General features: G+C 44.6%; 5 protein-coding genes across 15 annotated transcripts; 2 read left to right on the top strand and 3 right to left on the bottom strand.

Moving 5' to 3' along the window:
* The first annotated feature begins 9,892 nt into the window (after positions 1–9,892).
* Positions 9,893–26,890, top strand: Bzw1 (basic leucine zipper and W2 domains 1). 3 transcript variants are annotated; one of them, XM_028885911.2, is made up of 12 exons: positions 9,893–10,237; positions 11,408–11,481; positions 15,476–15,652; positions 17,755–17,849; positions 19,238–19,303; positions 19,881–20,016; positions 21,083–21,192; positions 21,311–21,481; positions 22,444–22,590; positions 23,269–23,407; positions 23,835–23,957; positions 24,633–26,111. In XM_028885911.2, exons 2-12 carry the CDS (start codon positions 11,418–11,420, stop codon positions 24,662–24,664), a joined length of 1,260 nt encoding a protein of 419 aa, XP_028741744.1. In that variant the 5' UTR covers positions 9,893–10,237; positions 11,408–11,417; the 3' UTR covers positions 24,665–26,111. The 3 variants fall into 3 exon arrangements, with proteins under 3 accessions (XP_028741744.1, XP_037066289.1, XP_028741746.1); XM_037210394.1 differs by lacking the exon at positions 9,893–10,237 and adding an exon at positions 10,645–10,745 and having other exon boundaries at positions 24,633–26,890; XM_028885913.1 differs by lacking the exons at positions 9,893–10,237; positions 11,408–11,481; positions 17,755–17,849 and having other exon boundaries at positions 15,575–15,658; positions 24,633–26,890.
* A 6,778-nt stretch (positions 26,891–33,668) lies between these two features.
* Positions 33,669–45,123, bottom strand: Clk1 (CDC like kinase 1). 2 transcript variants are annotated; one of them, XM_028885891.2, is made up of 13 exons: positions 44,998–45,123; positions 42,699–42,859; positions 41,993–42,218; positions 40,921–41,011; positions 40,467–40,533; positions 38,841–38,957; positions 38,590–38,756; positions 36,343–36,437; positions 36,128–36,257; positions 35,315–35,397; positions 34,705–34,784; positions 34,349–34,439; positions 33,669–33,957 (listed from the first exon to the last, which is right to left on the bottom strand). In XM_028885891.2, exons 2-13 carry the CDS (start codon positions 42,857–42,859, stop codon positions 33,814–33,816), a joined length of 1,452 nt encoding a protein of 483 aa, XP_028741724.1. In that variant the 5' UTR covers positions 44,998–45,123; the 3' UTR covers positions 33,669–33,813. The 2 variants fall into 2 exon arrangements, with proteins under 2 accessions (XP_028741724.1, XP_028741733.1); XM_028885900.2 differs by lacking the exons at positions 40,921–41,011; positions 42,699–42,859; positions 44,998–45,123.
* Positions 45,124–54,855: 9,732 nt separating this feature from the next.
* Positions 54,856–64,604, bottom strand: Ppil3 (peptidylprolyl isomerase like 3). The gene is made up of 7 exons (XM_028885877.2): positions 64,355–64,604; positions 63,685–63,727; positions 62,438–62,512; positions 61,138–61,231; positions 58,817–58,884; positions 56,674–56,792; positions 54,856–55,213 (listed from the first exon to the last, which is right to left on the bottom strand). Exons 2-7 carry the CDS (start codon positions 63,685–63,687, stop codon positions 55,087–55,089), a joined length of 486 nt encoding a protein of 161 aa, XP_028741710.1. The 5' UTR covers positions 63,688–63,727; positions 64,355–64,604; the 3' UTR covers positions 54,856–55,086.
* A 71-nt stretch (positions 64,605–64,675) lies between these two features.
* On the top strand, positions 64,676–84,663 carry Nif3l1 (NGG1 interacting factor 3 like 1). Of its 7 annotated transcripts, none has more exons than XM_037210393.1 (7): positions 64,676–64,759; positions 66,623–67,037; positions 69,832–69,994; positions 73,591–73,717; positions 77,921–78,059; positions 79,557–79,640; positions 83,778–84,663. In XM_037210393.1, the coding sequence occupies exons 2-7, from the start codon at positions 66,683–66,685 to the stop codon at positions 83,960–83,962; spliced, it is 1,053 nt and encodes a 350-aa protein (XP_037066288.1). In that variant the 5' UTR covers positions 64,676–64,759; positions 66,623–66,682; the 3' UTR covers positions 83,963–84,663. The 7 variants fall into 7 exon arrangements, with proteins under 7 accessions (XP_037066288.1, XP_028741655.1, XP_028741674.1 ...); XM_028885822.2 differs by having other exon boundaries at positions 64,678–64,759; positions 66,537–67,037; XM_028885841.2 differs by having other exon boundaries at positions 64,680–64,759; positions 66,579–67,037.
* A 2,352-nt stretch (positions 84,664–87,015) lies between these two features.
* Orc2 (origin recognition complex subunit 2) lies at positions 87,016–127,890 on the bottom strand. 2 transcript variants are annotated; one of them, XM_028885808.2, is made up of 18 exons: positions 127,719–127,890; positions 124,132–124,180; positions 123,279–123,382; positions 122,154–122,297; positions 116,274–116,363; positions 111,847–111,930; positions 111,197–111,228; positions 108,704–108,764; positions 106,101–106,276; positions 104,397–104,495; positions 100,630–100,739; positions 96,450–96,582; positions 94,084–94,180; positions 93,235–93,381; positions 91,209–91,380; positions 89,508–89,569; positions 88,867–88,985; positions 87,016–88,045 (listed from the first exon to the last, which is right to left on the bottom strand). In XM_028885808.2, exons 3-18 carry the CDS (start codon positions 123,373–123,375, stop codon positions 87,959–87,961), a joined length of 1,710 nt encoding a protein of 569 aa, XP_028741641.1. In that variant the 5' UTR covers positions 123,376–123,382; positions 124,132–124,180; positions 127,719–127,890; the 3' UTR covers positions 87,016–87,958. The 2 variants fall into 2 exon arrangements, with proteins under 2 accessions (XP_028741641.1, XP_037066286.1); XM_037210391.1 differs by lacking the exon at positions 111,847–111,930.
* Between the last annotated feature and the right edge of the window lie 10,223 nt (positions 127,891–138,113).

The following is a 138,113-nucleotide window of genomic DNA, read 5'->3' as shown; positions in this document are numbered from 1 at the left end:
TGGATTGGTTGGAGAGCGCTTGCCCAACACGACCAAAGCCCTGGGTTCACTCTCCAGCACCAAGTAACCTGTAACCCAGTGCTGTGGATATTGCTCTATATAAATAAAACACTGATGGCCAGTGACCAGGCAGGAAGTATAGGTGGGACAAAGAGAGAGGAGAACTGGGGAAACAGGAAGAAGGAGGGAGAGACACTGCAGCCACCGCCAGGACAAGCGGCATGTAAAGATGCCGGTAAGCCACCAGCCACGTGGCAAAATATAGATTTATAAAAATGGGTTAATTTAATATATAAGAACAGTTAACAAGAAGCCTGTTACGGCCATACAGTTTTTAAGTAATATAAGTGTCTGAGTGATTATTTTATACATGGATTGTGGGACTGTGGGGCTTGGTGGGACCTGGAGAAAAGCCCTCCAACAACAACCCAGCACTTGGGAGACGGAGGCAGAAGGGTGAGGAGTTCAAGGCTAACCTGAGGAATGAGGAGTTCGTTCAAGGCTATCCTTAGCTGTACAGTGAGGTTGAGGCAAGGCTGGGCGACTTCAAACCCTATCTCAAGGAAAAGGAAAAGGAAGGAGAGTGAAGGGCCTCGAGCATGCCACAGCTACCTCTTCTTCACTTAGGAGGGGCAGGCACCAGCTCTCCTAGGGAGTTCTTACCAATGCATTTTCCAAAGACACTTAAGTCTGTCCTGTCCAACTTATTTAACGTTGCTCTTCCTAGGTTCTCGCTCTGCAGCCATAAACCCCCACTGTCCTCATTTAACAGAGGACTGAAGTTCTTCATGGAACTCATGTTAAATTGTGCTGAAAGTCTATGCTGAACTATTGTACCTTAGCCCACAAATATGAGCGATTGTGTCTCTTACAGGGGACTGGAATGCAGAGTAATGGTCGTAGAACACTAATGGCGGATTTCACTTCAGCACTGATTAATCCCCTGGTGCTGTTCAGGGCGAGACTTGGTGTGCAGTGTCCTCCGGATGCCACAGCCTTCTGCCTTGCTCGGGCTCGCAAAGCACTGTTCCTTCAAGGACACAAAGTTGAAGATGATCTGGGAACCTCTCCCAGACATGTTTCCATTTGTGTGTGTGTGTGTGTGTGTGTGTGTGTGTGTGTGTGTGTGTGTGTGTGTGTGCTTTTACTGGGCAATAAACGCAAGATGGTATGCATGCTAGGCAAGCACTCTACCAATCAAGCTACGTCCCTAGACCCGAAAAGACAGTTTTAATACCGCACATCATAAGTCAGACCCCAGAACTGAAGAGTTGTCTCAGCTAGTGAAAAGCTCTTGCCATACCAGGCTAACCTGAATGATGCCCAGGACCCATGGCAGAAATAGAGAAGCAGCTCCTGAAAGTTGTTCTCCGACCTCCATGAACATGTCACAGCCTGCGTGCACATGGGCTCACACATACATATTTTATCATTCAAAATGTTTATTGGGATGTCTTCTCACCCCTTTGTAAGCCTTGCCTTTCCTCCTATAGGCCTGGAGAAGACACTGGAGAAGCCCCCACACAAGACTACCATTTGTGCATAGCGCAAGGCCACAGGGAAATTATAGACCATATGGCATTTCTCACCCGTGAAGCAGGAAGCAGGGCCTTGCACCTGGCATTTCCCGTGTTTCCTCCCCTCCCTTCTGGAGAGGAATGAGGGAGATCCTTTGCAAGAGGCAAGTTTTCATAAGGCGGTCTCCACCACCAGAAAGCTACACTACATATTTATTATTATTATTATTAATTATTATTATTTATTTTATGGTTTGAGACAGGGTTTCTCTGTGTATCCCTGGCTGTCCCGGAACTCACCTTGTAGACTATTATTAGGATTTTTTTAATGAGTGGGACTCAAGCCAGGAATGGTAGCTAGCCTGTCATCCCAATACTCCGGAGGCTGAAGCAGAGTGTCACTCTGGGCTTGAGGCCTGCCTGGGCTACATAGTGAGGCTCTGTAAACTGACAGATGCTCAAGTATTACTGCTCTTTCTCATCAGACAAACCGGCATTGGGTTTACTTAATAGGAGTCAAGCTTCTTTTTTTTCCCCAAAGCTTAGGACCGAACCCAGGGCCTTGCGATTGCTAGGCAAACACTCTACCACTGAGCTAAATCCCCAACCCCAGGAGTCGAGCTTCTTTTGGAACAGCCACGATCAAGAATGTAGTAGTCATTTCATTCAAAGAAAGACCGTTCTGCATACAAAGTTGCATTAAAAAGTATACAATATATTGAAACTAATTCAGAAGTGGATTATAGGGCCAAGTGGTAGCAGCAGTCTACACTGTAAGAACCAGTACTATTACTGTTGTGTGTTAGTTTTCTGTTACTGTAACAAATAGCAAGTCAAGAAGAAAGGTTTATTTTGGCCCAAGATTGTGAAGGTTTCTTTTTTTGTTTTTTGTTTTGAAATAGGGTCTCACTATATAGCTCTGACTGTCCAGGAACTCACTATGTAGCATAGGCAGAGTTTTCCTGTCCCAACCACCTGCTCTCAAACAATCACTCAGAGGCTTAATATAACTTATAATGTTTGGCCAATAGCTCAGGCTTATTACTAACTAGCTCTGACATTTTAAGTTAACCCATGTTCCTTATTTGCGCTCTGCCATGTGGTGGTACCTTTATTAGCGTGGTACGTTCATCTCCTGCTCCCTCCGCACCTGGCTGGAGACTCCTCTCTCTCCACTCTTCCTCATCCCATCATTCTCAGTTGGGCTTTCCTTCATCCTGCTTAGCTACTGGCCAGTCAGCTTGTTTATTAAACCAGTCATAGCAACACATATTCACACAGTGTACAGAAGGACTATTCCACAGCAGTGTAGACCAAGTTGGCCTCAAACTCACCAAGATCTACCTGCCTCTCACTCACCACACCCAGCTAATTGTAAAGATTTCAGTCCACGGTTGGTTGAGACAGTGATAAGGCAAAGAATCATGGCAGAGGCTATGGTGAAGTTCATTCCATGGCCACTGGAGAAAGAGAGAGGATTGGTGGTGGTGGTGGGGGGGGGGTGGAATTTATATGGTAGGTTTCCTGAATTTCTAAGTCCTCCTCCAGTTATTTCAGCCTATTCAATTCTAAATAAAAGTGTGTACATTTGTTTAAAAGACTGTTTTAATTGTGGTTGGAGAGATGGTTCCAAAGTTAAGAGCTCTTGCTGCTCATACAGAGGGCCTTGGTTCAGTTCCCAGCACCCACGTAGACGTTTATAACCATCTGGAATTCCAGTTCCAAGGTATCTGATGCTCTCTCCTGGGCTGTATAAGAAGCTGGCATGCGCATGGTGTATATACATACATGTAGGCAAACACATTCATACATATAAAATAGAGATAAATCTTTTAAAAAGAGGATATTGAGTTTTACTAAAATGTCTAAGTTATTAAGCAATGTTTGTTTTTTGTTATCTTTTTTTTTTTTTTTTTTTTTTTTTTTTTTTTTTTTTTTTTTTGAGATAGGATTTCTCTGTGTATGTCTTAGCTGTCCTGGAACTCACTTTGTAGACCACGCTGGCCTTGAACTCAAAGAGATCTGCCTGCCTCTGCCTCCCAAGTGTTAGGATTAAAGGCATGCACCACCACCGCCTGGCTAATTTTTTTAATCTTATGTCAAATATTAATAATTATAATTTAACTTTTAGAATCCTGTATAGCAAGAGAGAAAAAGTGGTATTTAACACATTTCTCATTTAAATAAAATTCAGTGCTCAATCACATCACAAGGACACATGCTCAACTATGTTCATAGCAGCACTATTTGTAATAGCCAGAACCTGGAAACAACCTAGATGCCCATCAATTGAAGAATGGATTAAGAAAATGTGGTACATATACACAATGGAGTACTACTCAGCAGAGAAAAACAATGACAGCATGAAATTTGCTGTCAAATGGATGGAACTAGAAAATATCATCCTGAGTGAGGTGACCCAGACTCAGAAAGACAAACATGGAATATATTCACACATAAGTGGATACTAGATATAAAGCAAAGGACAATCAGACTGCAACCCACAGATCCAGGGACCTAGCAGGGGGGACCCTAGGATGACTGAGGCTTATAATAAGTTTGGGTTTTACCCTATCACTGGGCAAGCTTTAGTGAAACATTTCACTATTAGGATAAGAATTTGTACTGTATCAAGCTGATGAAAAAATAATAATAAATAATAATAAAATAAAATAAAGTTCTATTTAAAAAATAAATAAATAAATAGAAATAAAAATCAAAAGCTTGTTGTATTTTAAAGGCTTTTCATTATAAATATTTTGTGGAAGTGGACTGGACTGGGACTCGGTTGGCAGAGTGCTTGTTTAGCATACACTAAGTCCTGGGTTCAATCCAAAGCATGGAATAAAACCAAGCATGGCAGTGCACGTTTGTAATCCCAGCCCTAGTGAGGTGGAGGCAGGGGGATCAGGAGTTCAAAGTCATCCTCGTCTATATAATAAGTTTAAGTTTAAGACCAGCCTGGTCTACTTGAGAACTTTTTTTTGGGGGGGGAGGTGTGTGTGACCACACACGGGGGACTGCCAAATCTATTTCTAGCCACACATTTGCATAAATTTACATACGAGTGTGCCCAGATAGACAGATAATGATACAGTTTTTAAACCAGGCTTATAAGGAACTCTGTGGTCTGCTAGGAAGTCCAAAGCAAAATTCATATCCATTTCCCAGATCACAGGGAAGAAACAATGTGTTTTTCCAAACAAGCTCTTTCTTGAAGCAATCAACAACAGCTGTTACTTGCTTTTGAAAAAGAATCACTTATGTATCCTTTTCCACCAGCAAAGCGGCATCAAGCTCACACACACACACACACACACACACACACACACACACACACACACCTCTGTATTTAGCACCTTTTTAACCCGAAAGTACTCTGGAGACTGCAACAATGGCAGAGAGAGTCTGGCAAATCCTCTCTCCAAACCCAGCAACATCGCAGAAGTCTCCAAACCCGGCACTTTATCACTGGGGGTGAGGACAGCTCTGTGTAGAGCGGTGAGTGCCTCCCGAGTGCTGGGACTAAAGGCGTGTGCCACCACCGCCCGGCTAAGATTATAGGCTTTTGATGAAATAAAAAAAGAGAAAAATCATAATGAAACCAGAGATTTTGTTTCTTTGAAAACAACAACAATAAAACTGGAAAACTTTTTTTTATATATGTTTATTTTTACTTCATTTGTATCAGTGTTTTGCCTGTGTGTATGTCTGTGTACCGTGTGCCTGGGGAATCCAGAGGAGGCCACTGGATCCCCTGAAACTGGAGTCACAAATAGTTGTGAATTGTAGTATAGGTGGTGGGTATCGAACCTGAGTCCTCTGGAAAAAACAGCCAGTGTTCTTAACTGCTGAGCCATCTCACCAGCCCCAAAACTGGTAAACTTTTACCTAGCTGGGATGCAACTCCATTGGTAGAGTGCTTGTCTAGCATGTACAAGGCCCTGGGTTCAAGCCCTAGCACCACATAAAATTGGTGTGGCTTGAGAGAGAACTCAGCAGTTAGTGCACACCGCTTTCCCAGAAGAACAGAGCTCGGTTCCCAACCTCTATGTCAGGCGGTTAACAAAGCCTGTAACTCCAGCCACTGGAGATCTGACACCCTCTCTGGCCTCTAAGGGTGCCCCACAGGGCAGAAATCAAGCAGAAAAAAGATGTGTGGGGGATGACACATGCCTCTCACCCAGCACTTGGAAAGTTGAGGCAAGAGGACCCAAAGTTCGAGGTCAAGGGAGATTCCAAGCTAGCTTGGAATACACAAGATCCTGTCTCACAAAAATAAAACTAAATTTATTAAAATAAAAGAAGAAAGAAAAAAATAGACAAATTATGGAAATCTGAACTAACCACTGGTTAAACAACTTAGATGAAATTAAAAAAATTCCTAAAAATTTGTAAATTATCAAAATTGACTCAGGAAGAAATAGAAAGATCTGAATGGATCAAGAGCAAGTCAAAGAACCGAATTGGTGATTAAAATCCACTCACAAAGGGAATACTGCACCCAGGCAGATTGATTCCCTGTCAATCCTGTACAAGAATGTTGTGAAGAGGCTGGTAGGATGGCTCAGTGGGTAAAGAGCCTCAGAACTTGAGTTCCATCTCCAGGACCCACTCGGTGGAAGGAGGGAACCAGTTCCTGCAGGTTGTTCTCTTGAACTCCACACATATGCTGTGCTCTGCATGCCCCCACACATATTTACACATACACAGACAGGAATCAATAAATGTAATAAATATTTCAACTCTTAAAATGTTTATGAAGACTGTGCCAAGAGCAGTTGATGAAGTATGCTCATTCATAAAATCCTATCTCAAGCAGGGGCGTCAATCTGACATACTGGCAATGAAGAAGAAGAGGCCAAGCACACTCCTGCTGCTGCTAAGGACGGGGAGGGGGGGTAGCAATTGGCTGGGCAGGTCAGAGGAAGGGACCCCGACACTAAACAATTCCCTCCCTATTTGCCTGTTGGAGCAGGCAAGGTTAATGTTACAGATTTTTCTGTTTTTTTTTTTTTTTTTACCTTGCTCTGTTTTTGTGATTTGGTGCATTGTGTGTGTGTGTGTGTGTGTGTGTGTGTGTGTGTGTGTGTGTGTGTGTGTACATATACTAGCCACAGTGTGCCCTCAGAGATCAGAAAACAACTTCTGGTGCTCTTTCCAGCATGTGGGTTCTTGGGGTGGAATTCAGGTCAGCCTTGGTGGCAAGTGCCTTTGCCTGATGAGCCATCTCATCAGCTCCAGAGCTTCCTCTAAATGTCTATTTTCGAGCTCTCTTATGAGAAGACTAGGTCCCCCTTAAAAGTCTTGGTCACCTTCGTCCTCCCCAGGATAAAGTCTGTGGTTGTAACAAATGCGCTGGCTTTATAGAGTGGCCGTGTCTCCCGAAGGTGTCGCCCGCTGTCTGTCCACCGAGGCCGTACTAAAGCGAGCCAGACTCCGCCACTGCCGTGAAGACTGTCAGTTTAGGAGAACAGCCCATCACACACATGGCTGAAATAGCAGAAGGAAAGGACAACTTCCAAAAGACGTTTTCAAAAGGAATGCCTTCACATTAGAAGTAGCCACTCAGGAAGGCACTGAGGGGGCGGGGGAGCAGGAGCCAAGGTAAGCTAGACACGGTGAGTAGGATTTTGATAGACTCCGTGGAAGGGATCATGAGGAGGGAAGATACAATGTGTCCTGGCTGACTGAGGCATGGAGCTGAGTTGTTCAGGAAGGCTTTCTACCGGAATATAGTTTATAAACACCCCACACTAGCCCACCGTGTCTACCCTACAGACATGGCTGAAGCCGTAAGACAGGCTGCCCACAATATACTAAGAAGCCCCATCCCCCCACACCCATGGCTGTGCATCCAAATACGGGATTGTTTTTATAGTAGGAAATACCTGGGTGCGTTTTAGTGTTTCCCCTATCGATTTGTATGATTATATGCTCACGCGTACATGTATGTACGTGAGTGTGGATGACTGAATTTGCCTGGTTTTCTACCTTATTTTCTGAGATAAGATCTCAAGTCTCCTTCTCCTGACAGGAGACGGAGTCTCATTGTGTAACTCTAGCTGACTTGAAACTCCTGTGTAGAGCAGGCTGCCCTGGACCTCACTGACTCCCACCTGCCTCTCCTCCTGAGTGCTGGGATTGAAGCAGAGCATTACCACACTTGGCAAAGCAGAGTCCCTTCACTGACCATGGAGCTTGAGTATGTGGCTTGTCTGGCCAGCCACCTTGTTCCAGGGATTCCCTTCCTCCACTTGCCCTGCGCTGGGACAGCAGTGGACTGCCATGTCAGTTCTGAGTTTGAACTTGAGTCCTCAGACTGTGTGGCAAACCTTTTGCCTAGGGTCACCTCCCAAGCCACGTGTTAATGCCCGCCCCCCCAGCTGAGGATCGAATCCAGGAGGGCCTTGCGCTTGCTAGGCAAGGGCTCTTCCAATGAGCTAAATCCCCAACCCCTATACCATGTTTTAATTTTTAATGAACATAACTTTTTAACTTTAGTATGAGTTTTCATCAGATTGTTCACTGCCTGGGATGGTGGTATTGACTCCTTACCGGATGTCAAAAAGCCATCAGTGGTATAGGAAGTAAAGGTGGAAAATGTCATTCCTGTGGTCTTACATGACGGAATTCAAACACTGATGAGAAAGAACTTGGGCTGCACTTAGGAAAATCACCCTGGGAATGTAAAGAAGGAGATAGCGCTACAAGGAAGCCTCATTTAATTAGGGGGGAACAGAAACATAAATCAACTGGGCTTGGTGACTGGTGCCTATAATCCAAGCACCTGGAAAGCTGATGCAGGAGGATTGCCAGTTCAAGGCCAGCCTTGGCTAGACCCTGTCTTAAAAATCTAAAGACAGGATGTGATCACGATGTTAACGGAAAAGAGAGAGAATTGGGAAATACGGCAAACGCAGACGAAAGTTTTATGAGGACATGGGCCTGCCTAGCTTTTATCTCTGTCTCTAGCTGACCAGGCAGTTAGTTCATTCATTACACTGGTAGAGCCAGACTGACAGGTTCCAACTGAGCTAGCTCTTCCACTAACAGCTCTAGGCGACCTTGGGCAAGTTGACTTTCGCGCCTTCTCTTCCCAACAAGATAAGAGGAATAGTGTCAAGGTCACAGGGCAGTTTTTTAATAGTGAAATTTTATACCCTTAACAAATCAGAAACAAAAATAATATGGGGAAATGGTAGTCTATGGCACAGAGTATGAAATGAGGTTTCCAAGAGAAACGCCATAGGACTGGTAGAGAATGAAGGTAGAGAGGCTGTGAGCCCCACAGCCTTTCCAGGTCCCCACAGTTCAGTCCCACTGGCCACCGGCAGTAGTACCTCCAAGAAGTCAGGTTCTTCCTACTAGAATATCTGCCCACCGCTGTTTCTTCAGTTTGGGAAGGAGTAATGCCCAGATCCAACAAACAGCAGTTTGATGACTTAGAGGTGACTCTGAAACTCCTCTCAATGCAGTAAATGTTAAGCCCTCAAGAACAGAGGCGCCTTGTATGGATGAGTAAGGAAGATTAAAGCTGTGAGAACAGGCACGGTGATGGGCAGAAACGCAGACTATCGAGCGACCCGAATACCCAGGGCAAGGTTCTAAGGAGACCTGGAACACACTAAATATGACGAGGCAAGGAGGGCGAAGACTAAGAATGACTGGATTTTCCTGGAACTTCAGGAAACAACTCTGAGAAGTCATTTTCCCATCAAGTTGGTAGGTGGAGGCAGCGGTCAGAGCGTTAGGAAGGCGATTAAGAAATATACACTGGTTTTTTTGTTTTGTTTTGTTTTGTTTTTTTAACCGAGTATGTATGATAAGAAAGAGAAGTTGGGACCGGGAAGGTGATTTTAAGGACAAATCCCGATTTCAGGGTATCTCTAGCAGGAGAGCGAGGAAGCCGACGAAAAGGGTACACAAACAAGGTGCAGGCGCACAGTTGTTTTTTTTTTTATCTGATGTCCCCGAGAATACACCCTTGCGAAGGTCCTCAGAGTGTGGCCCCCTCCATTGGCCATACCTGCATCTCGGAGACTCCGAGATAAAAAGGTTCATTTTGGGGTCCTGCAGCAGAACCAATGACACACTCTGCGAGGTGTGTGTGTGTGTGTGTGTGTGTGTGTGTGTGTGTGTGTGTGTAGGGGGGTCCCCGCAATCCGTGTTAACAAGCCCCCAGCCCACCGCAGCCAGGGGACGGACGGTCCGGCTTGCCCTCGGCGCCCTCTCTGCACCGCAGACGGTCCCGCCGACCCCGGCCGGGCCGCCAGGGCGGGGACACGCCGCGGCCTAGCAGAGCCCACCCCCGGGATGGAGCGGACGGGCCCAACTCGCGCCCGTCGAGGGGCGGGCGGCCTCCCGCTCCCGGACGATGCGGCGTGGGGAGGGAGAGCTGGGCGAGCCTGGCCCGCACGGCTCAAGGCAGCCTGGGGCTTCCCGAGCGGACGTCGAGGCGCCCACCCCACCCCGCTCCGTCCCGCCGCGGCCGCCGGTGCCTCCCCATTTCCACCCCACCCCGCGTCCCGGCGGCGGGGCCGGGTGCGAACTGGCGCAGGGGAGAACTCTCGCGATAGCAGGCCGCCGGGGCGGGGGTGGCGCCTCTTCCTCTCCGCCCCCCCTCCCCTGCTCGCGTTAGTTCCGGTCGCAGAGGAGACAGCGCCGCAGTTGCCGCCAGCTCGGGGATTTCTGGCTCTTTTCTCTTCGCCTTAAATTCGGTGAGGCGAGCGCGGCGCAGGCCCGGGTGGAGGGAGGGTGGGGAGTCGGGGTCAGGACTGCTCGCTGGCCCGGCGGCTGCGGCTGCGGCGGAGGGCGAAGGGTGGCGGCGCGGTTCGGCGGAGGGCTCCGGGGCCTGGATTCTACCGTAAGCCGGGGGGCCGCCCGCTCTGGCTGGCGGGGCGGGCGAGCGAGGCCGCGGGGCGCCGGGCTGGCGGCGCGCCCTCCCTCCCTCCTCCCCACCCCGCCCCTCCGTGTGCGCCCCGGGCCGGCCTGGGTAACAAAGCCGCCGCGGCCTCTGTTGGGTGATGTACGCGTGTGTTGGGGTGGGGGGTGGGGGTTGGTTCGGCGGGCGGGGCGCAGCCGCCGCCACCACCGCCGCGGTCGCCGCCTCCGCCGCTGCTTTTCGCGGGAGGGCGGGCGGATGTACGGGGCGGCGGGGGCCCCGGCGCGCAGCGCCTCGGCGCCTGTGGTCCGCTCGGCGCGGCGGCCACCACCCCAGGCGACAGGGTCGGTGGAGGAAGGGCCCGGGGGCGCGGTGGGGCCCGGCGAGGCCCCTCGGGGTGGGGTGGGGTGGGGGGTGCCCCTGCCGAGGCGGGAGGCACGGGAAGGGTGTGGATGCAGAGAGACACGTGCCCGGCCGGGGAGGAGGAAGAGGAGGAGGAGGAGGAGGAGGCAGCTTGCTGGGGCTGGAGCGAGTGCGGCCGGCTCCCCGTTTTTGCAAGCTTTTGGAAGGGTGCAAGCTCCAAGGCGCCGCTCCGGAGTGAAGGGACGGTGCAGTGGAGGAGGGGATGGGTGGATGGATGGGTTCCCTTGGGCCGAGAGCTCGTGGCCCGTGAGAGGCCGCCGAGTTCTGGTGACTTAGAAGACGCGGGCGCTGCAAAGGGAAGTGTAGAAGAGGCTGAGCAAACAGGCTCGTGGTAGGCGATGTGCCACCACCATACAGGGTGACGGTGTAGTGTCATATCAGGGTGTAGTTCCGGGACTTCGTTAAAGGGGTTCTTGTAGGAGGGACCTGCACCGGCTGGCTCTGTTGCCGGTGAACTGAAAGTGTGTGCTCGGTTTGATTAGTTGTGATTTTTTTTTTTTTTGGCTTAAGGTTTGATACTATGTTTTAGAAGTTAATGTTACTGGCGAAGATGCATTTTTAAGGCCCTATTTCTCTTCTCTAGGGTGTCTTTTATGAATAATCAAAAGCAGCAAAAACCAACGCTATCAGGCCAGCGTTTTAAAACCAGAAAAAGAGGTAAGTATTTGTTCATCTCCCTTAAGCTTTCAGACATTTTGCATCTATCTTGGTTTCTCACAGTCAGCTGCATGTTACTAACCCCTCGAGAGAAAATAACAGAAACTTGGGTTTCTAGCTGACTGCTATTTCAGATAGCACGCTTAGTGTTTCTACTGTTTTCTCGGGTCTTTGCTTTTTAGTATCAGTAGTCCTTTAGTGTGAAAACTCCAGTGGCGAAGATAAAAAGGTGTGGTTTTAGATTGGTAGGTTTTGTCTTTTTAGACAGGGCTTCTCTGTTTAACAGCACTGGCTGTCCTGGAACTCACTTTGTAGACTAGGCTGGCCTTGAACTCACGGAGATCTTCCTGGCTGCTTCCTGAGTCCTGGGATTAAAGGTGTGCTCCAGAGTGTCTTTGGAAGAAGAAGGCTAAAAGAAAGGGGGACACTCCTAAAATCACTAATTTCAGCAAGGTTTTGTGGAGATCTGTGAAAGAGGGGCTCATTGATAGAGTATAACATGCTCTAGGTTTTAGAAAAGATGTGTGGGAGAAAAATCAGATTTTAACTTACAAAATTGTAGAATATGGTTCACATTGTAATTTTTTTTTTTAAGGGTTTCAGATTATAGCTCAGGCTGGCCTCCAGTGACCTCCCAAGTGCTGGGATTAAAGGCATGAGCTCCTACTGGCAATCCAGTCTGGGGATTGAAGATAGGATTCTCTTTAATCCCAGCACTCGGGAGATAGAGGCGGGCAGATCTCTGAGTTCAAGACCAGCCTGGTCTACAGATGAGTTCCAGAACAGCCAGGGCTACACAGACAAACCCTGTCTTGAAAAACCAAAACAGAAAAAAAGTTGAAGTGATATTCTTTGGACACACACATTAGCCAGGCATGGTGGCACACATCTTTAATTCTAGCAGTGGAGAGCCCAGAAAATGGAGGTCTATTTAGTGAGTTATAGACCAGCTAGAGCTATGTAGTGAGATTGGTCTTAGGTTGTTTCTGGTTTTCTACCTTTCATAGGCAGTTTGACATGCAATATTTTTTTGTGTGTTCTCCATACTCTGTCCACTTGTGATAAAACCAAAGTATCCCTTGTTCTAGTCTTTGTAGGTGTAGATTTAGCCAATAAATATTCTTTAAAGCAATTTATCAATAATGAAAAATTTGTATTCTTGGAGTTTGTAGATTCCTGGCATCATTTTGATATAATTGATAGTAACAAATAACTTTTATTGTTAGCATCTGGGAGTTGCCACTTCCTTAAATCCAGATAAAGATCATTCATGCCTGGTGTAGTGTGGCATATGCCTATAATGGAGTGCCCATAAGACTGAGGCAGAAGAGTTACCATCAGTTAACTGGACCAGCCTAGGATACAGAAGACCCTGTCTTTAAGCCCCTCTCCTCCTCCCCACCCCTCAAAAAAAGTAACGGGGGATCTCTTAGGGCCTCCTGGTTCAGGGTATAATCATCCGTGTTTGCCTGGACCTAAGGGACTTTTGAAGGCAGGACTTTCAGGAAAATCCTGGAAAAAATAATTTCTCTCTCTAGTAGTGTGTAAAAAAATTAGGTATTGTCTGGCCTCAGCTGACAATTGTGAAAATTCAAATATCATCGAACATAAATTGACAAAGCAAGACATCAAAGGGCTGGAGGTGCACGTGAGTGGTAGGACACTTGCCTATCTGTGGGAGGCCTGGAGAGTGTGAGGGTTGGACAGTTCAGTAACAGCTGTGCTTTCTACTTTGTATTAGTTAATACTCACAGAAATGTAGATATTGGCTGATCTGGGCCTGGAAGAGATGTTTCAGCAATTCAGAGCACTTGCTGTTCTTGTAGAGTATCTATTTGATTCCCAGCACCCACATAAGGCCACTCATATCTGCTTGCACCTCCAGTTTCAGGGGATACACTTCTGGCCTCCTCAGGCTCTGGGCACACATGTGGAGGTGTAGTGGAAATCAGGATTTCATTCCGGTGGGTTTTGTTTGTTTGGGGCCATGGTCTCTACATAGCCCTGGCTGTCCCGGAATTCACTGTATACCAGGCTGGCCTCAAGCCCACATATCCTTCTGCCTCTTCAGTGCTGGGATTAAAGGTGTGTGTCACCATGCCCGGCCCAACAATCAAGTGTTTTGACTTCAGGGTGCATGCTCTGAACTATTAGCCAATATAGTCTTGTGGTTATGTAATTTCTCTGATTCTGTTTCCTCTCTGAAAAGATGGGAACAAAAAAGATGGACCTCATAAGGTTATTGCTGGGTTTAAAGCCAGATGAGAAGTTACATTGAAAAGAAAAGTCAGTGTTGTGCACGTAAAAGAAAGAGGAAAGGGGGGACTGGAGAGTGGTTCAGTGGTTAAGAACATTGACTGCTCTTCCAGAGGACCTGGGTTCAATTCCCAGCACCCACATGGCAGCTCACAGCTGTCTGTAATTCCAATTCCAGGAGACCCAACACCAATGCACATGAAATAAAAAAAAAAAAAAAAAAAAAGAAAGAGGAAAGATCCACCAAAAACTTAAAAAGTAGTGTGGCCACACATACAGCCACAGAGCAGAGACTGTGTCTCAGAAAAACAAAAACAGCCAGGCAGTGGTGGCCCTAGTACTCTGAAGATAGAGCCAGGCAGATCTCTGAGTTCAAGGCCAACCTGGTCTACATAATGGGTTCCACGACAGCCAGGGCTAGTAGAGCACCTGTCTCCAGGACTGGAGATGCAGTTTGGTAGAGCACCTGTCTCCAGGACTGGAGATGCAGTTTGGTAGAGCACCTGTCTCCAGGACTGGAGATGCAGTTTGGTAGAGCACCTGTCTCCAGGACTGGAGATGCAGTTTGGTAGAGACCCCGTCTGCCACATACAAAGCCCTAGAACCTGTTGCAGAGCTTTAGATGCGGATGCTGAAGGGTCATAAACTGAAAGTCCCGGTGAGTTTTCAGCCGCCCTGAAGCAAGTGAGGCTTGCTCAGAACTAAGAAGGGACTGCAGATAACCGAGTAGGACGGCTGCCCACAAGCATGGAGACCTGCATTCGATCCCTGTGCCCACGTGAAAGCCGTGCATAGTAGCTCATGTCTGTGAGTCACCATGGGCGCGGCAGGGCAGGAGGACCCCTGAAACCTGCTGGCCAGCCAGTCTAGGAAAATCAGTGAGCTCTGGGTCCAGTGAGAGACTATCTTGATAAGATGGATACAAGTTAGGGGGCTGGAGAGATGGCTCAGCGGTTAAGAGCACTGACTGCTCTTTCAGAGGTCCTGAGTTCAGTTCCCAGCAACCACATGGTGGCTCACAACCATCTGTAATGAGATCTGGTGCCCTCTTCTGGCCTGCAGTCATACATGCTGTATACATAATAAATAAATAAATATGAAAAAAAAAAGATGGATACAAGTTAGAAAGATACTCTGTATCAACCTTATCGCTCTGGCAGAGCATGGGAGACTGGATTCTGTATCCGGTTCTGTAGCAATTGGAAATGCAAGGTTAGGCAGATAACCTATAACTCTGTCTAGGGGAAGGGGAACTTGAGTGCAGATGTTCAGAGGAGTAAAGTATACAGGCTATAGAAAAGTTAGCGTTAAGGGGGTTTGTTTTTATTTGCTTTAGAGACAGGATCTCACTAGGTAGACCAGGCTGGCCTGGAACTGATCCACCTGCCTCTGCCTTTCCAGTGCTGGGATGAAAGGCGTGTGTCACCGTGGCTGGCATAGGTTAGTGTTCATCAGAGCAATCTGGTGACAGTGGGAACAGGAAGCCCTATGCATCTAGCTTGCGGAAGTGCAGCAGGCACGTGGTGTTGACCAGATAGGGCATCCTGCGGGGGGGGGGGGGGGGGCGGCCCGGCATGACACAACACATATCTTTCTCCTGTCGAGCTTACTTGTTCCAAGTCTTGGGTACTTACCTTTTTCCAGCTGTTGAATTAAATGAAACTCAGTAATTTGGTTAACTTGGCTTCATAAGGTGCTGGTGTTCCATCTGTGATAACTTTTTGTTTTTTCCCCCCAGATGAAAAAGAGAGGTTTGACCCTACTCAGTTTCAAGACTGTATTATTCAAGGCTTAACTGAAACTGGTACTGATTTGGAAGCAGTAGCTAAGTTTCTTGATGCTTCTGGAGCAAAACTTGACTACCGCCGCTATGCAGAGACACTCTTTGACATCCTGGTGGCTGGCGGAATGCTGGGTAAGCGTTTGGGTTTGGTGGGTGTCATTTAGGAAAGTGAAATATACATAGATAATGGAAAAGCCAGAATGTGAGCTTTTGACAAACCCAGTGAGAGGGATGTGTTTGGGTTATATTGTGTTATGTTTTGTTTCTGTCCCCTGTAGGCTGGGGTTTGGGGATTTTGAGATGGGGCTGTTTGTTACTTATTTTTATTTTATGTGCATTGGTGTTTTGTCTGCATGTGTTTCTGTGTGAGGGGGTCAGATCCCCTGAAACAGAGTTACAGACAATTGTGAGCTGCATTGTGGGTGCTGGGGATTGAGCCCAGTGTGATTAACCACTGAGCAATCTCCAGCCCCCTACCTTCTATTTTTTAAGTATTTACTAAAGGAATTTCCTTTGTGTGTGTCTAGAGGAGGAGTTTTTTGAGATGGTTCCCCTATGTATCCATGGCTGGCATGGAGGTCACTGTAGATATGGCTAGCCTCGAGTTTACTTGATTTTTCCTCTTTTTTCCCCCCTTTGTTTTGGGAGCATGATCTCATTTATGTAGCCCTGAATGGCCTTGACTTGATATGTTGCTGAGGATTCTTGTGTCTTCTAAGAACTAGGATTAGAGGCTTGGCCACCACAACAGGCAAGCAACTTTCAAGGATAGTAAAGAGAATAATAATATAATGAACATTGATCTGTTACCCAACTTTAATGCTTTTTAACAGTCTTACTTTGTACCCTGCTGATTTCACACACCCACCGATCTTTTTTAAGGCTTCCCTTGGATGTATGTAGCCTAGGCTAGCCTTGAATGGGGAATTTCTCCTGTCTTAGCTTGCCTTCTTCGTTTGTTAGAATATGAAAAGGGGGGTTTGAGCCAGCTATGGTGGCATATCTGTAATCCAGGTATTCGGGAGGATCATGAGTTCCAGGCCAGCCTGGGCTAAGTGGCAAGATCCTTCCATAAAGGTACAGTGCAATCTCCTTGGAAGTTTAAAGAGTTACTTTCTGTTTAGAAAGTTAAATAGAATCAACACCAGATCTGAACACTTCCACTTGAGCTGTTTGGCACTATTAAATGATTGATTTCCTGAGTTTATTTTACTAAACATTTTTACTTTTATTTTGTATGTGCAGGAATCTATGTTGGCAAGTGTAGTAAATATTAGGTTCCTACAGGCTTGGCAGCAAGCATCTTGAGTCTCTGAGTCTCTTTGGGGGGTACTTGCTTGCTTGATTGCTGTGCTCATTTTAGCCAGGTGGTGGTGGGCATGCCTTTAATCCCAGCACTCGGGAGGGAGGCAGAGGCAGTCGGATCTCTGTGAGTTCAAGACCAGCCTGGTCTACAAAGTGAGTTCCAAGAAAGGCGCAAAGCTACACAGAGAAACCCTGTCTCAAAACCAAAAACAACAACAAAAAAAGGGAGGGGGAGAAATTATTTATTTTACTTGTACACACTGAGCCATCTGACCATTTGGATTTTAATTCATCTTAAGAGTGTTACTTAGGTGAGACAGTTGATTGGCTTGATCTGTTTGGGAGGCATCTAGGCAGTGGTACCAGGTCCTGTGCTCATTGCATGAGTTAGCTGTTTGAAACCTGGGACTTATGCAGGGACGCTTGGCTCAGCCTGGGAGGAGGAGACTGGACCTGCCTGGACTGGGTCTACCAGGTTGATCTCAGTCCTCGGGGGAGGCTTTGCCCTGGAGGAGGTGGGAATGGGGAGTGGGCTGGGGGGGAAGGGAGAGGGGGGCAGGAAGGGGGAGAACAAGAGAATCTGTGGCTGTTATGTAGAACTGAATAGTATTGTAAAATAAAATAAAAGGGGAAAAAAAGAAATAAATTTAAAAAAAAAAAAAAAGAGTGTTACTGCCGGGCGGTGGTGGCGCACACCTTTAATCCCAGCACTCAGGAGGCAGAGCCAGGCAGATCTCTGTGAGTTCGAGGCCAGCCTGGTCTACAGAGTGAGATCCAGGAAAGGCGCAAAGCTACACAAGAGAAACCCTGTCTGGAAGAAAAAAAAAAAGTTACTATTTTATTTTACATTGGAAATCCTTAGTATGTAAGGCTGAAATGATCATCTGTTTATGATGGCCACTGCAAATTGACTGTTAACTGTTTCTTAGCCCCAGGTGGTACACTGGCAGATGACATGATGCGCACAGATGTCTGTGTGTTTGCAGCACAAGAAGACCTAGAGACCATGCAAGCATTTGCTCAGGTAAATGAAACTGTCCATCATAGCTACCATTCAGTTCATCTGGGGAGTGTCCAAGGGATGTCCTGCTTTTTTACAGGTTGCAGGTAGAAAGTTCAGGTTGGTTTTAAGTGTTAAGGTCTTAATGAAATAAATATGGCATATTAGAAACTTCAGAAGAATAAAATAGAAAATAAATTTGCTGTGGTTTGGGTTTTTTTTTTTTTTTTTTTTTTGAGACAAAGTCTTAGTATGTAGCATTTGTTGGCCTCAAACTCAGAGAGGTTGCCTTCTTTAGCAAGCCCAGCCTTTACTTTTTTTCTCTGTTTGGGGGGAGGGGGTTATTATGGATGTGTGCCCCTGAGTGCAGGTGTCCTCGGAGACCAGAGGCATCAGATCTTCTGACTGCATAGTAACAGGTAGTTGTGAGCTTGTCCATTCTTAGTGCTGGGACCCAAACTCCTGTGAGAGCAGTGGGCATCTTGACCACCGAGTTAACTCTATCCCTCTTAAGAAAGGCAGTGAGCAGCTGGACAGTGGTGGCGCACGCCTTTAATCCCAGTATTCTAGAGGCAGAGGCAGGCAGGTCTCTGAGTTTGAAGCCAGCTTAGTCTACAGAGAGTTCCAGGACAGCCAGGGCTACACAGAGAAACCCTGTCTCAAAACAAAAAGAAGAAAAGAAAGGCAGGAAGCCAGCTTGCATAGCTCATTCCTATAATTCCAGCACTTGAGAGATTGAGGCAGGAGGATAGGGAGAAACCAAAATCATCCTCAGGAAAGTGTGTTCACTGCCAGCCTACACTACATGAACGCCTGTTCGAGTCTCCCATCCCACCTCCACACAAGGAAGATACTAAGCTGGATGTGGTAATTCGTGCCTAGAACCCCACACTCAGGAGTTTGAGGCTAGAAAATCTCAGATTTGGGCAGACTTGGGCTACTTATAGGGAGACTATGAACACAAAAAGCTAAGACGAACAGAAGTCAGTTTTTTTTTTTTATTGTGATTGCCTGCCATATTGGGCCATTCTGTAGACATTCTTTTCATTTTGAAGAGAAAAAAAAATGGGTTTATCCAGGCTGGACTGGAACTCGCTTTGTAGCCCAGCCTAGGTTTGAACTTAAGTAGTAACCCTCGTGCCTCAGCATTTCCAGTGCCGAAAGCTGTGTTGCCATATTCAACTTCATAGTTAAATATTTACTACTTGTAAGCAAAGAATTTAAAGTATCTAACCTGGAATTTGGTGTCTGTGTCTGGGGAAAATAGAGCTTTATTTTGTGATTTTACTGTTAGTTGAGCAATAATTATTTAGTCTTTATTTAACATAAAGTGGTAAAGTTATTGAGGCCATATTTTCAGTATGTGGTGAGATTAACCAGTGGTTCTAGAAATGACTTTTATCTTCTTCTAGGTTTTTAACAAGTTAATAAGGCGCTACAAATATCTGGAGAAAGGTTTTGAAGATGAAGTTAAAAAGGTATGAGGAAGAATTGGGTAGAGCATGTACTTAGCACCAGAATAGAAAGGGAAATGTTAATCCAATTCAGTCACATAGTGGATGTCGTTTAGATGTTTAAGTAGGCTGTTATTGAAATATAGTTTGCAGATTATATCAGTTAGTTTGCTGAACTATTTGAAACCTAGTTATTTCAAATAGTCACTTAGTGTTATGTTGAAACAAAGGACAGTTAAAAATCTAGGGATTGTTTAGAAAGTAAAGGGTAAAGGGCCAGAGCAGAAGATGCTGAGATTACTTGTATTTTAATCCTAATGTCAAATAGTTCATAAATAGATGCAGCAGCAAAAAGTCTGTTCTAACTCTTCAGTATTAATTAAAAACAACAACAAAAAAAAAAAAACATGTTTTATTTTCACATTTACTATGTAATGAAACCAAGACCCAAACATTCAGTAATTTGTCCAGGACCTGTGGGTTAATGAGTTTTATAAATAAACAAACGTGAGTGGTTGGGGCTCAGAGCTGAGTGTAGTTTGTTTTACTGCTTTAGCATAATGCAAGTGCTCTTTTGAACCCTGACTTTTTACTTTTACAGTTATTGCTCTTCCTAAAGGGGTTTTCAGAGTCGGAGAGGAACAAGCTCGCCATGTTGACCGGGGTTCTTCTGGCTAATGGAACACTTAACGCGTCCATTCTTAACAGCCTTTACAATGAGAACTTGGTTAAAGAAGGTAACTGGCTTTTGAACTGCCGTAAAAGCATGCTTTGCTGTTTGTGTATGCACCCGGGGTGCCTGGGCATGATGCATGCTGGGAGGTGGGCAGGGAGTCGGGGTGTTCCTTTGGTGATACCTACTTTAGAGGGTAGACGGAGTCTCTCAGGGCCTGGAACTCACTGAGTAGATTGGGCTGGCTGGCCAGTGGGCCCGAGGGAGTGAGTCATTCATCTGTTTCCGTGTCCCTAGTCCTGGGGTGCAGGGGACACTGTCATGCTCTGCTGCTTTGCTCCTCCTCCAGCATTAGTTCTGGAGCTCAGGCCCCTGCCCTCATGTGTGCGTTGCACGTGTTTCACCAGCTTAAGTGTCTCCCCAGGCACTTAGGACCCTTTTAAGATTTATTTTTTTCTGTGTGTGAGTTTATGTACACTGCACAAGCATGCAGGCATCCTGGATGGCTAGAAGAGAACGTTGGGTTTCCAGGAACTAAAATTACAGGTAGCTGTAAAACTGTGTAGGTGCTGGGATCCGAACTCAGCTCCTCTAGAAGAAGAGCAAGTGCTCTTAATCATTGAACCAGCCAACCATCTGTCCAGCCCCTTTAAAAGAAAAAACAATTTTTTTTTGGACATTCCAGTTTTGGACACTTGATTCATACCTTTAGCATCCAAGTTTAGGGTATGTCTTTAGATTACAGCACATATCCAGGTTGAAGGGCAGACGATTGTATGTATGAAAATGAGAAGTCCCTTGGGAACTCAGAGTCGGTTGAGGAACCCAGGAGTTAAGGCAAATGCTCTCCCAACTGAACCTTAGCCCTTACAATCATTTTCTTAAATTCCTACCTTTTTTTCTCCATACCCACAAGTTGCTGGGAATGTGAGGTCCCTTTTCTTCTCAGAAAAGCACTGGTTGGCGTCTAAGCTCTCAACTTTGACTGGACCAGTAACTTAAAATTATCAAATGACAGAATGTGAGGCTTGTAGTGAAATGGTCACATTGGCACAGGGAAGTGAGGGGTGGGCTGGACTTGGAGAAACTGAGGCAGGAACTTGTGTTAGATCAGCTTCTTTCTTTCCCAGGGGTTTCAGCAGCATTTGCTGTAAAGCTCTTTAAATCGTGGATAAATGAGAAAGACATCAATGCAGTTGCTGCAAGTCTCCGCAAAGTCAGCATGGACAACAGACTGATGGTTTGTACCTTTCCTCCCGCCCCGCCAACCTGCTCAGTGGTGTGAGATAAAAATGAGTTGTTTTTCATCTGAAAACTTTTCGTTTGGTGTAAGACCACCTAACCATGTGTTCTTTCAGGAGCTGTTCCCTGCCAATAAGCAAAGTGTTGAGCACTTCACCAAGTATTTCACTGAGGCAGGCTTGAAGGAGCTTTCGGAGTACGTCCGCAACCAGCAGACCATCGGGGCTCGGAAGGAGCTCCAGAAAGAGCTTCAGGAGCAGATGTCCCGTGGGGATCCATTCAAGGACGTAAGCTGCTCTGTGCAAACCATTCTGTTGTTAATGTATGCATCTGTTTGACCTGCGTCCATGGCTGTGTCCCGCAGTGTGAGTGCCCGATCCTCAAGTGGGTCAGGAGAGCATCCGTGCTCTCCCCTGCTAGCTGTCCACCCAGCCCTTTTTAAGCCATCTGTTTATGGCTACATTTTCACATTTTAGTTTTACTCATGGCCCAGAAATGGTAACTTTGAAGATTTTGTGGTGTGTAGGCCAGGGGCAGACATTTTTCATTTGGAGCCAGTTTGGTTGTAGTAGTGATGGTTGTTCCATTTATATAGAGGGTGGGCATTTGTACACTTACCTCTCACCATGTGGTCTGGGGAATCAATCTTGGGTTGTCAGGCTTGGTTGCAGGCGCCTCATCTGTTTGCCTCATCTGTTTGCTGCGCCATCTCCCCTGCCGCGCCAGTCTGTATATAAAACAGGTTCAGTCTCAAGGTCCTGTCCGTGGCAGTGGCTTTCTCTTTGTGTGCGGTACAGGTGGAGGTGTGGCCAGTTCCATAGAAAGGCTGTTTGTTTGTTTGTTTGTTTGTTTGTTTGAGGCATGGACTCACAGTATAGCTCTGGCTGGCCTGGGACTTCTTTGTTGACCACATTGGTCTCAAACTCAGAGAGCCACCTGCTTGGAGGTTAAAGGCGTCACCACGCCTGGCTGGAAAGACTTTTAATTTTTTATTTTATTTATGTGCATTGCTGTTTTGCCATGGGTGTCGGGTCCCCTGGAACTGGAATTACAGACAGTTGTGAGTTGCCATGTGTGTGCTGGGAATGGAACCGAGGTCCTCTGGAAGAGTAGTCAGTGCTCTTAACCTCTGAGCCATCTCTCCAGCCCCTGAAAAGTTTTTTTATATTTTTATAAAATGTCTAAATTTGACTTATGAAGTTTGTTTATATTAAAAATGACCTCTGTACTAAATTTGGATTTTTTGCAGATAATTTTGTATGTCAAGGAAGAGATGAAAAAAAATAACATCCCCGAACCAGTGGTCATTGGGATAGTCTGGTCAAGTGTGATGAGCACCGTGGAGTGGAACAAAAAGGAGGAGCTTGTAGCAGAACAAGCCATCAAGCACTTGAAGGTAGGGTTGTCCCTGGGGAAGGCGAACTGTTACACTTTAGTGGGGTGTGGACTGTCAGTGGGTGTTTTTCTAAGGCAGTGGTTCTGAACATGTGGTCATGACCTTTGGGCAGTGGGTCAAATGACCCTCTCACAGGGGTTGCCTGAGACGATCAGGAAACACATGTTTATATTACGATTCAGAACAGTAGCAAAATTAGATTGATAAAGTAGTAACAAATTAGTCTATGGCTGGGGATCACACACCATGAGTATTGAACTGTATTGAAGGGTCTCAGCATTAGGAAGGGTGAAAACCACTGCTCTAAGGGATTGACCACATTTGTGGTGCTGGGGACCATCTACCAGGAAGTAGACATTAGTGTTGATAATGCTTTTAAGGCTGACTTGGCTTAATTTGGTTCATAAATTAAAAATAATAAAATGCTTAAAAATAATTGAAGCCTGTGATTTGGTACTGCTGAAGGAATTGGAAAATGGGAAGGTTTTTTTTCTTACCCAGTGAAATATACTTTGAGACAGGCTGAATAGAGCTTAGTCTATTTTTCTGCTTTCCTATTTTTTATTCCTGATTTCCAGTGAACTGACTAGAATTCACTGAGGTACGGGTGAGCTCTGTATTGTGGGAATTCTGTAGTGATGGCCATTGTAATGAGTAAGCCATGTTTTCTTTGAAAAGCAATACAGCCCTCTGCTCGCTGCCTTCACCACTCAGGGTCAGTCTGAGCTGACCCTGTTACTGAAGATTCAGGAGTACTGCTATGACAACATTCACTTCATGAAAGCCTTCCAGAAAATTGTGGTGCTTTTTTATAAAGGTAACTCTTCAGTCTTGTGGAAGTTGTATTACATCCTTAAGTACTGGAAATAAGGAGTGTCTGGACATGAGCTCCCCGTAGTCACAAAGTGAAATCATGTCTGCTTAAATGGAGGGTTGTCTGTCACTCTGTTTGTGTTTGAGACAGGCTGTCACTGTTGGGTTGATTGGCCTGGAACTTAGAGAAAGATCCACCTGCCTCTGCCTCTTCCTCCCAAGTGTAGTATTGGGGTCCCCACATCCAGCAGAATTGAGTGTTTTACTTGGTACATTGCTATTATCTGTGAGACTAGTTTACAGGTTAAATAAATCCACAAGTGAGAATCTCTTTCCTCACCCACACCCTTATCCCCACAGAAAAATACCTCAAGTGCCAAGTAGGCATGTGTACCTTATGTGGTTTCTAATATAAATGACGTTATTTGTAGCTGAAGTCCTGAGTGAAGAGCCCATTCTGAAGTGGTATAAAGATGCACACGTTGCAAAGGGGAAAAGTGTCTTCCTTGAGCAGATGAAGAAGTTTGTAGAATGGCTCAAAAATGCTGAAGAGGGTAAGTATCCTCTGTGTAGATTGGAAATTGGGTTGTAGCATTGGTTTGTGTTGTCTTTTTAGAAAAGACTTCATAGTGTAGTCCTGAATGGCTTTGAACTTAGCTGTTCCCTTGCCTCCCCCTCCTAGGCGCTAGGATTATAGGTAGGGTGTCTGTGTCTGTCTGTCTGTATGTATGTATGTATGTATGTATGTATGTATTTCACCTACCGCAAGTTGGTTTGAGATATGACACTGATAAACCTTCACACAAGTTTCTTTGATCCTGCTGACACACTATTTGGGGAGATTTTCTGTTCTTTATTTTACCATGGTTATCTTTTTCAGATGAGTAGAAACAAGAGTAGAAACTAAACTTTAATCTTGGAATCATTTTTAAAATGTTATTGTATTTTTATTTAGTGTATGTGTATGAGTGTGATCGCCACATGTGGGAACAATTTTCCTTTTAACAAGGATCAAACTGGGGTTAGATCTTACATGGGCTTACTGTGGTCTTGCCGGCCCCATTATGGGATCTTCTTACACTAAACAACAGGGAAATTGTTGAAATTTTTGAGATTTGTAAATGTGTACTTGTTCTCAATTGATATTAGTCAAATTCTTACATGATTATAAAGTTTCAAATAATGGCTTCCTGAAATGGTGTTTGACTAGTTTTCAAACTCTTTTCTAGAATCTGAGTCTGAAGCTGAAGAAGGTGACTGAATTTTGAAACAACATCCTCAGTAAAGCAAACAGGAGTTGTAGATAAAATGTCATGTCTCATGTGTCCTGGTTCTTACATCTCCCTACCTCCCTATATCAAGCATGATATAAAGGCTTTCATGGCAGTTTTTATTTTCACTTTTTATGGTTCCTGGAAACGGTGGGTTGGTTTCAGAAGCCATGTGTCAGGAGCTGCAGGGGCTGTAGAAGTGAATCTGGTGTGGCATTGTCTGTCAGTTACCTTCTACCTCCTGTATTTTCTACTGTAATAATGTGATGCAAGGCCTTTGCAGTGAGCACTTCACTTTATCCAGCCTGGGTTTTCTATATAACAGTTTTCAAGATAGGATTTGGTTAAAAATAATTTGTTACCAAAAATTCTGTTTGCAAATTAAACTGTAAAAGTATCCAAAGTCTCAAAAGGCAATGATTTGTGTGATAATTTAGTATGTCCAGAGCCCTGTCCCATCAGCGAAAATCCTGTAGACAGTTGAATCCATAACATTAATCCTGAGTGTTTGGACCATTGGTTATATGTTAGCATTTTACTGTATTTTCAACCCCAGATGTTGTTTGTTCTCTGGTTTCATCCTTAGTAAATCCATGGAGAGCAAACTTGAGTTTGAGAGCTCATACATGGCAGAGGTAGGAAGAGAGCTGAGGTTTTCCCTGGAAACTTGTATGTCCATCTGTATCTTTGGATAACTTAGATTCTCTGCATAAACATTCTACTCAGGACACAGCTAGACTGAGGAAGGGACTCCCAAAGAATTGGGAGTCGAGGAAACAGCTTGTCACTAACCCGAGATGGTTGAGAGTGTTCGGGTTGAGCATGTCCTCCCAGGATCTATCAGGACTCCATTTCCTGTTAGGAAGGTGAAGGCAGTCATAGCCGCCTCCTACTGGCCTGGCTTCATTTTTCTATGTTCCAACACCTAGTAACATACCCTAGTTGCCATTTTTTTTAATTGCCATGAGCCAAATACTTTAAATGATTAATCCATTGATTTTAATTTGATGGCTGCCTTTTTCGTTGCTTTTCTTTTTGCTTTCCATTTGTAGTTGGTAGGGCGAAATGTAGCCACCTTGTTGGGAAAGGCTAAAAGTGAGTTTTTAATTGGTAAAAGAAAATAGAATAATGCCACCAGAGACTGAGTGGAAATTGCCCATTTTTGAAGGTGCCATTCTTAGAAGCCAATAATTTGGTATTTAAAGCTTGTCTTGAGAGAACAACATGTAATATAATTTGAAATAAAGGTATAGTAACCTTGAGAGCATTATAGCAAAAAATGGATGGGTGGGGTGACTTTGTAAAATGAATGACTTTGATAAAGTTTTATGCACAGGCAAATGTATTCATTAGATTCTGTGTAGTGATCTGCTTTTTCTTTGTAATTTGTAGTCCTAAAAAAAAATTTTTTTTAAATAAAGTCCATCCTTACATTTAGGTTTTATAGATCAGTCTTTTTTTTATCCCCCAACAAATCCCATTGATCCCCAATGATGTGCTGTGTGTTGTGCTTTCAGATGTTTACTGTATAAGCATTAACAGTTCGTCTTTTCAACTCATAGACTAAACACCTCACAGATTCCAATGTAGCTGAAACTACATTGCCATTTCTACAACCAGATCCTTGCATGCTACCGCCGTTCAAAACGCACCGTTTATTATATACTGTGTATAGTGAAAGAGTGTGGAGTCTTCCAGAACTACATTATGATCTTTGATCATAGATTTTTCCCTTCATACACAGTAGTGTTCACTTATTATAATAGTACATTGGTAAGGCACCTGTAAATACAATGTAAAGAAAGGGAGCAATTTATAAAATCTCATTTTGAATTTAAATGCCAACCTGTGGCCATGGCCTCCAATATGTATTCCTAATAGAGATGTTAAAACTGTGCTTTTAATCATTATAAACAATTGTTGGTTGACTTCCCTAATTTGGTGTCAGTTTCTAAGGCTTTCAGTCTCTTAGATACGTACTGTGTATTTAGAACTGTTAAGTGTCACCTTACTAGGATTATTGTCCTAGAAATACTGTTCTTATAAAATCTCCCGGATACCAAAATGCCACGTTTTCCTTGGATAATGATGGTGGTAAGGGAAATGCATGTGACCAGGAGGTTAACTTACAGCAGTGTTGACGCTTTTCCATTATCAGAACTCCCCAGAACCCTTTTCCCATAGTGCCCCCAATAAATTTTAATATAGATACACTACATACCGTGTCTGTGCTTTATATGTGAAAGAGTATTTTTATATCCTCTAAGAATGAACTTAACCGTTGAGAAAATGAAAGTAGGGGCTTAATGATACGTTTCCATATCAGTATAAAAGTTTTTGTTCTTTCTATCAGGGTCACTGGAAAAGCTCCCCCTCCCCCCCTCCTTTCTCCTCTCTCAACACTGGGCCTTGACCAGTCTTGTAATGACAGACTACCACCGAGCCATCTTGAGATGGTTTCATCAAGATACTCAGGTAGCCTTGAGACTCCTCCTGTGCCCAGGCAGGCTGTACACTTCAGTCTTCCTGCCTCAGTCCTCTGTGCAGCCTAGGCCTGTAATGAATCATCTCCCAACTGATTTGTACCTTAGCACCAGGCAAAGCATTTCCACTTGGCCTTGGGGCTTAGTAGGGCTTTGCAGATTCTTGAAGCCAGATGAAGTGGCTCACACCTGTAACCCTAGCAATGGAGAAAAAGGCAAATAGACTTGCTGCTGCAAGGTTGAGGCTAGTCCTGACTGGCCTGAATTCGGCCTCGGCCTCCCTGAGATTTGATTATAGATTTATCGTTTAATCTGGGTTTCTGTGTTTTTTAAAAACCATTAGAAATCCTGTAGAAAAATGGTCCATTTCAAAGTTACGGGGGGGGGGGGGGGGAGATGGTTTTGAAATTTTGCTGGTTGTCTTATTCTATTGCCATGACCAAGGTAATTTATAAAAGCATTTGATTTGGGGGCTCACAGTCCCAGAGGGTCAGTCTGTGACCATCATGGCTGGAGCATGGCAGCGGGTAGACAGATGGCATGGCATGGAGCTTACATGGCAGCTGGGAGCTTAGATGCTGAGGAGACACCCAGGAGGCAGACACACTGGAAATGCCGTGGGCTTTTGCAACCTCAAAGCCTCCCTCCCTCCAGATGCACACCGCCTGGTCCTTGGAAAACAGTTCTACAGACTGGGGAGCAGTCGTTCCCATCCAGACAGCCGCACTTGTCAACATCTCTGCTCAAGGAGTCTGCTTTCAGAGCCTAGAAACTTGGTTGATGTGAGCGTAACAAACCAATGTTTGAGTGCACCTTCATGAATTATTTTGTGTCGTAACACTTTCCTCGGGTACTATGTTAAAATAACAATTGTGAAAAGTCTTAAATTGCTTTGCTAGGATGTGTGTGTTCAGTATTAGTCTTTTTATCAGTCTTAAATACTTCTATACAACCATAATACTGAGGCCTTAAGATTTAAAATACTAGGAATACTGTGAGCATGGAGACCATGCTTTTAACCCAGCACTCAGGAAAAAGCGGCAGGTAGATGTGAATCCAGGCTAGCCAGGGCTACAGCTTGAATAAAGTGGGTGGAGATGGGGTAATGAAAGATGTTATGTAGGCGTGGTGGTTTAAACAATCTGGAAATAGCTGGTGCTTTTGACTAGAAACAACTTAGTTTAGCATTGCCTTTTTCTTGAGAAAAATGTGAATTAATAGTGGATTAATAGCCGGGTCGGTGGTGGCACACGCCTTTAATCCCAGCACTCGGGAGGCAGAGCCAGGCGGATCTCTGTGAGTTCGAGGCCAGCCTGGGCCTACCAAGTGAGTCCCAGGAAAGGCACAAAGCTACACAGAGAAACCCTGTCTGGGAAAAAACAAAAAAAAAATAGTGGATCAATAACTCTTGGCCAACTCGGGTGGAATTGGCTGGCTGTAGCTCAGCAGGGGAGCCTTGTCTGATAGGTGAGGCCTTAGATGTAATTTTTACTCTAGCCAAAAGGCTTCCAGACTCAATTAAATGGCAAGGATACTTTACAAGTGTGCTGGGTGACGGTCAGTTTAGTAACCCCTATTTGTGGAACCCTGTGTTCCAGACCAGCTGCTGGGCATGTCATCCCAGCTCCCAGAGGCTGAGGCAGCCTGGGCCAGTGCTGTGTTTCTAGGAGAGGTGAAAGGAAAAAGTTCCAGAAATCCTTGGTGGATTATCCCAAGAAAGTGAAAGATTAGGAGACTAATGAAATTTGAATGTTTATGGTTGTGTGGTGGATTCTAGTTGCTACAATTAGCAAGTATTATGTCGTTACCCGTTTAAAAATAAGTTGGTTGGAGAGCTCACCAAGTGGTAGAAACTTGTTAGCATACCCACACTAGTGTGAGACTTGTAGGGTTTCCCACAGTTCTAGTTACTGACATAGTAAAGGTGACAATGAAATTGTGACTGCATCTGGAATAACCACAAAATCCCATAGATTCAAGGGCTGTGTTGGGATTCCTGGCCACTCCTCCAGCTGCATGACCACGCACGTGCAGTTCCCTAGCCAAGTAAGGGGCTCTCCCACAGGCCTGGTCACGCTCTCTTCTGTCCCTCCCTCCTAATAAAACTGATAGTGGATTCTGTTGTAGCGCATGGCCTTTCTCACTGTAAGAGCGCTGCTTAATGAATGACAGCACCACATTAGAACCAACATTGGTGCTGTGAGGAAGCAGGCTCTCCCAGCACTCTGCGTCTGGGACCCCGTACCGAGGTTTCTTCCATCTATGACTGCCCAGTTTTTTTACACACTGGCTGCCCAGATTGGTGAGTTTTCTCTTTCCAGTCCCTCGCCATTTCCCAGGACTGTAGCATGTAGTATTTCTCACTGTCGGACCCCCCCTGGGGGGGGGGCAGTTCTCTGGGTATGTACACCCCCGGCCCTTGTCCCTCTCTTGAGGAAGGGTGGGATAACTTGTGCCGGTAACTTGTGCAGATTCACAGATCCTTCCTTCCTTTGCCTCGGGGATGCCTGAGACTGGGAGTCTTGGGTCCCGTTTGTTATTTCAATTGTTTATTTTTTTCTCTCGGCTACAGTTATGGAACAAAGGCTTCCTCCTCTTGGTCCCGCTCCTCTGAAAAATGCTTTAAATATCCCTAGATACCAGTAAACATGGCTGCGTAATGGCTGCTTAGACCCCGATATTTCATGGGAATTATCTAACTTCTGCCAGTGAACAGGCAAATGAACAGGGTTAAACCTTATTCCCAAGCTTTTTACCTAAGCTCTGATCCCTCCCCTTTTGATTCTTTCTCTCCTGCCCACGTGCATTCCTGAACCTCAGGAATCTCTGACTCCAAAGAATCTACACTTCTCTGACCTCCAAGGCCACTTCTGCCGGACTCATGTTTCCCAGAGCTTCCCGACATCAGGGTTAAATTTAAGCATCTGGAGAGGGGGCTCCTGACCCCACAGGCAGAAGTTGTAGCTGTGGCATTTAAGGTGCCATGGGAGAGATGAGAAAGCCTGTGAACAGAATTGCCAAATGCTGGCACACGCTCTCTGAGCAGCTGCATAAGGGCTTCCAGGTCCTTATGCTAAAAAAGGCCACACAGGCTAGTGCATGCCCTGCTCCTAGGGCCATCAACTGAGCCTTGTTCAAAGTGCCACCTAGAGAGATGCTGGTCCGCTGACTGCCCTCATGCATGGGTGGCATGGGGACATCAAAGACCTCCAGCAGACCTCCTAGGCTTGGCCACGGGCTCACAGGAAATCCAGGAGGAAGCATGGGGTGAACTGTTCCTTCCTTTTGGACACCAAGCCACTTACTCAGTCCTGAGGGTGTTTTGGGGTCCCACCTCTCATTTCCCTATGACAGCCTTGCCCACCTCACCAGACCTCACCACTTAGTTGTACTTTCAGGGGTACCTAATGGGAGAGTTTCCAGCTAAGGCAGGAGCGTTTGTTTGTTCCTCCATGTGCCTCACTCCAGACCGGTCAGCAGCACTTCTCAGGCACAGGGACACAGACAGGGCCCTGCTCTCAAGTTCCAGAGGACCTCAGGATCCACTGCCTTAGCACCAATTCCAGAAGAATGAGATTTCACCCCACAAGCTTTTCTCTTTCTCTTCCCTCTTTTTTTTTTTTTTTTTTTGTTTTTTCGAGACAGGGTTTTTCTGTGTAGCTTTGCGCCTTTCCTGGAACTCGCTTTGGAGACCAGGCTGGCCTCAAACTCACAGAGATCTGCCTGGCTCTGCTTCCCGAGTGCTGGGATTAAAGGCGTGCGCCGCCGCTGCCGCCCAGCCTCTCTTCCCTCTTCTAATTAACTACTCAGCTAATTGTCACAGGATCACCATAGAGCTGGAGCCCAAGTACCATCAAGTATATCCAGGCACCATCAAGTATATCCAGGCGGTGAGGAACAGTAACAGTCCAAAGCTCAAGATTTTAAGTTTCCTATGGCTGCTTCTTAATATGTTTAAAAATTCTTCCAAGCTCCGGAATCAACTTGAATCCATCTGGACAGGTCGGATCTGCTTCAGATAAGTACAGCCCAAACTTTCCTGGTCCCAGGACCCCCTCCCTCACCCTGGAACCCCCCTCCACACACAAAGGAAAAAGTATATACTTCTTTTTCTAAGCTTTTCTCTGTCTCTCCAGCACTCAGACTCAAGCAGCCAGAGTCCCAAGCCAAGGAAGATGGACAGCTCCAAGGCAGCAGACAACAGCCCACCATCCCAGGATGCCTGTCCACCTCAGAAGCCCCCTTCCCTACCCCCAAGAGTTAACTGACACCCACTGAGTCAGCTGGAAGCAGTTTTGGGAGACAGCTCCCCCATTCCTGTTCACCCACCTTTTTATAATAAGAGTGTGGAATGTTGGGATTCCTGGCCACTCCTCCAGTTACAAGACCGCACATGCGCAGTTCAGTAGCCAAGCATGGGAGGCCTTACATCCTACGTAATCCTACATAATGTGCAGGGGAATCCACAAGAGGCGGGACACAGACGCCTCCCCTCTTCTCCTCCCGGCCCTCTCTCTGCACGTCTTCCGCAGGCCTGGTCAGGCTCGCTTCTGTCCCTCTTCTCCTAATAAAACTCTGCTTTGATAGTGAGTTTTGTCGTGCCTTGTGACTTTTCCTCGCAGAGTAAAAGCGCCGCATTAAAACCGACAGGCTCGGGCTGGAGAGATGGCGCAGTGGTTAAGAGCACTGGTTGCTCTTCCAGAGGACCTAGGTTCAATTCCCAGCACCCACATGGTGGCTCACAGCTGTCTGTAATCCACTTGCAGGGGACCTGACACCCTCACACAAGTAAATAAATAAAATATTTAAAAAAAAAAAAAAACAGGCTCGATGTCTTCCGAGACTTTCCCAAAGCTGGATCCCTGGCTTTCTGTTTTACACTGCGTGTTTGAGCATGCTGTGCCTGCACTCATGTTCACACTCGTGAAGGTCAGTTCTCTCCTACCATACTGCTTCTGGGGCTTGAACTTTACTAAAGCCACCTTGCTGTTTAATTTTGAGACAGTTCAGTCCCTGCTGGCCTGCAACTGCCTGTGTAGACAAGGTTGGACTGATCATAAGAGATCCACATGCCCTTGCCTCTCAAGTGCTGGGATTAGCAACATACACTATACCTGACCTCCAATGTAATTTTTTACTTTTTACCATTCTGAGCCTTCATGTTGGTGCTGGGAATCCAGGTCCTCTGGAAGAGCAGGCAGTGCTCTTAACCACTGAGCCGTCTCTCCAGCCTTTTGAGTATAATTTTTCTAAAAACCAATTTAAGACTCGTTAAGGTTGAAGTGTAGTTCATCTTTGAGTGTTTAGCATAGGTAAGACCCCAGGTCACTCACCTTACCCTGCAAAAACATCCACAACCAAAATTTTATTAGACACTAGGAACTTGATCACAAAATGTCAGTCAGATATGGGAACCCTTTCCCATGTGGATTGTAAGCCACTGTTCAAACTTTTTTTATATATCTAACAATACATATTGTGATCTTGATTTATCGATAAAAACCATAGGAGTGATGTTCCTAATGTGCCTAGGAAACTAGGATTTTGGTGGTGTATGGTTCGTGTGCATGCACTCAGGCAGAGGTCAAAACAGGCTGTGGGGTGTCTTGCTCTATCGGGTTCTGCCTTACTGCCTTGAAGCAGGATCTCCACAAACTTCTCAAGAGGTAGGTTTCTTCAGGGCTCTCAGGAAAATTTGCACCACCCAAGACCATGCCTGGGTCCCCAACACATGCACTGAGCATTTGAACTCAGATCCTTGGCCTCCTGCTGGCACAGGTGCTCTTGCCTACTGAACTGCTTCCCCAACCTCAAGGCAAGGAGGTTGGTTTTTTGAGACAGGGTTTCTCTGTGTAGCTTTGGAGCCTGTCCTGGAACTCGATCTGTAGACCAGGCTGGCCTTGAACTCACAGAGATCCGCCTGGCTCTGCCTCCCGAGTGCTAGGATTAAAGGCGTGCACCACCACCGCTCGGCAAATAAATCTTAAAAAAAAATACAAAACCTTGGCTAATCTTTAGTTGGGCTTTATATAAAGATGACCCAATACCACTCACTTTTTAATCCCTTAAAAATGTAAACAAGATTGGGGCTGGAGAGAAGATTCAACGGAGAGCATGGGCTACTCTACTCTTCTTTCTAAAGGACCCAGGTTTGATTTCCAGCACCCACAAAGTAAGTTAATCTGTAACGTTTTTTTCTGGCTTGTACACACGTGTAGGCATACATGTAGTGAAAACACTGCAGAAAGAGGCCTGGTAGTGGTGGCGCACACCTTTAAGCTCAGCACTCGGGAGGCAGGTGGATCTGAGTTTGAAGCCAACCTGCTCTACAGAGGGATCTAGTACAGCCAGGACTACCCAGAGAAACCCTGTGTGTGTGTGGGGGGGCGATGGGAACAGGACAACACATACAGAAACAAAACGACTACTGACAATACATCAAACTGTACAGACTCTTATAAATTCATAAGCACAAAGTTTACTCCAAATTAATCATTTTTAATTACTGAAATGCTTATTTGGCTTGGCCATGTATTTAATAAATCATGTAAACAATAAAAAAAACATAAATGTACAAAGCTATACAAAATAACTTAGTATTTAAAACTAGACTGATGCAGTCTGTAATCTTTCAGAGCACTGTAAGTATTTACAATCTATGTGTGTTTCTTAAGCGGGTAAAAGAAAGGATGCTTTAAGGCTTCTCTGAGAGTAATTCTTTTGGCTGGATCATACTCCAACATTTTTCCAATGAGGTCAAACAGAAGCTCATGTTCAGCATCCTGAGACAGCATAAACTCCTGAAACAGAAAAACATTCTTAACTGCTGTGCATAAACAGCAAAGAAACTCTTCATAATCGTGGGATGCCAGGTTACTAGGCCTCCTTTTCTAAACCATTGTTAACATGTTTCTAGAGGGAAGGAGGATGAGGGGGATAAGCCAGGTACAGCAGTGCACACCTGTAATCCTAACAAACACTGGGAGGCTGATGGAAATTTCTGAGGCTAGCCTGAACTACATACTACATAGTAATACAATTTCAAGACCCTGTCTCAAAAAGCAAAACTCAAAACTAGAAACAGACCAGAGGGTCACAGTAGACCATGAGAGCCTGGGTTTAATCTCTACACCCCAAAGTGGGGAAGTGGGAACATGCAAGTCCTGGTTATTTAAGACCACCCAAGCTTACCTTCAGAGGCTTACAGCGCCGTGAAACATATCTGCCAGCAGAACTGTGTTCATCCCAATCTAATCGATCATGATGGAAATATTTACGTTTCCTAGAACAGTTAAACATTCACAGTTACCATTTGACGTCTGCAAGCTTAAAATACCCAGCACAGATGAACAGTTGCATCAACTACTGTATTTTTCAAGGTTAAATCTTTTTCTAGAGACTTAAGATATAGCCAAGCAACAGAGGTACTAAATTATTCACCACCAATAATATAATACGCTATTTACCTGAAAAAAGTGTTAGATTTTTTTTATAGTTCTGATCAGAATCCAGTGTACTAAAGATGGTATGACTCAAGTAAAACATACCTGGTTTTCTGTATCATGTGCTTTGGTAGTGGTCCAAGAATCCTTTCCATCATCGCTAAGTGTTCTCTGCTGTCGTGAGTCTGAAATAAAAACCCGTTAACCAGGTCTTTCGGAACCAGCCCACTCCACAACCCAGCACTGGTTCTCCATCCCCCGCTGTTCACAAGTCATCAAAATGGCAGACTCCAAAACAGTGTCACAGCCTGAAGCTTGCCAGAGGCCTTCCCTAAACGGCTGGTGACAACTGTTTTGAATATCTGTAAAACTACCTAAGACAAATCACACAATTTTGAATTTTGGGCTTTATAAGTAACAGGGGAAAAAAAAAATCTATTGTGTAAATGTACTGTTTGAATTAAAGGATTTATTTTACACAAACAGGCACTTTTTTTTTGTTTTGTTTGTTTTTTTGTTTTTTTGAGACAGGGTTTCTCTGTGTAGCTTTGCGCCTTTCCTGGAACTCACTTTGGAGAGACCAGGCTGGCCTCGAACTCACAGAGATCCACCTGCCTCTGCCTCCGAGTGCTGGGATTAAAGGCGTGCGCCACCACCGCCCGGCACGAACAGGCACTTTTTAAATGCAAAGCCACTAACCACCATTGTCACTTACTGGAAAAACTGTGAATCCGAGATAATACTCAATAAGAATACATCCTATACTCCAGACATCACATGGCTGAGACCACCCTAGGGCTGCAAAGCAAAGCACAATGTTAGGGGAGAAACCTCAATATTTCTGAAAGACATTTTACCATAAATTAAGTTATACTAGCAAAACTATCAGGTTCTGAATTTAGTGATAATGCCCTGCCCTCAATGTACAAGGTTTAATCTTGTATTCTGACTTTTGTTCACAGTAGCCTGGAGCATTATTAGACTATACCGGCCTCCTGACCTATTCTGGTGCACGGTCAGACTCTGTATAGCAGCTCAGGTTAGTCTTGAGCATAAGGACTTCCTGACTCAGCCCCAGGAGCTGGGATCCAAGACATACCACCCCTGGTCTGAGCAGATTCTAAGATGCACAGTCAACAACACCTGACAAGCTCATTTTTACAGGCTAAGTAACTTGCTAGCTCCACAGCTGGTTGAAACTTCAAGGTTTTTGTTTTTGAAACAGGATCTCAGTATGTGGCCCAGGCTGGCTTCTAACTCAAGAGATCAGGCTCTGATCAAAGGCAAGTGCTACCATGCCAGCAATTTGGAGAAACTTAACATAATTTCTAATACTGTATTTTTTTTCTTTTTTTGATAACTGTGGGAATTGGGCTAAGGGCCTTGGAAGGTTAGACAAGAGTTGTACCACAGAGTTACATTCCCTAGTCTGGAGTATTATGTAATGAGAAAATGATCAACGAACAGTCATAAAAACCCAACACTACAGTAAAGCGATGTGGGCTGTTAAAGCATAAGCAGTACTGACCTAAAATAACTTCAGGTGCTCTATAATGTCTTGTAGACACCAGTGTACTGTGATGCTCATCATCGTATGTTGCACTTCCAAAGTCCACAACTTTAATATCTGGATTTATTAAGGTTCGTTCATCACGTTTCTGAAAATCATAAGTGACAAGTTATAAAGGCAAACTATTGAAACCAAGGATTTACAAGCACCCTGATGGTGTTACAAGGACTTACCATTTTAGGATTATAAACCTCTGTGTAGTCAGACTGCACAAATAAGATGTTTTCGGGCTTTAAGTCTGTATGAGTCAGTTTATTACTGTGCAAAACTGTAAAGAAGTACAAAAAGTTACTATAGTCTCAAAGATCAAAACTGTAAAGAAGTATAAAGTTACTATAGTCTCAAAGATCAAAACTGTAAAGAAGTATAAAGTTACTATAGTCTCAAAGATCAAAACTGTAAAGAAGTATAAAGTTACTATAGTCTCAAAGATCAAAACTGTAAAGAAGTACAAGAAGTTACTAGTCTCAAAGATCCAAACAAGAACATAAGCCTGATGCCACCTATACTCAGCACTCAAGAAGTTGAGGGCATGAAAGTCCCGAGTCTAGGTAGTGTACTTAAAGACACTTTGTCATTTTTGTTTGTGACAGGGTCTCTCTACAGAGCCCTGGCTTTCCAAAAACTAACTTTGTAGACCAGTCTGGCCTTGACCTCAGAGATTCGCCTGTCTGCTTCTTGAGTGCTGTGATTAAAGATGTACACCACCCTACCTGGCAGTCTGATGAGATTGGTCAGTGGTTAAGAGCATGTACTTAGGCTGGGCGGTGGTGGCGCACGCCTTTAATCCCAGCACTCGGGAGGCAGAGCCAGGCGGATCTCTGTGAGTTCGAGGCCAGCCTGGGCTATCAAGTGAGTTCCAGGAAAGGCGCAAAGCTACACAGAGAAACCCGTCTGGGGGGGGGGGGAGGAACATGTACTTGTACTGATGAACCTCAATTCTCAGCTTACAACCACCTGTCCCCAACTCCAGGGGGATCTGAAACCCTAGGACTGTGATTACCTGCAGTCATGTGTGTGTTATGTACACATGAAAATAACAAAATTAAAAGACAAAAATCTAATCCCCAAACCTTTGGTGTCTTTCTATATACTATAATAATCTCGGTCTAGAAAAAAATGACCAGAGGCATGGGAAAGACATTCCTGCTAACAAACTATTTCAGCTGCACAACCATCTATCCACAGCACCCAGGTAGTTCATTCTAGGGCAGGATAGTGAGAGCTGAGGCCAGTCTGAGGTTCTACAATGGGCCCCTCTCAAATCACCAGGGATTGAAATACTCCACCCCCCAACTCCAGTGACGCTGGATGTGGTGGTAGTCCATTCCCACAATCTTAGTACTAGGACAGAGGGCCAGGCTAGCCTGCACTACAGTGAGACTATACCTCTAAGGAACAAGCAGTCAGCTGGCAATGACGGCTGCCATCTGTAACCTCAGCACTTGGGAGAAAAAGGTCAGTGGGTTGCCAGGACAAAGGCAACAGGAAGTTCAAAACCAGGCTGGTTTACAAATCCTACTCCAGGCCAGCCAGGTCTATGTAGTGAGAAGCTGTCTAAAAACAGGCATGCTCAGGAGTAAGGCTTTGTACATGGTAAGCAGGCACTGCGCCAACTTACCACATTATGAATTAAACACTAGACCAACAACTTATCAAGGAAATCTTATTTCACACTTAATCATTTCTCTCCTGTGGAGAATGAACCTAAGGTTATATGCCTAAGTCACACCCCAAACTGTGCAAGGTAGTAATAACTATAGAGTCATCAAGATGTACATTAAATCTTTTCAACTTTGTTTTAAACAGGAATTCTGGGTAGCTCTAGCTGTCCTGGAACTTGCTCTGTAGACCAGACTGGCCTCAAACTCAGGAGATATGCCTGCCTCTGCCTCCCGAGCATTGGTATTAAAAAAGGCATGTGCCACCACTACTAGGCTTCTTTGAACAAATTTTTTTTTAGTGTATGAACATTCAATCTCCACAATTCATAGATTCTTTTGGAAGGTAACATTTTTTTAAATTTCCTTATTTTTATTTTTTATTACATATACAGTGTTCTGCCTGCATATAGACCCGCAGGCCAGAAGAGGGCACCAGACCTCATTAAGATGATGGTGAGCCACCGTGCGGTTGCTGGGAGATGAACTCAGGACCTCTGCGCCACCTCTCCAGCCCTTGAACAGATTCTTAACAAGCTTTCTGTCTTTTAACCACCATGACCCCAATCTCTCTACTCTCAGGCCTGGCTTTTAAACCCCACATTGGATCTCATCTTCAGTTTTCTGTGGTGATGAAGACACAAGGCCTCATTTCTGTTACTGAACTACACCCCTAACCCCACTAGGTTCTCTTTTTAAAGATCCAAATTAGTCTGACATTAGTCTCACTCAAATTTTGGAAGGCATGCAAGAACTTACAGTTTACAGATCTGCAGATCTGATAAGCCATCTTCCTAATATGGTCCATCCGAAATGGCAGAAAGCCATTCTCCTTAATGAAGTCGTAAGTGCTCAGACCCAGAAGTTCAAACACAATGCAAATGTGACCACGATGCTCAAACCACTCCAACATCTGGACACAGCGGCTATAAACACATCAAAATAACTCAATAAAGTTTACAATTCAACTCTATCTTAAACTATTTCCCAAGTTTTAATCTGATACTTACAAAGTACTGTGGGGATCTGTTGTATTTAAGTGTTCCAGAACTTGTATTTCTGATCGAGCAGCTTCACAGTATCTATCCACATTTTTAACTATTTTAACTGCTACATGTCTACCTCCCCTGTTAGAGAGAATAAATCCAAGTTAAAAAGATGATAATCTAAGATGGGCATAGTGTCACATGCCTTTAATCCTAAGCACTTTGGAGGCAGAGGCAGGAGGATCTCTGAGTTTGAGGCCAGCCTGGTCTACAGAGTGAGTTCCAGGACAGCCACAGCTACCCTGTTTCAAATAGGAAAGAAAAAAGGCACTGCAATTCAGCATTAAGCAGCACAAATAACCTTTCAGTGTAATAGAGCCATTTACTAAATAAAAGACTTTAACCATACAAACTACTCATGAGTTATCCTTTGTTCTTTCAAATAAAGAATATAAACAGTCTATGTTAATACTATATTGAGAGAACACTACCTCAATCTGCCTTCTAAGACTCAAAACTATAGAGTTAGGTTTTTTCTACAGTGCCCAACCACTATCAAGTACTATCCTCCAGATTATCAGAAAAGTTGATGTAGGGGCTAGAGAGATGACTCAGGTTAAGAGCACTGACTGTTCTTCCAGGGGTCCTGAGTTCAATTCCCAGCAACCACATAGTGGCTCACAACCATCTATGAGATCTGGTGCCCTCTTCTGGCATGCAGACAGAACACTGCATACACAATAAATAAATCTTAAAAAAAAAAAAAAAAAAAAAAAAACAGTTGGTGCAAAGTCTCAGAACCTTTCAGTCTCTTCCAACTCAACTCATTTAGAAAAGTATCTGCGATTCCTGGGGCAGGAAACCTATAGCTAACTGATAAAGGTGATTGTTTTATATCATCAAGGAAGGGCCCGTATCTTATCCCCAGGATGAAACACACAAGTTTCATTTATTCAGAAGGGAAAAAAAAAAGAATAAAGAATTCTCTCTTTAAAACATATTAGATGGGGGCAGGAGGATGGCCCTCCTTTACAGAAGGGCCCTTTACAGGATGGCCCCACTTTACAGAAGTCCAGAGTTCAATTCCCAATTCCCCACACTGAGGAGCTCACAACCACATACACGGCATGGACACCCTCTTCGGCCCTGCACTCATACGATTAAAAATAAAAATGTGAAACATCTTTAGCACATCGAATCCCTGGGTCTGATTACCAACATGGGCATGGGTTAAGGATTTGGTGGACACAATTCCACCTTTGACACCCATCTAGAAGAGAAGAGCAATCATCGGGCCTGACTGTTCCATCACAACTTATCACGACTTTCTTTAAAGCAAAACCAAGCCTCCTTATACCCTTTGCTGCTGGGAATTAAACTCATCTTTCTATCCCCCTCCTTCTGCCCTGGTCAGGAGCTGCAAATACATTTAGTTTTGTTTAAAACGGTATACACCTTTTGATCCCAGCACTGGCGAGTTCCAGGCCTGCACACTAAGACCCTGTCTCTACCAAATAAACAAGGTACCTTTACCTATGAATGTGTTATACCCCAAGTTAAAAGACCCAAGCCAAAAGGCTATCTGGATATCAGCTAAACTAATTTTCTCTACAGAAGAACTCAAAAGTAAAATGTAATCTTGAAACTTACATTTTATGATCGATGCACTCCACTACTTTTCCAAAAGCACCTTCACCTAAGGTATTAACAATTTCATCTAAAAAAGAGAAAACAAATTTCACTAACAAGAAGTGGAAACAATGAACTTAAAGGCTATCAATGCAGATTATTCTAGGTGATGCTATGCATTTCCTCATCATTAATTACTTATCCAGCCAACACCATCCAAAAGCATACAACTATTCTTAAAATGATTTCATTCTCAGGCTAATTTCATTAATTTGATTTACTGTTCTGAAATTTCTGTACAACAAATATTAAAACTCTAAAGAAAGCAAAGACATAATCCCCTCCCACCAAAAGAAATGAAACAAAACAAAAACAGAAAGAAAAAAAGATTTCCAAATCCCTGAAATCTTAATCTATATATACATATAGATTATGTTATCTGAAAAGTTAATAAGTGTTGAAAAATATTCTATACATCTTGCACTTAGTACGTCTCCACTCTGACAGATCAGGTGACCCTCCTCATCATCCTCTACACTCCTGGTTCTTTTCCTTCGGTGACTCTTCTGGAAACGTCAAGTGGGCGGCACCAAGATCATCCAGCCAATCAATATACCCGAGTGAATTCAGGGCAGAATACGAAATTCATTCAGCGGGGAGATATTCAGGCATTCAGATACACGCCAGGCCACAAACGGTTGGCAGGAGCAATTTCAAATTCAGTCCCCAGAAATGCACAGGGCACATAGTTTATGTTAACAGGAGAAAAACATGGCAAGGAACAGATTTTCAGATAAGATACTCAAAGTGGTAAGGCAACAAAACACAAACACAATTGTTTTTCTTAAATAAAAAAAAAATTTCTTATCTGTAGCATTCACTGAAACATAATTTTAAGTTTCTAGTGTCCTAATTTAATGCTACAAAACTGTAGGATGTAGTATTTATTTGTAGTACACTGTGGCCAAATTAAGATTCCCTCACTAAGAAAATAGGTATTAAAACAGTAAAACCATAGTCCTAATTTTGGGAGGAAAAAATTTGGTATATAACATCACAGCATTTAAAATGTCATCTGATATGATTTCCAAATTAATACACAAAACCATTAAGTTCAAATCTGTAGTTTGTTTAATGAGAAAAAGATCATAAACAGGTTAAAATAGTCTTAACTAACCCTTCACACATTAATTCCTAATTCTTTGTGATAAACTGACTGAACTAATCAAAATAAGACTTCTTAAAATAGCATTAAGAAAATCTTTTAAAATATACTATTTTTAAAGTTACCCCCTCCACTAAAGTAATAGAATGGCAATCAGTCGCTAAGAAGTCATTAATAATAAGTCTATTATAAGTCTATTATTACAGAACTAAATATACATTGTTTTCATGAATTTCCTATGCAGTGCATAAATACTGAAACACTCCCAGAAGCTGGAGTTGTGATGTATAATTAATCTTAATTTTTCTCAAACACAAATTTGCTCCCTGTTCTCTCTCCCCGGGAAATAAAACCTTTCCAAGTATTTAAAAGGTGCTCGTACCCCATGAGTTCGATGACGGGAAGTGCTGTGGTGAGTCCTGGGTTTACTCTTATAGCTGCTTCCTCCACTTCTCCCAGAGGACTTGCTACTGTGATCCTGATATCGGCTTTCATGGTCTCCATAGTAATAGGCTGGCTCACACCCCATGTAGTCATTCCTGTACTCATCAATGTAGCGTCGACTATGGTACTCTTTCTCACGTATGGATCTGCTGTCCAGATAATAGCTGTAAGAGAGAAGTTTGTTTGATACACCAGAACAAAAGCCCACACAGAATCCCCAAGTTCTCTGCAGTGTAGGGAGTTAAGTGTCTCACCACTGAACTACTGTCCTTTGCTAATCTCTGCATTATGCAATTAAGTGATATCACTTACATGACCCTCAAGGCTTTATGCACGGCAGGCAAACATTGGACATCTGAACTACATTCCCAGGCCAAAAATGGCCTTGAACTCAGAGATCTGCCTGCTTCTGCCTTTGGGATTAAAGGTGTGCACCACCACTGCTTGGCTGAAAAAAGAAATTTTTATACTTTGTTTTATGTGCCTTATAAAGATGCATTTTTAATTATGTGCACCGTGCCTGTCTGTGTGGGTGGTACCCGTGAGTGCTAGAGAGGGCATAAGGTCCCGGGTGGGGTGGGTGGGGTCTTAAGGGCTGAGACGCCAACGTCGTCTTCCGCCACAGCCGTCAGTACTCTGCTTACCCGTCAGTTGTTTTAGAGTGATCGTATTTGCATCGCTTATGCTCTCGAGCAGGGCTGTATGATCTCTTCTTTCTTCTGTGACTGCCGCTGTTCCTCCACATCCCATAATCCCAATCTCTTTCGTCCCAGTCAGGGCAGTAAGGTCTCTTTAAATGTCTCATCTATACAAAAGACAAATTTTCCCAGGTAAATTGGATTTCTGGGATGTGTAGCAAAAGCTTTCTTTGCAAATTCACACTAGTTCTGATTCTTTTTTCTTTTCTTCCCCGAATGGTCTCACTATGTAGCTCTAGCTGTACTGGAAATATGTAGACCAGGCTGGCGTTGACCTCAAGAGACCTGCCTGCCTCTGTCTCCAGAGAGTACCGGGATTAAAGGCATATCGTGTCCAGCACTGACCTTTTCTTTTAAATCTAAATTCTGAAATTGTTTACAATTATCTGAAATCATAAAAATTATTGCATTGTTTCAGACGCTGGAGTCTGAATTTTATTCCCACATTTTTTCCCTTATTCTCACCATGCCCAAATTTATAAAAGTGGAAAGAGATATATATATATATATATATATATTTTTTTTTTTTGGTTTTTCGAGACAGGGTTTCTCTGTGTAGCTTTGCGCCTTTCCTGGGACTCACTTGGTAGCCCAGGCTGGCCTCGAACTCAGAGATCCACCTGGCTCTGCCTTCCAAGTCCTGGGATTAAAGGTGTGCGCCACCACCGCCCGGCGGAAAAAGAGATTTCTATACAGCTTAGGCAAAATTTTACCACCATCTTTCCAGAAATACAAATTACAGGTTCGGACATGATTCATTTTCCCCCAGGAACAAGTCTCCCCTATAACACAACCGCAACTAACCCTAATTAATTTTTTTATCTGTTCAGATATTACCATGTGTTTGTTACTACTCAATAAAAAATACGGAGACAGAAGGAAAAGCCTGAAAAAAAAATGGCTCGTTATGGGTGTATGCCAATCTGGCTGGCCTTTTATGCTGAGTCAGCGAACTTCACGCATCACTAACAAAGCCAATTTGCTTACGGGGCAGTCCATGATGATGAAGGCCAGAAAATTGTTTACTTAAGAAGGGGGGAATGATTCATACTCTTAGGGCGCTCCGCAACCCTTTGCTAAAGGTCAACAATGCCCCTCAGAGTACATTTTACGCCGGGCGGTGGTGGCACACGCCTTTGATCCCAGCAGAGGCAGGAGGATCTCTGTGAGTTCGAGGCCAGCCTGGTCTAGAGTGAGATCCAGGGCAGGCACCAAAACTACACAGAGAAACCCTGTCTCGAAAACACCACCACCAACCAAATAAACAAACAAAAAAGGATACAACTTTTGTCTACAAAGAAAAAAAAAAAACTTTGACTTTTAACACGTTACACCCTTTGAGCCCGATCTCAAACAAAGAGGCCGACACCATCTCTAGAGCCACCCAAACCCTAGACCCGTCTCTGGAAAAAGCACCTGTCACTCCGCCAAGCCCTGTCGCTGGGCTTGACTCTTTGGGACCCTTTTCTGTTTAGCAAACTCCAGAAGCCGGGCTTCGGCTCGGGGGGGGGGGGGGGGAGGTCTCTAAGGCCGTCCCCGCCGCCAGCGCCCGCGGCGGGCAGGATCCCACCAGCCCGTGGGTCCCGCCAAAGACCCTTGGCTTCACATCCAAAGATAAATATTAAAATCGGCGCTAACACTGCGCCGTGCCTCTTCTCCCCTCTCGACCCCCCCCCGGCGAGAGCAAAACCCCGACGACCGCGGCGGAAGCCGCGCCCCGGCGGCGCCATTCCGCAGGGCGAGCGCGGCCTCCGCCATCTTAGGTGCGGCCGCGGGTCGCCGTCGCCTGGGACGGCCCGGCGGCGAGCCCGGTTCCCGCCGCCGGTCAGAGGCGAGGCCGGGGGCCGGGAGGACGAGGCCGGAGGTCCGCGGGGCCGGGAGAGGCGAGGCCCGGAGGTCCGCGGGGCCGGGAGAGGCGAGGCCCTGAGCTCCGCGGGGCCGGGATGGAGGGCGAGGCCGGAGCTCCGCGGGGCCGGGAGAGGCGAGGCCCGGAGCTCCGCGGGGCCGGGAGAGGCGAGGCCGGAGCTCCGCGGGGCCGGGAGAGGCGAGGCCGGAGCTCCGCGGGGCCGGGATGGAGGGCGAGGCCGGAGCTCCGCGGGGCCGGGATGGAGGGCGAGGCCGGAGCTCCGCGGGGCCGGGAGAGGCGAGGCCCGGAGCTCCGCGGGGCCCGGAGGAGCGGAGCCCGGAGCTCCGCGGGGGTCGCGAGGACGCGAGGACGGCCCTGACAGACGACACCGCCTCTTACCTTTCCGCAGACGCCAACCGGGGGGGACAAAGCGCGCGAGGCGACGGTAGGAAGCGTGCAGCGACGACGACGAACGCCCGGCACAAAATGGAGCCGAGAGCCGCGGCGCCGGCTTCTTCTCGAAAACACTGGTGACGTCAGAGGGGCGGGGCCGCGCCGGGCCTGAGTGCGCAGGCGCGGGCCCCGCCCACCGAGCGAGCCCGGTAGGAAGGCGGAGGAGGTGGTGGCGGTATTGGTGAGGCTGCGTGAGACTCCTTAAGGACCCTGAAGGTTACAGTCGTGGTCTCCTCCGCGCTCACACGCACACACACAAAAACCCTGAATCTGACTCTGTGAACATTAAGAAACAAGGAAGACGAGGGAGGCAAGGTGAAAAGCAGCACGTGCCCTGATGGCAACCGACTAAACGTTTTGAAACTACATCAAAGTAGCTCTGGTTGGCTTGGTTTGCACTTTTTTTTTTTTTTTTTTTTTTTTGCTTTTTTGAGACAGGGTTTCCCTGTGTAGCTTTGGAGCCTGTCCTGGATCTCACTCTGTAGCCCAGGCTGGCCTCGAACTCACAGAGATCCGCTTGGCTCTGCCTCCCGAGTGCTGGGATTAAAGGCGTGCGCCACAACCGCCCGGCTTGGTTTGCACTTTGACTAAGGTTCTGTGACCTATTTAAAACTAGTTTTTAGTGGTTGGGTATGACATGCACTGAAATTAAATATGTTCCCACAAGTATTTTTTTTATTATTATTATTATTATTGTTTTTTTTTTCTTCTTTTGAGACAGGGTCCTCTGTATAGCCCTGGCTGTTTTGGAACTCTCCCTGGCTTTGAACTCGGAGATCCTCCTGCCTCTGCCTCGCCAGTGCTAGGATTAAAGGCGTGCGCCACCACCTTCCGGCCTATCTTAAGATGGTGAAGTCACATGGCATGTACCCTTTAACCTTAGTAAAACTGGCTCCAAGACATGTGGCTGCTTACATCTTGAAAGTCATCGGCAAAGATGGAGAAGAGCCACAGGGTTGCTATTTAAAACATCTGCTTTCCTAGTAGATCGAGCAGAAGACAGGTGTGCCAGCCATACCCTGTTAACAGGTAGGGATGGAGGGATGCTGGGAGAATACAGAGGTCAGATCCAAGATGTTAAATAGGCACCCCTGCCAGTTGTCCTGGGTTTAGAAACTTAACACTGGTCACATTGTATCCACAGTCAGAAAACGCGCGAATGCTGGTTCTTAGCTTGGTCACCACACCTTTTTATTTTTATGTGTATGGATATTTTGCCTGCCTGTATGACTGTGTACCATGTGCCCACAGAGGAGGGCAATCCTCTAGGGATGGGATTACAGATGGTTGTGAGACACCATGTGGGTATTGGGAATTGAACCCAGGTCCTTTGGGAGAAGCGTCGGTGCTCTTAACCACTGAGCCATCTCTCCAGCCCCTGGTCCCCTTTTTTTAATTCAGTCCAAGACCCTGTCCGAAGAATTGACCCATTTAGGGTGAATTTTCTTAAACCAGTTAAACTCTCACAGATATGCCCAGAGCTTTGTTTCCATGGTGATTATAAATATTTCTGGGTCTCTGTGAGTTTGAGTCCAGCCTGGTCTACAGGGTGAGTTCCAGGACAGCCAATACTATACAGAGAAACCCTGTCTCAAAAAAACAAAACAAAACAAAACAAAAAAACAAAAAAAAAAACCCCAAAAATCCTAAACAAAACAATACAAAACAAAAAAGCATAGAAAGATGACCACATGGCATAAAGCAACAATTATAAAACTTCAGTCCTGCTGAGCCCTTAGTGTATCATTGTATTTCTTTTTAGACTAAGGAAGCAACAAGTCTCCAAAATATTTTGATATGTATGGATTTTTGCATGATGATAAGAATTTAAGGTTATATTTGGTACAACATGCTATATATGTGATTCAACTCTGGTTTATAATATACTCATATAGTCATAAAATCTTAGGGTTGTATTGGTCTACTCAGATTAACAGAAGCTGACTTAGAGATTTACACCTAAGTACTTACATCTTTGCTAAGTGTTCAACAGCAAGCTTCTAGAAACAGCATATGTTTGATAAATAAGGTATATTTGATAAATAAGATGTTTGAATTTTTAAGGTTAAACCTAACAGAGATAAAGCTGTAAAATCCTAATCTTATAAAAAGCTACTAACTTATTATAAACTGTTAAAGGTGATTAAGACATGCAAGTTAATAGTCACCTTATAAATGATTAAATTCCTTAATGTGTTGAGAAGTATACTTGTAGTTATGCTGAGTACTAATGTAATAATTACAGGAACAAGCTTTATTTATACTCCTATATATGTATTCAAAGTTAAGCCTAAAACAAGTAACTAGAAACAAGCAAAATTTGTTTAGTTTAGATATAGTTGACAGATGGTCCTCAGACTCTTCAGAGATCAGCTGAATATGGCATTTAATGTTTAATAAAAAAAAAAAGCGTCCTGTGATAGAGAGAAGTGCCAGCTCTTGGAAACACCCCCGAGATCTCCTCCAAAGAAGATGATGGGGCATAAAAGAACACTGCCTGGAGCTTGCTCTGGATGTGGCAAAGCTAGCCACTGGGTGAAAAACTCTCTTCACCTCTTCCCCTGCAGGATGCTGTCCAAACTGTGGAGAAGCAATTGATTGCCCTGCTTTGCCTAAACAAGGTTGACCAGTTCCCCAAACTCCTCCTCCACAGGAAAGTCTGTTGGATGTTCTGGGCGTGGCAGTCAAAGACTGACATTGTCCTTGGACTTCTGTCCCCAGCGACCACAGAGGAACCTAGTGTGATTGTCCATGTAGCTGTTAAGTCTGTCATTTTTTTTTTTGTTTGTTTGTTTTTGTTTTTCGAGACAGGGTTTCTCTGTGTAGCTTTGTGCCTTTCCTGGATCTCGCTCTGTAGACCAGGCTGGACTCAAACTCACAGAGATCCTCCTGCCTCTGCCTCCCGAGTGCTGGGATTAAAGGCGTGCGCCACCACCGCCTGGCTGTCATCCTTAATAGATTCTGGAGCTGCTTGGTCTGTACTTCCTGCTTACCCCAGTAAATTTTGTTTTGTTTTAGAGGTTTATTAGGAAATAAAGTAGGGGGGGTGTGGTGGGGGAGAAAGGGAGGAGAGCCAGGTCTGGAGAGGGAGGGAAGCAGGGAACAGAGCAGAGAGAGCAGAGAACCACCCCGGTAAAATTTATCCTTCTCAGATCTCTGATGGAGCTGATGACTAGGCTAGTGATCACTATGTCAGTTTAACAGCAGCAACAAGGCTCCAGCTGCCTTCTCCGTTCTCTTCATCTGTAAAAATCATGCCTCCAGCTGAGAAAGACAGTTTACCTTGCTACCAGACTCTAAAAAGACATAAGCTCACAAAACAGGTTCCAAAGTAACTTTTTACTATTCCTTTATTTAAAGTAACTTGCTTTACAGTGACCGCTGTCAGTAATCAACCATCTGTGTTTCATAGTAAATGTTTGGATTTTTAAAAAATGATTTAAGTAAGGTATATAAAAAAATGAAAAATGCTTCAGATTTCTTTCTGTCATATGCTATTGTTATATTAAGACTTAAAAGTTCGGAGTTTTAGCACTAATTAATGGAGTTCTGAGAAGCTATTAATCTACTCTGGTAAGCACTGACTACTGTTATCAGTCACAAGCTCAAAATTTTAAATTTCCTTTGGTTGTCTTTCTAAGTATAGACTTAAAATTGCTTCTCACAGTGCTAAAAAAAACATCCCTGTCCAATCTGTATACACCCAGTCTTCTGGACAGAGGAAAGAGTATTCATGCTTTTAACCAAAATCATTTTTGGGTCCCTGAGCTTTTACTATGACTCAAAGGTCTAATGCCTTTTCTACAATGTGGATTTCAGTACAGGTTACAAACAGTGGTAATGCTACTATATCCAAAACTTTTACCTCTTTTTATAAACTTAAAAAAGTCTTGTAAACTTCAGGAAGTCAGTTTGGATCCACCTCTCATAGGTCAAATGGACTCTGTTAATCAACAGCTTGTTTCCCCACCTGCCTATTATTGAGGGCGGGATCTCGCTGGTCTTGGGAATCCCCTCTCCCAACTACCAGGACCATGGGCCTAAAGGTTTCAAATGTGCAGCTAAGAAAAAATTTTCCCTAAACACCTTAACTTTACCTTCTGTCCCTAAGATATATGTTCCAGCAGATTTCCAATCAATTAAAGAATGCGAACTATTCCAATTAATGCCTGCATGTCCCTAGCCCCAGATGGTCCCACAGAGCCTGGACAGTGAGTGAAACAACCTGCTCTTCCCAGATTTGAGTAACATTCCAGCTTTTTGGATCCCCAACAATGATGCTCCAATATCAGCAGGAGGTAGTAATAGATGATTAAATGATCCTGTATCATTCATTTATTATCAACGAAAAGGCTAGGATATGAAGTTTCAAAACTAGGACAAATGGATGAGGTGCCTATGTAACATATCCAAGTGGACATGACCTCCAGGTTTTCCCACCATCCCTCAGTTCCCACCTGCCACAGGGTCTGACTCACACACCCCACCCTCTACCCTGAACTCTCCAGCCCAGGGACTGGACTGCCCTGCCCCCAGAGGCTCTTCCCTATATAATCCAGACATTTTGGTTACCACCCCTTTTGTACCTTTGATATCCTGGCTGCCGCATCTCAGGTTCCCCTCTACCCCCTTTCCCCAAGTGGCCCACCTCAGTCTGGTCACATCCACTCTGGACTCTCCCAGGGACCTGCCTACCTATGCTCTTCCTGCTATCTGTAATAAACTTTCTCCTCCACCATGCCTAGGAGCAGTCACGTCCTCTCCTTTCCTTTTGATTTCTTTTTTTCATTCAGCTGCTTCAGAGTCCTGTTACCTTGATAGACTGACCCCTTGAACAACAGGACCAGTAAACTCCCTTCTGGGAGCTGTTTCTCAGCTGTCTTATCACAGCGCTCACAAAAGTAACTCTGTTTTGTGTTTACTTTATCCTATATAATTCGAGAAATCCACAGGAGTCTGCTTTAGGAGCATTAGGGAAATGTATTAGGATAAATTGAGGAAATACAAATACAGAACCCAGTAGACAGCTAAAGTCTGAGATGGGAGGAATTTTAATCTGGGTGTTCCATTGCTATAACAGATCTTGGCTCGAGATTCACTGCTACATTTGCCACATAGGGCCTCAGCCTTCCTCTCTGTCTTTCTGTCCATATGCATCCAACCCATCCCGTACTTTGTTTTACCTGAGATAGGGTTCAAAGTCCTAGAAATTGTACACTTGGATGCCATGATTTTCATGTAATTATAGTCATATCCACACCTATGTCCACCAGTCCTTCCAGGAAAATGTTGTTAATTTGCACTCTAAGCTTCGATCTTCGTTCATTTATGGAAGTCTGCCAAAATATTTATTTTATGGTGTTTTTTGGAAATTTTGATCGATCTATCAAGACTATTCTATCATCCAGTGCAGTGTCGTTCTTTACATTAGACACTGGGTTATTTAATTGTCCTGGGGAGGAATTTCCTCCACAGTGGCTGAAAATATTTGGACCCCATTCAATTTAGGGGCCTGCAAGAGGTCCCCCAAGTCATTTCCCACTGATAAAGGGTTGCCTCATGACTCTTGTTGATCTGTAATCTTGGTCCAGTGTTTGCCTTTGCCACATCTTCTGCATAATCCAGAAGGCTGGGGTCTGCTGTTTGGTTATTTCTAGAAGAAGCACTACTTCTAGGAGCACCCGTGTGCAATTTCTTCTTATATAACCTGGTTACCACAGCTAAAACATTTGGTACTTTGATGCCTCCTCCCACCTTTGGAAATCACCTCTCCTACCCAAGCCTCATCACCATAGCTAGGAGACTCAATATTGCTTATGTATTGGATTCATTCTTCTTTGGGTGCTGATCTGATCTTTAAAGGTACAAGTATCCTTTTGCATTCTATATTTACACTATCAAAAGCCAAAGATTGAATTAATACTTGTCTTAATTCTTGGTCTGATATTGCCTTGTTTATACCCTTGTTATGACCTCTTTAGCCTTGACCTTCTGCTTGTTAGCACCCTTATTATCAGTTCTCATGGACTCCTCCATAGCCTGAAATAGATTAACCACAGCTTCTTCTAGAGTATGTACTTTCTGTACTGTGAATGATTCCAATGACTTCATGGAATCAAACAATTTTTTTGTGTTCTTTAGAAAAAGCTGATTCCAAAGATTTTATTCTATCAATTAATGATGATTGTTCTTCCTTAGAAATGATCTGTATGATATTAAGATTGCTCTTGCTGGGCGGTAGTGGCGCACGCCTTTAATCCCAGCACTCGGGAGGCAGAGCCAGGCGGATCTCTGTGAGTTCGAGGCCAGCCTGGGCTACCAAGTGAGTCCCAGGAAAAGCGCAAAGCTACACAGAGAAACCCTGTCTCGAAAAACCAAAAAAAAAAAAAAAAAAAAAAAAAAAGATTGCTCTGGAGATTTACTGTTCTATCCATTAGGTATTCACATTTATTATCAATAGAATTAAATCTGGTTGTCCAGTTATTATTAGCGGACTCAAGTTCTTGTGGTAAATTAGCAGATTCCAAAGAATCCTTTTGTTTAAGTTCTCAATACTACTTTGTGCTGTGGATATTGCTTTGTATAAATAAAATGCTGATTGGCCAGTAGCCAGGCAGGAAGTATAGGCAGGACAAGCAGAGAAGAGAATTCTGGGAAGTGGAAGGCTGAGTCAGAGAGACACTGCCAGCCGCCACCATGACAAGCAGCATGTGAAGATGCCAGTAAGCCACAAGCCACGTGGCAAGGTATAGATTTATAGATATGGGTTAATTTAAGATATAAGAACAGTTAACAAGAAGCCTGAGCCATTAGGCCAAACAGTTTAAATAATATAAGCATCTGTGTGTTTATTTTATAAGTGGGCTGTCGGACTGCTGGGGTTTGGCGGGACCCAGAGAGAAAACTCTCCAGCTACAACTTTGCAAAGTCTGTATCAGTCCTATTAATGTCTCATTTTTGGTGTTATTAGTAAACCAATTTTCCAATGATATAATATGAATTACTGTGCTAATCGCCAATATGGTGAAAACCTGTATACATCCCAGGAAGGTCGTATTTGTCTTGTAAAATTTCATCCATAGTATAAACAAAGAAATGTTTGAATTCATAAATGTTTATATTATCCGCCATGGCATGAGAATTAAAATTTGTGAAGAAAATTTTTTTTATGTATTTATTTGTCAGTTTAAGGTACAAAGTTAGCTCAGATAAGATCCTCAAGAGATTGTTTGAAGTGCCCAGCTGTTCCAGATGTAATTAACCAGGGTGTAGTGGCAATGTTCAGCCAGCAGGTGTCTGCCGCAGGTGTAGTGCCAAAACAGGTCTGGTGTGAGCTGACTCAGCTCCCTGAACAGGCTCCTGTGAATCAAACACTAACCCAGGCAACCCCTACCTGTCAGTTCCGGCCAGAGCTGTTGGGATCACAACAGATGAGGTAATACACCAAACAACAGATGAGGTAATACACCAAACAACAGATGAGGTAATACACCAAACAGTGGTGACGGTTGTGCATGGAATGGCGATGGCAGTAGTGGCAGTGGAGCCAGGCTGCCAGGTGGCCAGGCTCTGGAGGGTGGCGGCCCAGGGTGTCCTGTCATTGGCAGCAGCTACACCAAATAGTTTTTAGGTGCAGGGTGGGGGGTGGAGCTGTGACCTGATCTGGCCACTACAAGCACATGACTAGAAAGGTACCTAGTGCAGGCACCTTTCTCTCAAATGGCTGAAAGACATTTAAGGAAATGCTCAACATCCTTAATCATCAGAGAAATGCAAATCTAAATGACTCTGAGATACCACCTTACACCTGTCAGAAAGGCTATGATCAAAACCACTAATGACAGCCTATGTTGGAGAGGATGTGGAGCAAGGGGAACACTCCTCCACTGTTGGTGGGAGTGCAAACTTGTACAACCACTGTGGAAATCTGTATGGCAGTTTCTCAGAATATTGGCAATCGATCTACCACAAGACCCAGCCATACCACTCTTGGGCATATACCTAAGGAATGCTCAATCATACTACAAAGATACACACTCAACTATGTTCATAGCAGCATTATTCGTAATAGCTAGAACCTGGAAACAACCTAGATGCCCATCAACTGAAAAATGGATTAAGAAAATGTGGTATATATGCACAATGGAGTACTACTCAGCAGAGGAAAACAATGACATGAAATTTGCAGGCAAATGGATGGAACTAGAAAATATCATCCTGAGTGAGGTAACCCAGACTCAGAAGGACAAACATAGTATGTACTCACTCATAAGTGGATACTAGATATAAAGCAAAGGACAATCAGACTGCAACCCACAGATCCAAGGAGGCTACCTAGCAGGTGGGAACCTAGGATGACTGTGGCTTATAGTAAATGTTGGTTTTGCCCAATCACTGGGCAAGCTTTAGTGAAACATTTCACTATTAGGATAAGAATTTGTAACATATCAAGCTGATGAAAGAATATGCTGGCCAGCCGGGCGGTGGTGGCACACGCCTTTAATCCCAACACTCGGGAGGCAGAGCCAGGCGGATCTTTGTGAGTTCGAGGCCAGCCTGGTCTACCAAGTGAGTTCCAGGAAAGGCGCAAAGCTACACAGAGAAACCCTGTCTCAAAAAACAAAAAACAAAAAAACAAAAACAAAAACAAAAACAAAAAAATGCTGGCCATACTTTCAGGAGGGGAGGATAAAATCTTTTTAGATTCTGGATTAGCCTGTAGAAAAATGTCTGCCATAAATCAGTGAAGGGGAAGATGAATAGGAATCTCACTTACACAACTTAAAAAAAACATAGCTCTCTGAACAGATGAAGATAGGTTTCTTCTGTATCCCAGAATCTAATAAATATTTATATGTATAATTCAGCTATTATTTGGCTTAAAAGGGCTTATCGGGAAATACTATTTTTACTATTTTCTACAGAGAAAATATTTTCCAGTTTCTGTGGGAACCCATTTTCAGGTTCCTTGTGGCTTTACTCAGCAGGTCTGCTAGAGAGGACCACGGGCCTGAGTGCAGGTGTGTGAGATGGTCTGCACTTGGCTGTTCTGGGGGGTTAGGGGTGTCTTTTGCTCCACCCCTTGGCGTTTCTATAAATACCCTATGGCAGAGACAGTCAGGGCCCGTTGGAATAGGTTCCAGGCCCTCTCGAGGATATCCTGTATTTTCTGTTTATCTCCACACTCTAAATCCTTCTATCTAACATTTCCTGCTGCTCTCATTCAAAAAAAACTCTGGGGAACTGTGGGGTTGGTAGGTAAACGCCCTGCAAGTTTCAAATAACCCTGGACTTTTGAATTATAACCTGTCTTTATGTTAAAAAAAAAAAAAAAAAAAAAAAAAAAAAAAAAAAAAAAAAAAAAAAAAAAAAAGGTAACCATAGCATTAGAGAGACAAAGGATTGAGAGGAGGAAGTCGGCTTGGGCAACCTACCAACATTACTTCAGAACCAGCCACCACCCAAACAGAATAAACAAAACACCCAACCTCCCCCAGACAGGAGAGGGCAAGCTGGCTGGCCTTCCTAGACCATATCCTTAGCAGGGTTCTCTTCTGTCCTTTCTTCAGTCAGAATTTGCTTTGTAGTACAGCTGGGCTTAATCCATGAGCCTGCCTCAGCCTCACAAGTGCTGGGCTTAGAGGCATGTGCTACCTCGACAGGCCAGCTTTCCTCCTAACTGCAGTGAATTGTGAAGGAAAAACAGTACTTCTAGGATACAGATTAGCATGGTCATGGTATGTGGTTTGGGTGCTCAAAAAAGTGCCCGCACCTGAGGTCAGCATTTAAAAATGGATACTCACATCTAATAAAAACAAGGCATTGCTTTGTTGTATTTAAATTAAACATACTGAACAATAGCAGTGGTACAGAATATGCCCACGACTGGGGGTGAATGCTATAGGTCTCCCAGATGGACATCATTACTGTGAACACCGGAAGGACCAGAGTCTCTGACATAATCAGAACTGGATAAACCACAATGGGTGTGTTCCAGTGAAGAGTTTGCCAAGTGTCTGCCCAGGTCTATTACAGCTAAAGAGCAAATGGGTTGGCATGAATCGTTATGTCCTTAATGTGGACATCATTGAGAGGTCTGTATGTCTTCTCATTTACTGGTAACTTCTCCAGCTCATCCAAAGTCTCCAGACCGTCTATTACCCTGAAAGAGAAACAATGTGGTATGTGAAACTTTTCTCAGCTTGAAATACAAAGTATCTATAGCAATTACAGTCTCCAGAGGAGAGTGCTCCACCTCAGTGTCGCCTTCTCTTCTGATCAGGTGCCCTGGCTGAATGCCCCTCCTGGACACACGTGGCAAAATGGAGTATCAAGGTCAGTCCCATCTACGGAAGTGAAGCGGCCCTGAATTCAGGCGTCTCACACCTCCCCAGCTCTTTCTCATGACAACTGGGTGACCTCGAGGACATGTACACCTGCTGCTGTGGTTGGGAACTTGAGTGTCCCTCAGAAGTCCATGTGCTGGAGGCGTGGTCACCAGCTCGGGACTACTGTAAGTACTGAAGCCTTGAAGAGAGACAGAGTCTAGGTCCCAGAGGGATGGCCCCTGTGCAAGCATGAGGATAGGAGTTCAACCCCCTGCACAACTACAATCCCAGAGCTGGCTGGGTGGAGACAGGAGGGTCCCTCAGGCTTTCTGGCTAGCTGGTCTAGCTGCATCAGTGAGCTCCAGAACTGTGAGAGATTAAGGAAGCCAACTGGTACCACGCTCTGTCCTTCACAGTCATGCTCATGTACATTTGCATCTACACGCACACACACATACGTATATTATACACACACACAAACACACACACAAAGGAAAAAAGAGGTGGGGCATATCTCTTTCCCTCTTTTTTGCTTCTTGGCCATGAAGTGAGAAGTTTTGGTCCACCGCATGCTGCCACGATGTACTGAACAGGCCAAAACACTGGAGCAAATGATCATGGATTGAAATGCCTAAAAACGTGAAACGTGGGTCAATGGCCGGGCGGTGGTGGCGCACGCCTTTAATCCCAACACTCGGGAGGCAGAGCCAGGCGGATCTCTGTGAGTTCGAGGCCAGCCTGGTCTCCAAAGCGAGTTCCAGGAAAGGCGCAAAGCTACACAGAGAAACCCTGTCTCGAAGAAAAAAAAAAACCCTTTAGTTCTTCCTCCTTTCTTCCTGACACATGCTCTGACAGCTGTGCTACCTGGATAACCATGAGGTGAGCGTGAAAGGGAAACCAAGGACGGCTGAAAAGCAAGAGGTGCCTGGACACTGGTGACAGTCATCATGGTAGTCCAGTTTCTTACGTCACTGTTTTCAGATGTGCTGCTTGCTGTTAAATGTTGTTCTTGCTGAAAACACACACACACACACACACACACACACACACACACACACACACACATACCACTATTAATTTGCAAAACATGCTAAGCCATTCTTAGGTTCCTCTTAAACAAAATAAAGAAAACGAAGCTCAGATAGTGTCTGCTTCCTCAGGGTCAGAAAGCTGGTGACCGGTGGGCCTAAAGCCCAGGTATTTTACAGTCCAACCAGTGTTTCCAGCACTAACTGTGCCACGATCACAGGCAGCATACTGACGTGCCGAACAAAGAGATGACTGGGACACTCACTTTCCAAACACTGTGTATTTCATGTCCAGATGCGGCTGCTTGCCATAGGTGATGAAGAACTGAGATCCATTGGTGTTTGGGCCATTATTAGCCATAGATACAACACCTCTGACGTTGTGCTAAACAAAGACAAACCAAGGCATTAACGGGGCTGTCAAGTGCAAATTCCAAAGGCAAACTGAAACATTCTCTGCCTTTTCAATCTTCAGGGGACCAAGAGATGGTTTAGCTAGCTTTCCTCTCAGTATTAATCCACACGTGAAGACTGTATTATCCTTATCCCTGATAACCTTGACTATCATTTGCTTATATAATTATCCTATCTTCCAATCAATTTCATTTTCACTTTGGAGAAGTCACAAACACTTTTATTTCTATCACTGTGTAACAGAAAGATTCCTTACATTTGTACTAGGGAATAATAGTGTGCTTGAATGAAGAAATGACCAGGCAACTAAACCCAATCCCCCAAATCTCTTCTTGGATACTGGACTCTAGGCTAGTTTCTTCACCTCTGAAACAAGGAACTTGGACTAGCTCAGGGGTCAAAACATAGATGCTCACAAGGGTCAAGCAGATCGCACACTGAAAACTGGGCAGAGATGGAGTCTGGTAAAGTCAATAGTGTACCTCTTGCCCATGGATTTTTTTTTTTTCTTTTTGGTTTTTCGAGACAGGGTTTCTCTATGTAGCTTTGCACCTTTCCTGGAACTCACTTGGTAGCCCAGGCTGGCCTCGAACTCACAGGGATCCGCCTGCTTCTGCCTCCCGAGTGCTGGGATTAACGGCGTGCGCCACCACTGCCCGGCTTGGATTTTTTTCTTAATGGTGATAGAGAATGCTAGAAAGATCAGTGAATCTTCCTCCTATGGCCAGTCTACCAATTTATTACCTCAGGACTGGATGATCTGAGGAAGGTCTCACCTAACTCTAGTATTATCGGTACTCCTAGTTTACAAGGCATGGTAAATGAGAATTGAAGGTACCTTACTGAAATAAATAGAGATCAGTCTGAGCTGTGCCATAGAGATACCCAGTCAACAACAACAAAACATATAACTGACCACTGACTGCTCCAGCATTGGCTGTTCATCAGGTGACACTTGCTAGGAAAGCTAGGGAGGTGCATGCAGCTCCATCAAAATAATACATCCTGATCTCAGGTGTGGCGGCACGTGCCTAGAACCTTACAGAGGTAGGAGGATTTCTAGTTTGAGACTAGCCAGAGCTACACAGTACAAAGACTTCGGTATGTCTGTAAAGTGTAACTACTGGATATGCTAAAATGTTTTCATTTGAGCTCCTCTGGCATATACAGTACGTGAACCTTGAAAGCCCATCCTCAACTTTGGTGTGTAGGACAATGGTTTTTTTTTACTTTTTTCTTTTTAGATTTATTTATTTATTTATTTTTTTATTTATTAAGTATACAGCGTTCTGTCTGCATGTGTCCTTGCTGGCCAGAAGAGGGCACCAGATCTTATTACAGGTGGTTGTAAGCCACCATGTGGTTACTGGGAATTGAACTCAGGACCTCTGGAAGAGCAGTCAGTGCTCTTAACCACTGAGCCATCTCTCCAGCCCCGGACAATGGTTTTTTGACAGGGTCTCACGTAGCTGAGGCTAGCCTCAAATTCATTATGTAGCTGAGATTGAATTTAGACTTTTGATCGTCCTGCCCTACCTCTCTGATGCTGGGATGACAGGTGTGCACCATGCCTTGTTCATGTAGCTCTGGGGATTGAAACCAAAGCTTTCTGCCTGCTAGTCAAGCATTCTGTCAACAGAGCTATGTCCCCAGATCAAGAAAAAGATATAGCTTTGCTGGTCAGGGCAGGAAATCTTCCGACTACATAGCTTAGACTAGTCTCAAGTTAGTAATCCTCCTGACTCATCTTCAGCATTTGTCTATCAACACATCACCACAACTGGGCACTAGTTGTTTTTAATAAAAAGTATTTACTTAGCCAGGCCTAGTGGCTTCACATCTTTAATCCCAGCACTCGGGAGGCAGAGGCAGGCAGATCTCTGTGAGTTCAAGGCCATCCTAGTTTACAAAGCGAGTTCCAGGACAGCCAGAACTGTTACACAGAGAAACCCTGTCTCGAGGGAAAAAAAAAAGTAACCAGAAACACAGGGATACCTTCAGATATTCACTGTACTCATCCTCAAACTTCTTGCCCCAGATACTGCTGCCTCCCCTTCCAGTGCCTGTAGAACAAGACAAGCAAATCAAAAGAAACGTCTAATTAGTGGGGCGGGTGGGGGGGGGGGGGCGGCGCGGGGCGGCAGCGGCGGCCCTGGGGGCTGCTTTATACCATATATTTATTTATATATAGTGGTGGGGATCTAACCCAGGGCAACACACAACCACAGAACTATAATCCAACCCTAGCAGGACTCTTCAAATGCAAGTGTAAGTGTATGTGTGTGTGTGTGTGTGTGAGAGAGAGTGTGTTAAAGTTTTAACACAGGACCTGGTGTATGCTATACAAGTGTTCTACCACTGAGTTATATAGCTCCAGCATTCCCATCTTTTTTTTCTTTTTTAATTAATATTTTTTGAGGTAGGGTTTCCTTAAATTATCCTGGTTGACCTTGAACTTACAACCCTCCTGTCTCAGTCTTCCAGGTATCTTAGATGGCAGACCCATACACCATCTGGCCTTTTAGCACTCCCCTCAAATTAACAGTATAGACCAGAAAAATAAAATCCTCCCAACAAGGAGAAAACCCTCTCATTAATACTGCTCAGATTTTACAGCAGCAATAGCGCCTTCTAAAAGTATCTTGCTGCTGGCTGGATCAAAACCAAATACATTAATCTCATAATTAAAGTATCATGGTACATGACTGTATTCCCAACACCCATAAGGTAGAGGCAGGAGGATTGAAAGTTTGAGAAGTTCGAGGCCCATCTGGGCTAGGTGACGAAACCCTGTCTCAAAAACCAAAAACAGTGTTAAGAACACTTGCTGAGCTGACCGAGAAGAACAACAACATGCCGAACTGCATGGAGGGAAGGAGGGGGAGAGCCCCTGAGGAGTCAGCCCTACGGAGAACTGCAGGCAACTGAGGAGAGCTGGGAGCAGGGGAGGTGGTCTCCCCAGGGGAGAGCACGCCAACTGGTTATCCAGTGCCAAGTGCTCAGCCCTGAAGACGTTCATACAAGTAACAGTGTACAGACTCAATGGATTATATTTGGGAAGGGATGTCCCCACCAGCAATGGGCTGGGGGCCGGGCCCTCCCACATCAAACACTAATTAAGAAAATGCCCTCCAGGTTTGCCTACAGCTTGATCTTATGGAGGAGGCATTGCCTCAAGTGAGGCTCTCTCCTCTCCGATGACTTGAGCTCAGCGGTTCTCAACCTTCCTCATGCTGCAACCCTTTAATACACTTCCTCATGTTGTGGTGACCCCCAGCCGTAAAATTATTTTCGTGGGTACTTCATAACTAATTTTGCTACTGTTAAGAACTGTAATATAAATCTGTTTCCCGCCGGGCGGTGGTGGCGCACGCCGTTAATCCCAGCACTCGGGAGGCAGAGGCAGGCGGATCTCTGTGAGTTCGAGGCCAGCCTGGGCTACCAAGTGAGCTCCAGGAAAGGCGCAAAGCTACGCAGAGAAACCCTGTCTCGAAAAACCAAAAAAAAAAAAAAAATCTGTTTCCCGATGGTCTTAGGCGACACCTCCTCCCCTCCTGTGAAAAGGAACCTCTGCTTTAGCTTGTGTCTGCTGACGAAAAACTAGCCTGGATAATATGTCCATACAAATACATGCAAATACATACAAATACATGCATACATGCAGTAACAACCGGTGACAAGAAAGGAGACCAGTGATGAGCACATGGTCGGTTTTGGGGGGCGGGTGTTGAGGAAAGGGAAAGGAGTCATGTTCTAATTAAAATACAATCTCAAAAAAAAAAAAAAAAAAAAAAAGAACACTTGCTGTTTTTACAGAGGTCCTGGGTTCAGTTCCCAGCATCCACATGGTTGGCTCAAAATCATCCAAAATTCCAGTTTCGGGAGATCTGATACCATCTGCTGGCCTGAGCAGTCACCCGATAGGCATGCAATGCACTTATATACATCTAGGCAAAGTACTTATACACACACACACACACACACACACACACACACACACACACATATATGTTTTTTGAGACAGTTTCTCTGTGCAGTTTTGGAGCCTGTCCTGGATCTCGCTCTGTAGACCAGGCTGGCCTCAAACTCACAGAGATCCGCCTCCCTCTGCCTCTGCCTCCTGAGTGCTGGGATTAAAGGTGTGCGCCACCACAGCCCAGCCTAAAAATAAACATATCTTTGAAAAAACAAAACCCCTAAGCTTTTCTGTGATGGTCGAAGTAGCCTTGTTATAAAGACCATGTTTTTCAGCTATTTTACACATTTTTTTCTTATGACATATCAAACCATCCTAATTTCGGGTAGTGGAAACTCACCTGTGGGATCTCCCGTTTGAACCATGAAACCCTTGATGTTCCTATGAAATACACAGCCGGTGTAGTAATTACTGGCACAAAGAGCCAAGAAATTCTGAAGAGAATAAGAACAGTGACTGAGAAATGGTTTAGGCAGAAACAACCTTCAGCAGATAAAGGTCCAATCCTAGACCCTGAAAACGCTATTGGGGTGTATTTAACTGTGACTTTTGGGCATTAGCCACGGTCTCTGGGAATAAGACAGTCGGTCTCGAGCAGGTCCTGGGGAGCCCTGCGTGCCCCTGTCCTGCACTCTCCACGGCACTGTTCTCTCTTGCAGTCGCCTGGTTTCCTACCCTTGCCTTTCCCAGCTGGAGCAGTAGCTCTCTGAGGGCAGGGAATGATGTCTCTTGCTCATCACTGTACCCTAGACACGGCTGGAAGAGTCTTTTGACAGATAACTGCATGAGTGAAAAATAGTTGACTCTTCCTTTTATCCTTGTCATTTCAACAGGCTAAGTATTTACAGAACAAGTCTCTCATATCTTAATTACATTCCCTGAAAAAATGAGACAAAAGAGAAAAGACACTGGACACTTTATGGTTACAGGAGAAGCACCTACCTATTTATATTTATTTAGTATGTGTGGTGTGCCTGTGGTATATGTGTTCGTGTGTGTGTGTGTGTGTGTGTGTGTGTGTGTGTGTGTTCGTTCGTGTGTATTCGTGTGTGTGTGTGTGTGTGTGTGTGTGTGTGTGTGTGTGTGTGTGTATGCAGAAGCAAGAGAAGGATGAGTAATCTACCACCCTCAGCCTCTTTCCATTGAGACAGGATCTCTCACCAAACCTGGGGCTGGCTGGTGTACCAGACCCTGTAATCCTCTTGTCTTTGTGTCGCCCACACCCCAACCCCTCCCCACAGGTACACGTGGTCACCAGCACTTTCTGTGAGTTCTGGCGATTTGAACTCCGATCCTCATGCTGCTGAGTCGTCCCCCAGACCACTCTCCTTTCTCTTATTTTAACTCTGGGGTCAGAGGTGGAGGTTAGACCTCCATGACGGTGAGCTATTCCTGAAGTGGGCTCGCAGAAAGTTTTCTTACTTCCTAGGCTGAATAATTCAATTTCAAAGTGGCTGTCCTGTTATATGAGAGTGTTTCTGTTTGTTTTAAGGACGGTCTCACTATACAGCTCTGCCGGGCCTGGAACTCATTTGAGCCTCAAACTCTGAGATCCACTGGCCTCTGCTTCCCGAGTGCCGAGATTAAAGGCTCGAGCCACCATATTAGTTGATTTTTAATATGCAAACAATGACACTCACCTCACATGCTTTGGGTGTCCTCTCACAGAAGACTTCTATTTTGATATCCCCCACATCCGTATGCAGTGTTACAGACTGAAAAAGGAGAATGTGAGAACAAATGGTATTTTTTTCCAGTAACATAATTTCTGTATTATTTCTGACTGGATATTCAAGATGGCTATCTGACTAAAGATACTAAAGATGACTTGTTCACATTAAGTGGCTCTGATAGATAAGTCACACTCATTTCTCCATGTTTACTTCAATAGCAGGAAAAAAAATCTCTAGAAGATTCATATAGATGAAAAGTGGCATCTCTGCTAAATTTTGGATGCAAACATTGTAATCAAAATAATTATTTTTACTTTGAATTTTTATGATTAAAAACATATTTTAAAAAATGGTTACATTTATTACTCTTTTTTTTTTCCTTTTAGAGACAGGGTTTCTCTGTGTAGCCCTGGCTGTCCTGGAACTCACTTGGTAGTCCAGGCTGGCCTGGAACTCACAGAGATCCTCCTGCCTCTGCCTCCCAAATGCTGGGATTAAAAACGTGCGCCACCACTGCCGGACTTTTATTACTGACCTTTAGGTCTCCATATCATTAATATTTAACTGAGAAAATGTTTAAGAAGTTGATTTTTCAAAACTATTTCCACCACTTCCTCTGGGCAGTTTAATTTTGAGAAACAGAGTTAAAAAGCAGTTCCTTCATTTACTAACAATAAACCAGAAGTTGTCAGCATTTCCGAGTCCTAGTGTGTGGAGCCGGCCACAGGGCTTCCTCACTTGCCTGTCCTTTTCTGGTGTGTGTTGCTTAGTAACTTTACTTGTTTCATATCTTATTTCAGAGACAAACAAAAAAATATTTGGTGGTTTCCTTTTTTATTCATTCATTCATTCATTCATTCATTGAGTCAATCCTTGTGAAGCCAGGGCTGGTCTCACAATACTGCCCCAGCCTCCTGCGTGCCACCACCCCAGTAGAAAAATGCTGTGATGATACTTACTTATCCTACCCTAGTACACACACCACGGAGCTACACACTCAGTACCTTGTCTGACTTCCTAAAAAAATATCCATCATTAAAAAAGAATGGGCTGCAGAGATGCCCTGGCAGTGAAGAGCACTTGTTGCTTTCACAGGAGGACCTGTGCGGTTCCCAGCACCCACACCTGCTAGTGGTGGCCCCAGCTCCAGGGAATCCGGTGGGGATAAAAACAAGCCAACAACCACCCACTTAGCAGGATTCTCCAACACTTACCATCCTCCCTCTTGATGGTTCCAGAAAGGCTTGCAGAGAAAACCTGAAGATGAGTTTCCAATCCAAAAAGAAAGAGGAATTAGTTCGTGCGAACCCTATCTTTCCCACCATCCTTGTTCATCTTCACGGTAGATTTACAACGAAAAGCTTACACTAGCATCCTCTTAAATAAAAATCCGATCATAGTAGTGGCGCGATCCTACCCAACACAGAACCCCACCACCACCAAAACATTGTACTTAGCTCACACCACCACCGCCGCCACCAAACACTGTACTTAGCTCATTTTTCTTCAAGGCTCTTTTTGCAGGCTAGACATATTCCCACCTTCGGGTCTACTGGTCTAGCGAGGTGCTGGCGGCTCCCTTTACCCAGGACGCCTACTGTACTCAAGACGCTTGTACAATAAATGTCACACTTCATAGGTCTTTTTCAAGCCCCAGGTCTTACCAACCTGACAATCCTATTTAAAAGCGCTTTTCCTGCACGCCCCCCCTATTTGCTTTTCCCACAGCAGTGGTCACTAGCTAACAGGACATTCTTGCACCTAAGGTCCCAGAAGCCCGAGAGTTCACCGCGAGGATCCCAAGAAATAAAACGGCGCCCAGGTGGGGTGCAGCAGGCACAGAGTGCGCGAATAAAAGGACAAACGCCGTTACCCCACACTTACACACTTCGCTCAGCACCGCCGCTGCGGAAACCGAAAAGACTTCATCGCAGGCGCCAGCGAGTCTGCAGGTTCCAATTTGAGAGTGACCGCCCCACCGGAAGTGGAGCGCGGGCCCCTTTGCAGAGAACACCTACTTCCCCGTCAGTCTCCCCTCTCAGCACACCGACGAGGACTCGGGGGGGCACCGTGCATGCACCTCACCCCTCGGCCCCACATCTGACAGCGAGAGGGCTTCACAGACAGCCACACTAAGAAACGACCCGCTACCGCCCCCCTGCAGCCCCACACGGGGTCTCCGGAGTCGGAAGCAAAACGCACGGGATCACTTCCGCCCAACTTCTTTCCTACATTGCCCGGAGCTTCGGGGCAGAGCGGAAGTGACGCGCAGGGGAGTTTCTGGGGCTGGTGAGTAGTGGGCGCGTGGAAGGCTCGCGGGGCTCCCCTCGCTGAAGCTGCACATCAGGGCGGGCTGCAGTGATGATGGGGTGCCGCGGAGGACGAGGGCGGGAGAGATTGGGGCGGAACACACCCTGGCTGCCGGAGGGGAGAGGGTCCTGACTCAAGGATTAAAGGCTGTGCCCTATGGCCCTGCACTGTTCTGGACACGGACGGCCTTGATCCCTGCGTCAGTGGAAGAAGGCGGAGCCCCACCGAGGGTAAAGACAGCTCCCATGCAACTTGAAATTAGCAAGTGGCTGTGCAGAGGGCTAAAGGTAGCCCGGGAGTTAGGGTCTAGCCTTGTACCAGCTCAGCCTCTCCACTGCCCTGTAGTTCCAGTCCGTCCGTCTCAGAAGACAGTTTCTTCCCAGGAGTTCTCGTTCACACTCACTAGTGCGGTGTAGAATCGGAGGTGAAGTCCTCTCAAGCTGTCAGGTGGTTTCAGGAGGCCTCCATTATTAGTTCAGAAACTATTGTAACTGTATTGTGAGCACATCGTGTCAGAAACAGAGGGACACATTCATGCCCTCTCACAATAGAAGTTTATTGAATGACATTAAAGTCAATCACAAGGTACGTCAGCTTTGTTGGTAACAATTGGCCAAATATTCCCAATTTCCTTGATAGCTGGTTGTGGCAAACACGTTTCTTTTATTCAAAGCTACTGTTAACTTCCAGATCACTCGTTACCCATCACATGGTAAATATATCTATGTACTCCTCTATTTTGAATTGTTTTGTGACGCCCTCCCGTCCTTCAGTTGAAGGGCCACAGAGTATGTGGGTAAATGCCTACGCTTTTCTTCTCCTTCGTGGAGCGGTTAGTGCTCGTTCAGGGGCAGCAGCTCTGGCCTCTTCTTGACTGTGCTCATTTGTGGTGACCTGTTTGCCTCAATTCTTGCTCATGCACTCAATATGTTACATTTTAAATAACGTTGGTGACAGGGTCTGAATGTAACCAGGCTGGCCGTGAACTCACCGGATAGCTGCGGATGACCTTGAACCTCAGATCCCGCTGTTTCTGCTCCCCAACTGCTGGGATTACAGACACGTGCCACCATACCCAGTTTCTGTGGTGCTGGGGACTGGACCCTTGTGTGTGTCTGTGGATGTGAGCGCAGCACAGAAATACAAGGTGTAAGCGTGAAGTGGTGGTGGGGAGAGTGGGGAGGGTGTAAGAGGTGATGAGCACTTGTATTTTATTAGACTTTGCCAGGTGATATACTCAGGCCTTTGTTTCTTTAGATGCCTGTGAGGTGGGTTGTCATGTCTCCATTTTGTACATGAGGGGAAAGGTTAAGCCAGGCCGTGGTGGCGCACGCCTTTAATCCCAGCACTCGGGAGGCAGAGACAATTGGATCTCTGTGAGTTTGATTCCAGCCTGGTCTACAGATTGAGTTCCAGGACAACCAGGGCTACATGGAGAAATGCTGTCTCAAAAAAACAAAAGCCGGCTGGTGGTAGTGGTGGTGGTGAATGCCTTTAAATCTCAGCACTCGGGAGGCAGAAGCAGGTGAATCTCGGGGAGTTCAAGGCCAGCCTGGTCTACAAAGTGAGTTTCAGGACAGCTAGGACTATTACACAGAGAAACTCTGTCTCAAAAAAAAAAAAAAAAGAAAAAGAAAAGAAAAGAAATGAAAAAAAGAAAAAAGTTAAAAAGTCAAATGACTTAGCTCAGCCACTATTTGAATCTGGGTCTTGGTGACAGTTTTTTTACCCGTGTTCTTTATGCCTCCAAGTGCAGAGCTGAACTGTATGTAAATACCACTTCCTGTGTTTTGACCAGCCACGACACGATTACCTGGTTTCTGTATGCTGCCCTCTGTACAGCTGGTCTCTACGAGCATCCGGCTTGCCCCGTCCTGGATCTGCAGTTCTTCTCGCTCCTTCATGGATCTGAAGGCTCTCCTTTCCTCCTTGAACGACTTTGCATCCCTCTCCTTTGCTGAGAGTTGGGACAATGTGGGGTTACTGGTAGAACCGAGCCCTCCCCATACTGTGAAGACACTCTTCCTGACCAACGACTTGACGGAGGAGGTCATGGAGGAGGCTCTGCAAAAGAAGGCCGACCTCATTCTCTCCTACCATCCACCGATCTTCCGGGCCATGAAGCGTGTAACTTGGAAAACCTGGAAGGAGCGCCTGGTGATCCGAGCGCTGGAGAACAGGGTCGCCATCTACTCCCCACACACAGCCTATGATGCCGCACCCCAGGGAGTCAACAGCTGGTTAGCCAAAGGGCTTGGTGAGAAACCTTGTATCCTTCCATAGTTAATGATTTCTCTACAGATGCTTCGAAATTTTAGAATGTCTTCCTAGTAAAGTTTTAATTGTTTTTAGGGGAAGTGGAGTTTTTCTGCTTTTATACAGTGCATTATTTATAAAATAATGTGTTGCTTAAATGTGGTAATTAAGTTTCATTTGAAAATGTATTTATTTTTATATCCGTTAAGTGTTTTGTCTGCTTGTATGGGAGTGCACCACATGTGTTCAGGGCCCATGAAGGCCAGAAGAGAGTGCGGGATCTTCTCGAGTTGGAGTTACAGTCAGTTGATGAAGGGCTCTAGCCAACAGGTCTTGCCTTTTGTCCTTCTCCCTTGCTAAACCGTTAGATCACACTCCTAAAGCTAGCCCCTGAAATCCATTCCCTTATTTGGCCACTGACTCATTCCTGAGACAAAACACCCAGGTCCAACCATCAAAATTCATTATTTGGCTGACATGTCCAATCAGGATTGACTACTCACCCTAGCACAGACCTTTTTCTCCTTAAAACCCGCTTCTGCAAAAAACACCTGCTTGCTTGCTTGTGCCTGCTGCTGTTTGCAGAGCTCCTCCCCCAGGAAATAAAGCTCCTCTGTGCTGAGAATGTCCTGTCCAGTTATGTCCTGTACCGACTCCGAGGGTGCCAACCTCCCTTACCGTTGTGAAGTTCTGTGTGGGCGCTGGGAATCAAGCCCAGGTCCCCTGCAAGAGCAAGTACTACTCTTCACCACTGAACCAGCTCTCCAGCCCAAGTTTCATTTGAAAAATGAACTATTTGTAGGGGCTGAAGAATTGGCTCAGCAGTTAAGCAACTTTTTGTAGCTCTTACAGAGGACCTGGGTTTCCAGCAGCCACATGGAGGCTCCCCACCATTGGTAACCCCAGTCCCAGGGGAACCAATGCCCTTCTAACCTCTGTGGACACACACACATGATGCCTACACATAATGCAGGCAGAACATTTGTGCACATAAAAATAATGAAATAAATAAATCTAAACACAATCTTTTAAGAAAGAAAAATGAAACATTGTAAATTAGGCTTGGTGTGGGAGAAGCCTGTACTCCAAAATCTTATTCTTTAAGCATCCAGGAAGCTGAATCAGGAGAGCTTCGGTTTAAGGCCAACCTGAGCTATATAGCCAGACACTGCCTAAATCCCATCACACATCATCCCACCAAAACATAAGCAAAAACAAACCATGGGACGTTTTTGTTGTTTTGCTGCCGAGTCTCGTGCCGCTCAGGCTGGCTTGCACTCTATGTAGAGGATTGTCCTAATTTGCTTGTATAGCTGGGGTAGACACCGTGACCAAAAGCACCCGGAGAAGGCAAGGGTTTGTTTCTTCTTACAGCCCATCATGAAGGGAAATGAGGGTAGGAACTGAAGTGGAGGCCACACAAGAACACCGCTTACTGGCTTGCCCCTCGTGGCTCGCTTAGCCTGCTTTCTTATAGAACCCAGGACCACCTACTCAGGGTCCTGGGTCTTCTTCCTACATCAACCCTTAATTAAGAACATGCCCCATAGACTTGCCTCCAGGCAGTCTGACGGAGGCATTGTTTTCAATTGACAGTTCCTTTTCCCAGATGACCTTGGCTTGTGACAAGCTGACCAGCGCTGGGATGAATAAGCGAGTGTGAGGCATCATTGCTAGGTGGGCATCGTGACTGTCATTCAGATGACAGTGTCAGTACCCCGGGCGGGCGCTCACAGCTCTAAAACCAAAGCTCAGCACCTTCGGGATACGCCTGCTGCGTCAGTTACATAGACACCAAGGTTTCTGTCTGCTTTGCTGCTGTTTTGCTCTTCTTTACGTATCTTTGTTATTATGGGGTGACTGTGGGAGCGCCCATTTGTGGAGGTCAGAGGACACCCTTCAGGAGTGGGTTCTCTCCTTCCACCCTGGGTTTCCGGAACTGAACTCGGGTCCTGGGGCGTATGTGACAAGTACCTTTCCCCAGTGAGCCACCACTGCCCGCCCCCACCTTACTTAGAGAAGGGTCTCAAGCTAGGGATCCCGGGCTTCAGTCTCCCAGGCTAGAGTGAGTGTGTTGACCACACCCAGCACAGCATCAGGATCTCACTAAACGCTTGTATCCTGTACCGTGAGCATTTCGATACTCGATGTGGGCTCAAGCAATTTTGTTGTTGTTTGGTTTGGTTCTTTGTTTTGTTTTGTTTTTCTTTCCTTCCTTCCTTCCTTTCTTCCTCCCTCCCTTCCTTCCTTTCTTTCTTTCTTTCTTTTTTTTTTTTTTGAGACAGTCTCACTGTGTAGTCTTGGCTAACCTGGAGCTTACTATGTAGACCAGGCTGGCCTCCAACTCACAGAGATTCACCTGCCTCTGACTCCCCAGTTCTGGGATTAAAAGTGTGTACCGCCACACTTGGCCTTAGACTGTGACGTCTTGATAATAAAATAGCCATTATAAATGTGTTCAACATATAAGTATTTGTGATCTATACTGTGGTTTGAGTGACCAGTGGATAATTTTTTTAAAAAAAATCAGTGATTCAGTCTTTTTTGTCCAAGATTTCCTGAAATATGAGTCTTTGGAAAATAATTGTGAAAATAGATTTTATTTTGTGTGTCTAGACCAGATTTTTAGATATAGTGATATCTATATATCATATAATGGTTATGTATGTATGTTCACATATATAAACAGGAAAGTGGATGCTGAGACATTTCGTATAGTTTTTACTTAGAATAGTTTATCTCTTTAGTTCTAAAGCACTACAAAAGCCTTGATTTCCCCACAACTTTTTCCTCAGGAACTTGCACTGCCAGGCCCATCCACCCCTCCAAAGCTCCTAACTATCCCACAGAGGGGGCCCACCGAGTAGAAGTCAGTGTGAACCACACCCAAGACCTGGACAAAGTCGTGTCCGCAGTGAAAGGAATTGGAGAGGTTTCTGTCACTTCTTTTTCCGCTAGGTACATTATACCTTCCTCTGTTTTCAAAGCTTGTTTGATATTATTTATGTAGTGTGTGTATTCGTATGGACAGATGTATACCGTAGTGCATGTGTGGAGGTCAGAAGACGTCTTGGGGGAAGTAGTTTCCTCCCACCACTGCATGGGTTCCACAGGATGACGTCACGCAGGCTCGGCAGTCAGAATCTTCACGCCCAATCCATCTCACTGCGCTGCCCCTTCTCCGTTGTTTGATTTGCTTTAGTTTTTCTTTGAGCCGGGGTCTCATGATGTCTGCAGGCTGGCTGCAAACCCCCGCCCCTGCCTCCAAGCAAGTGTTGGGGTGACAGAGGGGAGCCTACTACTCCTGGCTCGTTTTCTTTTTGAGGTTTATTTATTTATGGGAGTTTCGTCTGCACTTACGTCTGTGTTCCACCTGTGTGCCTGGGGCCAGGGAGGCCAGAAGAGGGCAGTGGGTCCCCTGAGACTGGAGATGCAGACAGTCCTGACCCACTGTGTGGGCGCTCTCCAAGAGCAGCCCTCCCTGCAGCCTTCAAAAAGCATTTTGAACTTTCCTGGTAGTACTGAGAGGGAATTGTTTTTACTTTGGAGGAGGTAGTCAGACCCTAGTGATGTATTCATGCAAGGCTCAGTCTTATAGTTTCCAGTAAAACAGTGATTCCCAAGCACTTGAAATGAAAGTGCCTCTGGGAAGGTCCATCATTTGGTCCTTTAAAGGTGGGATAAGAGAGGCTCTCTCAGCCAATTCATCCTGATACCCATGGAAGCATCAGGGAAGGTCAAGATTGGGGGTCTCTCAGAGGTGGGGCACATGCCTGTGATGTGTGGGCTCTGGTAGTCTAACACCACTGGGAAAGGAAAGAGAGAAAAGGCTGGGCTGGGGAGATGGCCTCGTGGGTAAAAGTACACACTGCCAGAGTGATGACCTGAGATCAGTTCCTGGAACCCACGTGGTGGGGAGAGAGAACCCACTCCTGCAAGTTGGCCTCTGACCTCCACTGCCCAAATGCACATGCCCCTCCCCTCCAGTGTAATTAAAACCAAAAAAAAACAGGAAAGGAAAGGCAGCAAGATACACAAAAGTAGGACTTAACAATTTTTTTTCCAGATTTATTATTTATTATGTATACAGTGTTCTGTCTGCATGTGTCTTTATGCCAGAAGAAGACACCAGGTCTCATTATAGATGATTATGAGCCACCATGTGGTTGCTGGGAATTGAACTCAGGTCCTCTGGAAGAGCAGCCAGTGCTCTTAACCTCTGAGCCATCTCTCCAGCCCCAACAATTGTTTTTAAAACAAAGATAAATGATTTCTTATTGAACTTGAAATCTTTATAGGGCTACAAGAAGAGATCAGTTTGATTCATGGATTGTTTATGGGTTTTTTGTTTGTTTTTGTTTTTTGGGTTTTATTTGTTTTTTGTGAAAAGGTCTCACTATTTAGTCCAAACTTTCCTCAAACTCACAACCCTTCTGCCTTAGTATGCCAGATACTGTGCTTACAGGTATATATCTCCACCCCCAGTGGAATAATGGTTTTTATTATTGTTATTTTATGTGCATTGGCGTTTTGCCTGCACACGTCTGTGGGAGGGTGTTGGAGTTTTTGGAACTGAGGTTACAGACAATTGTGAACTGCCATGTGGTTGCTGGGAATTGAACCTGAGTCCTCTGGAAGAGCAGTCGGTGCTCTTAATTCGAGCCATCTCTCGGGCCCCCAGAATAATGGTTAAGTATAGATTGCTTTTGCTTTATGCATTGTAGACAACCATTCTCCCACTGAGCTCCACACACACACACCCCTGATGAATAAAAAAAAGACTCAATCCAAACAATCCTTCCCTTGTTTACAGAGAACTAGGGACTTCTGTTGCTTCTATAGCCCACACTGGCCTCAGACTTTTGACCCTTTAACCTCGGCCTTTCAAGTGTTAGGGTACAGGCATGTGTCACCTCACCCCGCTGAGAAGTAGGTATTCTTCCAACCATACATAAGTAGGAATATAAAGAAACATAGTTTTGTTTTACATGTTGTTTTGGTTTTATTTATTTATTTTTGACACAGGGGTCTCACTATCTCACTATATACCTCTGGCTGTCATGGAAGTTCTTATGTAGACCTGGCTGGCTTCAAACTCACAGAGATCCGCCTTCCTCTGCCCCCAGAGTGCTGGGATTAAAGACATGCGCCACCACACCGGGCATACACATTTTTTTTTTTTTTAACAAATGGCGTGCTATGGGTGCTGGGAACTGAACTCTGGTCCTTTGCAAAGAGCACAGGCATTCTTAACCGCTAAGCCATCTCTCCAGCCCATTCGTTTGTTTGACTTTGTCTTTTTGTTTTCTTTACTGGTTTGGTTTTTGAGATGGTCTCTTCTATGTAGTCCTAGCTGTTATATAGACCCGGCTGGCCTTGAACTCACAGAGAACCCCCTGCCTCTGCCTTCCACGAGCTAGGATTAAAGGTGCTCATCACTACACTTGACTTTGAGGTAGCCAGAGTCTCATGTACCCCAGGTTGGCCTCTACCTCCTGATCTTGCCTCTCCTTCCCAAGTGCTGGGATTATAGGCATGTGCTACCCACTGGGTCAGATTACCTTCTAAGGTGCCTTTTGTTTCTAGAATTCTGTGGTCACTAAAACTCAGTGTGTGGTTTTTGTTTGGAGGCAGGGTTTGGCTATATGGTGCTGTCTGGCCTTAAACTCAGCACAGTCCTTCTGCCTTGGCCTCCTGAGTGGAGGAGTTACAGGCACGTGGCCCCATGCTTTTCTGTAAGACTCTTAACAGTGCTTTGTTTTGAGAATCCCTAGAGCCCTGCATCTCAGAATGTGGCTCAAGGACTGTCTGTCTGTCCTTCATGGGTACTTACTGTCAATGCAGATTTGCGGCTTCATTCCTTTCTGTATAATTTGGATTCGGTCATTGAAAATTACCCTGGGAGGGTGAAGACACTTGCTGCCAAGCCTCATGGGACTTGGTTTTGATCCCTGGGACCTGCATGGTAGAAAGAGGAAATCAGAGGGCTGGAGAGATAACTCACTGGTTTAGAGCACCAACTGCTCTTCCAGAGGACCCGGGTTCAATTCCCAGCACCCACATGGCAGCTCACAACTGTTTGTAACTCCAGTTCCAGGGAATCTGACACCCTCACACAGACAAATGTGCAATAAATAAATAAATAAATAAATAAATAAATAAATAAATAAATATTTAAGAAAAAAAGAAAGAGGAAATCAACTCCCACAAATTGTACTCTGATTCACACCTACACCGTGACACGTGCACACTGTGTCATGTACTCACACACACATGTGCATGCACACATACGTGTAAAAAAATAAAGTTTCCATTTTCTCTGTCTCTGGCTATAGCTGTTCTATTTTCCTGGACATGTTGAAGGATTCAGCCACTGTTATTAGGCTTAAGATGCAGCGGGTTCCAAGGCAGCACAGTCTGAGAACACTGTTGGTTGGGATTGAGCAAGTTCTGCTGATCACATCTTTGGTTTCATGTAAATGTTTGTAGCAGGTTACAGACTGTGGGGTATTTGAACTACTTTAACCTTAGTCAAACAGCTGATTTCTTTCTAGATGTGATGACGAGGAACACACACGAATCAGCCTGAATTGTACTCAGAAGGCTTTGATGCAGGTGCTAGCTTTTCTCTCCCAGAACAGACAACTTTATCAGAAAACAGAAATTCTGTCACTGGAGAAGGTATTTCTGCCCTCATGTTGCCGAGCATTGTGACAGCTGTGTTGGCCGTGACTGGCATGTGGATACTGTGTGTTTAATGTGTGAATGTTGGCCATGACTGGCATGTGGATACTGTGTGTGTTGAATGATGTGTGAGTGTTGGCCGTGACTGACATGCGGATCCTGTGTGTGTTGAATGTATGAATGACTGGCATGTGGATACTGTGTGTTGAATGATGTGTGAGTGTTGGCCATGACTGGCATGCAGATCCTGTGTGTGTTGAATGTGTGAATGACTGGCCTGCAGATCCTGGGTGTTGAATGATGTGTGAGTGTTGGCAGATTGCGTTACTATTGTTCTTGTGCTGCAGATTCATTTGTCAACTATTAAGTCACCAAGGGCCAGCAAGACGGCTCAACAGGTAAAGGTGGCTGTGGCCAAGCCTGGCCCCGTGAGTGTGATTCACAGAACTCACAGATGGAGAGAACCGACTGAGTGTGCACACACAGACACACACAAGCACCGAGTGTGGTGAGGACGTATTCCTGGAAACTTTATCGTGAGGAGATAGTCTAGGATTAGGAAAGCATTGTTCTTTCTTCTTCGTGGTTTTAGCCCTGGTATTCATTACCCTCCCGTATTAGTTCCTTTCCTGTTGCTGTGACAAAATACCATGACCAAGGCAGCTTACAAAAAAGAAAATAAGTGTGTGATTGGGTTTACAGTTTCAAAGGGCTAGAGAGGGCAGAGAAAAGGCAAGGCGGCCTGAACAGCTGGTAGCTCACATCTCGATCCACAAGTAGAAAGCAGAGGGGAACACTGGAAATAACTGGAGTCTTGTGAAACCTCAAAGCCTGCCCCCAGTGACCTCCTCTAACCAGGCCACACCTCCTAATCTTTCCCAAACTCGAACCTTTGGGTTGGGGCTATTTTCACTCAAACTACCACATTCAACGTGTTGGCCCCCATAGGCTCACAGCCACGTCATCAGGAAAAATTCATTTCATTTCTAAAGTTCCCATAGTCTTTCACAGTCTCAATACTTTTTAAAAGTCCAAAGTTCAATGTCTTTTCTGAGTGTCATAGTTAGGGTTTTACTGCTGTGAAGAGACACCATGACCACACTAACTTTTATAAAGGAAAATTTTAACTGGGCCTAGCTTACAGTTTCAGAGGTTTAGTCCGATATCTTCATGGTGAGAAGCATGGTGGCATGGAGGCAGATGTGGTCCTGGAGAAGGAGCTCAGAGTTCTACATCTTTTTTTTTTTTTTTTTTAATTTTTCTTTTCTCTTTTTTTGGCATGGGGATTCGAGACAGGGTTTCTCTGTAGCTTTGGAGCCTGTCTTGGACTAACTCTGTAGACCAGGCTGGCCTCGAACTCTCAGAGATCCACCTGCCTCTGCCTCCTGAGTGCTGGGATTAAACGCTTGAGCCACCACCACTTGGCTTGAGTTCTACATCTTGATCTGTAGGCAGCAAAGGAGACTGTCTTGTCACACTGGGCACAGCTTGAGTATAGGAGACCTCAAGGCCCACCTCCACAGTGATGCACTTCCTCCAACAAGGCCACACCTCCTAACAGTGCCACTCCCTATGGGCCAAGCATTCACACACCTGAGTCTATGGAGGCCATTCCTATTCAAACCACCACCACACTGAGACTCAAGGCAACCTTTTAATTGTAACTCCCTATGAAATCAAAAAGCAAATTACATACCTCCAACATACAATGGCATAGAATATACATTATCATTCCAAAAAGGAGAATGGGGGCATAGTGAGGAAATACTGGAACAAAGCCAACCTGGAGCCCATCAAGGCAAATTCCAAATCCTGTAGCTGCGTGTCTGGTGTCAGAGTGCTTAGATGGCTCCTCCGTTATGGCTTTGCTGAGTGCAACACACTTCTCTTGTTGACCTGCCGGGTGAGAATAAGACCACCACCACAGTTTTTTAAAAAAAGATGTATTTATTCTGTACACAGTGTTCTGCCTGCATGTGTCCTTACATCAGAAGAGGTCACCAGATCTCATTACAGATGGTTGTGAGCCACCATGCGGTTGCTGGGAATTGAACTCAGGACCTCTGGAAGGGCAGTCAGTGCTCTTAACCAGTGAGCCATCTCTCCAGCCCCACTACCACAGATTTTGACTCAAATTTGAAGCAAGGTTTATTAAATACTGGCCAGGACAATGGACACTGTTTAGGTTCCTATCTGGGACTCTCAGAGACTGGCCACAGATTACGTTAGTCAGTGCTTATAAAGGCAAAACCCACAAGGCTGTATACTTCCCATCTTCATCCAGTCAGGGGACTGAACACATCCTGATGTACTCCCTGCCTGTGTGTGATCAAGCACATCCTGCACAGTTAGGGCAACCAGCCTGGTTTACAGAAGTGAAAACTTGTGCTTGTCATCTTCCATGAACAGCCCCTGACATTCCAGGAAGTTATCTCTCCTTGGGCAAATCGGGCTTACTGCTTAGAGGCGTTTTTGTTTTATGGATCTCTTAAGCACAGTGATTCAAACTTAAAACGTTACTTTAGCCGTCACTCTCCTGAGCTGGTTCTATTCTGTCTGCAGCTCCCCTCAGCAGGTACCCCCGGCTCTGACATCTCCAGCATCCTGGGCTCTCTAGTGCAACCCAGGCTTCGCTTTACAAGTCTGCAGAATGGCTTCTCGGTGCTCCATGTAGGGACTTCCCTGCCACACACTTGGCTTCAGTGGCTCTCCATAGCTGTGGAGGAAGATTCCTTGACATCTTTAGTAGTGCACCCTTTGTAGCTGAAAGTTTTCCTGTGTCCTGCCCGGTCCACAGCTGCTCAGACCCAAGTAAACACACAGAGGCTCATAGTAATTAAAACTGCTCGGCCATTAGCTCAGGCTCACTACTGACTAGCTCTTACACTTAAACTCAGCCCACTCCTGCTAATCTATATGTCGCCAAGTGTTCAGTGGTTTTACCTGTGTGCCACTACATGCTGCTGATTCAGCCTTTCTCTCCACAGAATTCTCCTTGTCTGCTTATCCCGTGTATACTTCCTGCCTGGCTACTGGCCAATCAGCATTTTATTAAACCAGTGTACAAAAGCATTATCCCACAGCAACCCTTCGTGACCCTTCAGCTGCCCACTTGAGGTGGAGCCTGTCCCCCTTAAATCACATCTGCAGAAGCCTCTGGTTGTTGCTTTTTAGGAGCAGAAAATCCCTTAGATGGTTTCACAGGTTGGAAGCTGAACTGGGTGGGGTCTTCCCCTGAGGGCACCCGCCTCCTTTGCACATCAGTCCTCTCCCGATCTCTTGGCTCAAGCATTACATTCCCTGGTGTTGTTCTCTTCAAACTACGGTTTGTATTTCTTTCTGCCCTGTTTGTCCTTTTTCATTGTAGATGTGCATAAGAAGTGATAACTAGTGACCAAGTAACAGACCGTCTTAAAATCCCCTCTTCCAAAACTTTTTGATTTAGCCTCAGGCAGATTAACCAAGGCAGAGAGTGGCCACATTCTCCGTCACACATCCCAAGAACAGTGTCTATCCCAGTTGCTGATACTGCTTCCTCTGAAACCTTTTGAGCTGGACTTCCGCTGGCCACACTGCTCACATCTTGGTTTAGAATGTCCTTCCATGTCCCATCCTGTCCGTCCTGTCGTAATGCACTTGACATCCCTCCGTTTCTGTCTCCTTTCTGGTTTTCTCAAGGTTCTAAGACCCAGTAACACCAAAGATTCCAGGCCCAGCTCATTCTGTCATTCCTTCTAAAAGAAAGATTTATTTTTTATTTTAAGATATGAGTGTTTTGTCTGCATGTATGTGTGTGCCTGTGGCGGCAGTGCCTGTGGAGGCCAGAAGAGGGTGTTGGATCCCTAGGAGTTTACAAGTCGTTGTGAGCTGCCGTGTGGGTGCTGGGCACCAAACCCGGGTCTTCCGCAGGAGCAGCGAAGTGCTCTTTTTGATGAGCCCTCTCTCCCCAGCCCCCAGGCTGGCATTCCTTTGTTCCCCTAACAGTAGCACCGACCTTGAATTTAAAAACTTCGTTTTGAATGTGTTAAATATCTAGCAGGGTGTGAGCTCCCAGAAGTTAGATGTTCTTGTTAGGTTTATATCCCAAACTTTAGCTTGAGCTATCACAAGCTTATGTACACAAATCTTACTGATTCCAATTGTTCTATACATTTCTTTGGACCAGAGAAAGATAATGTTCTAACTTGTGTTTCTCTTCAGCCTTTGCTTCTGAATACCGGAATGGGACGGTTGTGCACACTGGATGAACCTGTCTCCCTGGCAACAATGATAGAGCGAATCAAAGGACACCTGAAGCTAGCTCATCTTCGCTTAGCTCTTGGAGTAGGGAAGACCTTAGGTAAGTAGCTTTCATCACCTAGCAGATCTGCTGTGACTTTGGACAGATTTGGTTTGGGATATTTTTGACACCTGACCTCATAGAGCATAGCATGGCTTCAAACTCCTTTTGCCTCTGTCTCCCAAGTGTGTGCTGCTTTTATTCATGTACGTGGTAGAGAACACGTTAGTAGCTGAGGGAGATAATTGGTCTACTTTGTCAACCAGGGTGGGCTGGGCTAGGATGTGGAATACATCTCCCTGGCCTAAATGATAAAGTGTCTTAGTTTTCTGTGTTCATCTCCAGTCAGCATTGGAAGTCTGTCTGTCATAAACTGGTCACTGTCACAATGGGAATGGAGGGTTTTACGTCATGGAGTCAAAATTCTAGACCGGGCTGGGTGTAGTGGGCCATACCTTTACTTCTAGCACCTGACAGAAGCAGTGGATCTCTGTGCTTGAGCTGAGTCTACAAAGTGAGTTACAGCTAAGGCTACACCCTGAGATCCTGTCTTTAAAGGAGGAGAGGAAGAGGTGCCTGACGCATTTGTAACATCCTGCTTTGTCCCCCCTTTATTTTTAAGATTTATTTAACTTGGAGTGTTTGTGTGTGTGTTGCCAGACCCCCTGGAGCTGAAGTTACAGGTTGTGAGCCACCAGACATGGATGCTGGGAACTAAACCTGGGTCCTCTGGAAGAGCAGCAAGTGCTTTTAAACTCAGTGTCCATCTCTCCTGCTCTGCATTTCTCTTTCTAGAACTTTCTCACTTGCCTTGGTCTGCAGACCAGCTGAGGTTGGTTATTAGCACTGAGCAAAGCCTGGAGCTGCAGCTCTGCTGTTGCTCAGAGGCTTATGGGTCTGTGCAGCTGCATTCATTGGAACAATGCCTTGTGTTCCCTGTGTAGAACCAAAGATGGGTCTGTTTGCGTTAATTTAAAATAAAATTGTTTTTGGAGCTGAGCATGCTGGCACATGCCTATATTCTGAAGATATGTGGAGCCGAGGCAGGAGGATCACTTGTTCTGCTCAAGTTCTAATTTTGGCTGGCCCCGAATTTAGGGTTATCCTCACACATGCTGGGATTATAGGCATGTGCCATCACCATGTCTGCTTTTTCATTTAGCTTTTTTTTTTAATCTATCTATCTATCTATCTATCTATCTATCTATCTATCTATGTATTTATCTGGGTTTTTCAAGACAGAGTTTCTTTGTGAAACAGTCCTAGCTGTCCTGGAACTCGCTCTGTAGACCAGGCTGGTCTCGAACTCACACAGATCTACCTGCCTCTGCCTCCCGAGTGCTGGGATTAAAGGTGTGTGCCACCACCACCTGGCTATTGTTTTATTTTTTGAGACAAGGTTTCACAGTGTAGCCCCTGACTGTCCTGTGACAGCATAATTCATGCACTGGCGAAGAGATTAGCCAGTCTGCGTTAGGGTTAGGATTGGTAGTACAAACTGCGGTGTTAAACTGAAGGGTTCTGTCTATAATAACACCTCTTGTCTTTGTCTTGAAGAGTCTCCAGTCAGAGTTGTGGCCCTGTGTGCTGGATCTGGGAGCAGTGTTCTACAAGGAGTGGAGGCTGACCTTTACCTCACAGGTAAGAACCTCTCTGGATCTCTTCCTCAACCTTGCTTTACCTCTTAAACATTCAAAACTCGCAGATTTCAGGACCGGGCCTGGCACGGGTAACGTTCTTTTCCCCTTTCATTTCTGTTTGTTTTCGAGGTGCAGGCTTTGAACCCGGGGCCTCCTGCATGCTGGCAAACACTATACTGCAAGCTATACCACCGACCCCTAATAAATGTTTTGAACTTGAACTAAACAGGAGTTATATCAAATGAAGGCATACCGTGTTGTCTGTAGAGGGGAGAAATGACTTGACAGTCTGTTAGTTTGCCCCCTAAATTGATTTCCGTTGGTTTTTTATGTAACCACTTTCCTTCTCGGATTTCATGTCAGTAGTGGAAGGCTTTTCTGTCTTGTTATCTGGGTTGGAAAGAGGTTCCTTTGGGCCCAAAAGCTAGTAATCAGTTCTGTTAAGCCAAGCTCTGAAAACTTTCTAGAACCTTCCCTGAAGTACTTACTGCATTGTGCCTCTAATGGTCCCCCAGATTAGTTTTTATTTGGGGATTTTACTTTTATTGTGTGTGTGTGCCACTCCTTAGGTGAAACCTAAGTGAGCATCCTCTCCTGCAGCCCCGGGCTTAGGGCTTCCTCTGTGGACAGTGCCTTTTTCTTGTCCCCTTCTGTACTTTCAGTGATGAGCTCAAAAAACAAAACGGAAACAACACCCCAAGATTGTTCTGGCACCATCCTCCTTCCTCCTAACTCTCCTTTGTCCATTCATTCATTCATTTATTTATTCATTTATTTATGGCAGGATCTCACTATGTAGTGAGTAGTAGTGGCTGGCCTCGAACTCACAGAGATCACCTGCCTTTGCCTCAAGTGCTGGGATCAAAGGCGTGCGCCACCATGTCCACTACAACCATGCTCTTCTTTTTCTTGATTTTTGAAACTAAGTCTCTTCCTACCTCAGTGTGAGTCCAGCCCAGCCCTGGCTCCTCTGTATCCTAAGAATTCTTTGAGGTCTAGGGAGATGCCCCGTTAGTGAAGCACCGGCCGTGCAAGCAGGAGGACCTGAGTGTGGTCCAGAGCCCACCCCGGTGCTGGCGAGGAGACAGAGGACCCGTGGGGTTTACTGTCAGCAGCCTAGGTGAGTTCCTGAGCTCCGTGTTCAATAAAGACCGTCTAAACACATGAGGTGGAGAGAAATTAATAAATGTACTAATTTCCCACCTTCACAGAAGGGCATGTCCTCGTTCTGAGATTAGACAAGGAACCATGGAGGGTAAAGTGTCAGCCTGTCTGCACTTTAGACCCAAACCCTTTACGCACACATGGAAGGCTTTGGATTTTCCTGACTAGATCCTTAAACCGAGCAGATAGAGGAGCTTAGTTAAAGAATTGTGGGGAGGCGACAGACAGCTGGAGTGAGTGTCCGGCTGCCTTGGAGAGAAGTCCTGAACTTCAGTTGAGGAACTACGTGACCTTGATGACAGTGAAGGAATCACGTGTGAAATCCCTAAGTGTACACACAGGGACAGGCAGCGTCCTTCACCTGGTCATGTGTGAAGTCCCTCAGTGCACACGCAGGGACAGGCAGCGTTCTATTATCTGGCACTGTCTTTTTAAGTACTTTTTAAATACCTGACAGGTCTCATTGTGACCGGTTCATGCACGTGGACTTTGAACACACTCTTGTCCGTCCAGTCTGCTGGTCTCTCCTCTCCCTTCGCAACTGCTTCCTCTTTTCTCTTCTTACGAGCCAGTGAGTTTCATTAAAATTGCTCACACCTCTTCTGCCCTCCATCACCCATACATACATGGCATGTACTTGCAAGCATACATATGCATACAGTTAAAAACAGTCTAGTTCTTAAGAATTATAAAGTAATATGTGTATAAGTTCAAGCAATTCAAAAATGTTAAGGTATTTTAAAGGGTGCTCGCATACAAACTATTCCTAACAGTGAACTGATACTATTGTGTAGAGTTGAAAGCAGCCAGCTCACTTTCCCAGTAAGAACACACTTTTCTTATTTTTACATTTAAAAAATTTAGCTGGGCTCTGATGGCACACGCCTTAAATCCCATGATTTGGGAGGCAAAAGCAGGAGGATCTCTGTGAGTTCCAGTACAGCCAGGGCTACACAGAGAACCCCTGTCTTGAACAAAACAAAACAACAAACATTTAAAAAAATTTTAATGGCTTTATGTCTATAAACCCTGATTAAAGCTTAACTTTCCCTGGGCGGTGGTGGCGCACGCCTGTAATCCCAGCACTGGGAGGCAGAGCCAGGCACATCTCTGTGAGTTCGAGGCCAGCCTGGGTTACCGAGTTAGTTCCAGGAAAGGCGCAAAGCTACACAGGGAAACCCTGTCTCGAAAAACCAAAAAAAAAAAGCTTAACTTTCTATAAACCAAATTGTATATAACACACAGGCACATACTTTATTATTTCCAGAGTTTTGTTCATATTCATTATTTTTAATCTTTCCTCCCCCACAATGTTTTTGTTCTCAAATTCAGTCATCAAATTTACAAATGATATTTTTAAAAATTTACAACATATTTGAGTTTTCCCTGTATCTTTTCACAGTAACTTTTTTTTTCTTTCTTTCTCTCTTTTTTTTTTTTTTTTTTTTTAAAGATTTTATTTATTTATTATGTATACAGCATGTATGACTGCAGGCCAGAAGAGGGCACCAGATCTCATTACAGATGGTTGTGAGCCACCATGTGGTTGCTGGCAACTGAACTCATGACCTCTGGAAGAGCAGTCAGTGCTCTTGACCTCTGAGCCATCTCTCCAGCCCCTTCTTTCTTTCTTTTTGGTTGTTCAAGACAGGGTTTCCCTGTGTAGCTCTGGATGTCCTAGAACTCACTCTAGACCAGGCTGGTCTCAAACTCAGAGCTCCTCCTGCCTCTGCCTCCGGAGTGCTGGGATTAGATTAAAGGCACACACCGTACGCCAGGCTGCCCAGCCACAATAACTAACAAGGCATTTGTTGATGGGGTCTCCTATAACCTAGGATTGCCTCCAGCTATTTATCTGAGGCTGGCCGGGATGCTTGATCCTCTTCCTCAGCTTCCCAAGTTCTAGGATTACGGTTATCCATGGCAGCATTCTGCATCAAAAGTACTTAGGTCCAAAGTGCTACAAAACTATTTTAACACAAGCATAAGAGGAAAATTCCACACCTAGACTCACGAGACAGGTTATTATAAAAATACTGGCACATTCAAAATGCTATACATACTATCTTCAGGGCATGAGAATAAAGTATAGAGGAAACATAAAATGAAATTTATGCTTTGGGCTCAGGGTAAACAAACTTGCTCTGCAAGTCTGATGACTGGACTTCAGTTCCAGGCACCACAAGGGGAGGAAGGGGAGGAGAGAACTGACTTCTAAAGTTGATTTCCCACCCCCGATAATGCATCAGGACACGGACACACACACACACGGGGACACACACACACACGGGGACACACACACACACACACACACACACACACACACGCAGCACACCCAGTGCCATCTCGGTCTTCTTCAGTGCCATCCCCGTATTCTTGTAGATGTAACCAATCAAATAAGAAACACAGAGCCAATGTAAAAGAGAAAGCCGAGAGGTCAGGGCTCAGAGATAAAATCTTACCTCCTGCAGTGCTCCTAGCTTCCCGGAGAGAGAGCTACTTCTTGTTTGTCTGTGTTTAAATAGTCTTTCTGTTCTGCCTTCTCATTGGTTCTAAACCCAACCACATGACTGCCTCATCACTGCCTGTAAGTACCGCCCTCCAGGTCTTAAAGGCGTATGTCTCCAATACTGGCTGTATCCCTGAACACACAGAAATCTACCTAGCTCTTCTAACCAGCACGCTCTTGCTATGGCTCTAATAGCTCTGACCCCAGGGCAACTTTATTAACATAAAATTAAAATTACATTTCAGTACAAATAAAATATCACCATATATTCTTGCTCCTGAACATAGACGTGACGCAGCACCATAAAATGATATGTAGTTTGAACTTCCTTTTCCTGGGCAGCAAACGCAGGACCTTGTGGGCCGTTGCATTCATTCATACAGACGCAGGCTCCCGGCTGCGGTGGTTCAGGATGCACACATTCCATGTCTAAGATTTAAGACGTTGCTCTTTCCTCCTGGGCAGGTGAAATGTCCCACCATGATGTTCTGGATGCTGCGTCCAAAGGGATAAATGTCATTCTTTGTGAACACAGCAACACCGAACGAGGCTTCCTCTCCGATCTCCAGGAAATGCTGGGTGTCCACTTGGAGAATAAGATTAATATTATCCTGTCTGAGACAGACAGGGACCCTCTTCGTGTGGTTTAAAACACACAAGATGTCATGGTGACACAAGCCGCACATCATCTGGATGGAAATGGGACTGTGCAGGAAGAACTGGTGGTGCTGACATCCTGCAGAACGGCTCGATCGACATCGTTTTCAGTTCTTCTGTCTGGCTCGCTAACGTTACGGCTCACAAGGTAAAGACCATACGTAAAGCGTACAATAAAGACAGATATTCACTATAAACCCTTGGAAAAGGTGACTAAAACCTGTACGTAACAAGGCATTTTTTGTTTGGTTGCTTGTTTGTGACAGAATCTCCTGTAACCCAGGATAGCCTCCAACTCACTGTTTAGCCGAGGCTGGCCTTTAGGTCCCCTTGAGCTGAGGTGCATGCTCACCAAATGCAGGGATTAAAGGCATGCACGTACCATTCTTGAGAAGCGGTTCTGTGTGGATGAGGTGTTTCCGTCTCAATGATCTTTGTCATTTATAGACAGATTTGGAGCCGAGTGTGGTAGTGCAGCTTCAACCCCAGTGTCTGGCAGGCAAAGGGAGGAAGCCTAGGAGTTCCTGGCCTGCCTGGAACCGTCTAAAAAAGAAAAGCAGCCAGAGAGATGGCTCAGCAGTTACACACACGCGCTGCTTTTGCAGCGGGATGGAATTCACTTCCTAGCTCTAACATGGTAGCTCACAACCCCTGTAACTCCAGCTGTAGGGCATCTAACACACTCTGATCTCCATAGGCACCCACACTCACAAAGACAAGAAAAACAGCAAAAAATGGATCTAGATTTATTTCTAAGCAGCATTTTTTTGGGTGATGAGGTCAGTCTATGTAGTTTTGATTTTTCGAGACAGGGTTTCTCTGTAGTTTTGGTGCCTGTCCTGGAACTCGCTCTGTAGACCAGGCTGGCTTGAACTCAGAGATCTGCCTGGCTCTGCCTCCTGAGTGCTGGGATTAAAGGTGTGCACCACCACCGCCTGGCAGTCTATATACTTTTAGGTTAGGCATCAGAAAGAAATTTTTATTTGGATTTAAAAAAAAAATCGGTGATCACTGTCTACTTTTCTACTTGTTTTGCTGTTTTTTGGTAGTGTGGGGATCAAACTAAGCACCTTGTCTGTTTACTGCTGAAGCTGGTAGTGTGAACCTGGGAGAACAGGGCCTAAAAATGAGGCAGAGTAAAGTCTCCTGCAATAGCCAACTTTATTCAGAGCCTCAGACGATTCATACTGAGGTCACCTGAGTAAAGTGGGCAATCCCAAGGACAAATGGCACACGGCAAAAACAAGTTTTCTCTAGAGGCAAATGAACAAATAACCATAGCCAGCTGTAATGAATTATCTAAAATGAATGCAAACCTATCCGCTACACCTGGGAGGGCACGAAAGCACATTCCAAGAATAATTTTGTGGGGGCTGGCGAGATGGCTCAGAGGTTAAGAGTACTGACTGCTCTTCCAGAGGTCCTGAGTTCAATTCCCAGCAACCACATGGTGGCTCACAACCATCTGTAATGAGATCTGGTGCCCTCTTCTGTGTCTGTAATAAGCAAATAAATAAATCTTTAAAAAAAAATAATAATTTTGTGGTTTTGAAGAAACTGAGATCACAAGATTCTTGTCTTGTTTCCTTGGAGTTTTCTCACAAGCACTCAAAATTCCCCTTGTACAACTTTTATTTGGGGGGGGGGTGTTTTTAGACAGCCCTAGTTGTCCTGGAACTTGGCTTGCTCTGTAGACCAGGCTGGCCTCAGACTCACTGAGATCCTCCTGCCTCTGCCTCAGCCGCCGCCACCACCCAGCTGTACAACTCTATTCTTCAACTGTGTTCCAACATTGTGAATGGAAGGCCAAGTGTTGTACCACTGAGCTCCAAAGTCACTTGGAATTTTATAATTTTATCGCTAATTAATGGTATTAAACACTCAAAATATGACTAGTGATTACTATACAGCATTTCCTGCAGGTATTCTACAAGCCAGACTCAGAAAGACATTCTGCATGTCCTCTCTTATGAAGAACTTGGATATGTATGTTTGTGTGTGGGTGCATGCAGCCATAGAACCAGAAGTGAAGAGATAAGATAAAGAGATTTTTAAGGAAAAGGAGAGTAATGAGGATATATAAAATAAAGCAGAAGGGAGAGAGGGAGGCGTGGTTATTGGGGATGGGAAGGAATGAGGACCAAGTACAGTGAAAAAATATATATGAAATGCCCTAAGGGAACCCATTACCTTTGCACGCTAACCTAAAAACCAAAACAAAAGAGCTTGCTTGGTGAATTACACCTCCAGCCCAGAAGCAAACTAGCCAGGAGTTAGAGCTTCAAGTCACTGTAACTCTAGACATTAAGGAACAGTGCTGCTGAGAAGGGAGCCAGTGTATAGGAATATGCCATGGTACCGTAAGATGTACTCAGAAAGTTTTCAAACACTTCAAAACAACCAGCACTATAAAATGACTATACACCCTGGTCTTTTATTACCAGTAACATCTATTAAAAAACAAACCTGTAACCCAGGCGGCAGTGGTGCACGCCTTTAATCCCAGCACTGGGCAGGCAGAGGCAGGTGGATCTTTATGAGTTCGAGGTCAGCCTTGTCTACAAAGTGAGTTACAGTACAGCCAGGGCTGCTACATGGAGAAACTTTGTTCGAAAAACAACAGAAAAACAAAACAACAAAAAACTATAAAGGCAAAGATGTGTATATTGTATGTTTGTTTATGATGTGGTCGTTATAATAATAAACTAGACATATTAAACAAGAACACAAGGTCCATGGAACTGGGGGATGGCTCAGTGGGAAAGAGTGTTTGCTCTGAGAGCAGAGGCCTGAATTTGAAGCCCAGCACCCATGCACAAGGCTGGGCATGGCTGTGGTGCCCCAACGCCAGCACTGGTGGGAAGGCAGGCTGACTGACGGCTTGTTGGCAGCCCTTCTGGCCTAAAAGGAGCTTCTGGTTCAGGAGACGTTCTCTCAAGGCAGTAAGGCAGAACGCAGCAGAAAACACTTCACATCTTACTCTGGTTCTGCACACACACACACACACACACACCACACACGAGAAGAAAGTGCAAACCAGCCAGTGTCCTGTGTGTCACTGTGTATTTATTGAATGTTTGCTGAAGCAGGGCATCACTGTAGCTCAGACTGGGCTAGACCTCCTCTTTCCCTGCCTCCGTCTTCCTGTGTCGGATTACAAATGTGAGCTCATGTCTTGCTACTGTTCTTCTGAAAGGAGGGAAGCAGTCTGCCTGCCTCTGACTCCTGGATGGTGGCAGGAAAGGCCTGGGCCAGCTATGCTGGCCTGGTGCTATGTAAGAAAATAAACGTTAATGTACAAGAATAAGGAAATCTTTTTATTTTCTATTTTCCTGAAAACAATTACTAGCATGTAAATCAGGATTTTATTTCTTAGTCTGACTTCTCATTTGTATCATAAAAATCAAGGTCATGGTATAAATACTAACTATTTTAAATGTGCTTCCGAGGCTGGGCACATGCCCTATCTATTCCTTGCATTTCTCCCACTGTCTCAGTTGAGACAGCCTAAGTCCGCAGGGAGAGACTTCTGAAATGTTTTCATCATTTCAGAAAAAGCGGACGACCCACCTCCTTCCTCCTAAGTTCCGTGGGACCCCCTCTTCGTACTGATCTGAAACAAGTGCACTTGTAGTAATTCAGCTCGGGGAGTTAAACTGCCCTCAAAAGTTAGGGATTAGCATTCCATATAAAATAATCCAAAAATATCCACTTCCCAATAATCCCTGAGCATACTGTTCACCCAGCATCAAGTCTCCAGAGAAGTAATAAGTTAAAGGCACATTTCCCTCCCAACTCGATGACCACTGCATAGCATTAGATACAGCACACCAGCCAGGCTAATCGAGGTTCAAATCGATGATGCGGCCCTTCACTAGTAACTCTTGTCTGCTGGACAGAATGATCTAATGCTGGATGCAAACCAGCATTCTTGCTAGAGGAGCAGCAGCTGGGGACATCGATGACTTTTCCACCTAAAAGGAGACAGTCTAAGCCTCCTCCTCTTCCTTCTCCAAGAAGTCAGCCAATGTTCCGCTGTCGACGGGAATTAATAAATATTCCACACCATCAGTTCCCTACAAGACAAAAGAATACCCCATATGTTAAACCTCGGTAAGGGAGCTATCTGGACTTTTCTATTGCAGATTAAACAAACAAAAAACCTGACCTTTTAAATTACTGTTATTACTTTGTTTTTTTGAGACAGGGTTTCTCTGTGTAACCCTGACTGTCCTAGAACTCGCTCTGTAGACCAGGCTGGCCTGGAACTCACAGAGATCCGCCTGCCTCTTCCTCTCTAGTGCTGGGATCAAAGGTGTGCCCCACCACACCAGCCTTCACTTGATTTTGAAGGTGTTCCAAGTAGCTCTCACCTAAAAATACCTTTTGGGGTTGGAAAGATGGCTCAGCAGTAAGAACACTGACTGTTCTTCCAGAGGATCTGGTTGGATTCCAGCACCCACATGGCAGCTCACAACCACCAATAACTCTAGTTCCAGTGCCCTTCTCTAGTTTCTACAGGCACCAGGCGAGCACACATGGTGCACACACAGAAAAGAATTAGAAACGTCCTGGACTCGCTCTTCTGCCCTGAACGTCAGCTTTCCAGAGCTGTTCATGAAATGTCTCCTCTCTTCTCCCAGCAGTCCATCTGCAGCGCCACAGAGCAAGAGCTCACTGTCACATCGTCCCGTAGTCCGAAGCCCCAGATTAGTCTGTGTCGTCTTGGCCTCTCAGAAGCGTCCGACACTACAGGGTACCGTTCATTCTCTCGTCCCTGGTTTCGGTGACATCATTTCTTGTTGTTTTGTTTTCCTTCCTCCCCGGCCGCTCCCCCGCCTTTGTCCTCAGTAACAACACGCACTAACCCACCCCGGTGCCACCGCAGCAGTCCCACCTTCTTGGTCCTGATGAGTTTGTGATCCCGAAATTCAGTCAGCTGGGCCCGGAGCGTGAGGTCACTGTTCACGAGGAAGGCCTCCCGACACTGCTGGTAGAAGTCTTGAAAAGAAAGTCCTGGGGAGACGAAAGACTAAGTCATTCGATGTTCTGTTTGCCTTAAAAAAAATAAATAAATAAAAAGGATAGTGTCCTGCTACGTAGCTCTGGTCAGCCTGGAACTTGTATAGCAATAGGCTGGCCTGGAACTCAGAGATCCACCTGGCTCTGCCTCCCGAGTGCTGGGATTAAAGGCCTGTGCCACTGTTACCCAGCCTGCCTCTATTTCTTAAGGGCTGAGACGAAAGGTATGGACCATCATGCCAGGCATAAGTGTGTGTGTGTACCAGATACACATCCATAGTTCCAGTAGTGCATGGAATTCTAAAAGTAAGTGGGCCTGTCTTCCAATTCCCACTAGCAACCTACTGGGCAGTGTATTTGCAAAGATGCTGGAAATTCCCTACAGGTTTGGACAGACACACCCACCACAGGGCAGTCACTTCTCTGCTGTGAGAAATGCAGGGCCACCACGGGGCTCTAGAACAGGGAGCACAGGGGGACAGAGAGTCACATTAAATGTCACAAATCATCAGATACCGATGTAGGAAGGGCTGTCCTGGTTATCCAGCTGGAACTTGATAAGGAGCCTGAAAATCCCCCTACAAAAACAAAACAAGCAAAAATTAAACAGAACCGCTCTGTAGTAGTAAATGTAAAACTATGCCAACTATGTGGCTGGCTAGGCTACACTGCCTTTTGTTCCTTCTCCAAGAAAACCACAGCCTCGTAGGAAGAAACACTTTTCCTATCTAGGAGCGTGTGCACAGGAACACATGCACACGCACGCACGCACACACGCACACGCACACACACGCACACACACTTTCTATAATCAAACCTGAGGAGGTCTGCTGACACTTGCACAGACAGTCTCAGTGCTCAGAAGACGAAGACAGGGCTGCTGGGCACAGTCCCAGACCTCTGTCCTGTGCTGGGTGTGGCGGCACAGGCCTATAGTCTCAGGACTCAGCAAGCATAGGCAAGTAAATCTCTGGGTTTGTTCCAGGGAAGTCACAACTACACAGTGAGACCTTATCTCAAGAGCAACAAAGCAAACCAAAAACCAAACAAAAAACCTCTAGCTGAGTAACCCATCTCACATTCACAAAAGAAAATACACCAAATGCCCCGAGTTTTCTCTGTATTTCAACTTAGACATTTTGGTTCAGAAACAACAAAGTTGCCTGCATGCATGTATGTGCATCATGTATGTGCTTGTTGGGTTCCTCTGGAATTGAGGTTACATACTGCTGTGAGTCACCGTATGGATCCTCGGAACTAAGTCCAAGAATGCTTTACTTAAACTCTGAGACATCTTCCCAGCCCCTAACAACTTGTTAAAAACTATTTAGCTGCATGGTCAGTTTCATAGGCTACTATTGAACTCTCTGCCTATCGTATAATCCAGTCCTGGTCACCATTTTCATTATCCTTCTGAACCCTTTACAGCAGGTAAGTAGTTTTGTTTCTGTCCCTAACTATCAACTTGACACAGCCTACAGTTGCCTGAGAAGGGGCTCCTAATCGGGGAGATCACCACACCCCATGGGCACCCAGGCCTGTCTGTGGGACACCTGTGGATAACTGATGTAGGAGGGCCAAGACTACCGTGGGCGGCACCAGCCTTAGGCCGTAAGATGCCCAAGTATGAGCGTGAGAGCAAATCAGCCAGCAACATCCGGCCACCGTTTCTGCCTTGACTTCTTCCCTGACTTCCTTCAATGGTGAACTGGGACCTGGCAGTGTAAGCCGAATAAATCCTGTTCTCCCCCAGGTTGCTTTGGATTACAATATTTACCAAACAGCAGAGTCACTGATAAACTTAGTAGTACATCCTCAGGTGTACAAAATGCTTTATTTTTGAAGAGCCAGGACTGAATTGAGGGTTTTGTACACGTGAGACAAGTGCTCCCGACCTTCACTCCTGGTCCTTGACGGTGCAGGTTATTCTTTGTAGTAGTGCCGGGAGCTGAATTCAGGGGATTTAGCATGCTGGGCAAGAGCTTGACCACTGAGCTACATTGCCAGCCCTCAATGTGGATATATGGATATACATCTTTATGTATGCATAATGTGTATATACGGATACATGTCTTAATGTATATATATATATAATGTATATGTGGACATGCATCTTTATGTGTATCTATGGATATGTCTTTATGCATATATAATGTATATATGGGTATATATGGATATATGTCTTTATATAACTGTATCTGTAGTTTTTATTCTTACCTTGCATTGGGGGTAAGGCTTCGTAAGACATGAATCAGAGAACTAAGCGGCAGAGATCCAGACTGTTTAACCAGAAGGGAGTTCTCATAGGACGTCTCTTCAGAGTAAGGATTGTATGTCGTCGTTTCATACCAAAGCCAGTTATACAGACTCTGCTTCGCATGATCCCACACTACAGGAGATGATCAAAGCAAAGGGTTACAAACTATCATGCTGTCCTCAGGTCCATGAGACTTTAAAGGAGAAGCGCCAAGAGCTGGGCACGCAGCGCGGTAGAGTGCTTGAGTAAAGTGTACAGGGTTCGCCGGGCGGTGGTGGCACACGCCTTTAATCCCAGCACTCAGGAGGCAGAGCCAGGCGGATCTGTGAGTTCGAGGCCAACCTGGACTACAGAGTGATACCCAGGACAGGCTCCAAAGCTACACAGAGAAACCCTGTCTCGAACCCCACTGCCAAAAAAAAGTAAACAATGTTCTGGGTTTACACCTTAGCACTGCATTTTAAAAAAATATAAAATATTTCATTTTTGTCATTTTTTTATATAAATCTGTAACTCACAACCTGTTTCTGCTGTCAATCAGAATCTTAATTCTTTTGTTTTGTTTTGAGACAAGGTCTCATTATGGAGCCCAGGCTGGTCTCAAACTCATAATCCTCTCGCCTCGGCCTCAAAGTGCTAGGGTGTCAAGTATGAGCTACCTTACTTGTTTAACATCTGAATCTTTATTAGTACATTAAATACAAATGAAAATACCTCGGTACCATCAATAATTCTTTTAAAACTTTAATAAGGCCGTCAGGTGTAGTAGCACACATCTTTAATCCAGAGCCAGGCAGGTCTCTGTGAGTTCGAGGTCAGCCTGGTCTACAGAGTGAGTTCCAGGACAGCCAGGGCTACATAGTTAGACTCTGCCTCCAAAATAAATAATAAATAAATAAAATAAAGTAAAACTTAATGAGGAGGCTAAAGAAACGACTCAGCAGTTAAGAATGCTTACTGCTCTTGCAGAGGACCCGGGTTCAGTTCCCAGCACCTACATGACAGTTCACAATCACCTATAATTTCAGTTCCAGGGGATCTGATGCTCCTAGGCCTCTCCAGCATACGGTGCACATAAACTCACATAAACAAAATACACATCAAGAAACAATTTTTTATTTTTATTTAATTTTTGATATTTCCAGACTGGGTTTCTCCGTGTAGTTTTGGTGCCTGTCCTGCATCTCTCTCTGTAGACCAGGCTGGCCTCGAACTCACAGTGATCCGCCTGGTTCTGCCTCCAGTGCTGGGATTAAAGGCATGCGCCACCACCACCCGGCACAAATAAATCTTAAAAACTTAATAGTTAACCTATCATTATCACAAAATCTTTGAATTTATAAAATAAACACTTCATGCTGTGGCTCATACCTTTAATCCCAATACTCAGGAGGCAGAGGCAGGTGGATTTCAGTGAGTTCAAGGTCATCCTGGTCTACAAAGTGAGTTCCAGGACAGCCAGTGCTGTAACACAGAGAAAACCTGTCTCAAAAATAAAATAGGGGGCTAGAATGATAGCTTAGTAGTTAAGAGCACTAGCTGCTCTTCCAGAGGACCTGGGTTCAATTCCCAGCACCCTCATGGCACCTCACATCTGTCTGTAACTCCAGTTCCAGGGGATCTGACACCCTCACACAGACATACATGCAGGCAAAACACCAACGAACACAAAATAATGAAATTAATAAGAAAGGAAGGAAGGAAGGAAGGAAGGAAGGAAGGAAGGAAGGAAGGAAGGAAGGAAGGAAGGAAGGAAGGAAGAAAACAGACTACAAAGAAAACAACAACATTGTAACCCCACAAAGAGCAGGGTGGAACTAGAATAACGGTCTATTTTTCCTCACGTAACTTCAGATGTAACACAATTCTTTAGTGGAGAGCTTTAGTTCCAATAAATTGAGACAACCCTTTAAGAAGCTGAAAATGTACTGAAAAACAGTAAGAAGCTTTCGTAAGCTAATCTCTCAAGGGAGAAGAGGAACTTACTGAGAGGAGCATTGAGGTGATCAATAGACGCTAAAAGGTACACGTTCTCCAAAGACGACAGCTGTCCAAGAACTTGCTGGCTGGTGTCTCCTCTCAACATCTGGCTATCCAAGTTGTGGATAAGGAGGAAGAGTTCTAAAGAGGAATCTGGAAGGAAAGGGAATTCCATTATTATTTTCAGGGAGGATTGTCAAGTCCTTACTCCATTAAAGATATTTAATACATAGGTATTAAAGGCTATTCAAAGGCAGGCTCCAGGCAAGCACTCTATACGTGAGTAACAGAACGCAGCGAAGGGCAGACCTGTTTCATACGGTAACTGAACACTATCTGCAGCTGGGAAGATGGCTCGGTTATAACCCTCAACCCTCAGCACCCATTAAAAGAAAAGAAGAGTAAACACAAATCCTGGATGGATGCAGGAGCTTGCACTTGTCATCCCTGGGCTGAAAAGCAGAGGCTGAGATAGGGGCGTCCTCAGGGCTTGCTGGTCAACCAAATCCTTAGCTCGAGGTTAGAGTGAGAGATTGAACAACCACACGCACGCACGCACCCCCCCCCCCCACACACACACAGATTAGGGAAGTCACTGAATGCCAACTCCTGCTATGGGCACTTCACATTGACAATACAAAAAGTAAAATTATTCTAAAATAAAAGGCCATACAGAGTTAAGACAGGAGTAACTCCTGTCAGGTGAAATTCATAGAACAGATTAGTACAACAGAAAAGATCGACATGACTAGAGCATCCATATTAAAATAATACTCTTTTAGTCTAAAATTCCATGAATACAGAGAAGCAGTGTGACTTCACCCTAAATGCTACAGATGGTTTCCTTTATGTTACCTTCTTTAAATTTGTTTATTATCCAGTCTCGCTGATCCAGAACACTCTGGAAAGTGCCCATATGATTGAGGACTTCTTCAGTTATAGAATTCAGGATCTACATCACAGAAGCGCAAGAGGTACCATATCAACCGCAGTTTATTCTGTCACATACCACAAATACAATTAGCAAATCAATCTTTTTTCACAAATTAAAAGTGATTTTGAGTTTCTCATAAAGTTTAAAAAACACTTAAAATTCCACTGGGTTTTCAAGTATATCTAATTCTTCTTAAAATATATATATATGGGATTTAGCTCAGTGGTAGAGTGCTTGCCTAGCAAGCGCAAGGCCCTGGGTTCGGTCCTCAGCTCCAGGAAAAAAAAAGAAAAAAGAAAAAAATATATTAAGTCTAAAAGGAAAAGGGAAGAATAACAATGTGAAAGAATAATGTAAGAGGGAAGAAAAAAAAACAGTAAGAAAAACTCGATCAAACTCTGAATGTGAGCCAGGTGTGGTGGTGGCGCACACCTTTAATCCCAGCACACTGGAGGCAGAGGCAGGCGGATCTCTGTAAATTGAAAGCTAGCCTGGTCTACATAGGGAGTTCTAGGACAGCCTGATCTACATAAAGAGACCCTGTCCCAAAATAACCAAAGGAAAAAGGGGGGGAGGACCACCTATGAATATGGCAAAAGAACGGACACCAACACTAAGAACTGAAGAGGAACACTATGCTGGTTAATATCCAATATCCAAAGCCTTGATAATTCTCATTTAAGTAAAAATGGCCTATGATAAATGTTCTGTAAAAATATTATTATTTATACTTTTATCATTTGTGTACTAAAATGATACAAAACTATAATCAAATTACAGATTCTATAAGCCTACTCTTAGCTGTTCCGCTATTTACTTAGTGTAGTAAATGAAGGCAACATTTCCTTCAAGTTTTAGACAGTTTTATGCTAACTTGACACATACTAAAGTCATCTGAGATGAGTGAGCCTCAATTAAGAAAAGGCTTCCTTAAGATCCATCTGTATGAAAGCCTGGAGGGCATTTTGCTAATTAGTGATTGATGGAGCCATCCCTGGGCTGGTGGTCCTGGGTTCTGTAAGAAAGCAGGCCGAGCAAGCCATGAGGAACAAGCCAGTAGGCAACTCCCTCTGTGGCCTCTGCATCAGCTCCTGCCTCCAGGATCCTGCCCTGCTTGAGTTCCTGTCCTGACTCCCTTCAATGATTAACAGTGATGTGGAAGTGTAAGCCAAACAAACTCCTCCTCCATTTGCTTTGATCATGGTGTTTCATCGCAGCAACAGCAACCCTAAGCAGGTCAGCGAGTATGTGTGTATGTGAACATTTCTGCGTGGGTCCATGGAGGCCACGGACAAACTTGGGTGTTGTTCTTCAGGTGCTGTCTACACGTCTATTAATTATTCCTAAAAGGATTTTTTTTTTTTTTTTTTTTTGGCTTTTCGAGACAGGGTTTCTCTGTGTAGCTTTGCGCCTTTCCTGGAACTCACTTGGTAGCCCAGGCTGGCCTCGAACTAAAAGATTTATTTATTTATTATGTATACAGTGTTCTGTCTGCATGTATGCCTGCTGGCCAGAAGAGGGTGCCAGATCTCATTACAGATGGTATGAACCACCACGTGGTTGCTAGGAATTGAACTCAGGACCTTTGGAAGAGCAGACAGTGCCCTTAACCACTGAGCCATATCTCCAGCCCCCTAAAAGGATTTTTTCCATTATTATGTGTTATGAGTGCTTTGCCTACATGTATGTATGTGCACCCACGTGCATGCAGTGCCCTAGGAGGCCAGAAGGGGGTTATCAGATTCCCCTGGGATAGAGACAGTTGTGAGCTGCCATGTGGGTGCTAAAAATAAAACCTGGGTCCTGTGCAAGAGCAGCCAGCGTTCTTAACCTCTAAGCCAACTCTCCAGCCCTATTCATTTATTTTGCGACAGGGTTTCTCATTGGCTGGAACTCATCTAGTAGGTTAGGCTGGTTGGCCAGTAAGCCTTGGGGATCAGGGGCCACCCTACCCCAGTCTCTCCAGCACTGGTATTACAAACACAGGCCACCATGCCTAGCTCTTAAAAAGAAAGGGTTTGGGAGAAGGAACTCAGATCGTCTTTACAGAATGAGCCATTTCCTCAGCCCCATGTCAGTTTCACATAATAAATTAAAGATAGAAATTTAAAGCCAGACTTCTCTGAATGCAGACATATGATCTTAGCACTATACCGCCTAACTGGTATACAGCCCCAAACAGAACACTTCCTATTCAGTGTTCAGAAGCAGACATTGCATCTTTACTGTGGGGCCATGACTTGGCAAAGGACATAATGTCATTTCATTTAATAGTTTTGAATCTTACTGATTTCACACTGATCCCAGGAAAGAAGCCGTTGATGACAACATGAATGGACTCTTGAAGCATGGTGGTTCGAAATTTTTCTAGTAAATCTCTCTTGGACCCCAAACCATAAAGCACAATGTTGAACCCAAGGCTGTAAGGAAAGATAACATCCATAAAATGAAAGGTTAAGACTTCTGACCACCAGCTTCCTTATCAATCAGCTTAAGCTTATAAGGATTGCAGAGAGAAAAGCAGAAAAGAATAAAGGATAAAAAGAAAAGCCAGCCATGGGGTGTGTATTATAACCCCAGCACTTCGGAGACAGAGCCAAGAGAACTGCTGTTATCTCAGAGCCAGCCTGGTTTACAAAGCAAGTTCTGGGCTAGCCAGGCCTACACAGTGAGACTCTGCCTCATAAATATAAAGATAAACAAATGAATAAAATTAAAAGGCATCTACACAGTTAAGTTGTTGGTCCCCTAGAATGCCGACTATATGAGAGCTCACAGCTCCAACTTGTTCTGCAGCTTTCTCTGCACACCTGAAGGGAAGAGTGACTATTGCCATCCTGGAACATTTCAAACAGGCTAAAGGAAAGTGGGAGTTAACAGATTAAACTTCGACAGTGAATCGTACTACAACAATGAACATCTGGAAGTAACAGCGTTAGCCAGAAGGTCTTCCAGTAGGAAAGTAGCGTATCATTCTAGAAGGACTACAATACTGGGGAGAAAGCAGGGAAGAGGAACCAAACTGTAAAGGATGAACCGACGTGCAGAAAACTGTCCGCATGTCAGAAGAAAAGTAGAGACCGATGAATGCCAAAGACGAAAGGAAAACGCAGTTTCCTGCTCTAGGCAGCAAGACGACCGACATGTCCAATGCTGGAAAGGAGGCAGGTGGAGAGACTGGTTCATGTATGTTCAGTTATTACTATGGCATCCAAGGGGGAGGTTCAACATCCATCCCAATAGTTCCGCCTACTGCTGCTGCTGAGTAACGTCAGGGTGGACGTAACAGTGCTAAGGGCCATTCACTTAACAAGAGCAACAGAAAGAAGCTGAGAGAGGATGATGGGACCAACCCCAAATCCGTGAGTATCCACAGAAGCCCATCCAACAAACCATCATTTACATAAGGCCCTGGACATGCATGACAGCCAGGACAGAGGAGGAAAGACACTCCCTGGGAGACACTGCAAGGCCAGAGTGGCAGAAACCTCCAAGGAAATTCAGAGCTGGTTTTGCCACTCAGGTAGGGACAACAGGTCTAGACTGGGAAGCAAAGCCAAGCTTGAGCTGACATACTGGAAAAAGAAGAACTGCTGGGCTGGAGGATGGGATCAAAAAGCAAAGAGCTGCTGTACAGATCTACAATGCACACACCTACAGCTACCAAGAAGAACTGAGGTCTTTAGGGAAAAGAAGAACCCAGCATCGACGGGAGGTAAGAGTGGAAACTTCTGTTCTCACAGCTGCACCCGATGGCCTGGTTTCTGACTGCTTTTTGTCCATGTCCCCCTCTCCAATGACATTACCCTCCATGCTCTCCTCCCCTCCCTCCCCCTGGACTGGACCCAATGCCTCACAAATGCAGGCACACACTCTTCCTCTGAGACACAGCCCAGTCTCTGCTGTTTGCAGTCTGAAATGGCCTCGTGAAGTTGCTCAGAACTGTCCTCTCGTTATCTCAGTGACTCTGCTGTGTGTTAGCCCGTGGGTATGTTTTCATCAGTGTACAGTTTAGAAACCTATAGCTACAGCTATTTATTTCTGCATTTGTGACTGTGGCCTAAGCCGGCCTTGAATTTACTGTGGTAGCTCAGGGTGACCTGGAAATCTATCTTGATCCTCCCGCCTCTATACATCAACTGAAAGGGATTATGGGTGTGTGCCATCACACCAGGCTAAGAGCCTCCTGATACAAGTATAAAAGTTTTAAAAATTAATAAGATCTGATTTAATTACTCGTCTAGACATTTTTCTTTCATATATATATATATATATATATATATATATATATATATATATATATTTTGGTGGGGGGTTTCAAGACAGGGTTTCTTAGTCTATCCCTGGCTGTCCTGGAACTTGATGCATAGACCAGGCTGGCCCCAAATTCAAGAGATCCATCTGACTCTGCCTCCCAAGTGCTGGGATTAAAAGCATTTGCTACCACCACCTAGGGTCTTCTAGACATCTTAATGGAAAGTAAAATTGTAACTGAAGCATATTAAAAATAAAATTAAAATAATATTTTAAGAAATAATTTTAAAAGGTAAATACATAACAAATGTCATCACGCTCTGAAAGTACACATACACAGAAATACATTAAAATAAAATATATTTGCCGGGCAGTGGCGGCGCTCGCCTTTAATCCCAGCACTCAGGAGGCAGAGGCAGGTGGATCTCTGTGAGTTCGAGGCCAGCCTGGAATACTGAGCATGCTCCCAGACAGGCTCCAAAGCTACACAAAGAAACCCTGTCTCAAAAAAATCAAAACAAAACAAAAACAAAAAATAAAGTAAAATCTATTTCTTTTTGAAACAGGGACTTACTCTGTGGTGGTCTGAGTAAGAACAGCCCTCATAGGCTCATGTATTTAAATGTTTGGTCATAGAGAGTGGCACTATTTGAAAGGGTTAGGAAGTGTGGCCTTGTTGGAGGAAGTGTGACATTGGTGGTGGACTTTGAAGTTTCAAGGGTCCAAGCCAAGTCCAATGTCTTTCTCTTCCTGACGTCTACAGACCCTGGTGTAGAACTCTTAGCTTCTCCATGTCTGCCTGCAGGCCACCATGGCCCCACCACAATGGTAATGGACTCAATCTCTGAGACTGGAAACAGTCCTAATTAAACACTTTCCTATATAAGAGTTTCCTTTGGGGGTTGGGGATTTAGCTCAGTGGTAGAGTGCTTGCCTAGCAAGCGCAAGGCCCTGGGTTCGGTCCTCAGCTCCAGAAAACAAACAAACAAACAAACAAACAGCAAGAATTCAAATCTCTGATCTATATTTAAAATTAAAGGAAAATAAAAACTGATTTAAAAAAGTTTACTTGGAGCCAGGCAATGGTGGCGCATGACTATAATCCCAGTACTCAGGAGGCAGAGGCAGACGGATCTCTGTGAGTTTGAAGCCAGCTTGGTCTACAGAGCAAGTTCCAGGAAAGGTGCAAAGCTACACAGAGAAAGACTGCTTTGAAAAAACAAAAACAAAACCCAGAGTTGCCTTGGTCATGATGCCTCTTCACTACAATAGAACACTGAGACACGTGTAATCTAGGCTGGCTTTAATTTGTTAGGTCGCCAGGGATGACCTTCAAGTCCTGGTCCTTTTGCTTCCAACTTCCAAGTACTCAGATTTAAATCTAAAATCTAAGTGACACATTTTTTTTTTTTTTTTTTTAATGTGCCTGGGTGTTTTGCCTGAATGTACGTGTGTGTGAGGGTGCTGGGTCCCCTGGAGCTGGAGTTACAGACAGTGGTGAGCTGCCTGACATGTTGGTGCTGGGAACCTTAGCTACCACCTCTGGAAGAGCAGCCAGTGCTCTTAACCACTGAGCCATCTCTCCAGCCCCACGCATATTAATCTTGACAACATCAACAGGGTTTCTCTGTGCAGTCCTGGCTGTCTTGAAACTCATTCTGTAGACCAGGCTGGCCTTGAACTTAAGAGATTCACCCGTCTCTGCCTCACGAATGCTGGGAGCAAAGGTGTGCACCACCACTCCAGACTCACAATTTTGTAAAAGACTACAGAATTTCACAGGCTTGGAGAGATAGCTTAGCAGTTCAGAGCAGTGAAACCTTGTCTCAAAACACAAAACAAAACAAAAACAAACAAACAAAAAACCAAACAGAAAAGGAAATGGAATATGCTTTGGGGGTAGTACTAGGAATAAAACCTAAGGCCTCACATATACTAATGTGAATGTTCTACCACTGAGCTATAGCCCCAACCTGAAAATCAAATATAGCAAATATATTTTTTGAGACAGGGTCTCTCTATGTAGTCCTGGCTGTCCTAGAACTCACTATGATGACCAGGCTGGCCTCGAATTCACAGAGATCACCTGCTTCTTCCTCCCAAGTGTTGGTTGGGATTAAAGGTAAGTATCACCACACCTGCTGCAAATTATGTTTCAACACAGACTACATATTATTCTTCATTGTACAAGAGTGTACAATGATAATACTCACCGTAGCTGTAGCATCCATTTACGAAACAACTTTTCATGCTGTTGATTTAACTGTGCAATTTCAGCAGAAAAGGCAGGCGAGAATTTGCTTAATAAGTTTCGTAGAGTTTTCTTTAAAAAAAGAGAAAAGAAATTATTACTGGAGATACTGACTTAAATCAGGTATGGAAATAAGTAAACCAATTGAATATAAAAAATTCTTCAGCCGGGCGTGGTGGCGCACGCCTTTAATCCCAGTACTTGGGAGGCAGAGGCAGGCGGATCTTTGTGAGTTCGAGGCCAGCCTGGGCTACCAAGTAAGCTCCAGGAAAGGCGCAAAGCTACACAGAGAAACCCTGTCTCGAAAAAACAAAACAAAACAAAACAAAAAAAAAAAAAAAAAAAAAATCTTCAAACATAACTTAAATACTTGTTTAATTAAGAGCTGTTTTTAAAGACTTGATTATTTTTAGCCAGGCATCGGTGGTGCATGCCTTTAATCTCAGCACTAGGGAGGCAAACAGCGAGATCCAGGACAGCCACCAAAACTACACAGAGAAACCCTGTCTCAAAAAAAAAATTGATAATTTTTATGTGTGTGAGTGTTTTTGTACATAATTGGTGCTTGGGGAGGTCTGAAGAGGGCATCAGATCCCCTGGAATTGGAGTTTTAAATGTTTGTGAGCCACCCCGTAGATGCTGGGAGTGAATGGGAGCTGAATCTGAGTCCTCCGCAAGAGGAAGTACTCTCAATGACTGAACCATGACTCCAACCCCTCTTACAGTTCTTTTTTATGTCAAGTATATAATAACAATATAAAATTTTGCTAAGTTTGCCTAGAACCATTTAAATGATTACAACAAACTCCAAATATAAAGTTTTAATTTCCAAAAATATAGTTACTGTAAGATAATCTGTTTCCCAACTTTCACAACAAATTCAGACAGACAAAAACCAAATCAAAGATAACTAAAAACCAGTAACACCTCCCAAACCTATGGGTTCAGGGCTGCTGCAGACTGCTTGTTTAGGAAGCATGAGACATTAAAAAAAAAAAAAAAAAAAAAAAAAAAAAAAAAAAAAAAAAAAAAAAAAAACCAAACATGTAGATTTGAAAGGTTATAAAAAGTGAGGTAACAATTCAATATAAATTTTTGGAAAACACACAAGCTTATTTTTAATAAACCAGTAGAATGAGGCACAAGTATGATTGCCAGCTTTGGTTTTTTTTTTTTTCTTCTTTTTTTCAAGATAATGTTTTTCTGTATGACCCTGGCTGTCCTGGAACTCACAGAGATCCCCCTGCCTCTGCCTACCGAGTGCTATGATTAAAGGCGTGCGTTATCCCAGTTTTAACCCTAGCCTTAGAGGGTGTCTGCCTTCCTACTTCTTACATCTCTGTCATCATCATAAGAACATGCCTCAGCTACCTGACTAGTCCACCAGGCAGGACAGACACGGGCGTTTCCTAGCTCTGCTGACCTTCAGCTAACCCACAGACAGGAGGAAGAAACGGCATGCTGTGCCTGGAACTCTTCTCTCATTAACAGGCACTTCTTACATTCTCGTAGATTACCCGCTCAAAGGTTTCCCTTTGACCTTCGAGCCACTTACTCTTTCTCATGTTGCTTATATAAAAACAGATGGCAAATATTAATTATTATTTCTTTCTTGGAAAGTTTGTTCTATTTATTGCGTGTATGTGCTCTTGTGTGTATATGAATGGTGGTATGCTTCCATGTGGACTCCAGAAGTGGTATCTTCCTCAGTCACTCTCAGCCTGTGTATGTTCATGTCCCATCTGTGCTTGCCGTGCCTAGAGGCCAGAATAGGACACCAGATCCCCTTGATCTAGAGACACAGGGAGTTGTGAGCAGCTAATATGGGTCCTCGGCAAGAGTGGTGCTTCCAACTGCTGAGCCAACTCTCCAGTCCCTGTCCTTAGTTTTTGATAGAGATTCTTCTATTTTTTTAAATTTACTTTATTATTTCCAATGTGCATATGGTTATGTATGTATGAATGCAAATACATACATGGATACTATGGCACATCTGTGCAAGTGAGCCAATAACATTCTCTTCTTGGGTTAACCCCACTGTCCTGTGTAGACATTTGCTTTTGAAAGACCCCCGCTCCATTATGAGGACATGGGGCGTTGGGCCGATGAAATCCCCCCCCCCCCCGCCCCGTCCCGTCCCAATAACTTAGCCTAAGAAACTCCATTCTGAAGGAATCAGAAAAACAGGAGTTCACAGCTGTGGCTAGCCATCCGGCCTTGAGAGAGAGATAACTAAGGCCAGCCATCCGGCCTTGGGAGAAAAACAGTTGAGTCAAATCAGGATATTTTATGGCTGGCCCCCTGGCCTTGAGGAATAAGCAGCTGGGCTGGAAAAACACCCACTATACCCTGGGCAAGGCCAAGTCAGCCACACACATACGACCCCAAGTTCACCCTGGCCTTCTTTGAAACAACCAATAGGGACCCTGTAACTATGCTTCTCGCTTCTGTAACCGCGCCTCTGCCCCTGGGATCCCATAAAAAGTCCCCCTTGCCCTAGGAAGGTGCGCAAGTCCTCCGAGAGACTTGGCCCCGGGTACCTGTGTATCTAATAAACCCTCTTGCTGTTTGCATCTGATCTGTGGTTTCGGTGTGTTCCTTGGGTTTGGGGTCTCTCCTGAAGGAAGATCTCCCCTGGGGGGTCTTTCACTTTCTCTTTAATTATAGCGAAGGTATATCCAAGTAAGCCGCCCATGGAGGCTAGAAGAGGGTACTGGGTACCCTGGAGCTACAATGACAGGTAGTTGTGAGTCACGTGAGTGCTGGGAACTGAACTTGGCCCTCTGTAAGAACAGTACATACACTGAACTCCTGAGCCATCTTTCCAGCCCTTAAGCCCTACTGAAAGACTCTGTCACTCAATGGTTACGTCCCGTGTTCAAGGAGGCTACTGGTCCAAATCCCAACAAGGGCAGATGGACTGGGGTTTTTGTAACATGAGCTAATGGAGCACAGTGCAAGGTCACGTGCTACCTTAGTGCACTCTGCACCTCCTCCAAAACAGCCAGGGAGACATCCTGCATGTATGTGCTCATGTGTGTGTATATGAATGTACACTCTGCAAAGGGGAGACAGTGACGACAGCCAGGGAGACATCCTCCACACTCTGCAGAGGGGAGACAGTGACAGCCAGGGAGACATCCTCCACCCTCTGCAAAGGGAGACATTGACGACAGCCAGGGAGACAGTGACAGCCAGGGAGACATCCTCCACACTCTGCAGAGGGGAGACAGTGACAGCCAGGGAGACATCCTCCACACTCTGCAGAGGGGAGACAGTGACAGCCAGGGAGACATCCTCCACACTCTGCAGAGGGGAGACAGTGACAGCCAGGGAGACATCCTCCTCACTCTGCAGAGGGGAGACAGTGACGACAGCCAGGCTGCAGACTGTCTGCAGACCAATGTAAAGGTCAATGAAGGGCATGGGATTGAGTGAGGAACTGACAGGAGCTTATGGCTGTCAAACCTATGACCTCACCTCACCAAGTTATTCTAAATTCTGAGAAAGAAGGCATAGAAGGAAAAAAAGTAAAATTATGTCAAATAGATGTCTAGTCAGTCAACTGTTTACAGTTTAGGCAACAAATATTTAATGACCCCAACATTAACTTCTGCTTTATTTTACCAGGGAAATAATTCTGCTCCTGCTCACGTCTTTTCCCAATGCACCGCTCATGTATTTCCAGGTAACAATAAACAAAATGCTGACAATACCCTCCCAGCCTACCTGGTCCAGTTTAGCCCTCCTCAGCTTCTGCAGGGTTCTGTCAGATGTTAGAACTTTTGAACTACTATGGGCTTCAAAATATTCTTCTACCAAGTCACTCTGAAATGGACAAAGTAATGTCAGGTTTAAGTAATTTCAGACATTTATACTGCATAAAATCTAGATAGCAATTAGTTAAAATTGGGCCCAAGAAGTCCTCCTGCCTCAGTTTCCCAAACAGCTGGGAAGTACAGGTGTATGTCAACATGACTAACTAAAAATACCACATCTGACAGTATTTTTTTTTATTGTGTCTTTTTTTTAAAAAGATTTATTTATTTATTATGTATACAGCATGTATGCCTGCAGGCCAGAAGAGGGCATCAGATCTCGTTACAGATGGTTGTGAGCCACCATGTGGTTGCTGGGAATTGAACTCAGGACCTCTGGAAGAGCAGTCAGTGCTCTTAACCTCTGAGCCATGTCTCCAGCCCCTGACAGTATTTTTTTAAAAATAGTATACAGGTCAAAGATATTTAATCCCACCATCAGAGTAACTCTGATGAAAATATAATTTACAGATCAGACTAATTGGCAGGGTGTGGTGGTGCATGCCTGTAATCCCAGCACCAGGGAGGCAGAGGCAGGTGGATCTCTGAATTCAAAGTCAGCCCCATCTACATACAGGACCGGCAGAGCTATATAATAGAGACCCTATGTATGTTACATTACTGATCATGAGTAAGCACCAAGAACTGAAAAGAAAGTCCAAAGACAGAATCAGGTGTGTGTGGGAATTCAAGTGTAAAGCTAAGAACAAACAAACAAAAAGAATTATTCTGTTTCAACAAAATTATTCCTAAATTACAATATATAATTTGACTTTTATGTTCAAAAGGAGATTATTACTAATCAAGACCTCTGCTTCTCCTCAGATAATCTTAGTTGTTCCTCTAGTTATTTAGTGCTGATGAAGTATCATGGGGGAAAAAAAAGAACCAACATCAAGGTTAAAACGAAAGACTTGTCACTTATTTCAGTAAAATGGATCAATACCTATTTTTCTGATTGGAGGCAGGATTATCTCTGGGTTGGCAGAGAAGTGGATGACTACTGAAACAGTATGGTTCCTAAACTGTCCTGAATCTTCACAGACAACAGCAGGACAATGAGCCCACTGTGGAAACAGCAGGAAGCGGGAAGTAGCGGAGCATGGATCTGGAGATGAGGCAGGACTGCTCTGCACTCAGGGCCAGCCTGTGCTCATACCACTCTTGCAAATGGAGCAGCGGTCAGGTCCCTATCACCAACCATCACTACCACAAAAACAAAAAAATGAAAAGGAAGTACTGAGAAGTTCCTCAGCAGAGTCCAATCACTACTTAAGTCCATTTTCACGCAACTGAATTGGGATGTTACTATTAGTGCATCTCTGTAGGGTTGATCATGAATAACAATTCAGGTTGTAAAGCTGAGAAAACAAGGGCTCTCTCTGCTGAGCCGGTCCGCTCAGGCAGCCCACCGGAAGACATCACAGACAGGTCTCCTAAGGCCCGGGGCTCAGGCAGCCCACCGGAAGACATCGCAGACAGTTCTCCTAAGGCCCACGGCTCAGGCAGCCCACCGGAAGACATCGCAGACAGTTCTCCTAAGGCCCACGGCTCAGGCAACCCACCGGAAGACATCGCAGACAGTTCCCCTAAGGCCCACGGCTCCCTCACTCACTGTTTTGTCTCTTTTCGTTTTCTTAGCTGGGGTCCCTTTGGAAACAGGCGCTGCAAGTCCTCTACTCTGCACCCGACTCTTCCGAGAGAGCCCAAGCTCGTTGGTGTCCTCCTCCTCCTCATCCTCTGAGTCGGAAGCAGAATATTCACTATCACTGTCGCAATGAGACGCTGGCACTGGAGAAGAAGACAAGCAATCGGAAACTTGATGGATCGAAGAAAAGCTATTTGAGGAGAATCAAGAATTCGGGCTTGGAAGTAAGATTTTTTTTTTCTTAATTTATTTATTTTTATTTTATGTGCATTGGTGCTTTGCCATAGGTGTCCAGTCCCCTGGAACTGGACAGTTGTGAGCTGCTGTGTGGGTGCTGGGAATTGAACCCAGGTCCTCTGGAAGAGCAGTCAGAGCTCTTAGCCACTGAGACATCCCTCTGGCCCCGAAAATAAGATATTTTAAATTACAGTTTTGTCATTACTTGCTCATGACTTCACAGCTAATTATATAGATTCTCTAAGCACTGCTTTCTCCATTTATCAGATGAGGGGAAACATGCCTAACTAACCTACCGCAAAATTATATTGGAAGGAACTATTTGTGTGCATGTAATGAATACTCCTGTGTGTATGCGTGGGGGTGGTTAAGTATTGGTGTAGGTGCCCGTCTATGCATGTATCATGGAGGCCTGCAATTGATCTAAGAGTCTTGATTACTCCCTCACCTTATATACTGGGCAGGCTCTCCTGCTAAGCCCAGGGCTTGCAGCTTGCTCAGGGGATTCTGTCTTAGCTACCCATGCTGGAATAACAGATGGGTTCCCCGTCCACCTGTTTCTCTATGGGTTCTGGGGATTAGAACTCTCATTCTCATGCTTATAAAGCAAGTACTTTATCTGGTGAACCATCTCTCCAGCACCTGAAATACATCTAAAGCAACTAATAATGTCAGTTAAATACATCTAAAGCAACTAATAATGTCAGTTATACTCAATATTTTCTCTTGCTAACAGAACTCCATTTCCTGGACAGTGTGGTCATGTGCCCCACTATATAGTAAGAAGCTGTGATCACCATCGTTCCCCTCTGCCAAAAACTTGCTTTCCTTCCCAGCCTTGCACCTCCGTTGGCTGTGTACCACTTGGACACAGACTGGGGAAGTTGACTGAGGCTTCTAAGAAGGACTCCCTCATACAGGGAGAAAGAACACCTCCCACTTACACCACGGAGACTATTCTGAACATGAACCGTCAAGCTGAAGATGAAAAAACGCTGTGGCAAAGTGGAGACTGAAAGAAGCAAGGCCATTAACTAATGAAACTGCTGAGCTGCTGTATCAACCATGGAACTTGTAACTGTAGATACTATATGCTGTGAGGTCTTCAATTATTAGTGTAGAAATGTTTATCACACACACTGCTCCACCCCACAGCTGATTCACAAATTCTACCCTTTTACAAACCACTATCACTCCTACCACCCTCCCAGAAACAAGAGCTCACTTTATACTTCCCAAGGAAAGATATTCACTAGCTTTACATTCCACAGTAAATTTAGAATTATGTTTAGGGGCTGCAGAGATGACTCAGTAGTTAAGAGCACATACTGCTCTTCTGGAGGATCTGAGTTCGATTCCCAGCACCCACATCAGGTGGCTTACAACTGTCTGTTGTTACAACTCCTTACATTTCTGAACTCTGTAGGCACTTGCATTCAAATGCATATATATACCTCACAGACAGAAACATAATTAAATCTTAAAAAAAAGATGTTTAATTCCCTAGATGTTGGTGAAATAACTTTAACCAAATCAGTTGTTTACTGTGAATGACAGAGGACTCCCTAAGATTGTGTAGAGTTGGTATATAACACAGATGCATGTTAAAGAGGGGAAAAAAACCATGTCACTTTGTAGGTGTAGACACAGTCTTACAGTCTAGCAACATGAGTATCCTTTCTTATGAAAAGCAGTAGGAAGGACAGTAGGAAATGTTATAATAACAGGTGGCCACTAACCCTGATTACGCTTGGACCAAAGTAAAATACCACTCTGAGTATATCTGATGTCCCTTATTTCCACTAGTCCTCAAAACCATTCTAAGGCCGGTACCGACATTACACCTAGTATATAAATGAAGTTGAAGACAAAGAGAAGAACCAGTAAGTGGTCATCCAAAGACTGAGAGACCAAGCAGTTGATGTAGAGAACTTGTATACTTTACCACCATTGACTCTGATGTAGTTAATTTTTATAAAAAACTTCATGTTGTTAGGCGTGCCTGTAATCTCAACATTTTGAGATTACAGGTAGAGGTTGGATGATGAGGAGTTCAAGGCCAGCCAAGTCTATATAGTGAGTATGAAGCTAGCCTGGGCTACATGAGATCTTGTCTCAAAAACCAAACAAACAGGGGGCTGGAGAGATGGCTCAGAGGTTAAGAGCACCGACTGCTCTTCCAGAGGTCCTGAGTTCAATTCCCAGCAACCACATGGTGGCTCACAACCATCTGTAATGAGATCTGGCGCCCTCTTCTGTATACATAATAAATAAATAAATCTTTAAAAAAAAAAACCAAACAAACAAAACTTCACATAAAAAGAAATACATACCAATTATTCTTTTTCTTAGACTACGAGGTGGTGTTGACAGAAATTCAGTTTTGTTATTGCTCTGTTTAAAAATTAAAAAGCACAGTAAGTAATATTATAATATAATCAATCCCAGAAGTAAAAACTAAAGAAGAAAAATACGCTGCACTAGGTGAGTCAGTAGTTCCTAGCACTATGAGACGATAACCAATGAATCTGCTGAAATAAAAAAAAACACACAAGTTCTGTCTTAGATAGGAATTCACCCTGAGTGCTAGCGGGAACATGGCGCCCAACACAGGACACTCCAAAGTTTCTGGTAATACCAGGTGCTCCTTTCCTTCTACTATACTTGTAAAAACGTATGTATTTATTTTATGTGTATGTGTGCCTGGGTGTGTATGTATGTGTACCATACATGTATGTATGTGCAGGAGACTGAAGAAGTCAGGAGTCATCAGACAGATACCCCGGGAACTGGAGTTACGAGCAATTGTTATCCACCTTGCGGGTGCTGGGAACCAAACTTGGGTCTTTAGGAAGAGCAGTTAAGTGCTTTTAAGCCTTATTTCATTTTTTTTAAAGTGCAGGTACATCCTACTAAAGTTATTTTAAGACTGAGAATTGAAATAATCTACATCTATATGGCTAAATTATCAAGTCTGAGAACTTTTAACACCCATTTCAATCAAAATAAGTTTGAAAAATTCTAACACACCCCTCAAAACACTGTTATAGGCAATTGCTACAAATCAGTTTTCCTAGTCTGCTGACATAAACCATTCTTTTTTTTGGGGGGGGGGGTTTTCGAGACAGGGTTTCTCTGTGTAGCTTTGCGCCTTTCCTGGAACTCACTTGGTAGCCCAGGCTGGCCTCGAACTCACAGAGATCCGCCTGGCTCTGCCTCCTGAGTGCTGGGATTAAAGGCATGTGCCACCACCGCCCGGCATAAACCATTCTTTCATAAGACAAAAGATTACTCCTAAGACAAACAGTTTGTTCACCCCCTCTCCTCAGTTAACAGAAATTCCAGAGGACTTTCATCCTATTAGAGAGAGAGAGAGAGAGAGAGAGAGAGAGAGAGAGAGAGATGCCTACTGAGCACAAATTTGAGACACTTCCTGTTTTGTAAAACAGAATTGACAAATATAGGGCACACCCACAGGGACACAGACAAGTGAGACAGGGTCTATAGTCCTTTCTGCGACAGGTGCGGTCATTTACAAGTTTCAGTCCAAACAAAATACCAGCCAACAGTTTAAAGTCAGGCATGACAATAACTATATTCTATTGTCCAGGTGTGCGGTAATAAATATTTACATTTTAGAAGTTTCTTTTTCCTCTTTAAAAAGATGCAGCACGCTTGTGTCCATAGAACACGGAAAAACTCATGTCGCAAGGTCACCCGGTAGTATAGAACAGCCTTCTGAATTCAGGATTGCCATCCTCTGAGACACTACCCCGAACTCCTGCAGGGTGATGTTCAAGTGTGCTCCTCAGAACACTGTATCTATTGTGTCTACTAAGAAGCAGTGCTCTCTAAAGTCTGCAGCTGAGGAGACATAGTCAGAATGCTATAATGTATCTTTAATCTTGCTTGGATCATAGTAAAAAGTTTTTGTTTTTTTTTTCCTTCTTTTTTCCAGACAATGTTTTTCTGTGTAGTCCTGGCTCTCCTAGAACTCACTTGGTAGCCCAGGCTGGCCTCGAACTCACAGAGATCCGCCTGCCTCTAACCCTTGAGTGCTGGGACTAAAGGCGTGCGCCACCAGCACCCGGCTTTGTATTCACTTCTTACTGAATGCGTTCTTTTACCTAAGCCCAGGCATGTCTAATTCTATAGTCATTACAGACTGGATACACGTGCCACTGAGGCTTACCCACACCGAGGTACCATCACTTGACAAGGCATAGTGAAAAACACAAAATGTCAAGCAGTGGTGGCAGAGGCAGGTGAATCCCTGAGTTTGAAGCCAGCCTGATCTACAGGGTGAGTTCCAGGACATGCAGAGCTACACAGAGAAACTCTGTCTTGAAAAAACAAAAACAAAAAAAAAAAAAAAAAAAAAAAAAAAGAAAGAAAGAAAAAAAATCACTAAAGCACAAAGGAGACAAAAACTGTGGAATCCTTGCAGCTATCCTGGAGTGATTAAGCCAACAGAGATTTCAAATATACATTATAAAAGTATAAAATAATGGACTTAATGGACCAATTCTCCAAGAAATAAGAGCACATTATATATAAACACAAAACACAACTCATAAAATTCTTAGACCAGTTCTCCTAAGTTAAAATACCCAGGATAGCTGTGTCACAGCAGCTACGGACAAGGAAACCTGGGCTAACTTTGCAGTTTTATTCCAAGTGAGATGAACTCAGTGAGTCAGATTCTTCCTAGTCTGGTATATAACCGATAAATGCCCCTCAACTACAATGCTCATTGAAACTAAGCGAGGAAAAGCTACTGTTTCATCACGTCTTGCTTGGTGTTCCCTGTTTTATCAACTGCTTACCTCCAGCTGAACTTTCTCGGAAGTAGACTGCCCTAAATGAAACAAAAGTCACATTTAGTACAAATCTCTCTTTTTAGATCATGGCCTAGTTTTGTTGAAAGCAAAGTTGTATTTGTATACAAAGGCCGCCGTATTTTACTGAGTTCTCATTTAACCGCAGGCTGATGATCACTAGGAATTCTATGACATTCCCACCAGTGACAACATTTTGTAGCATTCTTGACTTAAGAAAACAAACAAAAACCTGAGCCTGTTTCATTTTGATTAGAAAGTGTACTGCTTACCTCGGGGGAATGGGTCATTCAAAAGTAACAAGCCACTCACCTTCCAAACTCTAAAAGCCTTATTGCATAGAATGTGCCAAAGCCACATCTTCCATGAGACATTGGCTAACTCAGACCAATGACTATTTTTAGGTGCCCCTGTTGATTATCACCATGTCAGATGCACAGAGGACTTTTTGCATCTGATATTGATGCTGATAAATATAGACACATTAAAGTAGATGGGATGTTTAAAATTACATTCTGTTGAATGAATTTTCAGAGTAAAAAAATATGAAGATTCACTAAGATTAAAAAAAAAAAAGCAACACAGACCATATTGATGCAACTACAAAAGTTCTTCAAAGAAATGTGATGGTGTCTTACCCTTGCTTTTCTGAGCGTTTTTCATAATTTCAGGAACATTCTTTGAGTCAACAATTTTTCTTGGCTTTTTTGCTATTTCTAGAGCTGTAATCAAGGGGGAAATCACCATTGTTGAACATCACATACAGAGGGAAGTAGCTTTCACACACATGAGCTCTTTAAAACAAAACCTTGCATATTACTTTCATCAGAAGGACAAATAAGTCTACCCATATTAAGAGTACTAGTAGCTGGGTGGTGGTAGTACATGCCTTAGTCCCAGCACTCAGAAAGCAGAGGCAGGCAGACGGATCTCTGTGATTTCAAGGCCAGCCTGGTCTATAGAGTGAGTTCCAAGTCAGCCAGGGCTACACAGAGAAACCCTGTCTCAAAAAAATAAATAAAATAAAACCCAACCCAAACCAAACAAACAAAACAAAAATGAAAGAAAAAAAAGCACTGCTTTTTTTTGTTATTTTGTTATTTTGTTTTTCGAGACAGGGTTTCTCTGTGTTGTTTTGGTGCCTGTCCTGGATCTCACTCTGTAGCCCAGGCTGGCCTTGAACTCAGAGATCCGCCTGGCTCCGCCTCTTCAGTACTAGAACTAAAGGTGTGCACCGTGCCTGGCTGCCTTCCTTTTCTTATGTATATTGTAGCCACAGCCTCCTGAGCTGATGCAGGGCAAGAAGTTGGGATCTAAAAGTGAAAACTGTATGTAGTTAAAACTTTAAATTTTCTATGAAGAGTGGCTGGTGCTCTTGTATTTAAAACATGAATGATTCATAAAATAGAATATGGTGCTGAACAGACGGTTGCTTCTTTGGTGAAGGGCCAAGTGAAACAGTTGGCTTCTAGGTGACATTTTAAATAAAACACGGATCGAATCTTCATTTCAATGATGCTCACACTCTCGCACTGTGACAAGCATGTGGAAAATAAGCCTGCATGAAGACAGAGATTTATCTTCTTTTATTCTAAGATTTATCTTTATCGTTTTGAAGTGTGCATGTGTTGTGTATGTAAGTGCAGATGCCCACAGCGGCTGGGGCATCAGATACCCCACAGCTGGAGTTAGCGGTGGTTGTGGGCCACCTGATGAGGGAGGTAGGACCCAAAGCTGGGTCCTCTGCAAAGGCAGTGCCTGTCCTTAACTACTGAGACACCCTCCGGCCTACTTCTTTTATTCTTTAAGTGGAGAAAGTATCTGTATTTAAATTTAGGCCATTTGACTGGCCCATACGCCCCTCCTTAGTGTAGAATGTTTATCTTCTGATCTTGAAATGTAGCTAAGATGCTCCACAAGAAGGACAGGCACTTCCTTTTCTTAATTTCCTGCTCTATGTAAACCACGGGGCGTTTGCTGCTGTTATAATTGGTTTGCTTTTCACGGTCTTGTTTTTTAAGACTTCCTTTGAGTTTGGTCAGAGAAGCTTCTTTTTTGCAGTAGACAGCAGTTACTGCAGAGATCCCAAGTGGCCTGAGTGCTAAGCACAAGTGACTGCTGACTGCCGGGCCACAACAGCATCACCAGCTCCAGGGCCAGGCACCACCTCTGAGAGGAGGAAGCAGGAAGCAGGGGAGCTGGGGAGGAGGGCGGAGGGAAGGAGGGGCGGAGGGGCAGAGGGGCGGAGGGCAGTGCAACACCATCTTCCACGTAAGACACAGGTGCTGCATGAGCTTTAGCAGCTGTGGTTCCTTCCACCTGACCAGCCCAGGACGGAACCCGTCACAGTCTGTCACCGAGGGTTAGGGACTCCAAAGGTCCTGACTCGCCTGAGGATTTATAGCAGTTAAGGTAGTTAGAGTGGGGAGCTCAGAACGCCCTCTCTGTCCTGAGAATCTTCAGGTGACTGCTGGGGAGGAAGACTTTTTCTTTCAGGGCTCTCGCCCCTGGGAAGCTGCCCAGTCTTCTACAAACAACCCCTCACCCATGTAAATAACCTTAATTATACTCATTAGTGGGAGAGAGAGAGTGGGGGAGGGAGGGAGAGAAGAGAGACTGATTGACTGATTAAAACAGAAGGGGGACTAATTGGGAAGAGGGGGGACCAGCAGGAGTGGGATGGGGACAAGAAAGGTCAATGTGGGTGGAATATGAAATACATGTATGAAAATGTCATAATGAAACTCATTATTATATATAATCATGTATGCTAATAAAAAAAACTTCAGAACAGAATGCTTTCCCTGAAATCAGTCCTCCACTGGCCCCCACTGACTGTCTGTTCTCGACCCCTGCAGCTCTGGCGATCACCCCATCTCTTCTTCACTGTCCTCATCCCTGGCAGAGTTCCAGGCACGCCTGTGGCTCAGTCTCGGGTCCTCTCTAGAAAAACTGACATTTTTGGATTAAAAGGCTCTGATCCACAGGATGGGGGGCAGGTGGGGTGGGGTAGGAAAATTGTCTATCAACAAAAATGTCATACAAGTTCACACAATTAGCTGAGATCATTTGGTTTTGTTTGTCTGTTTGTTTTGGTTTTGTAGAGCAGGCTGGCCTCAAACTCACAGAGATCCGCCTGGCTCTGCCTCCTGAGTGCTGGGAATAAAGGCGTGCGCCACCGCTGCCCAGTTGGATTTTTTTTTTTTTTAAGGAAGTCTTCCACTCTTCTGCTTAGGTTAGCCGTCAAGTGTCTGAGGCTTCCTGCCTCAGCCTCCTGCACAGCTGGAATTACAGGCACAGGCCACCACTTCCTGCTTCTACCCAACAGTAAAGAACTATTAAAGGCAAAGGAACATTGATAAGGCAGTAAAATAATTTCTGTTTGTTTTTGGAGACAGGTCCTTGAGTGGCCCAGCCTGGGTTCAAAGTTACTTTATAGTTGAGAATAGTCCTGACTTCTGATCCTCCTGCCTCTAACTAGTGTACTAGTTACTAGAGTAACTAGTATAACTAGTGCTAGGACTACAAGGATGCACTACTGCACTTGGTTAGTAAAATAAGAATTCAAGAGGAAAAAGAACAAGATAGTCACCAATACTCAACTAGAGAGGGGGGGCAAATTCCTCCTGGCAGCCTTAATTTCAACACGTACAATAACCTTTACAAAGCCCAGTGGCCGGGACAGTTACCTGCTCTGTTCTAATCCACGGCACTTCTGCCTATCAAATGTTAGCTCCAGAAACCACAGGATCATTCTGGAACCCATTGTTTTCTGATTCTAGTTCATCAGAGCCTCTCACTTTCACTCTGGCTCTCGTACACCTATTTGTACCCCAAGAATACCCAGTTCACACTACAACAAACACTTTCTCAGTTACAAATCTGCTCAGGTCACATCTTTCCTTAAAAGCACCCCTGACTGGGTCTCCGAGATGGCTCATTGTGGAAAGGCACCTGCCACCAAGCCTGATAACCTGAGCTGATTTACAGGACCTATGACGCCAGAAAGTGTCAACCCCCACAGGTTGTCCTCGAACTCACACACACATGCTGTGGTCCTCATGTGCCCATACATGCACAGCCATCAACACACAAATAAATGAAGCTATTAAAAAAGAAAAACCATCCAGTGACTTCATAACCTATCCCAAAATGAAATACACACACCCTGCTCGAGATGCAGGCCTTCCTCTCTCTCCTCTAAAACAGCTTCATAGATTCTATTCTCCAGTTCATGCTCCATTCATACCCGGTGATTTGCAGAAATGTGAATGGGTCTTTTTTTTTTTTAAATTATGTCCTTTATGTATACGGTGCTCTATCTGCATATATACCTGGTTGCCAGAAGAGGGCATCAGGTCCCATTATAGATGGCTGTGAGCCACCATATGGGTGCTGAGACTGAACTCAGGACTTCTGGAAGAGCTGCTAACACTCTTAACGGCGGAGCCATCTCTCCAGGCCCCTGATCATTTTTTAAATTCAGTGTCCCCTTCCTCCTGAATTCTTCACAAATTTCTATTAATTCTTCAAAAATTGGCATTGCCACCTTCCATGAACCCTAAAAAATGCCTTTCTACTTTGAGCAACCACTGTAGCTTATCCACAACTCTATGGGGACTGGGTAGAAACAGAAGGGTACAAGCTTTGAAATCTAAACCGGGCTCTGTCACATACCTGTGAGTTTAGTACACATTAATTACAGGCTCCTCTAGACAGACAGGCAGATAGATGTATATTCTGAGCACTGCACTTGATCCTGGCATACAGCACTTGGTCATAATAACTTTTATCATTATTATATAAATGACTTTCTTTTTAAGTAAGAGCAGTTCAGGATGTCTTCAAATTTGTGATACTCCTATCTCTATGCCCAAAGTGCTGGAATTAAAGGTGCATGACATCATACCAGTTAATCACATCATTCTTTAAAGAAATGTCTCATTCTCTAAATTATAAAGACCATTTATTTCCTTGTTCTTTTAGGGAAAATAATACGGGGTGATAATCATGAGAATGTGGTGTTAGTCTACAATGACTTATAGGAAACAGAAAAGTAACATACCTAATTTAGTCATCTCTTCAGAGTGTTTTCTATGTTGAAAAGAATAAACTTTATTTCTACCATCTACAGAAGAGCCATTTTTCAAGGATTCTGAAAAAGAAAATGTAACACACACTGAGGAAAAAGCAAGAAGGTTAAGAAAAAATATAAAATTTTAAATAGCTAAAAATCTAAAAGTTCCAGGAAAGGCGCAAAGCTACACAGAGAAACCCCGTCTCGAAAAACCACCTCCCTAGAATATATATACAAGACCTTATGTTCTTGTGTCAAAATATTAAAAAAAATGTTGATTCCATCTGGGTATGTTAGTTTCTTTAACCAAGTTTCCAAAAGAAATAATCAATGTATCTAGAGATTTGACATGAAAATATAGCAAAAGCCTGGAATATCCACTTGTCCAACAACAGGGAACAGGTTAATGATTATACATGCATGACGACATGGTCTCTGCAGTCAGAAAAGAACGTTCAGTAGGGCTGGGGAGATGTACAGTCAGTAGGCTCTCCGCTATGCAACATGGGGACCTGAATTCAGATTCCCAGCGTGCGTATAAGAAATCAGGCATTGCAGCGCACACCTGTGATCAGTGCTGGGGAGGTGGATATGGGGGATCCCTGGGGCCTGCTGGCCAGTCATTCGAGCCATATGGCCATAACCAGTAAGCTCCGGGTTTAGTAAGAGACCCTGCCTTAAAAAAGAAAGGGCTGGAGGGATGGCTCCGTAGTTAAGAGCACTGACTGCTCTTCCAGAGGTCCTGAGTTCAATTCCCAGCACCCACATGGTGGCTCACAACCATCTATAATGGGATCTGGTGCCCTCTTCTGGCCTGCAGGTGTACATGCAGGCAGAACACTGTATACATAATAAATAAATTTAAAAAGAAAAAAGAAAGTGAGGACGGTTGGAATGCGGCTCAGTTAATAAACTGTTTGCCAGGAACGTACAAAGCCTTGGGTTTTGTCAGGAAGGATGCGCACAGCCAGGCACGGTAGAAACACAGGTGGCAAAAGGAGGATCAGAAGTTCAAGGCTGGGGCTGGAGAGATAGCTCAGTAGTTAAAAGCATGGCTGCTCTTCCAGAGGACCCGGGTTCAAGTCCCAGCACCCACATGGCAGCTCACAACTGTCTCTGCAACTCCAGTTCCAGGGGATCTGACACCTTCACACCAGTGCACATAAAATAAAGTTAAATGATTAAAAAAAAGAAGTTGTTCAAGGTCATCTTCAGCTATGTAGTGGATTCAAAACTAGCATGAAATACCCTGGCTGAAAAATGAATGAATGAATGAATGAACAAATGAATGAATAAGGTGGGGAATGGTTGTGGGAGATATCCAACACTGCCCTCTGATCTTCACATACACAACAGCACGCACGCACAAATAAATATAACTAAAATATTAAGAGGCTGGAGAGATGGCCCAATGGTTAAGACTGTGTACTGCTTTTGCAGAGGGCCTAAGTGGTTCACAACATCCTGTAAGGCCAGCTTCCAGAGGGACCCAACGGTTCTGGCTTCTATGGGCACCTAGACTCACATAGGTGCATGTACACATATAAGCACCCAATTTAAAAAGTACTCAATCTTTATCATGTAAACTTCTGTGTGCACATGACAAACAGAAGGCGCGCACACAGGAAATGGTTCCACGTTCTCTGAGGCCTCCAGCACTCTGTTACTGAGCTGGACTCTTTTGAACTTTTTTCAGATAGGTCTCACGACCCAAGCCAGGTCGGCCCTGAACTCATGCAGGGCAGCAGGCCTCCTGGTCAGGCTCCTCAGTGGCTGGGATTAAAATCCCTGGGCCACCAGTCTACATAGGCATTACCAAGGGGAGGTGTGGGGAAGGACTCGGTATTACGACAGCCTGTGGCCCTTCAAAGAATCACATTACAAATAGCATTATCTGCTGGAAGTACTCTTACATGGAAAAACTTAATTAAACCAAGGAAGTAAGTCTGTTCTCTTGTCTTTTTTCAGTTCGTATATAAATATGATATCTAATATCTCATTATACTTTGTTCTTGTTCTCTACCCCTGAATACTGTTTTCAGTCTCTTAGGCTAACAGAAGCCGTCAAAATTCTACACAGAATGCACCCTAAAAGTGTCAACTGCCTAGTCAGGAATACTTAGGAGTCTCTAAATACTCACTACACCTACTGAGGGGCAGTGCGGCTCACTGAGCTGAACTAAATTTGGATTCATTCTTGAAAATTCAGAATAGAGCTGGTATTCCAGGCCTATAATCCCAGCTACTCAGAAGACCAAGACAGAAGGATTCCAAGTTCAAGGCCCGCCTGGGCTACAGAGAATTTAGACCAGGGAAACTAAACCATGGGGTCATTTAACACTGGGTACAAGACGATAAGAAGCATTATCATTTCCGAAGCAAGAGAGACCTGGAGTGGTCACCTGGCCAATACTAAGTGTGAGAGTGATAAGCACAATAAATAAGGAAGAAAAGACCCACAGAGATGACGTAAGTGTTGTTGGGGGGCCCACCACCCAGTTCCCAAATAAACCACTCCCGGAGGCTTATTCTTACTTATGAATGTCCGGCCTTAGCTTTGCTTAGTTTCTAGCCAGCCGTCCTTAAATTAACCCATCTATCTTTTGCCTCTGGGCTTTTCCCATTCTCTTACTTCTGTAAATCTTACTCTTTTTTTGTTGTTGTTTGTTTTTTGGAGACATGGTTTCTCTGTGTAGCTTTGGAGCCTATTCTGGAACTCGCTCTGTAGACCAGGCTGGCCTTGAACTCACAGAGATCTGCCTGCCTCTGCCTCCCGAGTGCTGGGACTTAAGGACGTGTGCCACCACTGCAACCACTGCCCGGCATAAATTTTACTCTTAGTGCATGCTTACTGTGTAGCTGATCCCTGAGGTCCTTCTCTGACTGCTAGCTCTTGGATCTCTCCTCCCAGATTTCTCCCTCTCTATATATTCTCTCTGCCTGCCAGCCCTGCCTATCCTTTCTCCTGCCTCGCTATTGGACAGTTCTTTATTAACCATCAGGTGTTTTACACAGGCACAGCTTCACAGAGTTAAACAAATGCAATATAAGCAAAAGTAACACACCCTAAAATAATCTACTACACATAAGTGAAACCAGGAAACCCATGTCCCCAGGACTTTTTGACTATTATTGGAGACACACTTGCTATCTTATCTAGGCTAGTTTTGAACTTGGGATCTTCCCACCTCAGCCACTCAAAAATTGCTTACAGGAGCTGGACTTAGTAGCACACGTCTTTAATCCCAGCACCCAGGAGGCAGAGGCAGGAGGTACTCAGTGAGTTTGAGGCCAGCCTGGTCTACATAGTGAGTTCCAGGACAGCCAGGGCTATATAGAGAGACCCTCATCTCAAAACAAAACCAAACCAAAACAAGAACAGCATTGTGAGTATGTCTAGGTGAGAACACTACTTCCTTGAATTGAATTTTCCCTCTATTTCAAATGAGAGGATCAAAGTAACAATATCAAGTGACCTAATTTGTAATGTAACAATCCTCTGCTTCCTGTCTTCATGAAGCAAACGGCTCTCCTCTGCGCATGCTACCAACCCACATGATGCTATGCCCAAGATTACCACACAGACCAACCATGGACTGAATCCTGTGAATCAGGGAACTAAAATCTCTTCTCTAAAAACAATGATGTGCCTGTATGTGGCATGATGATACATGCCTATAATCCCATTATTCAGGAGGCTGAGTTGGAGGGGGTCACAGACTAAGAACTGGTTAGTTCTCTTCTTTGGGAGGCTCACACCCACCTGTAAGCCCAGCTGATGCCCTCTTCTGGCCTCCGAGGGCACTTGCACTCATGTGCACATTAATTAAAAAATTAAACCTTAAAAATGCAGCAAATGCAGATAAGCACTGGAAGGCTCCTATTGCAAATCACCCTCTGGAGCGATGGAAGGATCTTTCTACTAGCACTTGGAGGAGACCGGATCTGGTGTTGGTGTGGGCCCGGGATTCTGTTTATGTCTTTCCTCAGGACAATGAAGTTCCTCTTTGGATTCCTGAGCGCTGTGTGTGCCCTGTGGCTGCTGCTGAAGCCCAACACGGCAAAGATCTATTGGGCCTTTGTAAAAAACTCTCCCCTTCTGATGCCAATGGGGATTGAGAACCCAATATAGCCAGTTTTGGCAAGCATTAACATAAACCTAGGAACTGTAGCCATGAGGTTGGATTCTCCAGAAGGTAATGTATGGTAACTGCTTTTTCAAGTATGTTTGAGAACATGTCACCCAGACACCTTGGAGATTAAGGATAACCCTGAAGGTCACTGACCTCCATTTGTTAACAGTTGCATGCCAGCTAAGCCTTTTCATTTTCAAAGTCCTCTTCAAGCTGCTGTAGTACCTACTTTTCAGGAGTAGCTCTGTGCAACATTTATTGGCCTTCTGAAATTCATCTAGGCCCCCTTTGAAGATACCTTAAAATTTATGAGCCTGAATGTAGCCATTATAAGACCATTAGTTATGCTCCTTGTGAGCTGCCTGTTTTTTCTTTATGGTTCTTAGTTGTTCTTTTGCAGAGCTGCCTGATTAAGCCGTGCTGGGATCAAGAAAAATGGGCCTTGGCGGTTTGTGTTCCTGGAGTTGTATCCATGTCAGTGGATGCCCACACACTCCAGAAGAGAATTTGACATTGCTGCTGCTGGTGTTGCTGTTATAGCAGAGGCGGCCACTGCTGCTACTGTTTCTGGGATTACCATTTTATAATTGCTTACTACAGCTAGCACAGTGGAGACCCTGGCAGCAAAAGTAGCTACCACAGTTAGTTAATCTGTCATTCTATTGGGCATGATAAATTTAATTCAGTAGTTATATACATCTCGATTGGCTTTGAAAATTATAAATTTATAGCCGGGCGGTGGTGGCGCACGCCTTTAATCCCAGCACTCGGGAGGCAGAGCCAGGTGGATCTCTGTGAGTTCGAGGCCAGCCTGGACTACCAAGTGAGTCCCAGGAAAGGCACAAAGCTACACAGAGAAACCCTGTCTCGAAAAAACAAAAAACAAAAAACAAACAAAAATTATAAATTTATAAACTCAAGTTCCATCTGCTTTTGGGATACCATCTTATAAGGACTCCCATTTGCAGTAAGGCTCGTTAAGGAAGGGAATGGCTCAGTTGCCTTTAGCCCACTGGCTGTGGTTGAGTTAGGACTTCTGTTGGTCTTTTCTGTGTCAAACACACAGATTGCAAGCCCAGCGCCACTTTGAGATCTTTGGCAGCAATTAACTCTGCAGCTCACACATGATTGAGCCTGTATGATGAGTATTCAGAGACAGGTAATGTCTGGGGGGCGCTCACCAACCTAAGACAGTGTGGCCTGGGCAGGCGTCTCCATGACAGGTAAGGTGACTTGCTGATGTCCCACAAAACCTAAGTCAGAAGCTCATTTATTAGTAAAAGGGGGACCTGTAGGGTTCTGGCCCTCGTTTTGGGTAACTGTTGCCTTGCTTGCTGACCTTAACCTTGATATCCTTCCTATGCTAATTCCCTGCCAGGGTTCCGCCCTCCTGAATGCTTAAGGGAAGTTCCTTGTCTGTGTATCCTGTATAATGGGCATTAACAGCTTAGATGCAAGATTATAAAACATCAGTAGTGAACTTCTGCCCTCTGGGGTCCTCCCATTGTGCTAAGCTTGTATTTAAGACCTCCTCCCTATTTCAATAAACGGCATTCGGCATAATTAAAAAAAAAAATGCAGCAAAAACACACAGCTTGAAGGGAATGCTTTTAGACTTGACACACAATTAATTATAGTATACCACTTTCCAACCAACCAGGTTATTTTTGTGCATCCTGAAAAGCAGTTCATGCTACCAGTCGAGAGCTGGGTGTATGTTACCCCCAATGGATACCTTGAATATTTCTTCCCAAAACTTCCACATAGTTCTGATCCTTTAAGACTTCCTGGTCACTCTTCTCCAATTCACGTTCTGGCTTCTTTATTATTTTCTGTGGATTGACTAAAAGCTGAGCTTTCTCCTTCTTTAATTTAGTTCCTATAAAAAAATATACAAAATGTAAGATATGAATTCTTTTTTTTTTTTTTTTTGAGACAGGGTTTCACAGATCTGGCTGTCCTGGAACTCTCTCTCTGTAGACCAGGCTGGCCTTGAACTCAGAGATCCGCCTGCCTCTGCCTCACCACAGGATGCTGGAATTAAAGGCGTGCACCACCACCAGCTGGCATGAATTCTTTCTAAATATTACATTAGAGCCATCCAGATGGTTCAGCAGATAAACTGTGCACATAAAATAAAAAATTATTAAAAAAAAACAAAATAAAATGTTAAAAAATTATTAAAAAAAACAAAATAAAATGTTATTAAAAAAAAGAAAAAATATATATGACTAAGTTAAACACATAGACACATACACCTTGAAAGTGTTCAAAGTGTTTATTTGCTGGGTGGTGCACACCTTTAATCCCAGCACTCGGGAGGTAGAGGTAGGTGGATCTCTGTGAGTTCGAGGTCAGCCTGGTCTACAGAGAGAGTTCCAGCACAGCCAGGGCTGTTATAGAGAAACTTGTCTCAAAAAAAAAAAAAAAAAAAAAAAAAAAAAAGAGGTTTATTTGGGGTGAATGGGTAGTTATTATTTTCCACCACCACTAAGCATTTCATTTTGGATAAGGCTTTATAGTTTCAATTAGACTTCAAAAGAAGTAAACTAAAAAAAAATCAGAGCAGATTTACTTAGTCTTGCTAGAGTAAATATTCTGTATTATGTTTTTAAGAATGATGGGGGTTGGGGATTTAGCTCAGTGGTAGAATGATGGGATCTGCCAGGCAGCGGTGGCACACATCTTTAATCCCAGCACTCAGGAGGCAGAAGCAGGTGTGTATCTGTGAGTTCAATGCCAGCCTGGTCTAAAGAACAAGTCCCAAGACAGCCAGAGCTACACAGAGAAACCTTGTTTTGAAAAGTCACAACAAAGATGTGATCCATAAGCATCTCTTCAACTGTACAATCACACATACCTCCTTCTCTATCAAAAATGTGATTGAGAACATCATCATCTCCCACAAACTGAACATCCAGGACCTTAGCTTCCTTTAATTGCAGTGTGTTCATCATGGCCAACCTAAACAAAAGTAGTAAGTCAATGTGATAAAGAATTCATACCAAATAAACATTCATGAAATGAATACATATATTTACTTAATATTTTTAAAGGTAGGGATACTATGCACTATTCTGTTAGTATGGCCTGCTGTGGAATAATCCTTTTATACACTGTGAAGATCTGTTGCTGTGATTGGTTTAATAAACAAGCTGATTGCCCAATAGCTGAACAGGATAAAGTTAGGCGGGAAATCAGGGGAAACAGTGCAGAGGAGGCTGAGGAAGCAGGGCACGTGTAGAAAATGCGGCAGTAACAAGCCATGAGCCACACAGCAAAGCACAGGTAAGAAATATGGGTTAATTTAAATATAAGAGTTAGCTAGTAACAAGCCTGAGCTATTGGCAGAGCATTTATAAGTAATAATAAGCCTCTGTGTCCGTTATTTGGGACTGGTGGCTGGGATTGGGAAAGAAACACCAGCCGACAATGTCCTTCAATAACGGCTTGTGATTGGGACATGGAAGCCAAGCCCCTTCCTTCCCAAACTGCTTTTGGTCATAGTCTTTACCACGCAAGAGGAAACCAAACTAGGACATGCTTTCATAAATCCCATTTCTGCATTTTCTTCTGGCAAAAAACAAACCAACACACAAGAACAACAACAAAAAACCAATGACTATCTCTCACAACTTACTTATTACACAGATAGCTAAATGTTGCAAAATTCTGTTTAATAACCAGCACAACTGAGTAGCTTTTTCATTTACCTTGTAGGGTGCTATGCATTCTGCAGCTTGAAACTTCAGTCACCTGCAACTAGAAGTCAGTCAAGGTTAGTTAGTAGGTAGAGGAAAGCAACAGGGTAACCCCACCCCCAGAGTCAAGCAGTATAACAACATGGTGTATAGATAATTGTCCGCAAGAAACTAAAGCTGCTACGACGGCATAAAGAGGACAAAATAGTAACAGGCTGAAGAAACCAAGACCAAGGAAAACATTTCGACTGGAAAGAGGAAGTCCAAAGGAGAAAGCTAAGCCTTACTATGAGCTCCATACAGTTTTCAGTACTTTGTTTTCTGTTGTTGTGAAACAGAGTCTTGTTATGTAGCCAAGGCTAGCCTTGAACTCAAAATTCTCCTGCTCTACCTCTCAAGTGCTGGGATCATAAGCAAGTGCCACCAAGCCCAGCTCTTTACAGTTATTCTGATTTCACCTTCAGAGCACTAAGAGGCTATCCTTTGTAGGGAAAAACAACAAATATTTCATCCATATAGTCAGAACCACATCTAGTGAAGCATGTTCTTCTTGGGTCATTTTATAGTCATAATGCTGCTTTCTACAGAATCCAAGGATATTAAAATGTGTAGTGCATTTATATAGTATCTGTAGGAAGAAACTAATCATTTATATTTGAATGAAAAGGGTTTTTTTGTTTTGTTTTGTTTTTTGCAGGGACTATATGTGAGATACTGATCAGTACCTTTAGATACACCAGAAACTAAGTAAGAGTCAAGTACATATTTGTGTATGTGTGCAATTACTCTACTTTATAAACAGGGTGTCAGCTAAATATTAAATGATTTGTTAAAATTCACACAATTAGAAACCAGTTTTGACTGACTCCTAAATTCCTGATCACTTGATTATATAGTTTGTTCCTTTTTCATTTACCTTGTAAAGCATTTCTTGCCACTGAATAAAAATCTTCCCCTAATTGTTTGTTCTGCTCTCTGAAAACTATTCATAACATGTCATCATATAACAACATTTGGCTCTGAACTTCAGGGCAATGAGAGGAGAGGGTGGTGGTGGGGTAACACAGAAGACTGGTACATAGTTTTCATTAGCAGAGCTAAAGAATTTTTGGGAGTGAATTTATAAAAATATTCTAGGTAACTAAATATTATCACAGGCAATTTCCTTGTGGTATTTATTGTGTATGTATACGTGTGGAGATCAGAGGACAACCTCTGATGTAATTATTCCTCAGGAGTCATTCATCTTATTGTTGAGACAAGATCTCTTTTTAGCCTAGGGCTGGTAGAGTAGGCTGGTTGACCAGCAAGCCCCAGGAATGTCTCTGCCTCCCCAACAGCTAGGATCGCACCAAATCTTTTGGGGTTTTTGTTGTTGTTGTTGCTGTTAATGTGGGTTCTAGGGATTGACCTCAGGTCCTCGGGTTTGCCAGGCAAGCACATTACCAAATGAGCCATCTCTCTGATACCTACTGCATTTTATATTTACTCTGTGTGTGTGTGTGTGTGTGTGTGTGTGTGTGTGTGAGAGAGAGAGAGAGAGAGAGAGAGAGAGAGAGAGAGAGAGAGAGAGAGAGAAAGAGAGAGAGACAGACAGACAGACACACAGACAGACACACAGAGAGAAGCAATGATCTCATCAATTCCAGACTGGCCTCCAACCAAAGAGAACCTTGAACTTCTGATTCTGCTTCCATCTCCCAAGAGCTAGGTGCCCACACCACCATGCCTGGCTTATACGGTGCTATGGATGCACCACATCCATATACGTTTATGGTGCAAGGGCTACTAGCATGCTAAGGTAAGCACTCCATCAATCATGCTACAGCCCTAGTCCCTTAATTTACTTTTTGTGATGGTCTCACTTTATAATACAAGCTGGCTTTGAACTCATGATTCGACTGCCTCAGCTTCAAGAGCAGTGGGATCACAGCCACCAGACCCAGATCTAGTTAGTATTTTCATCACCTACTAAGGTGAGCTGCCCCGTGTGGTCAAGGCGAGCACCATGAACGCAGCCCAACACAAAATTGTAAACTTAAACATTATGAGTTCTTTTGGCAATTTTTTATTTTGGGGGTAACTGAATTATGATGTTCTTACCCATGAACTTTGTAGAAACAGCAACATTGTATCAAAATATCAAAAAACGCTGGATATGCCTGTCCTAGCCCGACTCAGCCTAGTTTGCTGATGCATTTATATATACAACATATATGGGTTTTGTTTCGAGACAGGGTTTCCCTGTGTTGTTTTGGTGCCTATCCTGGATCTCGCTCTGTAGCCCAGGCTGGCCTCGAACTCACAGAGATCCACCTGGCTCTGCCTCCCGAGTGCTTGGATTAAAGGCGTGCGCCACCGCCGCTGCCCGGCAACATATCAAAATTTAAACAATTAAACAAAATTTAAGATATTTTATGCAGTACAAACAGAATCACCCCAACTGAAATTTCTACCAAAACCTCACGAGGAACTCTCCTTTCCAACAATTCCCGAGAAAAACACTATCTAACAAACACACAAAATATGAATATGGGGAGCTGAGAAGATGGCTCAGTGGATAAAAGCACCTGGCCCACAAGTGTCAGAATGGAAGCTGAGGTCCTTGTAGCCATTTAAAAGTTTGGGGGGCGGGGCTGGAGAGATGGTTCAGCGGTTAAGAGCACTGACTGCTTTTCCAGAGGTCTTGAGTCCAATTCCCAGCAACCACATGGTGGCTCCCAACCATCTGTAATGAGATCTGACACGCAGACAGAACACTGTACACATAATAAATAAATAAATCTTTAAAAAAAAAAAAGTTTGAGGGGCACTCAGAACTGGGGAGGCAGAGAATGGGGATCCCTGAGGCAAGCTAGCTACCTGGGCTAGCCAAACCAGTAAGGCGCGGGTTTCAGTGAGAGACCTAGCTTCAGTAAACAACATAATGAGCAATCGAGAAAGCCAACTAAAATTAACCTCTGCCCTCCACATACTACCTGCACATATGCACCGACATCCACAAACATACGATGCCCAAACCACACCCACCCACAAAGCAACCAATGAAATAGATATTCCCAGTGAGCATCTGTGGGGTGAAAGGGCCAGTTCTCTCTCCCTAGTCAACGAGGCAAATACAGCAGCACCAAGCGTTAGCAGCAATGCGCTTCCCTCTGGGAGTAAACACGTTTTACAACCCAGCACTGTCCCAAGGCGACTGCGGAGTGAGGGCACCCAGCGGGGATGACAGCACAGACTTCCGCAGTCGTTCGATCCCGCGACCCCTTGGGGCCACAGCCCTCACAGTGCCCTCTCCCCTGCTAGAGCGCTTTGCTCCTTTCCGTACAGGTCCTGCTCCTTCTCTTTCCAACGAGAGGGCCGGGTTAGCCGGGGGGGACAGGCGTGCTGCGTGCAGGAGCTCTCGCCCCGGGACAGATCGACGCGCGTGGCTGTCGCAGACAGCGCCTCTTACGGGTGAGGCCCCCGAGGGGCTGCGGTCCGCGGTCTCCCCTTCTCCCGCCGCGGTGCGCGAGCAAGCGAAGCCGGCGGCCCTGCCGGGGGCCTGGGGAAGGGCGCAGCGAGCCCGGGGCTGCAGCACGGACGCACCCGGGACTCACCTCACTAGTCCAGGGCTGGCGGGAAGGAGCACGGCCGCGAAGGCCCCACGCCGGGCCAGGCCGGCGCCGGGAACCGCAGAGGGAGGCCGACTTCTCCGGGGAGCTCCGACGTCGGACCCCGGAGCCCAGCGCGGCCGGTAGGTGCGAGCAACGCACCGATGCTCTCGCCCCGCCCCCCGGGGGGCGGTGCCCTAAGAGACCAATAAGGAGCCGAGTCGGCCAGAGCGACAGCCCCGCAGACCCGTTGACACGAGCCAGGGGTCCTCGCTCAGCCGGAAAACAGATCCCCACATACTGGGTTCCGGGGCTTTCCTCGCCTCTTCCGTTTCCGTCTCCGGGGGCAGGGATCCGAGTCTCTCGCTTTAGGGGATCGTTCCCGGTGGCGCGATTGATTGATTGTTGTTTTATGGCAGTCTTAATGTCGTTAGCCTAGCCACCCCGAGGAAAAGGATAATGAAAATGGATTCGCTTAAAGAACACCACACAGTTTGGCTCATTTGATGCAAAGGGATCTCAGGGGTTTGCGGGATGGAGAAGCCAGGGCATGAGTGTGGAGATGGGATCATACAACTAATGAAATGAAGAGACGAGGTGGAAAGGGGGGTTTATACAGAGAAAATGAGGAATAGGAATGAGCCTGGCCGGGATACAGAGCAGTATTTGTTCACTAACAGGATTACGTCATTTGGACTCACTTCAAACAAAGTACACTTAGTACCCAGGAGTAAGGACACAATACTCAGGTAGATAAAAGATCCCTCTGTCCTCGGATAGCTGAATGAGAAGATACTGACCAGACAATATTGAGAAAAGGCAACTAGAGTGATAACTGACCGCGAAGAGCAGCACTGGCCTATGAGCTGTAAGGTGCTCGGCCATTAAGATCGTAGCAACTAAAGTGACTCCGTTTTGGCCAAAGCAACCATGGCTGTCACCAACTTGAGTTTCTTAAGGCAGTCCCAGGAAGTTAAGCCCGTTAAACTGGTCCAGGAAATGCTGACCACTGAAGCCCCTTTGCCTTTTCCCAGGACTGTAGCTCTTGTAAAATGATGACCTAACTGCTTATTTTGGCTTCTGTGAGCAGGATGTCTCGCACAAGATTTGTCTTTCGAATATGTTCGGCTTATTCACACAAACTGTTTTTGTTTTTTCAAGACAGGGTTTCACAGTGTAACCGAGGCTGTCCTGAAACTCGCTCTGTAGACCAGGTTGGCCTTGGACTCAGAGATCCGCCTGCCTGCCTTCGCTGAGGAGTGTTAGTGTTGGGATTAAAGGCATGCACCACCCCCACCCACCCACGCAAACATTTTTTCAAGTTAAACAGACATCTCCCCAAGCTGGAAACAGTTGTTTGGACAGAACTGCCGAGGCAGGTACCACTGTCTCTGGTAAGGACGCCCTGGAAGCTTGAAGCCTGGGAAGACGGCAGTGGTGGAGGAGGTTCAGGGGGTCCTTGAGAGCAGAAGCCAAGAGCTAGCACTGACTCTGTGGGCCCCGAGATGATCTCTGAGGCCAGGGACACACAGCCTCAAGGCCTCTTGTCCATGGGTATCAACAGACACACAGGCTAGACACGCTTTGTTTAGGGAGCGTGGTGCCAGTGTGGTCCTAAGGAACACAAAGTTCCAATTTTTCTATCATTTCACTGGGCTTTGCAACAAGAGGGCTCAGGGCTTGTGGCTGGTTCACCATCATATCAACATCACCTTAAGTTTTTGGTTTGTTTGGTTTTTTTTTTTTTTAGCATATCAAGGCCTGTCCTTGGCTAGGTTGGTAGCTGGGCTGCCGGGTGGCTTGCCTCTAGCTCTTATCAGAGCTACCTGGTGGCAAACTTCTACCTCACGTGCATTACGTTATTCCAAGTCGCACAAAATGGTTTCTACGTTACACAGAATGGTTTTTAAATTATGTCCCTGACATTGAAGCACAGGAGTATCTCATTAAAAGACCAGAAGGAATCAGGGACTGTTTCCTTAAAGGAAGACTTTTTTTTTTTTTTTTTTTTTTGGTTTTTCGAGACAGGGTTTCTCTGTGTAGCTTTGCGCCTTTCCTGGGACTTACTTGGTAGCCCAGGCTGGCCTCGAACTCAGAGATCCACCTGGCTCTGCCTCCGGAGTGCTGGGATTAAAGGCATGCGCCACCACCGCCCGGCAGGAAGACATCTTTAAACTGAAACCTGCGGCCTTAATTGGTTGAAGTCAAATGTGAAAGCTGAAGTTTTCCAGGAAGAATGAAAATAGGTAAGAAAGTGTCTAATTCTCAGATACTGGGACACAAGGCTGAGGTGCCCATTTAACTTATCAAAGTGGAGGCTGACTGCCAGGTTCTCCCAGCATCCCTTAGTCCCTTCCTGTCACAGGGTCCTCCCGGCTTGCACACCCTGTCCCCTACTGTTGTAGGAATTTAGCTAGTCACTGTGTCTAGGGTAAACAGAGTGAAGAGTTGTTTTTTAGAAGTACTCTGACCTTGAAGAGTCTTTGTGGAAAACAGTGATTGTTCTCCATGATTTGGAGAACTGGTTTCCAGAAGGAGCTTTGCAGCCTTCACATGACTTCGGTCACAGGATGCCTCTGACACACCTAAGGATAATTGTGTATTGCAAGTAAAGGACTCAAGTCTCCAGGGCATGTGATGCTTTCCTTCAGAGAGACATAGATTAGATAGGACCTTATTTGATAAGAGGAAATACTTTACCCAAAAAACAATGTCGTGTAACAATAAATATGCCTTTGTATAGCTGTTGGGGTTCAGTTCATCAGAGTCCAGACCTTCCTGCTGCCACACGGGCTTTAAAATCTCATCTCAGAGTGACCTCTTTCTTCAGCCGACCCCTACAACACAGTACACCCAGACACCCTCCCCTGCACTCTCCAGCCCGGAGGGCTGGGCTGCTCTTCCCTGTGTAATCCAGCCATTTTGGTCGCCCACTCTTTTTATACCTTTATTCTCTCCGTTGCTGTGCCTGGTGCTGGTTTTAAATGGGGCGCTTTTACTCCGTGAGGAAAGGTCAGGAGGCACAAGCCACGACAAGAACCAGTGGCGCATGCCTTTAATCCCAGCAAGGAAGGTGGATCTCTGTAAGTTCAATAAGTTCAAGGCCAGCCTGGGCTAAAGAGTGAGATTCAGGAAAGGCGCAAAGCTACACAAAGAAACCCTGTCTTGAAAAACCAAAAACAACAACAACAACAACAACAACAAAAGAGCCAGACCTGGGGAGAAGCAAGTGCAGAGAGCAAAGAGAGAGGTAGTGGGGGCAGGAGAGAACAGAGGGAGGAGGAGGTGTCTGTGTCCAGGTTTTTATGGCGCAGGTGGGCTTACAGAGCTACGCCACACGTGCGCAGATTGTGTGACCATGCTGCGCACATTACACAATCACACAGCGCATGGATGAGCCCCTTGCTTGGCTACTGAACTGCGCATGTGTGGTCATGCAGCTGCAGGAGTGGCCAGGAATTCTAACACCTGGTCTCCCCTCTCCTTCCCTTTCTCACCACACGGGCTAGCTCAGTCAGGGTCATGTCCACTTTGGACTCTCCCAGATGTCTCTGTCCCTATCTCTACATACACTCTCCCTCTCACCTACAATAAACTCCAGGATACCTAGGAGCACTCATGCTCTTTTTATTTCTTTTTTCTTTCAGTGTCAAGACTTGGGCCTGATATTATGAATTACAAGTTGGTCATTAGGGCAGTGGTCACATTTGTATTGAAAAATTATCTTTGGAATATAATAGTAGGAGGGAAGAAATGGAGTCAGACTATTTGGAAGCTGTTTGGAGCAGTGGTTCTCAACCTTCCTAATGCTGCGACCCTTTAATACTCACGTTGTACTGACCCCAACTGTAAAATTACTTCATTGCTACTTCATAACTGTAATTTTTTAAAAAGATTTATTATGTGCATAGTGTTCTGTCTGCATGTACACCTGCATGCCAGAAGAGGGCACCAGATCTCATTACAGGTGGTTGTGAGCCACCATGTGGGTGCTGGGAATTGAACTCAGGACCCCTGGAAGAGCAGCCAGTGCTCTTAACCTCTGAGCCATCTCTCCAGCCCCATAACTGTAATTTTGTTACTGTTTTGAATCATAATAAAAATACCTGATATGTACCCCCCAAAAGGGGTCATGATCCACTGTTCTAGAGTCCCATGAGTTTGAGAACAGGGAGACAGTAACATGTAAAACAGGTAGGCCACAAGGGTCCTTTACTACTTGGCTGAGAAACTGGAGTGCAGAGGTAACCCACAGAGGATCCAGACTCTTATCATACTGGAATTGGATTGGCTGGGAAAGGTGTGTATGGAGAGTCACTGGAAACTAACCATATATCCCTGGGATTAAGTTTTAAAAGTTTCGCTGGGCAGTGGTGGTGTGTAGATGTAACCAACCGTCTTATTAAATAAGAAACACAGAAACAATGTAAAAGAGAAAGCCAAGAGATCAGAGCTCAGAGCTAAAATCTCACCCTTCCTCCTGCGGTGGTCCCAGCTTCCCGAAAGAGAGCTATTTCCCTGTGTGTAAGTTGTTTCATAGTCATTCTGCCTTCTCATTGGTTGTAAACCCAAACATGTGACTGCCTCGTCACTGTCTGTATGTACAGCCCCCTAGGTCTTAAAGGCATATGTCTCCAATGCTGGCTGTATCCCTGAACACACAGAGATCTATGGGATTAGAGGCATGTGCCACCACCGCCATACTCTGTCTATGGCTCTAATAGCTCTGACCCCCGGGCAACTTTATTTATTAACATACAATCAAAATCACATTTCAGTACAATTAGAATACCACCACAGTGGTGCACGCCTTTAATCCCAGCACTCGGGAGGCAGAGGCAGGCAGATCTCTGTAAGTTTGAGGCCAGCCTGGGCTACAGAGTGAGATCCAGGAAAGGCACAAAGCTACACAGAGAAACCTTGTCTTAAAAAACAAACAAAAAACAAAAACAAACAAAAAATTAAATAAATAAAAATAATTTTAAAAAAAAGTTTGGCTTCATGCATGCTAGGCAAGCACTCTCTCAACTGAGTTATATTCCCAGTCATGTCATCAATACTGTTTTGAATAAAGTGTTGCTTTGAAAAAGACAAACACACAGGACCAAGTGTACTCCCTACAACCTGGAAGAAGCTATACACCAAACTATGCAAAGCTCATATAAAAAGTTGCAGCTGGACAGCGTTGGCACACGCCTTTAATCCCAGCACTCAGCAGGCAGGCGGATCTCTGTGAGTTCAAGGCCAGTCTGGTCTACTGATCGAGATCCAGGACAGGCACCAAAACTACACAGAAAAACCTTGTCTCAAAAAACTCAATTTTTGCCCTTGCAAATATCATGAAAAGCTACACAAACCAATTTGCTGGTCTTTGAAAACTCTGTTTTTATTCCCCAGGCCCCCCAAAGGACACTGCTTTGGCACAAAACTAGAGGGCAGGATCTTGTTGAAGAAAGTATTTTGGCTGCAGGACGGAGAAATGAGTGCAGAACATGGCTGGAAGCCTCCTCCTTGCTGCCGAGCTTTTCTAGGCCTGGAAGGTGCTGTGCAGCTTGCTGGGGTGGACTGCCACCAGCAGTCTTACTCAGTGACGGACCCCAGCATGCTCCACTCCTGCCATGGCTCAAAGGATGCGGCCGCTGGAGGCGCAAAAGCATCATGGTGGTTATGGAGGAAGCCAGCCACTCTCTGACCCTGGGAGGAAACTCACATCTCCACAGTGACTGAGAAGGTAATACAGACTCCATCTTAGGGGAGGGCCACCATCTCAGACTGCCTGCTGTATACTCAGTTCCAGGAAAGGGCCATGACAACTGGAACAGATACAGAGCAGTATGTTCCTGCAGACATCCTGTCTGCCGTTTATGGCCCCTAAAGATATCTGGATAATCCAGCTGAGCAGCTTAGATAATCCTGCTCAGCAAGTTGTGGTTCCAAGCCAAAAGTACAACCCAATAGTTTCAAATATAGTTTTGCACTGAAAGTCTAGACCAGTAGTTTTAAAAAATCAGGTTGCCCCACATCCCTTCTACCCAATCCCAAGTTGCCAAAGCATGTAATTCCTGGCTTGAGGTTTTTTCCTGTAAAAACTCTCTACTCCTGGGCCCAGGCTGCATTTCCCTCCATCTGCCTGGTGGTGGCCCAGGTTTGAACCTGACAATAAAAAGACCCTTATGTGCTTGCATTGGAAACCAGCTCCTTGGTGGTCTCTGGGGGTTTCTCAACATGGGTACAGCCTGACCTGGTCAAAAGCTTGTGCCTGGAGAGGCTGCAGGGCTTTATGGAGGAGGATCTTCTTATCCAGCTAAATAGTATGATCTGTCAAATTGCCTTCTAAATATTTTTGTTCATGCTCAGAGATGAGCGCTGTTGTAAGCTTTGCTCAAAGCAGCCTCTCTCTGCAGTGGGCAATAGCTATTACAGAGACTTATAACTGGTCAACCAGATCATAGAAATGACCGTTAAGTAATCAGCCATAAATGGATATCTAGCTATTCCCCTCCAAGGTTCAGCGAACACTGTAGAAGGGGGGGGGGGTAGGCAGAAAATAACTAGCAGTTGGAGGAAAGAGTGGAGACGTGTGGGATGCTTTCTTTTGACTTGGCTCAGCCACTGTAATCTTGAACCCACTGCTGTGACCATCTACACATAACCTGTATAATACAAGACTGGGATGGTCAACATTCTGTAATGAGGGATGAGGGGCTCCCCAAGGCTCCCCTCCCTGGCCGTTAGTGATTGCTAGGGAAGAGGTTCACAAGCCCCCAACCTTCCCTCTGCATCTTTTTAGGCAGCTGACAGTTGCTGAGTCAAGCATGAAGACCCCAGAACTCACATAAAAATGCCCAAGTATGGCTTTATTATTTGTAGCCCAGGCTAGCCCTCAAACTCAAAATCACCATGATCTTCCAGCACACACGCTGTCCCAGTGGTGTGGAGGCAGAGAGAGGAGGACCTCTGGGACTTCCTGGCCAGTCAGTCCGGTTTTGACTGTTGAGCACCAGGTCACTGACACTCTCAAAGAGGCTGCCATTCTTGAGGATGACACCCAAGGTTTTCTTCTGGCCTCTGCACACACATGTGAACCCCGCCCCCTACAAATGCATTTAAAAAAGGGGGTGAGCACAGTTGGCAGGGTTGGGGTCCATGAGACGGGCAAGGTAAAATTGAGGTTTCCTATGAATACAGTTGGCTCCCCTCAACAAGAAACTAATTTCATTTTGTTTGTTTGTTTTTCCAGACAGGGTTTCTCTGTGTAACCACTCTAGCTATCCTGGAACTTTCTCTGTAGACCATGCTGGCCTCGAACTCACAGAAATCTGACTGCCTCTGCTGGGATTAAAGGCATGTGCCACCACTGCCTGGCTAATTTGTTCAATCTTAAAGCTCTGCTCTCCTTACATTTGGCTGTTTTAGTGTTAAATTTGTATCCTTCTGACTAGAATACAGAAATGTATAGCCATCTTATATATTTTATGAACTAATTTCCCTTCTGCTTTTATAATTAAAAAAGTACACTTATTTATAATGTTTATGTGTGTGGAAGTCAAAGTAGAACTTGCTAGAGTTGGTTCTTCCCCCACGCAAGTTCCGGTGGTCATACCCGGGTCATCAGGCTTGGAGGCAAACATCTTTACTGGATAAGGCTTCTTGTTGGCCCGAATCTTGTTCTGAAATCAATTTTCTCATTCTGTAGCCCAGGCTGACCTGACAGCAGTCCTCTGGCCTTAGCCTCCAAGTGCTGGGATTATAGGTGTGTGCCACCACACCAGAATCTTGTCTTTGTGGTATTTCCTGGTGTCATATAATTTTAATGTACTGCCTTACTTTAATAAGATATATATTAAAAGCCGGGCGGTGGTGGCGCACGCCTTTAATCCCAGCACTCGGGAGGCAGAGCCAGGCGGATCGCTGTGAGTTCGAGGCCAGCCTGGGCTACCAAGTGAGCTCCAGGAAAGGCGCAAAACTACGCAGAGAAACCCTGTCTCGAAAAAGCCAAAAAAAAAAAAAAAAAAAAAAAAAAAAAAAAGATATATATTAAAAATTCAGATATACCTAGGCAGGTGTGATGTGTATGGCTTTAATCCCAGCACTTGAGAGGTAGAGGCAGGCGAGTCTCTGAGTTACATGCCAGCCTCAAGTTCTAAGCCAGCCAGGGCTACACAGAGAGACCCTGTCTCAAATAAAATAAAGCAAATTCAGACACACATAAGTAAAATGCCATTTAAAATACAATGAAAAGAACTGTGAAAATATAAAACTAAGGTAAGATAAAATCAACTCAGGGAAATCCAGTTAAAAGCCAAATAAAGCTGTATTTTTATACTGTACAAAAGGAAATTTACATTCTCACTGTAGCTAGATACATCAAGGGAGAAATGACACATCCCTCAAGAGACACAATATTTAACATCTGAGATGTCAGGTTTCTGCATTGCAGACTGATACTGAATTTTATACATCTTTATTTACAATAACTTAAAATATTTTTTCATCTCTGGCAGATATTTACAAGTTCAACAACAGTAACTACATTTCACATTTCAACAATCAACAGCATTAATCCATTCAATGGGACAAGATAATGGCTCACATGCACCAATACATATGATCTTAATTAAATGTGCGCTTATTTTTTTCTTCAGCTCTGGAAAATTTTCCCGCTAGTCCTAAGAGGACATTTGTCAATAAAGACCATACTTTCTACATGCCTGCCCGGAATTTCACCAGCAGAATCCCCCTCCCCCCAATACTTGGGAGTTTACACCAAGCTATAAATTGGTGTTGGTTAAAAACAACAACAAGCTGCCCTAACATATCCTACTATGAAACAAACAAAGAAAGTGGGATATTCTGTTTGCCTGTTACAGAAGTCACATTACATAAAACCAAGGCAGTAAAATCCTTGCACTGATAAAACAGTTTCTTTTCACCAATTTTAAATAGAATTTAATAAAGCCTGCCTCATTTCCTCATTTTTAGAAGAACCAAAAAGATCCAATGTAAAACACAGGATAGACTTCAAATATTTTTAACATCACATGGAGCATATTTTGCATTCTATTTAGACAATATAATTTTTAAAAAATCCAAATTATTATCAGTCATTATTTGAAAGCCAATCTTCTCCTCCAAAAGCAATACACTCTTGTTAATTTTTTGAGATAGGGTATCATTATGTAGCTCTGGATATTCTGGGAGAAACTTTTTTTTTTTTTTGGTTTCTCTCTGTAACTTGGGAGCCTGTCCTGGAACTCACTTTGTAGACCAGGTTGGCCTCGAACTCACAGAGATCTGCCTGTCTCTGCCTCCTGAGTACTGGGATTAAAGGCGTGCGCCATGCCCTGGCTAGCTCTGGCTATTCTGGAACTCATTATGTAGACCAGGCTGGCCTTGAACTCACAGAGATCTGCCTGCCTCTGCCTCTCAAGTGCTGGGATTAAAGACATGTGCCACCATGCTCAGTCCAACATTTATTAACTACAATGTAGTATTAAAAAAATAAAAGAACATGTTTAGAATAGCAGTTTGATTTAAGAAGTCATTAAACACATTGAACCCTTTAGATCATTTTGGCCTACATATTTTAGAAGGGGCTATTGTAGCTTCCTTTAGCCCAATCATGTTTTTAAAGCAAAGACAAAAAGCAGTAAGAGTGGACATGTACATAAATCAATGTAAACTAACTAGACTGTAAGTTTAGCTAATATTATACTAGAAATAAATGCCACTGCCTGTTAAGGATTACCATTCAATAATTTTCCTTATAATTTTATCTAAACAACCCATAATATATAATATACCAATTTAAGGAGTTTCCTCTTTTATATTCAACACTGATAGGCCAGATCCTTAATTATAATAACAACTTGTCATAAGGAATAAAATTAAGACTTATTCTTTAGTTGGTATTATTGGGGCACTGACACCTTATTGATGTGAGAACAAAATAGAATCTTGTCTATCTATTTACTGTATTTGTGTTTTCCAGTTCAAACAATGCGTTGTTATTTGTTTCCCTTGGGGTTAGAAAGCATTAAAGGGGCTACATTCCTTCACAGATGCTTTAAAAATGATTTTGGTAACATTTTCTTTGGTAAATTTTGTGATTGATGAAGATGTAAAAACATCTCCTGATGTGACTAATACTGAACTGTTACACTCAATCACAGCAAGCCACATAGCAATTCTGTAGATGGGGATAGATCATCCAATTAGGTTCATTTCTCTTTGTAAATAAAAAGATCTATTAGCCCTACCTCCAGATACACAATTTTTAAAAAAGACTCATTTATACCTTAAGATATACTTAATTCTACTTTTTTGGTAAAACCATATTAAATGTAGTAGTATAATATCAGACACATGAATATGCCTTAGTCTGTAAACATTATGAACCCA

The sequence above is a fragment of the Peromyscus leucopus genome, chromosome 13, assembly GCF_004664715.2.
Source record: "Peromyscus leucopus breed LL Stock chromosome 13, UCI_PerLeu_2.1, whole genome shotgun sequence".
NCBI lineage: Eukaryota > Metazoa > Chordata > Mammalia > Rodentia > Cricetidae > Peromyscus > Peromyscus leucopus.
The sequence above is the reverse complement of the archived record's forward strand: the minus strand, read 5'-3'. Positions and strand labels throughout refer to the sequence as shown.

What these genes read in the sequence shown, in the direction of transcription:
- Bzw1 (XM_037210394.1), top strand. Translation starts at nt 10,660, where the DNA reads ATGTACGGGGCGGCGGGGGCCCCGGCGCGCAGCGCCTCGGCGCCTGTG. An exon ending in CCACCACCCCAGGCGACAGG is followed by an intron (nt 10,746 to 11,407) that starts GTCGGTGGAGGA and finishes TCTCTTCTCTAG; the next exon opens with GGTGTCTTTTATGAATAATC. An exon ending in TGTGGTGCTTTTTTATAAAG is followed by an intron (nt 23,408 to 23,834) that starts GTAACTCTTCAG and finishes CGTTATTTGTAG; the next exon opens with CTGAAGTCCTGAGTGAAGAG.
- Clk1 (XM_028885891.2), bottom strand. Translation starts at nt 42,859, where the DNA reads ATGAGACATTTAAAGAGACCTTACTGCCCTGACTGGGACGAAAGAGAT. An exon ending in ACAGATCCCCACAGTACTTT is followed by an intron (nt 38,757 to 38,840) that starts GTAAGTATCAGA and finishes ATGTGTTTATAG; the next exon opens with CCGCTGTGTCCAGATGTTGG. An exon ending in AGCACCTGAAGTTATTTTAG is followed by an intron (nt 35,398 to 36,127) that starts GTCAGTACTGCT and finishes TTTGCTTTGCAG; the next exon opens with CCCTAGGGTGGTCTCAGCCA.
- Ppil3 (XM_028885877.2), bottom strand. An exon ending in GGACACCCAAAGCATGTGAG is followed by an intron (nt 61,232 to 62,437) that starts GTGAGTGTCATT and finishes TATTCTCTTCAG; the next exon opens with AATTTCTTGGCTCTTTGTGC. An exon ending in AGTACAGTGAATATCTGAAG is followed by an intron (nt 56,793 to 58,816) that starts GTATCCCTGTGT and finishes GTCTTTGTTTAG; the next exon opens with CACAACGTCAGAGGTGTTGT.
- Nif3l1 (XM_028885822.2), top strand. Translation starts at nt 66,605, where the DNA reads ATGCTGCCCTCTGTACAGCTGGTCTCTACGAGCATCCGGCTTGCCCCG. An exon ending in GTCACTTCTTTTTCCGCTAG is followed by an intron (nt 69,995 to 73,590) that starts GTACATTATACC and finishes ATTTCTTTCTAG; the next exon opens with ATGTGATGACGAGGAACACA. An exon ending in AAATTCTGTCACTGGAGAAG is followed by an intron (nt 73,718 to 77,920) that starts GTATTTCTGCCC and finishes GTTTCTCTTCAG; the next exon opens with CCTTTGCTTCTGAATACCGG.
- Orc2 (XM_028885808.2), bottom strand. Translation starts at nt 123,375, where the DNA reads ATGATGAACACACTGCAATTAAAGGAAGCTAAGGTCCTGGATGTTCAG. An exon ending in GGAGGGCTAAACTGGACCAG is followed by an intron (nt 100,740 to 104,396) that starts GTAGGCTGGGAG and finishes CTTTTTTTAAAG; the next exon opens with AAAACTCTACGAAACTTATT. An exon ending in AAATGGATGCTACAGCTACG is followed by an intron (nt 96,583 to 100,629) that starts GTGAGTATTATC and finishes CTTTCCTTACAG; the next exon opens with CCTTGGGTTCAACATTGTGC.